The 142,500-nt window shown below is 42.1% G+C and overlaps 4 protein-coding genes across 6 annotated transcripts; 2 read left to right on the top strand and 2 right to left on the bottom strand.

The window, feature by feature from the left end:
* Positions 1-9,460: 9,460 nt before the first annotated feature.
* On the top strand, positions 9,461-17,575 carry LOC311061172 (cell surface A33 antigen-like; the record flags this gene model as incomplete). The annotated part of the gene is made up of 5 exons (XM_084079729.1): positions 9,461-9,511; positions 14,328-14,500; positions 16,689-16,902; positions 17,154-17,318; positions 17,433-17,575. The coding sequence occupies exons 1-5, from the start codon at positions 9,481-9,483 to the stop codon at positions 17,573-17,575; spliced, it is 726 nt and encodes a 241-aa protein (XP_083935855.1). The 5' UTR covers positions 9,461-9,480.
* Positions 17,576-58,351: 40,776 nt separating this feature from the next.
* On the bottom strand, positions 58,352-75,260 carry hgh1 (HGH1 homolog). 2 transcript variants are annotated; one of them, XR_014602484.1, is made up of 11 exons: positions 75,203-75,260; positions 74,009-74,134; positions 73,697-73,835; positions 72,277-72,414; positions 70,540-70,700; positions 68,390-68,490; positions 66,021-66,119; positions 64,228-64,319; positions 60,639-60,761; positions 58,798-59,146; positions 58,352-58,743 (listed from the first exon to the last, which is right to left on the bottom strand). XR_014602484.1 is itself a non-coding variant. In XM_084081208.1 (10 exons), exons 2-10 carry the CDS (start codon positions 74,119-74,121, stop codon positions 58,940-58,942), a joined length of 1,173 nt encoding a protein of 390 aa, XP_083937334.1. In that variant the 5' UTR covers positions 74,122-74,134; positions 75,203-75,260; the 3' UTR covers positions 58,354-58,939. The 2 variants fall into 2 exon arrangements, 1 of the variants encoding a protein (XP_083937334.1); XM_084081208.1 differs by having other exon boundaries at positions 58,354-59,146.
* A 2,603-nt stretch (positions 75,261-77,863) lies between these two features.
* On the bottom strand, positions 77,864-98,266 carry bop1 (BOP1 ribosomal biogenesis factor). Of its 2 annotated transcripts, none has more exons than XM_084081199.1 (17): positions 98,106-98,266; positions 95,641-95,811; positions 92,270-92,416; positions 90,662-90,816; positions 90,356-90,473; positions 89,107-89,208; positions 88,159-88,374; positions 86,205-86,366; positions 85,182-85,262; positions 84,926-84,995; positions 83,401-83,533; positions 82,800-82,980; positions 81,436-81,513; positions 80,555-80,768; positions 80,026-80,110; positions 79,264-79,371; positions 77,864-78,264 (listed from the first exon to the last, which is right to left on the bottom strand). In XM_084081199.1, the coding sequence occupies exons 1-17, from the start codon at positions 98,163-98,165 to the stop codon at positions 78,111-78,113; spliced, it is 2,235 nt and encodes a 744-aa protein (XP_083937325.1). In that variant the 5' UTR covers positions 98,166-98,266; the 3' UTR covers positions 77,864-78,110. The 2 variants fall into 2 exon arrangements, with proteins under 2 accessions (XP_083937325.1, XP_083937326.1); XM_084081200.1 differs by having other exon boundaries at positions 95,641-95,814; positions 98,112-98,266.
* A 2,822-nt stretch (positions 98,267-101,088) lies between these two features.
* Positions 101,089-129,436, top strand: LOC311062460 (heat shock factor protein 1-like). The gene is made up of 15 exons (XM_084081516.1): positions 101,089-101,479; positions 106,019-106,127; positions 107,593-107,729; positions 113,668-113,792; positions 115,041-115,116; positions 115,546-115,607; positions 116,264-116,360; positions 116,603-116,718; positions 116,811-116,956; positions 118,667-118,787; positions 120,241-120,291; positions 121,985-122,090; positions 122,796-122,849; positions 123,548-123,587; positions 124,611-129,436. Exons 1-15 carry the CDS (start codon positions 101,342-101,344, stop codon positions 124,805-124,807), a joined length of 1,575 nt encoding a protein of 524 aa, XP_083937642.1. The 5' UTR covers positions 101,089-101,341; the 3' UTR covers positions 124,808-129,436.
* Positions 129,437-142,500: the final 13,064 nt, after the last annotated feature.

Raw genomic sequence — 142,500 nt, 5'->3', positions numbered from 1 at the left:
AAAAGTCAGATTTTGCAGTCCTGGTTATTTCTCCCTAACGCGCCCTAAAAAGTCCAAACGGGACTATGTCGTTTGCGCATGCGCAAATGAACGTTCAACATAGTGTGGTGGATGTGGTGGATTGCTCCATTTACAACGCTAACGTCCAGGTCATAAAATATGAAGTGCTTAACTAAAGGCCACGGATGTTATAATTGTGTACGTTCCAGCTTGAGTACCCATATCTTCCGTATTGTTCAATAAAAAGCCTTTTAATCCGATCGACGGCCATTTTCTCCGTCTTTTCATCAGCTTTCAACTATGCGATCCTATCGGTCGGGAGGTGTATTGCACATTATAACTCTATGCGAAAATGGCCGACGATCGGATTAAAATGCTTTTTATCCAACAATACGGAAGATATGGGTACTCATGCTGAAACGACGGCATGTATAACATCCTGGGCATTTAGGTAAGCACTTCATATTTGAAATCTGAACGTTTGTGTAGACGTTACAGTTGTAAATTGAGCAATTCATCACACCAGGTTGAAGAATGTCCATGACCGTCATCTTTCAGGCCTACCGCTGATAACCATTAGCACATTGGTTCTCAAAGTGGGGTCCGGGGACCCCCAGGGGTACTTGAGGGGGTTCCAGGGGGTCCCCAGCTAAATGATGGACAGGGACCAAATGGACCCTTATGGGTCTGTAACTCTGAGAGTGTACAAATGTAACCAAATGGACCCTAACAGGTCCATTTGGTTCCATTTGTACACTCTCAGAGTTAAATTAACATTGATTTTACAATATGAATGTGGGTCCCAGAGACCTACATGCCATTAAATGGGGGTCCGTAGCCTAATGCATGTCAAACTGGGGGTCCTTGAAATTAAAATGGTTGAAATCACTGCTAGAGAGCCGTAAAAATCTTCTCTTATGGGGGTCCCTGGCTTATCTTTTGAAATGGGGGTCCGCGGTCTAATAAGTGTCTATTTGGGGGTCCTTGGCACAAAAAAGTTTGAGAACCATTGCATTAGCACATGAAGTCAATTCATTGTTTAATTTCAAATAAGTTTAATTTCACTTATACCACTTCATTCTGTTGATGTTTCTATTTTACTGCTACAGCAATTCATCACAAGGCTTTTTCTTTACTATTTAGCATAAATATAGTCCTGGTTATTTCTCCCTGGTTATTTGCCCCCCCCCTCCCCCTTTTTTGTACATACTTTTTATTTTATTTTGATCATGTTTTGTTTTGTATATATTTCATTATTTTCTCATGACCTTTTTTGTACATAATGGTATATTTTTTTTTTCCCCTCTGTATTCTTATGTTGATTTTTGAACTGTTTGGTTGCTACTATATATGTCTATGAAATTAATTCAAGGACCCCAATGGAAACAAGCCCGCAAGGACTTTTTTGGCCGGACCTTTTAGACAAAAGCATTATAAATGTAACTGTGTTGTTTTACATTCTTTTGCCTAATACAAATTTCAATCAATCAATTCAATCAATCAATCCCTAACGCCCTAAAAAGTCCAAACGGGACTATGTGGTTTGCGCATGTGCAAAGGAACGTTCAACATGGTGTGGTGGGTGTGGTGGGGATTGCTCCATTTACAACGCTAACGTCCAGGTCATAAACGATCAGATTTCAAATATGAAGTGCTTAACTAAAGGCCATGGATGTTAAAATGGTGTACGTTCCAGCTTGAGTACCCATATCTTCAGTATTGTTCAATAAAAAGCCTTTTAATCCGATCGACGGCCATTTTCTCCGTCTTTTCATCAGCTTTCAACTATGCGATCCTATCGGTTGGGAGGTGTATTGCACATTATAACTCTATACGAAAATGGCAGCCAATCGAATTAAAATGCTTTTTATTGAACAACACGGAATATACGGGTATTTTTGAGGGATAGTACATAATTTTAACGTCCGTGGCCATGGGGTAAGCACTTTATAGTTGAAATCTAGACGTTTATGTAGATGTACGGGCCGTAAATGGAAAAAGTGCAAACATCAGGTTGAAGTGTCATGATATGAAATCTATCTATCTACATTGGACTGACACAACGTGAGCTAAGAGACGTGGTTTAAATGCAACATAACACACATCACCACCCAAACAAACCTGGAAATATTCTGTGCATTTTCATATTTTGTTGATCATTTTTCGATAAGTGTTTGTTGAGAACGAGAGATTTGTTTAACTTTTCCAACCCCGTGACGTCACGTCAGATTACTTCCGCATTCCGCGTGTTCGTACTCATGTCTCTGTCAGTGTCAATAAAGATCTGACAAAACAAATGTTTTATGATCTATCTAAACGTTCAAATGTTTTAAAAAGGTGCTGACCCTATGGCCACGGATGTTACAATTATGTGCGGGCCCTTAAAAGTACCCGTATCTTCCGTATTGTTTAATAAAAAGCATTTTAATCTGATTGGTGGCCATTTTATCAGAGAGTTGTAATGTTGCGTGAGTGCAGTACACCTTTCAACCCATAGGGTCAGGTGAAAACATATGGAGAAAATGGCCAGCAATTGGATTAAAAGGCTTTTTATTGAACATTACAAAAGATAAAGGTACTTTTGAGAACCCATACATGATTTTAACATCTGTGGCCATGAGTTAATAATTTTATATTTAAAGTGTGAAGAGTTATGTTGATGTACAGGTTGTAAATGCAGAAGTGCAAACACCAGGTTAAAGTTTCGCCATGACTGCCATAATGTATTATGGTTTCCAAGTGCTATACTGCCACCGGACATAAACATTAAAACAGATCAAATAATTAAAATCTTTTTTTATTGTTTTTTAACACCCTCCCTCACTAATTGGATGACGCTGAGTCGAATCGTGGGTTACATCAATAGTCTACAATTTTTCAATTAGAAAAGGACGTTGAATTGAATGGGATAGACCAATTATTTGTTTACTAACATTGAGCCTGGACGCACAGGTGATTGTTTCACGCAATCAATTCCCAACCTGTTTCGGGGTGCACTGGTTTCAGCACACCCCAACCCCCTCTTGTGTGTGTTGGCTAGTGAGACGCGTCCTAACGAGACCTGATATAATGGGTTTCGTTGCGCGCATACTGGCTGCACGCAGCCAGTATGACGTCGTCTGTTAAGGGGTCTATAGATCTCGATTTTTTTTTACTTTTGGGAAAGTGGTTTAAACAAGCGTTAAATTGTCATAAACGTGAGGCTTTTTTCACAAAAATATTTTTTTTATTTTTTTATTTTTTCGACCCTTCCAACCGCTTACTGAGATGATTTCGAGTCGAATGGTAGGTTACATCAATGGTCTAGAATTCTTTAATAAGAAGTTATCGATTTTTGAAATAGTTCAAGGTTTAGCTTTTCTCACATTTTTTTTTAAATATTTTTTTTTTATATTAAAAAACACCTTTTCAGACTCAAAAAAGGACGCTGAATCGAATGGGATAGGTCTCGATTTTTGTAAACTTTGGGAAAGGGGTTTTGTCAAACATTGATTTGTACGTGCGGTATCGAGCACCTAATCTGTGATAAATCAATGGAGATATTTTTTAAAAATCTGAAACTTCTCTCCATCCATGTTGAGAGTAAGCCGGATTTATTGGAACCAATCCTGATTTTTTCTGACACTGATACGTTCAAAAGTTCACCGAAAAGACTGCAAAGGTCGACGCGGCCGAAACAATTGCATTTGTTTTAATATCTCAAATACGATAAGGACTTATAGTCCAATGTTTGGATATGTTGTTCAACTTGCCAAGACGCACGCATGGATATCTTGTTTGTCCCTAACCGACATTTTTACCAATTTCTGAATTTGGCTCTCAGTATGGGTGAACGTTCTACGACTCCATGTACCTTATGTCATTGTCAGAAGCAAACGTTAGAAGTGTCGTAGCGGGACAAACAAGACATCCATACGTGCGTCTCGGCGAGCTGTACAACATATCCGAACGACGGATTCTAAAAACGTATCGTTAAGGAGATATGTCGTGTTATTTTGCGAAATAAGTTGAGATTAGTCCCCAGCCATTTAAGGAGAACGGTAAGGCCGTGTGCGAGAAGAGTTATACGAGCACGTTCGGGGTGGCGCGCTGATGCATATACTGGTGTCCGATTTTGTTTTTACTATTTTTGAACAGTTTTTCGCTATTATCTCAGCCACTAGGGGGCGAAAACACAATCGGACAACGGATTCCGTATCTGTTAATCAGCCCAAACGCGCCAATATAAGTTTCCTCACACGAGGACATGTGGTTGCGAAAGCTAGGGTTACGCGCTTTCTCGATTAACTTGGCCACTAGGGGGCGAAAACACGATCGGACAATGGATTATTTATCAGCTCTTCAGCGCGAACGCGCCAATATAAGTTTCCTCTCACACGGACATGTGGTTGCGAAAGCTAGGGTTACGTGCTTTGTTGATTAACTTGGCCACTAGGGGGCGAGAACACGATCGGACAATGGATTATCTATCAGCTCTTCAGCACGAACGCGCCAATATAAATTTCCTCTCACACAGACATGTGGTTCTGAAAATTAGGGTTACGGTCCTTCTAGAATAACTTGGCCACTAGGGGGCGCCGAATCGGACAATGGATTATTTATCAGCTCTTCAGCTCAAACGCGCCAATATAACTTTCCTCACACATGTTATTATTATTATTATTATTACCCTTATTATTATTATTACCCTTATTATTATTATTATTATTATTATTATTCCAGTGTGTTACTGCTCTATACATTACATTATTATTCCAGTGTGTTACTGCTCTACATTCAATTATTACCCTTATTATTATTATTATTACCCTTATTATTTCAGTGTGTTACTGCTCTATAATTACATTATTATTATTATGATTATTATTACCCTTATTATTATTATTATTATTATTGGAATACAATACACACGGGGTGCCTTAAATATTATAAAATGAATTACAAAAGCGATATCAGCGTTGCATCATTTCGTTTAAAGTACTGAGAATTGGGAAATACTCCAGTAAAGTAAAAATACCTCAAAATTGTACTTAAGTACAGTACTTGAGTAAATGTACTTAGTTACTTTACACCAACGCCCTATAGAACCACAAACAGCAATTATTTGATCTGTTTTAATGTTGTAATGTTTATGTCCGGTGGCAGTATAGCACTTGGAAACCATAATACATTATGGCAGTCATGGCGAAACTTTAACCTGGTGTTTGCACTTCTGCATTTACAGCCTGTACATCAACATAAATCTTCACACTTTAAATATAAAATTATTAACTCATGGCCACAGATGTTAAAATCATGTATGGGTTCTCAAAAGTACCTCTATCTTTTGTAATGTTCAATAAAAAGCCTTTTAATCCAATTGCTGGCCATTTTCTCCATATGTTTTCACCTGACCCTATGGGTTGATAGGTGTACTGCACTCACGCAACATTACAACTCTCTGATAAAATGGCCACCAATCACATTAAAATGCTTTTTATTAAACAATACGGAAGATACGGGTACTTTTAAGGGCCCGCACATAATTGTAACATCCGTGGCCATAGGGTCAGCACCTTTTTAAAACATTTGAACGTTTAGATAGATCATAAAACATTTGTTTTGTCAGATCTTTATTGACACTGACAGAGACATGAGTACGAACACGCGGAATGCGGAAGTAATCTGACGTGACGTCACGGGGTTGGAAAAGTTAAACAAATCTCTCGTTCTCAACAAACACTTATCGAAAAATGATCAACAAAATATGAAAATGCACAGAATATTTCCAGGTTTGTTTGGGTGGTGATGTGTGTTATGTTGCATTTAAACCACGTCTCTTAGCTCACGTTGTGTCAGTCCAATGTAGATAGATAGATTTCATATCATGACACTTCAACCTGATGTTTGCACTTTTTCCATTTACGGCCCGTACATCTACATAAACGTCTAGATTTCAACTATAAAGTGCTTACCCCATGGCCACGGACGTTAAAATTATGTACGATCCCTCAAAAATACCCGTATATTCCGTGTTGTTCAATAAAAAGCATTTTAATCCGATTGGCTGCCATTTTCGTATAGAGTTATAATGTGCAATACACCTCCCAACCGATAGGATCGCATAGTTGAAAGCTGATGAAAAGACGGAGAAAATGGCCGTCGATCGGATTAAAAGGCTTTTTATTGAACAATACTGAAGATATGGGTACTCAAGCTGGAACGCACACCATTTTAACATCCATGGCCTTTAGTTAAGCACTTCATATTTGAAATCTGATCGTTTATGACCTGGGCGTTAGCGTTGTAAATGGAGCAATCCCCACCACACCCACCACACCATGTTGAACGTTCCTTTGCACATGCGCAAACCACATAGTCCCGTTTGGACTTTTTAGGGCGTTAGGGAGAAATAACCAGGACTATATTTATGCTAAATAGTAAAGAAAAAGCCTTGTGATGAATTGCTGTAGCAGTAAAATAGAAACATCAACAGAATGAAGTGGTATAAGTGAAATTAAACTTATTTGAAATTAAACAATGAATTGACTTCATGTGCTAATGCAATGGTTCTCAAACTTTTTCGTGCCAAGGACCCCCAAATAGACACTTATTAGACCGCGGACCCCCATTTCAAAAGATAAGCCAGGGACCCCCATAAGAGAAGATTTTTACGGCTCTCTAGCAGTGATTTCAACCATTTTAATTTCAAGGACCCCCAGTTTGACATGCATTAGGCTACGGACCCCCATTTAATGGCATGTAGGTCTCTGGGACCCACATTCATATTGTAAAATCAATGTTAATTTAACTCTGAGAGTGTACAAATGGAACCAAATGGACCTGTTAGGGTCCATTTGGTTACATTTGTACACTCTCAGAGTTACAGACCCATAAGGGTCCATTTGGTCCCTGTCCATCATTTAGCTGGGGACCCCCTGGAACCCCCTCAAGTACCCCTGGGGGTCCCCGGACCCCACTTTGAGAACCAATGTGCTAATGGTTATCAGCGGTAGGCCTGAAAGATGACGGTCATGGACATTCTTCAACCTGGTGTGATAAATTGCTCAATTTACAACTGTAACGTCTACACAAACGTTCAGATTTCAAATATGAAGTGCTTACCTAAATGCCCAGGATGTTATACATGCCGACGTTTCAGCATGAGTACCCATATCTTCCGTATTGTTGGATAAAAAGCATTTTAATCCGATCGTCGGCCATTTTCGCATAGAGTTATAATGTGCAATACACCTCCCGACCGATAGGATCGCATAGTTGAAAGCTGATGAAAAGACGGAGAAAATGGCCGTCGATCGGATTAAAAGGCTTTTTATTGAACAATACGGAAGATATGGGTACTCAAGCTGGAACGTACACAATTATAACATCCGTGGCCTTTAGTTAAGCACTTCATATTTTATGACCTGGACGTTAGCGTTGTAAATGGAGCAATCCACCACATCCACCACACTATGTTGAACGTTCATTTGCGCATGCGCAAACGACATAGTCCCGTTTGGACTTTTTAGGGCGCGTTAGGGAGAAATAACCAGGACTGCAAAATCTGACTTTTAGGGGAACCAGGACCTTCATAATCGGACGTTTAGGGGCTACTGACGGTTCTTCATTAAGTGACTAGTTGGGAGTGAGCACTTTTTCTAGTTTTATTTAGTTTTGTCTTTATGCTTTCAATTTCAGTTAAGTTTCAATTATTATTATTAGCTTTTCATTTTATTTTTTTTACCTGAGTTTGCTAGTTTAGTTTATTCATTTATTATTTGTTTGAACATTTTAGCTTACTTTTTATTAGTTTTAATGTTAGTTTACGTTTATATAGGGTAGTCAGGGGTGAAATTTAAACATCTCAGAAAAATAGTGAAAATAGCAGATCTACAAGCTCACAATGTGGCGCATTTATTTTCGAAAATAAATATTGGCTATTGACAAAGACCTAAACAGACGTCTCTCTATGATTTTAAGTAATTTTAATGAGTTTTGTAAACACACAATACTGTTTCATGTAGTTATTGTTGTTTTGTTTCAATTAACTAAAATGTTTCGTCAGTGAGTTTTGTTTATTTAGTTTAGTAAACTATTAATGACCTTGCCTGTGACCTGGCTATCCTCCAGGCAGCCTCTCATGGATGAGGTCCCCCAGCAGGTGGACAGGCTGCATAGCATTCATGGGTACAGTAGCTACCACTGGCCCTTCACCGGCTGGGGGTCCCTGCCTCCCCCGGACCCTCGCCCGTGGTAGCTGTCCTCATTCTGGCCAGAACACAGTTAGTCCATGAGCCAGACAAGATTTCATTATCGAAAGAGTGGGCAAAACCATACCTATATTAAATTGTTGATAGGGTCAATATAAGTAAATAAATATATGATAACCTTTCCACAGGAGTAGCTTTTTCATAGTTATCACACATTTAGTTTTTTTCCCCATACGTACATGACAGGTGAAAAAATGACAACATTTCTCATTTCTCACTCATGGACTAAATGCCTAATTTGCATATTTAAATATACAATTTCAGAAAACTTGTAATACGATAAATCATTGTCTCCATGTACTGGGGAGGTTTCATTATGATAACTATTGTTTAAATGTTGTACTTTTTTCACATGTACGTATGGGGAAAATATGAAAAAGCTGCTCCTGTGGAAAGGTTATCTTATATTTATCTACTTATATTGACCCTATAAACAATTTAATATAGGTATGGTTTTGCCCACTCTTTTGATAATCATTGCTCAATTTTGGGGCTCTGGCTCATGGACTAAGTGCTCATGTTCCTCTTCTCCTGGGGAACACCCTCTCTTCTGCAGGTCACTGGTGTCTCTTTCAATGATGATGAAAGTATAAATACTGTCTGTCTGTCTGTCTGTCTGTCTGTCTGTCTGTCTGTCTGTCTGTCTGTCTGTCTGTCTGTCTGTCTGTCTGTCTGTCTGTCTGTCTGATCAGCAGGCTGCCATAAAGAGATGATCAACTTCTTGGTCTCAAAGCTTAAAGTGACAAGGTCGAGGTTAAAACCAAGTACAGATGGGTGGAATTTCATGCATCTTTGTGGGAATGGTCAGTAATCTGTCCTGAAGACGTGATGATGCACTTGTTGTTTTATAATTAAATTTAACATTTAAAATGTTATTCTAAATGTATAAATCACATAATCTGTCATATGTAAGGATCCTATAGAACAAGAAGTTTATGCAAGATATTAATTAATATTCTTATTCATGCATACGACAAACTCTGCAATAAACCACAGGAAGGAAGAGCAGAGCTCATCACAAGAAATGCAATGTCTTTCTCACCCCCCCATGTCTCTCTCTCTCTCTCTCTCTCTCTCTCTCTCTCTCTCTCTCTCTCTCTCTCTCTCTCTCTCTCTCTCTTTCTCTCTCTCTCTCTCTCTCTCGCTCTCTCTCTCTCTCAGCAGTAGCTATTAGTTCAGTGTAAAGAGAAAGCAGAAGTTTGTTCAGAGTTGTTCATCTCAGGACAAAATGGGTCTCGCTCTGCCCTGCGTTCTCCTTTGTGAGTATAAAATATTATTACTACTAGCTCTGATATATCACTATTATTACTAGCTCTGATATATCACTATTATTACTAGTAGATATATTGAAGTAGTGTTTTAGTATTTGAAATTCAATGTACAAATATGTGGCTGTACATAGACAACAATATTGTATTGCTGCTGAGTTTGAATACATCAAAACCATGTTAATTGAATCAATGTTGTAGTTGTTTTTATAAAGGATCTTGACCAGTATTTACAACCTTGCTGTCAATCAATAATGATGCAGAGACATCCCCTAACCTCAGCTTCTATAGTATTCAATAATATGTATGTATTTATATGTGCACATTTACAAATACTATAGCTTCAAGACATTTTGGAAAAGTTTTACGTTTTCATAAAACCACAGTCAGTCAGCACACGGACTGGGTTAGTCAGTCGTGGGTTGCAGCGGTCAGGACATGAGGAAGTTCTGGGGGGGAGTAGATTTGTACAATGGTGTTTGTGGCGCCCCATATGGACAGAAGTGAAAGTGCATTTGGAGATGAGCTCCATAGAGGTCCCTCAACCTGTGATTCCAAATAAGGGATGACTGGATGTTGTGTTGAAGATATGTTAAGTTTGTTGAATTTGAATCTAATGAATGTAATTACAGGCAAACAGAATTAACTATAAAAAGGACCCCTGCATAACATGTATTTGGCTGCGGACCCCCATTTGAATTGATTTTGTGCCACGCAATTCCCCAATAAGAGAAGATTTGTCAAATGCTGTCTACAGTTTTTTGAAAATAGCAGATCAACAAGCTTGCCTTGTGTCGTATTGTGACACGTTGCAAGCTTGTAGATTTTTGGGGCAGATTGGATCAGTCATCAGATCATCATCAAGCAAATCTAGTCAGGCACAAATGGGTGGGGCCTATGTGTGAAGTTGCATCATGATCCAAGGAATCCAGTGGGGGGGAAGTTTTATACAAGAGTTATACAAAAATATGAAGCGGGATTTTACAGCGCCACATGAGGTCGATATGAAAGATTTAGGCAGCGGCGTAACGAGGCACAACTATTCCATTCCGTTGACTTACTGCATTACCAGGGAGGGACAATTTTACAAACAATACCACAAATCTTGAACTGATCCTGAGCGGGGTGGTCACTTACAAATACAGCATGTCTTTTCAATGCATTAGTCCCAATTGGCATGTTGAGGGGTCTCTATAGAGCGCACCTCCAAAAGCCTTTTTACCTCTGTCTATATGGGGGGCGCTTCAATTTTTTTTTGCATCGTCTGTCGTACAAACTATTATCCCCCCACAGCGTCCTCGTGTCCTGGCACCCCACGACTGACAGAGCCTTGGGTAGGCAAGCCGGCCTGGCGGTTTTCAGAGAACACTTTTTAGTTTGCTGTTTTCTCTTATTGAACTTGAGTCAAATGTGGCTGTCTATGTTGGTGTTGTGTTATTTAGGAATAATTAAAATGCAAATATATATGTTATGTTGATATTGTCTCATGGAATATCTTTCAGTGCTGAGTATCTTCCTCTCCTGTCAAGGTGGAGATGAATTTAATATTATTATATATATTATATATTCAATTTAAAAGATCATATTTACACCTGTTTCACATAATTCATCATCTTAATGATTACTATGTCTGTTTGTTATCATGTATTAAATGTGCCATTTCAACCATATCTTCATATAATTGGTCCTCACTGATGCTCATTAGAAAGGAGAGGAGGGGGCACGGTGGCGCAGTCGGTAGCGCTGTCGCCTCACAGCAAGAAGGTCCTGGGATCGATTCCGGCCGGGGACGCTGTGGGCGCTGGGGGCGTGTCCACTCCTCCGCGTCATCAGCGCCCATACCCTAGGTGGGGTTGGCGAAAGGGCCTACTCTGTGTGGAGTTTGCATGTTCTCCCCGTGTATCCCAGGGTAGTTAATACCCTCACAAAAACATGTAGTAATCCTGGTCACTATACCGCCTCCCCCATGACAGCCGGGGCGCCTGATGGAGGGGAAGGGAACTGGTTGGAATAACGTGTTCCTTCCACGCGCTACATCCTACCAGGGAAACTCCCCCCTGTCAGGTGACAAGAAGGTCAGTTGGCTCTCATGCACTGAAGGAAGCATGAGCTCGGCCCTGGCCTCCCCAGGCTGTGGGGGACTGGTGTAGCGCTGGTGTAGGGCTGGTGTAGCGCCCAGGATCACTTAGGAAATTGGCACCGGTTGAAAAAAATGGGTTACAAAAATCGCGGGATAAAAAATTAAAGAAAAAAAGAAAGGAGAGGAGAGGAGAGGTCCGGAAAAACTGGTTATATCGCAAAAAGTAAAAGTGAAATGCTATTACTTGTTTTTTACTGTCAGTGGCCTGACACATTGAGGTAAAAAAAAAAAAAAAAAACTTGGTTATAAGAGCGAGTTAAATAATTTTGTTTGTTGCCAAATGATAAATAAATGAACACGAGTCACAATGGAGGAGCCTGATGGAACTCATTTTGCTCAGAAGGCTGCATTTCACATTCTGTATGTCTCTGTGCTTTGGTAGTCACATTGTGTGAAAGAAGACAAGTTTGGCAACATAAAAGACATGTGTGTAAAGAAAAGAAATGTGTGTAAAGTGAATATTTTGGCCGCGAGGACGATTTGTTTGGTAGATTTCCGGGGGAGACCTCAGACGTGTCCGCACTCTAAGTTCGAAGGTTGTCTTAAAAACGCCCAAACTTTGAACTGCGATAAAGTCTATGTTAGCGTGTGCTGTTTCACGTTTAAATCATGTTTCTACGTAACAGTATGCCAGAGTAATGTGGCTCCGAAGTGTGGTGAGGTTTTCCGATAAAAAAAAACAACAACATTTTTTGACGTTTTTTCTTGCGTATTAAGTCGCCGTGGTAACACGTAATGTCAAGAAAAGTAATCGCTCGCTTGTCCCGGCCGAGCCGCACTTTTTGATGTATAGATTGCGGGGGTTAGGTAAACTGTGTGGGCGGAGCTACAGGACGGATTTCGTGGGAAGACTAATTAGTGTGGTTGCCCTAACAACCAGACTATAGCACTCTTCCGACTTTATTATTATTGTGGGATCGCTGCAGCAGTGGCGAGCACGCTATTGATTTTCTAAATATTTAGTAGACTATTGTTATCCTCCGAGGCCCTAACAGTTTATTTTTGCACGCTACTCCTCCCGCAGTTTTTCCCACACTCGCGCCATATGTCAAATTGACCGGATTCACTGGGAATCGTGCGCTTGTATTTTGCTAAGAGATTGGTTAAATAGTTTAATTGATATTAATTTATTAGTGCATTACATTTCCCCATCAACTTGAATGAAAAAAATCCCATTCAAGTATTTTTTCTCAGAAACCGTAAGGGCTAGAGTTACAAGACTTGGTGGGGAGGTTTATAGTTTAGTGCAAAATTATTAAGAAAATAATTACAGCAATCGGCCTCATGGTGGCGCTATAACAACCTCCTTTACGTTACCTATAACTCTTGAACTGTAGGTCGTAGAATAAAAAAAATCTTTCCCTGGACCCTTGGGTCATGACGCAACTCCCTATATAGGCCACGCCCATTTGCATCTGGATAGATTTTACACCATTTAGAATTTTCTTCAAAACACACTTTTTGCACCTTCTCCTACATATTTTGTCCAAATTTCACAAAAAATCGGTACACATGATCTCTGGACCCATGCAATAACCATATCCAAGCGTTACATGTCGAGAGTGGTTTACTCAACAAATCCCCAAAAGAATTTCCACTTTGATCCATAGGGGGCACCACAAATAGGCAAAATGTAACCGTTTGATGCAAAAACATGATTTTGGGGGGGAACAATCCTCTCAAAATGAAATGCACGTGATCTCTGGAGTGAGGTGACAATATTATTGGCCCGTTTTATTTGTGGGAGGGGCCTGTTTCTTTAGTGGGAGGGGCCTATTTCTTAAAGTCAAAACGCCACGTATCAAGAACGCACGATCTGATTGGCACCGAATTCAAATCACACAACGTGCGGCCTCCAACGGTATTCCTCGAGTCTCGGCGGCCGCAACTGTCGTCAGGGCAACCACACTTTGAAATTTCCCAGAATTGCGAGTATTCTAGTGTTCTCTCTGTTTCTCTCTCTCTCTTCTCCTCCACTCAATCATACCCCTTGAACTGTGTCTTATCCTCCCCCTCTATCTCTAATCTGACCAGGGTTCTCTAAATATTTATACAATTCAATCTTTATTAGCGGACTCAGGTCCAAATACAGATACAAGGAATAAACATAAAAGAAACACCACAGGCAATAAAAATCAATAAAAGATATAAAAAATAGTACATAACTTATCCCACAGGCAAAACATACAGGCTTTTTAGCCAGTGCACCCTTAGTCTGGATGCATACCGAGAACTGCTCATTATGGGACTTGAGAGAGCCACAATGATGCTGTTAGTGGATACATCCAGCCGTTTCATGAACTTAAATGTCTTACTGTGTGTGTGTGTGTGTGTGTGTGTGTGTGTGTGTGTGTGTGTGTGTGTGTGTGTGTGTGTGTGTGTGTGTGTGTGTGTGTGTGTGTGTGTGTGTGTGTGTGTGTGTGTGTGTGTGTGTGTGTGTGTGTGTGTGGGGCTATAATTTGTTGAAAAGATGTTGTGTATTTTACATGTTTAGTTTGCACATAGGCCGATCACGCTGTCAACAGTAACGAACCCCCCATCAATAGCCTATTAATTAACCACTTAAAGCGGACCTTCAAGGTTCAATAGTAGGCCTACTAGACTACTAGTGTCTTTTCTGTTGTTGTGGGGAAAGTTTTTTACCTCTGTTTCCATTTATGTTTACAGGGGTGTCAATGGCCGGGGCCCTCCAGGTAACAATTCCTAGCAAAGAGTATGAGTTTGCCAGAGGAGATAACATCACCCTGCCCTGCTCTTTCGTGCCGAGCCCGAAGACCGCCAAAGACTCATTCATTATTGTCACTTGGACTGTTCAGGGATTCAAACCTGGCACTGCTGAGGTGTGTGTGTGTGTGTGTGTGTGTGTGTGTGTGTGTGTGTGTGTGTGTGTGTGTGTGTGTGTGTGTGTGTGTGTGTGTGTGTGTGTGTGTGTGTGTGTGTGTGTGTGTGTGTGTGTGTGTGTGAAAGCACCTTGTAAACTGTATTTGGAAAAGGTGCTATAAAGTATTATTATTAATTCTACATCATCCAGAAGGTTTATTTGGCACTGCTCATACAGGTACAAGAAGTGAAATGCAATTTTGTGAGGTCCACTTAGTGATGTGTTCAAGCTTGTTTACAGGTATTTGAAACCAGTGCTGGTTAACTTCTGGTTAGAGTGTCTGCCCTGAGATTGGGATGTTGGGGTTCGATTCCCTGGCCAGGTCACGCCAAAGACTATGAAAATGGGACCAATGCTTGGCACTCAGCATCAAGGGTTGGATTGGGAATAAGTCCCGGTGACATACTAATGTCGTGTCCAGGGGGTGAACTTGTACATCATGGCTGGGGGTTGTACTTGTACATCAAGCCGCCTCATGCTACAGAAACAGGAGATACATGGCTTGCTTACTATACTACAGGCACATGATTATGCACAACTTGGAAGTGATACCTATCAGTATCACTGGAATTAAAGATGGTGTAAAGTGATATTTTTTGGGGTGAAAACAAAGTTTTTGGTTAATAAGTTAAAGCTCTATATTCTGATAGTAATCATTGCTATAAACATAGTGTTGTTTGTTCAGTAACCGGTGTATCCCAGTTTCTGGTGGGAGAGGAGAGAGTACTCATTTATCCTATTATAATTCTAGTAAGCTCACGGTGGTGGTTGGTGGTGGTGGTTGGTGGTTGGTGGTAGGGTGGACTCTTGATCAAACTGCGCATGCGTCGTTGCCAGGTTTCGTTGCCAGGTTTCGCGAGAGAAACAAGCAGCAAGATCTATGAAAACGAGGCCAAACCAAACGAACCCTATACCACCAACATTGGCCCTACAGCGCTTACAGTACGCCGACATGGCAACACCCAGACCCCGCCCACTCTCTGACTACGTCTACAATTCTTTCTGTGGAAAGTAAACACATGACCAGACGGCCCGGGCCGGGCGAGTAACATGCCTACGCCATTCTCCGTGCTGATATATATATATATATATACGCCCGTTGGGAGGGGTGACCGCGGGCCGCCGGGGGGGGGGACGCGCGGGGACGTGCGCGGCGGACAAACCGCGCGACAGGACGTGCATTAAACCCAAATTTGCAACTGGGTAGCGTTAGCAATTAGCATGCTACGGCTAACAGCTACGTTAAACATCTTATCAACAACCTGTATGAACGTTCTTCCAGTCGTTCCTTCACAATAAAGGTTGCATCATCAACTCACAACGCGTCGCCATGCGTTGTGAAAATAGCTGATCTACAAGCTCACAACGCCTCGCGATGCGTTGTGAAAATAGGGGGATGGGGAGAGAGAGAGAGAGGGACGGAGAGAATACTCAAATACCTTGAGTAAAAATACTTCAGAGTACTCAACATGAGTACAAATACTTAAAAGTACTGAAAAGTTGAAAAAAAGAGTAAAAACACTTAAAGATTGATGAATACACTACACATACCTAAAAGTTGATAAGAACAGTAAAAATACTTAAAAATCTGTCAAAAAACTTTAAAGCTAATAAAGTCATTAAAAACACTTTCAAGAAAATACATTGAGTAACAATACTTAAGAGTACTTCAAATGAGTAAATACTACTACTACAAATACTCTTTTAGTACCGCCTCTTTTAGTACCGCCTCAATACCAGCTTCAATGCATTACTGAAATTACATTTATATGAAATACATCACAACACCCTCCTATAATATTAAAAAAACAGGCGAAGGGGTCCGCCATGTTCCACAGGGGTGCGCGGGGACCCCAGGAAAATAAAAAAAAAATGTTGCATTTTTTTCTTTTTTCTTTTTCACTTTTGGATTTTTTTGTCCCACGCTTTTGGTACCCCAAAATAGGGGGGCGCCACGACGGGGCGCGCACGGGGGAGAAACCGCGCGACAGGACGTGCATTAACCCCAACTTTGCAACTACTTTCGCCTGCGCCCTTCACCGGGTATGGTCTAGTCAGATAAAAAAACAATCACTTGCACCACCTTTTAAATAGAAAATGTTATTTTGTTCTTTATTTAATGTTCTGCTCTTCTTGCTATTCAACAGTCCCTGGTCCTCACCTACTATTCCACCGGGACTCTTGACATCAAACAGAAGTATGAAGGTCGTGTGACTTTTGACCATGACCTCGCAAAAGGGAAGATCAACCTGAAGCTGACGTCCATCACGTTGGCAGAGAACAGGGTGTTTGAGTGTCGAGTCCTGATCCCTGGGGACGATGAGGGCAAGCTAGCTGCCACCACACGGGTGATAGTACTGTGTAATGGCCCGTAATATACTGTATTTTAAATCATCATCATATTCAAAGTGAATCCATTCCTAATTGTGTTGCAGTCAATTAATTCTGATTGCATGTGGATGGGATTAGATTGGAGGTTATCAAATGTTTATTATTTACATTTATCAGCATAATACTCAAATCCCTCTTCAATTACTCATCCGATCAAACCAAGTGAACACCAGTGGAGACACATTAATAATCACATGAAATGGTTCTTTTCATTTTGCCAGTGGCTCCATCAAAACCCATCTGCAAAATCCAGGGTAAAGCTGAGTATGGCCAGAACATCAACATGACTTGTTTGTCTGAAGAAGGCTCCCCAACACCAGCATATAAGTGGGAAGCTCGGGATGTCAGGAATGCACCTCGTGTTCCAGACCCGAGGACCACAGATAGTAAGTACAAACCTTTGTGTGTTTGTGTCAGTTAAAATAACACTAAGGATTTTACTGTGTAGTAAAGGAATATACCATGAAATATAACATTCGGGCGCTAACTCTCATTCTCAGAGGGAGGCATCTTGTCTCTTTACAATCTCACCAAGGAAACCTCGGGATTCTACATCTGTACCTCTAGCAACAAGATCCGCTCTGCTACCTGCAACGTCACCCTTGCTGTGATGCCACGTGAGTGCAACTCCACCTTATCTTAAACCTCTATCCTATGCTGTTATGCTGTGTGGTGAAGACTAAATCACTTGTGCCTTTACATCCATATGTATTTTTTGTTTACCAGCCATTACACCATTACTTTTGGTTGCAGGCTAGCCTGTGTTTCAAATACCTGATACTAGTATACTAGCTACGTGTGTATTCAGGGGTACTTTTAACATCCTGTCCTGTTTTAAATCCTCTATTATAGATTAATGTTACAAATCACACATACAGTAAGTAGTTTGTTGAAGCATTATTTAATGGGGGAGCATACGTTAGTCCGACAGCCCATTCCTCCGACAGCCCAAAACTCCGACTATAGAGCAAACTAATTTTTATAAGTAAATATATGAAAGCCTTTCCTTAGGAGTATAGTTTATATTAAATGGTAAAATTTAGTTTATATATCTTTCTTTTTTTCTTTCTCTCTCTCTCACTCTCTCTTTCTCTTTCTCCCTTTCTCTCTCTTTCCTTCTCTCTCTCTCTCTCTCTCTCTCTCTTTCGTGTCTGTGCTCGCGGTTGCGCAACACACGCGCGCAGACGGTTATGTGAGCGGACCGCTCCATCTGATAAAAATCAGATAGTTTATATTACGTGCATATTAGCCATGCATCTCTCTCTCTCTCTCTCTCTCTCTCTCTCTCTCTCTCTCTCTCTCTCTCTCTCTCTCTCTCTCTCTCTCTCTCTCTCTCTCTCGTAGTAGATCTGTCTGATTATGCATATAATAGCTTGTGCGTTCATCCTATTCTTTATTATGGTGGAGAAATTGAGGCTATTCAAGGATTATTGTTATTATTATAATATTATCATTATTCCTTGCGCACTGGTCCAATACAATACAAACCAATGCGCTGGTGCGCATATCTAAACACACCCAGCCTGGCACAGAACATCTTCTAATTCTCCAGGAATGTCTGTGATTATAATTTTCCTATGATCAGCAGATGTGAGAGTGTCAATTCCTTGAGTCAATTGTGTTTATATAAGATGATAGTCTATTCAAAGAGGACAATTTGTGTCGCGCAATGCCATTCGCTCCAAATGACACACTTCAGTTTTATTCATGGTTTACAGAGGAAATAATGAACTGATTACAATAATATAAAATTCTCTCAAATCAGTAACAGTTAGGTGATACATATGTCCATCAAATATGGTTTATTGAAAGGCAATCCAAGGTTAGAGCTTGGAAACCAACCTTCGGGGAATGTCTGACGGCTTGGAGTGCGGCGACTCAGTGCGGCCACAGAGTTCATCTTGGAATTTGTCATTACAATTTTACTGTAATCCACAAAAGTGTCTCTCTCTCTCTCTCTCTCTCTCTCTCTCTCTCTCTCTCTCTCTCTCTCTCTCTCTCTCTCTCTCTCTCGTCCGCGCAACGCACACGTGCGTAGACGGTTCTGAGAGTAGAGCGCTCCATCTGATAAAACATATTCCATTTGGCCAGTTCCAACCCAACCTTTAACGTCGCATTTATGATGACATGACAATTAGATGTAAAGAGAAGGGTCAGTCGACTAGGAGGCGACTAATGTTGCACATTCATGCAACAGAGCACTGGACATTAAGCGCCAAAAAGAAACATATAATAAGCTTACTTCTCAATCCCTAATACAGCACTGTGGCTTCATACAGGACAAAGCGTTGCCTCCGCGATCGCCTGGCTGAACATAAATATGCTATTCGCATTAACAATCCTTACTACCCCATAGCAAGACATTTCAGCCATTGTCACAACAGTAATGATACCCTCTTACGCAGGGGTCTTCAACGTTTTCAGGCCAAGGATCCCTTGGCCTGAGAGAGAGAGAAAGCAGGGACCCCCATTGTACAAAGTTTATTTTTTTCTCCATAGATTTCATAGGCAGCTTCATAGACTCACAGCACTAGCCTATCATGTTGGATTAATGTTAATGTGTATTTCCAGACATTTAACCATGCTCTTTCACAATATAGTAAACCTGACCTTTCACTCTGTACTTTCTGTATACTTTCACTCTTTTTTCCCCCTATACCAAACCACTTTGCCAAAAATAGCAGATCTGCAAGCGCACAACGCCTTGCAGCGCGAGGCGTTGTGTGCTTGTAGAAATGTTTGCCTTGTATTAGCCTACATTGTTTTTCTTTATATTTGGATAATACTTATATAATATAAGTATTACCCAAATATAAAGAAAAACAACAAATATAAGTTATGTGTTTTTTGATGTTTAAAATAAATGTTAGTAGCCGGCTTTATAGTTTTCCTCCTGGCTGGCACAAACCCATGTGAGCTTCAGAGGGGTTGATTGTCTGATTGACTGTGCATTATATGTAATTACCATTATCCACTGATAGGCACCCATGCGCATCGGTGACACCCGTTAATTGCTCAATGGCATAGTTTTTCCACGTGTTTCAGCACTATTTAATGAGTTTGTCTGTCTTTGTATTTCATTTTCGCCCTGATGAAGACCTGTATTGCTGTATAGGTCGAAACATGTTGGCAGTTGCCTTTTTAATAAATAAAGACTGTTCCTATTTATACCCCGATATTTATGCCTGGATCGTCTCCTGTTTGTCACCCCTGTGTTAACACAATGGCCTGTGCCCGGGGGAACCCAGATCTCACGTGTCCAAACTCTCCAAATATGGTCATGTGCGTCACCAATGACGTATAGTCCAACAAGTCTATACCCCGTCGCAAAACATTCTAAACTGAACAAAATACGAAAGTGGATACACAACAAAACAACCCAACGTCTTGCTAATTAATATTAATATTAAACATTTTAAATGCTGTAAGCCAAATTCATTATTTATAACTGTAGTATTATTATTTGATTCGAAAGTGGTATTCCCATGTGGCGCCTATAATGCACATGTAGCCTACTATAATCATAATTATAATGCATTATAATCTGACTATAACACTGTATAATTATAGTTCTAAGAACTCATACTCATGCTTTAGAATGATAAATCATAACGCATTATACAGTGATTCATTATAACTTATTACAAAAATAAGAAATACATTTGCAGGTACAGTATATTGCCAATTTCTGCAAATCAGGTGAGAGTACCCATTTATCAGCTTCAATTTGCTATATGTTTACCTATGATCCTAGATTACTATTTGTATACCTCATGTTTACCTTGCGTACACACAGGAGACGATCCAGGTACTCGGGTATAAAAAGGAACAGTATTTATGTATTAAAAAGGCAACTGCCAACATGTTTCGACCTATACAGTAATACAGGTCTTCATCAGGGCGAAAATGAAATACACAGACAGGACAAACTCATTAAATAGTGCTGAAACACGTGAAAAAACTATGCCATTGAGCAATTAACGGGTGTCACCGATGCGCATGGGTGCCTATCAGTTGATAATGGTAATTACATAGGAATAAACAGTCATTCAATCAGACGATCAACCACTCTGAAGCTCACATGGGTTTGTGCCAGCCCAGAGGAGAACTATAAAGCCGGCTACTAACATTGAGATTGAGAAGTAAGCTTATTATATGTTTCTTTTTGGCGCTTAATGTCCAGTGCTCTGTTGCATGAATGTGCAACATTAGTCGCCTCCTCTAGTCGACTGACCCTTCTCTTTACATCTAATTGTCATGTCATCATAAATGCGACGTTAACGGTTGGGTTGGAACTGGCCAAATGGAATATGTTTTATCAGATGGAGCGCTCCACTCTCAGAACCGTCTGCGCACGTGTGCGTTGCACGGACGAGAGAGAGAGAGAGAGAGAGAGAGAGAGAGAGAGACTTTTGTGGATTACAGTAACATTGTAATGACAAATTCCAAGATGAACTCTGTGGCCGCACTGAGTCGCCGCACTCCAAGCCGTCAGACATTCCCCGAAGGTTGGTTTCCAAGCTCTAACCTTGGATTGCCTTTCAATAAACCATATTTGATGGACATATGTATCACCTAACTGTTACTGATTTGAGAGAATTTTATATTATTGTAATCAGTTCATTATTTCCTCTGTAAACCATGAATAAAACTGAAGTGTGTCATTTGGAGCGAATGGCATTGCGCGACACAAATTGTCCTCTTTGAATAGACTATCATCTTATATAAACACAATTGACTCAAGGAATTGACACTCTCAATCTGCTGATCATAGGAAAATTATAATCACAGACATTCCTGGAGAATTAGAAGATGTTCTGTGCCAGGCTGGGTGTGTTTAGATATGCGCACCAGCGCATTGGTTTGTATTGTATTGGACCAGTGCGCATGGAATAATGATAATATTATAATAATAACAATAATCCTTGAATAGCCTCAATTTCTCCACCATAATAAAGAATAGGATGAACGCACAAGCTATTATATGCATAATCAGACAGATCTACTACGAGAGAGAGAGAGAGAGAGAGAGAGAGAGAGAGAGAGAGAGAGAGAGAGAGAGAGAGAGAGAGAGAGAGAGAGAAGGAAAGAGAGAGAAAGGGAGAAAGAGAAAGAGAGAGTGAGAGAGAGAGAAAGAAAAAAAGAAAGATATATAAACAAAATTTTACCATTTAATATAAACTATACTCCTAAGGAAAGGCTTTCATATATTTACTTATAAAGACAGAGAGAGAGAGAGAGAGAGAGAGAGAGAGAGAGAGAGAGAGAGAGAGAGACGCATGGCTAATAATACACGCAGTAGCCTAATATACACATTTCTTACTTTGCTCTATAGTAGGAGTTTTGGGCTGTCGGAGGAATGGGCTGTCGGAGGAATGGGCTGTCGGACATATGGGTGTCGGGATATTGGGATAACTTTTGTCGGAGTAAAGGGAAGTCGGGGTACCTAGAATAAAGATACCATGGATACCAGCGTCAACGCTGACGCGTGCGCTGCTCGGCGGCTGCACCGCGACCGAACCGCGACCTCAGAGTTTGCTTGTGTGCCTTATTGTTTAGTTATTTGTATTGTCCGTGTCTATATGTCGTCACATGTAAAGATGTGCAATGTCGCCAAGATGAGAGCCGCAGAGGTAGCTCTGCTGATCCTGGTCATTAGTAACTTCTGTGGAAAGTGCTGGTCGATAGAACCGGGGACTCGGCTCGAGACAAACATCTGTCGTGAAAACGGCGCTACCGGGATCGTCCATGTGTACAGCCGAGCTGCACTACTGGCATTACGGCCGCCGGAGCCGAACACAACGGCGGGCCACGTCCACTTGCCGGTGTTGGATGACATACCCGTGGAACTGATCCGAGGAAAGAGGAGGAGGAGACGAGGAAAAAGAGGGGGAATTCGAAACCGTTTACGGAGGAGATTCACCCGCCCCCCCGCTCCCCTTTATCGTTCTGGCCAACGTGCGATCCTTGGATAACAAAATCAGCACGATAAGAACATACACAAGGTACAGCTACGAATTTCGTGAGGCATCACTGTTATGTTTCACTGAAAGCTGGTTAAAACCATCAAAACTAGACTCACTCTATGAGGTCCCCGGATTCACTCTGGTGCGACTGGACAGAGGTGGAGGGAGTGGTTACGGTGGAGTATGTGTGTACATTAATGATCTCTGGTGTCGATCCCATTCCGTCAAACTCGGGATATGCGACGATCCCAACGTGGAAATCCTGGGCATGACTTTAAGACCGTTCTATCTCCCCCGCAAATTTGGGTGCATTCTACTGTTCATAGTCTATGTGCCTCCTAAAGGGCCAGGAAGAGCAGCACAGGCAGCAAAAACCATTGCTGACTGTGTACATGGACTACAACTACAGTACCCAGAGGCACCAGCAATCGTACTTGGAGACTTGAACCAGTGTTATCTAGACACTGTGTTGCCAGGATTTGTACAGTATGTCAAGGATGCGACTAGGAAAAATAACATTCTGGACAAGTGTTATGTGAACATTCCAGATGCATATGTTGCCAAGGTAGGCCCGCCTATATTGACCTCTGACCATAATGTTGTGTACATGACTCCAGTTTATAAGTCAAAACTGAAGAGAGGAAAGGTGGAGAAGAAAGTAGTTAGGACATGGACAAATGAAAGCAAGGAACAACTAAAAGCATGCCTGGACTGTACAGATTGGGACACTTTTAGAGATGGTTCATTGGACGAAATAACCACAGTTACAAATGATTACATTAATTTTTGTGTACAGCTGGTTGTTCCTACAAAGGAAATTAAAATCTATCCGAACAATAAAACATATGTGACCAAGGACATAAAGAATATAATAAATGAAAGGAAAACAGCCTTCATAAGCAAAGATTTCGGTGCACTCAAATTGACAGAAAATAAGCTAAAAACAAAAATGAGGCAGGCAAAATTGGCACATAGACAGCACCTAGAGGATGCGTTCAAAGCTAAAAATCACAAAAAGGCGTGGGATACTATGAAATCCATGACAGGAATGTCAGCCCCAACCAAACCTATTGTGACAGACAATGAACTTGGCTTTGCCAATGACCTAAATACTTTCTATGCCAGATTCGAATCATTGGGCGATTCCTCTAAGTGCACTGAAATACTTAAGGCTGTAACACCTGCCCCCTCAGACAGAATTATCATCACTGAAGAGGATGTCAGGAAAGTGTTTCGGTGTACTAACACAAGGAAAGCTAATGGGCCGGACGAGTGCAGTGCTTTTCTCCTCAAAAACTTTGCATCCGAGTTGGCTCCTGTGTGGCAACCAATATTTCAAACCTCTGTAGACACACATATAATTCCTCTGTGTTGGAAAACCTCACACATAAAACCATTACCCAAAATCCAATGTCCAAAAGAACATAAGGATTATAGACCCATAGCTCTTACTTCAGTGACCATGAAATCACTGGAAAGAATACTGTTGCAACATCTTGTGAGTATAACTAAAGACAAATTTGACCCCTGTCAGTTTGCTTATAAGAAAGGTTGTGGTACAGAGGATGCGGTTGTCACACTGGTCCACTTCATTACAAAACACCTAGATAAGTCTAATAAGAATCATGCAAGGGTGCTGTTCTTAGACTTCTCTTCAGCCTTCAATACAATACAGTCTGATATTCTGGTGTCAAAGATGGTACAGTTGGAACTGAATCCATACTTAATTCACTGGTATGCTTCCTTCCTTACTAACAGAGTACAGAGGGTGAAAGTGAACAAAACCCTCTCCTCAGCATTAACCACTAATGTTGGTGCTCCCCAGGGTTGTGTAAGCTCAGCTGTATTGTTCACCCTTTATACTGACAGCTGTAGTACTGAGAAATGTCTGTCTGAATGTCGCACTGACAAGCCAGACCAATACATTCTAAAGTACTCTGATGATACAGTTTTGATTTCTCTTTTGGATAGTTCCAGTGATCCTGGACTGCACCAACACAGAGTAAATAAGGTGGTGGAATGGAGTGATAACAACGCTCTTATCATTAACACAAAAAAGACAGAAGAGATTGTTTTTGGTGCCCCACTAGAGATACACAGATCCCCTATTACTATTCATAGTGAACAGATAAACCAGGTATGTTCGTATACATACCTAGGAGTAGTAATAGACCACCTTTTGTCATGGAAAGACCAGATTGAATCAGTGGGTAAGAAGACAAAACAAAGAGTCTATTTACTTTGCCGTCTGAGATCTTTTGGTGCTAGTAGACAGATTCTTCTTTTGTTTTTCACTTCTGTTATTATGAGTGTCCTGCAGTACTGTAGTACCACCTGGTATGGATGTCTGTCTGTAGCTTTAAAGTCACAACTGCTGCAACAAGTGAACATTTGTTCAAAGATTGTTGGACAACCACTTCAGAGGCTCTATACATCTACGTATGATAACAGTATGATAAGGTTGGCAAGGAATATCACTTCAAACACTAGCCATGCTTTGTATGGAGAATATAGGTTGCTGCCTTCAGGAAGGAGATACAGTGTTCCTACATACAATAAGGTCAAACTGAAGAGGTCCTTTGTCCATCAGACGACATTGAGGCTTAATCAGGAGTTATAAGCCAGGGGTAGGCTGAGTGGTGGACATTGCTCTTGTCTTTGCATGTCTTTATGTATGTATTTGTATTTTGTTGTTTTCTTGTGTCATGTCAAATGTGTGTACTGTTATATGTTGCATACATGGCTGTTTCTGGGTCGCAAGACAAATTTCAGTGCAAACTGACAATAAAGTATTATCGTATTATCGTATCGTAAAGGGTAAAAAATGAGTTTGCTCTATAGTCGGAGTTTTGGGCTGTCGGAGGAATGGGCTGTCGGAGGAATGGGCTGTCGGACTAACGTAGTGCACCCGTTCAAAACGGGGCACTCCTGCAAACTTTAGATGTCAATCTTAGCCAATCAGGATGGACAATGAAAAATAAAACTGATTCGACTTGATCGCATGACTATAAAGATCACGTGTACCGTGAAATTTGGATAAAACCGGAAGGAGTAATATAAAAAGAAAAGTTTTACATAAGTCAGCCTTCTGGTGGCGCTATAAAAGGCAGATGTGAAAAATGGGTGTCTGTGTGCTCTCCTCGGCTCTACTGTTTTGACTGTGTTGTTTCATTACAGTCTCTGTGTCTCCACCGTCAGTGACTGTACCTGTGGAACCCAATTCTCCAAATTTAGTGGCTCTGACTGTTGGACTTCTGAGTGTGATTCTACTGACCATCCTGATCTTGTTGTCTAGATACACAACTTCTAGAGGTGAGAAACACTGCATTACATGGATTTACGTCTGTCTGTCTGTCTGTCTGTCTGTCTGTCTGTCTGTCTGTCTGTCTGTCTGTCTGTCTGTGTGTGTGTGTGTGTGTGTGTGTGTGTGTGTGTGTGTGTGTGTGTGTGTGTGTGTGTGTGTGTGTGTGTGTGTGTGTGTGTGTGTGTGTGTGTGTGTGTGTGTGTGTGTGTGTCACAGTTAGTATTAAATAGTGTATTACATTTAATTCACTTTTTAATAATTACCAATTAAAGGAGACACACCATGAATTTAAAAAAAATATTTGATATTTAATATCATTATGGTGTATGTCCCTCAAACCATTTTCAAAAGGTTTGAGCCTAAATCAACACTCAGATATACTCATCCCAAGTCAATTCTCTCAGGCTTATAAAGCACTTTCACCTGCAATACCACATTGTCCTGTTTGGCACGGGGCGCTATTGAATCAGTTTGTATGCATGTTATCTCCTGGTTCTGCGTGGAAAAAAATATATATATATGGAAAAAAAAAAAAGAAAAAAAAAAATTTGGGGGGGGGGGGGGGGGTAGAACTGAAAAACGGGAGGAATTGTTCCCAGACGTGACGTAGGCAGGGGGAACAAATCTGACAGACTGTTTTCAGACCAATTTACATAGAAACCACAGATAGCCTATGAAAGCCTGCATGCTCGAAGTCGGGTATTTTTTCGAACAGAAGAGAGGTGGGGGAGACCAAAAACACACAAAAATGAAGAAAAAGTTAAAATTCATGGTGTAGACCCTTTAACCAAACAGTATCCCTTAAGGTCTGTAAACATGTGAGCGTTCATTGTGTGTGATTCATTCACAATAAAGTAAACTGCTGTTTATGTCATGAGGACATCCACACAGTATGCGAAGATTACGCAGTGATAAAGCGACATATTTATTTTCTGAAGCGAGGTTGATTTTGAAAGCAAAAAAAAACATTCACCTGTAATCCAACGACACATTTTTCATATTGTTTATTCGCATCGCTCCTGGTGTGAAAGTACATTTACACTATACCTTAAAAATCACTGAGCAACTTAAAATATTAAATATTATGGTACAACTTTTTTATTTCTTTTCTTTTTTTACAGATCTATGTTGTGTCAGGTAAGGACCATTCATCAACATGACAGCACTAGATTACATTGTGTTAAAGGAGAATTTCGCCCGACGGTATTCTTACCTTTCTTATGATGTTATGATATCCTAGGACGACTGGTAGGCCTACAGTACAGAAATGTCATAACTCCATAACGGGTCCTCCGCAGTTAAAAACCCACGCCTATGGTCCTTGGTCTAAATCTTTTTTTTTCTTTTTCTGGAAAGATCTGATGTTTACAGTGTTAGAACACTATGCAATGTGTTTGTCCTGAATGTCACCCACCGCAAGTATCACCTTTGCGACACTTCCTGTGGTGCGCCGGAAGTGTCCCAAAAGTGAGACTTTACGGTGGAGAGCATTCAAGAAACTCACGCTGTATAGTGTTGTGTCACTATGAACATCAAACCTCAGCAAAAAATATATATATTAAATTAAAATACGTGATTTAGAGCAAGGACCATAGGCGTGGGTTTTTAACTGCGTCTGACCTGTTATGGAGTTATGACATTTCTGTACTGTACCAGTCTTCCTAGGATATCATAACATCATAAGAAAGGCAAGAATACCGTCGGGCGAAATTCTCCTTTCAGTATTATTAAGTATTACTCTGACTATTCATCAACATGACAACAGTATATTACAGCTTGTCAAGTATTATTAAGTATTACTCTGTCCATTCGTCAACATGACAGCAGTAGATTACATCTGGTTTCATACTAATTTATGATACATGTTTACTTTTTTTAATAACAGACCTCAGGGAACCATTCAGAGCTCAGCGGCAGCCTACCAGACAACCAATCAGGGCTCAGCTGTAGCCCAGACAACCAATCAGGGCGCAGCTGTAGCCCAGAATGGGGATCCTGATGATGTTTACTGTCCACTGCAGCACGGTCAGTCTTTGAACCAATCATGTTGAAGTTTTTTCTGATAATGAAAACTGATTCTTATTTGAATCTAAAATAATATAGAACTTAAAATTAAAAAATATTCTCCTCCACTGATCAATCAATGAATGTTGTTTTTGGAAGTACCTTAAAGTCTGTATCGTGTCAGATGAGGCCCAAAATGCGGGTTAGCAGGCTGGTAGATGTTACAAAGAAGTGGAGGAGAGGAGACATCAGGTTCCCAGATTCTATCATTCGGTTTATTCAGCAATCATCAACAGCATCATAGCAGAGAGCCAGGGCAGAAGCCCTGGCCTGCAGCACAGCCTCACGTCGTGTGAGACTGTCCTAGTCCTAGTCACTTACATACAGTCACCTTTATACAATGTTTTCACATTAGAATACAACAAACGGGTGGGTTGGGGGAGAATCCCCCATCAGCTGTTGAAGATCAAACATTGTCTCTTTGAACTCATACAAATGGTCTCCCTATCTGCTTCCTATATCCTGCTCAAGGTGTGATCAGGATGATAAGACAAAGACATTTAAATGACTGTACTTCACAGCTATGCAGAGTCCTTGAGTAGCCGCTGCCAGTGTGTCTGGCTCTGAGTTAACACATGATTATTCTGACTTTAGCTGTAGTATATATTTCACAGTTCCATCTATTTTGTCTTGCACACTGTTATAAAATATAGCAAATAAGGGCTAATATACGACATCTGTCAGTTTGTTCTGTGCTTGTTGTTCTTAATTCGCATAATAACTAATTACCTACATTGAAACCATGATTGAAATAATGATTATAATGAGAACAAAGGGATTCTACTGTTGCGCCTCAGCCTTAAAGCGGCCAGTCCGGTGCGTCACATGGGTAGAGTCATGTCTCTGAGGAAGGTCGAAAGACCGAAACGTCAGTCAACCCTGTACTTGCACTGCATTAAATAAAAGGCTTAAATTGTCCGTGCTGCTCCAGCGTTCTTCTCTCATTGCAACGATTATAATGCTTTGTTTACCTTTAGGCGACAGCAGCGTCTATGGGATAATCCACCAGCCTGATGACTATGAAAATGGTATAGTACTGTATTTGTTTAAACATCCAATCAAATGATTTTAATCTAGTTTCATTGTGTTGTTATTGTGGAATATTAATGTTAGGAGAGTCATCAGGAGTGTCTCCTTGCAGCACTCCGGTATGGATGTTAAACTCCTCGCTGTTACCGTCCAGTTTTATCACTTTGGCTCTAGTTCCTGTGAACATGGTCCCTATGGCTGGGAGTAGGTTGGGAGGAACATCGTAGGCCTTGAGAATTTTCATCATCATTCCTCTGTGTAGAGAGTCCAGTGCCTTCTTGAAGTCGATGAAGCACAACACTACCGTTAGGTTGCTCCTCTTCACTTCTTCAATGATCTTCCATAAGGCAACGATCTGATCGCTGGGGGTTCTCCCCTCTCGAAATACATTTAGGGTTTCTCTGAGGTGGGGATTAGCACTCTGTATCCTGTTCAGTATCACTTAGTTGTACGTTCTTGCGATATACAGGTCAGGCTGATGCCACGGTAGACAGTTGTTCGGTTTTGAGAGATCTCCAGATGATTTTGCGGCTGTGATGATGTGAGAGATAGAACTTATTTCCAGCATGTTGTTTTCCATGAGAGCATGGTTGCAGATCTCCAGTTTTGTTTTGTTAACTGTGTGATATGTTTTTATTTAGTTCAAATATTTAAGTTATCACTTATTGTTTTTAATTTACAGATCCAGCCTATGTCACGTAAGTACAATATTGATCTCTGTCTATTGATCAACAATATTACATCTTGTTTTATACTTCAATTCTGATAAATATTTGTCTTTAATTACAGACCCATTCAGTCTGAGGGAACCAATCAGGGCTCAGCAGCAGACCAGGGCGTCCTTCCTGATGATTTGTACTGTCCACTGCAATACGGTCAGTCTTTGAACATATCATGTGGAATTTTTTTCTGATAAATAAAACTGATTCTTATTTGAATCTAAATTAATTTAGAACTTAAAATTAAGAAATAATCTCCTCCATTGATCAATGAATGAATGTTGTTTTTGGAAGTACCTTAAAGCTTTCATGACATTCAGTTTTACAACACATTAAAAGTCTTTGTCATGGTCCTTCAAACGTGTATAAAAAGTTTTAACTGAAAATTCCATTCTAGTGAGCCATTGCAGGTGTTTTTTCTCTCACATTTCTAAAGCCTTTTCAACTGCAATGAAAAAATAAATCTTTGCCTGCGGGTGTCGCTGTTGAGGGATTTTGCTTGTCAATCATCACCTCTGCTCCGACCCCCCCCCCCCCCCAAAGGAAAGGATAGGGGAGGGGAGGGGCGAGGAGGAGAATGGGCGGGATAATGGCCTATGACTTAACAGGCCAAGGGCCAGTCACAAATTACTTTTCAGCCTAATTATTCAGAAAACCCCAGACCACAGAAAATCCACTGAATGTTCAAAGTTCAGTTTTTTTGGGGTGTAATTGAGGTCATATAACCGCCAAAAATACATTTAAAAAAAAAAGTGAAAATGCATGTCATCTGACCTTTAAAGTATGTCAGTTTGTTCTGTGCTTGTTGTTCTTAATTGGCATAATAATTATAAACCACATTAATGCTTTGTTTACCTTTAGGCGACAGCAGCGTCTATGGGATAATCCCCCAGCCTGACGACTACGAAAATGGTACAGTACTGTATGCTTTTTAAACATCCAATCAAATGATTTTAATCTAGTTTCGTTTCATGTGTTGTTATTGTGGAATGTTAATGTTAGGAGAGTCATCCAAAGTGTCTCCTTGCAGCATTCCGGTATGGATGTTAAACTCCTCGCTGTTACCGTCCGGTTTTATCACTTTGGTTCTCATTACCATTTACATGGTCACAACGGCTGGGAGTAGGTTGGGAGGAACATCATAGGCCTTGAGTATTTTCATCATCATTCCTCTGTGTAGAGAGTCCAGTGCCTTCTTGAAGTCGATGAAGCACAACACTACCGTTAGGTTGCTCCCCTTCACGATGATCCTCCATAAGGCAACGATCTGATCGATGGGGGTTCTCCCCTCTCAAAATCCATTTAGGTTTACTCTGAGGTGGGGATAGTTAGCACTCTGTATCCTGTTCAGTATCATTCGGTTGTACATTTTAGCGATATATAGTTCAGGCTGATGCCACGGTAGAAAGTTGTTCGGTTTTGAGAGATCTATTTTGCTACTGGGATGATGTGAGAGACAATATTTACGGCATGTTGTTTTCCATGAGAGCCTGGATGCAGAAGTCCAGGATGACATCATCCTGGAGATCTGTTTTGTTTTGTTTGCTGTGTGACATCATGTCGTTCACACACTTTAACATGAAGAAGAAACTGATATCAAATTATACTTGTATGTTTTGTATCTTTTTATTTGGTTCAAATATATGTCATAATTTATAATTATACACTTTTGTTTTTAATTTACAGATCCAAGTTATGTCACGTAAGTACAGAATTGATCTCTTTCTAATGATCAAAAAATATTACATCTTGTTTTATACTTCAATTCTGATCAATATTTGTCTTTTAATTACAGACCCATTCAGTCTGAGGGAACCAATGAGGGCTCAGCAGCAGACCAGGCGACCAATCAAGTCGTTGTTTCTGATGACGTTTATTGTCCTCTGCAGTACGGTCAGTATTTGAACTGGTTCTAATTTAAAGTCTCATTCAACATGTCCAATGTGTGTTTTAAACACCCACCAAAAAGCTATCTCCGATCAATACACATACAGGAAAAGTAGGTTTCTCCCCCCAAAACATCCCTAAAGTAGCTATACATGACCTTTTTCTTCGCTCTATTTTTGCCCTCATTTAGCATTCCATATCCTATACATAAGTTTGATCTACCAGGACAATAGACCATATTCACACGGCGGCCATATTGGAATTTAGCATTGAAAGTGCCGCCACCCGGGGTGGCAACTTTCATTGACTTCATAGAAACATGGCCGCCGTGTGAATATGGTCTATAGGTAAAGCTAAGAGAATATACACCAAACGCACCAACGATGACACAACTCACAGTGGTGTTCGGCTACGTGGGAGTACTTGTTTTGTTTCACTCAATGTCCCTGCATACGGAACAGTGGGATTAAACATTAATATGGATTTTTACTGTGGTAAAAAATCCCTATTATTTGCTTCAGAGATGCAGTGTGTAAAAACACCAATTTCGAAACTTTCTTAAACATTAACCATACAAAAAAAGGCCACAGACTTACTAGGAAAAGATGCAGGTCGGAAACGACCCAAGTTAGGAATGTATGCCCCCTGTATGCAATACCTGTTGTACCTGTTCTCATAGTACCCGTTGTCCCTGTTCTCTGAGTACCCATTGTACCTGTTCTCAGAGTACCTGTTGTACCTGTTCTCAGAGTAGGCCTACCGGTTGTAACTGTTCTCAGAGTGCCTGATGTACTTGTTCTCAGAGTACCTGTTGTACCTGTCCTCAGAGTACCTGTTTTACCTGTTCTCAGAGTACCTGTTGTACCTGTTCTCAGAGTAGGCCTACCGGTTGTAACTGTTCTCAGAGTAGGCCTACCGGTTGTAACTGTTCTCAGAGTGCCTGATGTACTTGTTCTCAGAGTACCTGTTGTACCTGTTGTACCTGTTGTACCTGTCCTCAGAGTGCCTGATGTACTTGTTCTCAGAGTACCTGTTGTACCTGTCCTCAGAGTACCTGTTGTACCTGTTCTCAGAGTACCTGTTCTCGGAGTACCCAGTGCAGCCCCCACTACCATACAACCAATCAGCTAAATATAGAGATATATCCCATCCATTTCCCTGCCGTCGTACATGTATTATGAGCATACGTGAATGGAGTTCCATTGTACACGCTACTACTTATATCGGCACAGACGTGATGCAAAGCTCGGCCATGGCCGATCCGTGAATACGATGGGTCAGGTTGGCCAATCAGGAAAGCCAATGCCTACACCCCCCAGACACACAGAGATTTAGTGTGTGCTCCACAGACCTGCAGACAGACAGACACATATTTGTGGTTCTCGGAAACTGTTGGTCCGATCAAATTCTCCGGTACTGCACACCCCCGGATCATCTGGAACATATGACAAGTTTGATGTTGTTCGGTCCTTTGATGCCCAAGTTATAACAAGGACACGCACGCACGAGCGCACGCTCACACACACACACACACACACACACACACACACACACACACACACACACACACACACACACACACACACACACACACACACACACACACAAAACACAACGCACAATGCACACATGCATGAATGTACAGACCATTAAATTAATTTAAATCATTATTGAAATAATCATTATAATGCTCATGTGTTTACCTCTAGGCGACACAAGTGTCTATGGAGTTATCAACCAATCTGATGACTATGAAAATGGTAGAGTATATATTATACAATCAAATGATTTTTATTTATTTTATCTTTATGTTAATGGCCTATATGTATTTTGGTTGCCAGACTTACAAATAATATTTAAAAATAAATTAGAGAGGGTAATTTTCACTGACATCTGGACTGGAATGTAAATCCCTCTAACTGTGTCCTCCACTGCTTAGTAATGTCATATTTAATAACAGATATACTGTAGATAGAGATGGAGCATCCACTCAAAATCAATGTCAACACAACAAGTGACATGCTGAGAATGAATTGTCTTTTATTTCCAAAAGGAAATTGTTTATCTGAAACAGTTGAATTATGTTTACAACTAGGGGGATAGTTTCTCAAGGTCATTATTATCACAATAACCTTTCTGTATATCTTTAAAAAAATATATATATAGATTGGATAACAAGCTTTTCAGTTTGTACAAATAGTACAGCATTTATTATTAGCATCAGAGTCCAGAATCAATCATTTAAGTGCTTATTGAGTCACTGTAACTTTTAATTTCCTTACATACAGCCGTGTAGGAAAACCCAACACCACACAATGTGGACGAAGACAAATGGATCTTCAACAACAAATGTATGGTAATTTATGTGTGTAACCATACAAGTACACACACACACACACACACACACACACACACACACACACACACACACACACACACACACACACACACACACACACACCATAAGTCCAGTTCTCAACAACAATGGCCAGGTTTCCCAAAGTGATTTCAGGTTGTGCGTAGTTTACGCAGCTGCGTAAGAGCCTCCACGCAGCTGCACATTAGCAACCCCGCTACGCACTACCTTCATTAATAGCAGCTGGTTGAGCGTTACGTGCTATCTAACTTGCTTCGGGAAACACCACCGTCTCAGGTTCTCAAGAGCACAGTGTTACGTGTCTGCCTAACTAGCTTCGGGAAACAGCACGCACATAAGACCTCCTGGAATAAGTAATTTAGAATCAAACCTCTTTCCCAAAATCCTTCGCAGCCTACGTAGTGCTGTCCTACGCAACAGTTTGAACGCCCTTCGTAGCGAATAACACGCGCGCGCGCACACACACACACACACACACACACACACACACACACACACACACACATATATATATATATATACAATAATCACTTTAAACGCCCGTCCCACCCAAACAAACCCCACTGTCCCTTGTAACCCGCGGGTCACAATGTAAATACAAACAATAAACAAACACGCACAGCGTTTAGAAGTCCGTCACACGCTGTTTAAAATAAATAAATAAATAGTCCTGCGATCGTCTTCTTATCGCGCTCCCGCGAACGTAAACGGCTCCTTAATCCAATGAAAAGAAAAGCCTCTTCCGCGCGCAGCGGCCCAAATAATAGCTAAATACGGGGTACTCTAATTTGTAATCCAAACAAGGAAAGGTAGCTTGGTTTGGTCTCACCGGCCTCGGCTGTCTGCTCCACTCCCGACCGGCGTCTCGACCACAACACCACGGCGCTCGGATCCCAACGCACGGCAGGTTCCTCCCTCCGCTGGGCTTGAAAGTCCTTTAACCTCGGCTGCAGTCTACTGTTAGGTTTACACTTTGTTTCATAAACTCTCTAAACTGGCGTTTCCAAGTCTCAGCTTTCCTCCTCCGTATAGGGAGGTTTCCTGTTAGTAAACATGAGAGGAATATGACCGCGCAGCTGCGGGGGGAAGCCTATGGGTGCGTTTGGAAATTACGCACCGGAGCACACTCGCCTATTAGTTTGTATTGGCCAGTGCGCTCACTGCCGCTCAGGGCTGTATTTTCGAACGCGCCTTTCCCCCACTGACCCCCAGGCATGCGCAGATTGCGCATTCTGCTCTGTGATGACGTCGCGCGGAAATCCGTCTATAACCTGGCACAAACGGTTTGGTTCGTTCAACCCCTCTGTTGTGTACCACTATTAGTAACCTCAGGTGGCACTACTGGTCCATTATTTCCCCCAATCAGACCCATTACAGCTCATGTGAATAGGACAAGTTCATATAATCTCACGGCTTCAAACATGTTACATACAGTATATTTAACAAATATAATAACATGCACAGGTCCAGTGGAATACTACTAATAATAATGTGCAATTGTCACAGTCCCCCCCCGCCCCCCCCCAAGCTGGAAGCTAATTTCCAAGTCCTACCAAAGTAGGGTTTGAGGTTGACCACATTAAGCGTATCCACTTTGTCACTATCTTTCCATTTCACTCTGTAATTTATGGGGCCTGTCTGACTCGTCACTATAGCTGGACCTGACCATTTTGGCACGAGCTTTGACGAGTATGCGTCAGATGCTTTGGAGAGTGGATGTGTTCTCACCCAGACCAAATCGCTCGGCTGGAACTGTACATGTTTCCACCGGGCATTATAATACTTGGCTTGTCTGGCTTGAGAGACACCCACCCTTCGTTTGACCTCTTTGAACATGGCCTGCTGTCTTTCTAGGAGATTGTATGAGGGTTGTGAGGGCATTGGTGGAGATGCTAACATACGCTCCAAGGGACCGTACAACCCACGGCCCATGGACATTTCAGCAGGTGTATGGCCAGTGGTCTCATGCATTGCGGTGTTGATGGCGTATCGGAACTCGGACAACTATTGATCCCACTTGTTGTGCTGGTCTCCCACGAATGATGCGATCATAGTGTTGATGGTCCGGTTTGCCCTCTCCGTGAGGTTCGCCTGGGGATGGTAGCTGGTAGTGAACTTGTGTACCACGCCCCAGGTTTTTGCAGAGATCGTCAAAGACATTTTTGGTTAGTTGTGGTCCGCGATCCGAGATCAGGTACTTAGGGACCCCCATCGAGTGAATATTTCATCTTTAAGGATCGCACTAAGCCTCTGGGCTTTACCATCTCTGAGCGGAAACATTTCCACCCATTTGGTGTAATAGTCGATGGTGACCAACAACATGGTGTTTCCCTTCTTGCTCCTCGGGAACGGCCCCATCAGGTCGATCCCGAGGGCACCTTCCTAGATGCCCACTCATGGGGCGGTCATGGAAGTACTCCAGGAAACATTGGACAAGGCTCTCGGGCACCACCACCTGATACTTCAGTCCGATGTCCCTGGTTGGCTGCCTCCGATACAAGATTCCCTGAATCTCCTCGTAGCCTATCCGATCGGTCCGACTGGTCCAGATTCTCCAGAAGATCTCTGACCTTAGGATCCGCGCTTTGTGCTTTGGCTAGATCATCTAGCGTTGTGGGTAGTTCCGAGTTGCCAGACACTGCCACTACTGCACACACTGCCTACTGAGTCACCGCCCGAGATAAGGCGTCGGGGACGATGTTCAGGTGACCCTTCCTGTAGTATAAGTTGAATTGGAATTCTTGAAGGCGTATTGTCCAGCGAGTGAGTCTAGACGAGGACTTAGGGTTCTTGAATGCCCAAGTGAGGGCAGCATGGTCGGTGTACACGTCGAACTCCACTCCTTCAAGGAAGTTTTTCCACTTTTCCACCGCCCACACCACCACAGACACTCTCTCTCGGACGTAGAGTAGTTGCATTCGGCTCCTCTGAGTCCCCGAGAGGCATAGGCAATCACCTTCTCTAAGCCACCCACCTGCTGGGTCAGTACGGCTCCCAACCCGACACTACTGGCGTCAGTATGTACCTGGAACGGTAGTGACAGATCGGGCTGGACCAGCACAGGTGCCTCCACTAGAGTCTGCTTCAGCTTTTCAAAGTTTGTCTGGCATTCCTCCGTCCAATTCCACTTCACCCCCTTCCGCTTCAAGTGATTAAACGGCGCGGCCAGGTCTGTGAAGTGAGGAATGAATTTGAAATACCAGCCCGCCATTCTGAGAAATCTCTGCAGTGACTTCAAGTCATGGGGAGCTGGATAGTTCATAACAACAACGGTTTTGTCTGGGTCCGTCTCGACCCCCTGTGCAGAGACGATATGTCCCAGAAACCTCAGCTGCTCTCGGTAGAAGTGACATTTCTCAAGACGATAATGTCGTCGATGTAGACGAAACAGCACCTTGCCTTGAGATCACCGAGCACTCTCTCCTTGTATGGTGAGACTCGGTAGGCTCTACACCGCACCGGCAGTTCATCCGTGGTGTGCACCTTATGGGTGGCAACATTGGTATTACCTAGTTGCCCCAAGCACACAGACGGCCATCTCTGGAACAGACATTCCACCTCGGGTGGAACATTTCGGACACGGTGTAATGGCGTGACACCAACACTGCCCATCGATGGCGACACCGGCACAGCAAGATAGAGTTTTGCCGAGGGCAGGGCGGGTGAGGCCTGTGAGGCAAAGGGATAGTGCGTGTAGCCGTCAGGACCCCACACCCCGTAAGTCTTTTCGCCAAAGTTGAGGACAGTTTTGGTCTTCAGGCAGAAGTCGAGGCCCAGCATCAAAGGGAAGGTGAGATTGTGGTCGTCTAGGATGAATGTTTCCACAGACCACATATGACCATGCCAGTCGTAGAACTTCCGGTCATCACACTTCCTCAGATGTCCCCCTGCTCGGGATAACTGCTGCCAGTTGCTTCTCCTCATCAGGGTGTATGAACAGCCTGTGTCCATCACCGCTTCAAACTCCACGCCTCTCGTGGCAATGGGCACGAATAATAAGTTCATCCATTCCTCTTTGTCAGGTTGCCCCAGTTTGACATCCATGCGTGCCATCTGAGCTCCTTTCCCTGTCGGCGTTTTGACTCCTCTGTCACCGCCTTGTTTGACTCCCTTGTATCCGCCTTGTTTGACTCCCTTGTCTCCGCCTTGTTTGACTCCCTTGTCTCCGCCTTGTTGATTTACCTTCTTCCAGTAGGCGCTGGAGGAAGAATAATAATAATAATAATACATTTTATTTATATGGCGCCTTTCAGGTCACCCAAGGTCGCCTAACAAAACAGAAAAGAAATACAAACAATAAAGCAAGTTTAAAATACACACAAAATACACATAAGGCCTGCAGCAGACTTTTACTCAAGGTGAGCATAGGCCTGTTTGAAAAGGTGAGTTTTGAGGTGGGATTTGAAGGTGGGGAGTGAGTCCATGTTTCGAATGTCGGGGGGAAGGCTGTTCCAGAGGCCAGGGGCAGAGCGGCTGAAGGCTCTACCCCCCATGGTGGACAAACGAGCAGCTGGGGGAACAGTGAGGTTGGTGAAGGAGGAAGACCTGAGTGACCGGGTGAGAGTTTTGATATGGATGAGATCAGACAGGTATGGGGGGGAGAGTTTGTGGATGGCATTGAAAGTGTTGAGGAGGATCTTGAAGTCTATGCGGTATTTAATCGGTAGCCAGTGGAGTTGGTGAAGAACGGGGGTGATGTGGGAGATGGCAGGGGTTTTGGTGATGATGCGGGCTGCAGCGTTCTGGACCAGTTGGATTTTATGGAGGAGTTTGTGGGGGAGACCGAAGAGAAGGGAGTTACAGTAATCGAGGCGGGAGGTGACCAGAGAATGGACTAGAATGGCAGTGTTGTTGGGGGTGAGTGAAGGGCGGAGGCGGTTGATGTTGCGGAGGTGGAAGTAGGCTGACCGGATGGTGTTATTGATGTGGGAATGAAATGATAGGGTGCTGTCGAGGACGACACCCAGACTCTTGACCTGGGGGGAAGGGGAAACCGAGGAGTTGTCTATGGTGAGTGTAAAACTGGCTGGCTGAACAGGTGGTGCACTGGTCAGTAGCTGCAAAGGGGTGCTGTCCCCCAGATGGCGTGACGGATTGACTGGAAGGCATGGGGGTGGGCAGGTCATGAGAGGCCATAGTGGGAGCTACATGAAGTGCACTGATGGGCTGACTGGCAGGTACTGGGATGGATGGACTCTGAGAGGTAGCAGTGGGCGGTACCTGAGGTGCACTGGTGGACTGTCGGTAGGGAGTACTTGTGGGATGATGGCGAGGTGTATGTGTTCCATAGAAACTAAATTCTGTGGGGCGTCTGCTGATCTAGCGGTCAAGGCGCACACCACATGCTGGTAATCCAGCTTGACAGCGTGTCGCGGGTTCGACTCCCGATCCCGACGACCTTTGCTGTATGTCTCCCCCCATCTCTCTCCCCATTTCCTGTCAGCCTACTGTCCTGTCCAAATAAAGGCATAAAAGCCCAAAAAATATCTTAAAAAAAAAAAAGAAACTAAATTCTGGGCGAGGTGAAACATGGGCCCTTCTGAGGTGAGCGGTACTCGCTCTTTTTATTTTCGAGACCTCATTATTCCATCTCTCATCCCTCTGTAAACACTCAACAACCCCTTGCACTAATTGTTTGACTGTGTTCCTGACAAGCACTTCCATCTCGACCATCCTACGATCCATGTACTCCCTCAGAACCTCTTCCCGGTTAATAGCACTCTCGCTCGCTTTCTCAAACTCACCCAGGACATGCTCCACATGACCTTTCAAGGTTTGAATCTTGTCCCTAATCATGGCCAAGTCCTGCTTTAATGGGCCTGGGCCCTCAATTTCCTCCTCTTCTTCCTCCTCATCAGAGATGTACAGAGAGCTAATGAGTGACGCTATTTCACCTACAGGATCACGGTGACGTTCAAATGATTGGCGCTCTGGAATATTAACTTCCTCCTCATCCTGAACAATGGCTGCCTCCATCCTGTGCTAGCTGTACTGGATTTCCCACACTTTGTGCCATTGTTTTTTTTTTTCAGATTTTTTTTTTACAGTGTATTACACAATTGCACCTTTTTTTCCAAAGTCAATTCTCAAAATACTGACTTTCAGTGTCTACTTTAAAAAAAAAACGATCCCTGTATGGGGTTACATGGCGGCTTTCCGACATGTCGCCTTTCCAACGTTAACGAACCCTATACCTAACCCTCAACCTAACCCTAACCGCACGCGGAAGCCACTAGTCGGAGTGGCGAGATGTCGGCATGGAAGACGGTTACCCTGTATGGGCCACCACATGTAACAATCGGCCTTTTTAACTGAAAGGATAATTATTACCAAAAGGAAAAAACAACGAGATCAGTGGGTGTTTTAACTGATAAGATTTTGCCTTGCAACGAATTGACAGATCAAAGGTATTTAAATCAAATAATAACACTTCCAAATTTACTGTCCCTGTCTCTCTCCCTGATAAATAAAATAAATAGCCAAACAAACAAATAAATCAAAAACAAACAATAATCACTTTAAACGCCCCTCCCACCCAAACAAACCCCACTGTCCCTTGTAACCCCACGGGTCACAATGTAAATACAAACAATAAACAAACAAAAACGCACAGCGTTTAGAAGTCCGTCACACACACACGCTGTTTAAAATAAATAAATAAACTTATCGCGCTCCCGCGAACGTAAACGGCTCCTTAATCCAATGAAAAGAAAAGTCTCTTCTGCGCGCAGCGGCCCAAATAATAGCTAAATACGGGGTACCCCTCTAATTTGTATTCCAAACAAGGAAAGGTTGCTTGATTTGGTCTCACCGGCCTCGGCTGTCGGCTCCACTCCCGACCGGCGTCTCGACCACAACACCACGGTGCTCGGATCCCAACGCACGGCAGAAACGGCAGGTTCCTCCCTCCGCTGGGCTCGAAAGTCCTTTAACCTCGGCTGCAGTCTACTGTTAGGTTTACACTTTGTTTCATAAACTCTCTAAACTGGCGCTTCGAAGTCTCAGCTTTCCTCCTCCGTTCAACCTGGCACAAACGGTTTGGTTCGTTCAACCCCTCTGTTGTGTAGGCCTACCACACCCTCTATTAGTAACCTCGGGTGGCACTACTGGTTCCATTATTTCCCCCAATCAGACCCATTACAGCTCATGTGAATAGGACAAGTTCATATTTTCTCACGGCTTCAAACATGTTACATACAGTATATTTAACAAATATAATAACATGCACAGGTCGAGTGGAATACTACTAATAATAATGTGCAAATGTCACAATATATATATATATATATATATATATATATATATATATATATATATATACATATATATATATATATACTATATTATGACGCGTAACGTGCGACGCCTTCCCCCAAAAAATGTACATACAAGCTATCAACGCACTACGACATGGTGTGTCGACAGCTTACAGATCTGTTCTTTTGGGTTGGGCGAGCTGCTGCGCTGGTTCATGCCATATGCATGAATCCGACTTTTACAAATTGTACTCTCACATGGATGATCCGATCATCTGATAAAAATATTAAGCATATGCCAAGTTAACTAAAGGTACATAGATTATGCTGAGCCAAACATGTTTCAAAGTTTTATAGTTAAACGTTATGATGAGTCCCCACTTCTCTCACAAAGTGACAGCTGTCGCGCTCGCCATGTTTACATATACAGTACTAGACCATACCCGTCGGGGGATATGAGCACCCAACGTATGTGCAGTTTGGGTTATGCGCTGTGCACAGACAGTACATCAGGCATAAAAAGTTACTTAGTAGTAGGTACCTGCAACAGTTCCAACACACACATGCAGGCGACATGGTCCGCTTGTTTCACGGAACACCGGTGCACAAGCGAAAAACGGGCTTTGGTGTTCCGTGCACATGGTAATCGTCAATGGCTGTGTGCAAATGCAGATCAATTGCGCCAGCCACTGAGGAGAACAGACAGACAGACAGACAGACAGATAGATAGATAGCCTTTCCCCAGAAAACACTGTAAATTCCCTTTTGTTTGAAAGTTAAATGAAGGGACCTGTTGCACACACAACAAATTGAAGGGACACAACATAGAACAGCGGGGGAGAATGAGAAGTGTGGATTCATATGGTCCATTGTGTGACCTGCTAATACATAGATATAGAAACCTAGATACCTCATTGGCCTCTGCAGTTCGTTGGAGCAACTGGTATCGCGGCCACCATTTTAGAGTAGGCAAGCTGACACTCAAAGTGACTACTGGCCAATCACAGCGCTAACAGCACGTTGACTACTGGCCAATCACAGCGCGTCTAACTGACTCGCCCCCATCTGCCTCTGATTGGCCTACCGAACGCCCCCTTCTGTGACACACGCGGAAGCTTGCCTACTCTAAAATGGCGCCCGAGATACCAATGCCTCAGAGCTGAAGGAGGCGTCTACCTTTATATGTCTATGTGCTAATATTGTAGGACGGTGACATAGCCTACCGTCAGATGTCCTGAAGCAGTTCAAACAGAGGTGAAATCTGCCAGGTACATATGAAAACGCTAAAATGTATCCCTTATGCAAGTACATTAAATATACTTAAACTACCAAAAGTAAAAGTATACGTATAATGCAGAATGTCCCATTTCACAAGTTTAATATGTACAAACAGCTTTTGAAAATAGCAGATCTACAAGCTTGCAATGCGTTGTGATCTTGTAAAATATGGCTGAATATATTATCCAATAGAATCTATCTATCTATATATCACCCTACCCAAAATAACAGATCTGTAAGCTGTGGACACGCCATGTCGCAGTGCGTTGATAGCTTGTATGTCAGTTTTTTGGGTAGCCGTCGCACGTTACGCGTCGTAATATATATATATATAAATGATATATGTGTGTGTGTGTGTGTGTGTGCGTGCGTGCGTGCGTGCGTGCGTGCGTGCGTGCGTGCGTGCGTGCGTGTGTGTGTGGTCTTTTTATCAATCTATTTGGGGTGCTGGTGCTCGTTACAAACTGCTGCGTAGGACAGCACTACGTAGGCTACGAAGACTTTCAGGAAACGGGTTCTATTTCAATACGCCGCTCTAGGTCTCGCTATATAAGAGCGCCCCCTAGCGCAAACACAGAAGCATTTCTTGATATACTTCCAGGCAAAGTCCTTTTGGCTGGATCCTGATTCAGAAGCGACCCTGACCTGACCTGCGACCCTGACCTGATATATAAACCTCCGTCTATATAGTCAGTGGGCGTATCTTCACTTGTTCCTTCTTTCCTCTCCTCGTCTGAACGCAGAACACATCTCCTCAGTTTTGCCGAAGATTTGTTAGCTTAACCACGTTTCACCTGGTCAGGATTCAACTTCTGTGACCGCGAGACACTAACAAATCCAGGTAATTTCTGACTTTTTTTTCCCACAGTGAAAACACGTTTTTTTTTCCTTAATATTTTGCTACCAGCGTTTTATTACTGGTTAGCTTTGATCGCTAACTGTTAGCTCTGGAAACTACAGCTTAGCCTAGTAGCACTCGTTAGCACGGAAAGCTAGCGAGTGGCTAACGTGCGATAGCTGTTTAGGCTAGCTCACCACTGTTGCTCAGCTGGCCCGCAGGCTAGCCTTGACTCCACGTGTAGCGGCCCGCTAGCTCCCAAAGCTAGCTGGACGGGAAACTCGTGGTTGGCAAGCCTTCCTCGAGTTATCCCAGTCGGGAGTGAGTTAGGCCCAGAGCTAAACTCTCACTCCCCGCCCAAGCCTTAACCGAAGCCTCAGAGGCCGAGGCTAAGAGCATGGCGTCCGGGACCAGGCAGAAAACCCAGTCCAGCGCTGCCCCTCTACAAAAGTCCTGTGAACGCTGTAACCGTCTGATGTCGAGCCATGACGGGCACACCCAGTGTGTGGCCTGTCTGGGCTTCACTCACAGAGGGTAGCACGGGTCCAAAAAATGGGATCCGAACTGAAACGGACCCGTGGATAATTAGACCGGTCCGAACAGAACCGAGAAAATATGCTCAGCCACTGGCTGGACATGTGGTCCCTCTCAGTGGCCAGCCTGCTAGAAGCGGGGTACCGTTTACAATGGCTGGACGGCCGGGGGTTTGTGGTCACGCGAGTTACAAACTACCTATCTGGTGCGAGCCGCGATTGCTGTTGGGGTGTCGCATGTGGCTGATATCTAGACCCTGACAAGTTGTCTGTAAATTTTCGCTGAGAGGGACAGCCTCCCTGGTTTCTAGACGCACTGGCACACCAGTGGGGTTGCTGTATGCCTTTCCCCCACTATAACGAAAAAACATCACATGGATGCACCTGGGACGTATCATCAGTGTTGTAGCCTGGGGTCATAGGATGTTTCGGGTCTCGCAACATACACCCTCGCCCAGGTGACCCAGCCAGGGTTGATCAAGCCCCGACTTACGTCCCAGGTAGCTACCAACGGTCAGTCCTAAATAGGGAAAGACAGGGCCACTCAATACGCTTGTCCGAAACTACTCTGCCAGGAATGGGGGAGAGGAGAGGCTCTGGTACGTGGAGGGGCTAGGCTCTGTGGGTGGCCTCCTGGCCGGGCTCCTCCTCCGTCTCACCAGGTCCAGGACCTGAGCGTTGCACCAGACTCCCCCGCTCCAAACATTTCATTCTGGTTTGATGGTGTCTTGGCCCGTGGTGGTACTGCAGGCTCCCTTTGCGGCTTGCTTGAATGGCCCTCCTACAGGCCTCACCGTGGATTTGTTGGGCTTCTTCCTCACGGAAGACACAGACTGGGGCGCCAACCCAAACTGCTCCCGGATGCTGTCTACATTCCGGCTGTCACCCGTCTCTCCGGTGGTCACCAATCTATTCCTGGTTGTCACGTAGCCTATAAATTCCTATGAGCCACTATAAATAGAATAACTATAACGAAAAAACATCACATGGATGCACCTGGGACGTATCATCAGTGTTGTAGCCTGGGGTCATAGGATGTTTCGGGTCTCGCAACATACACCCTCGCCCAGGTGACCCAGCCAGGGTTGATCAAGCCCCGACTTACGTCCCAGGTAGCTACCCACGGTCAGTCCTAAATAAGGAAAGACAGGGCCACTCAATACGCTTGTCCGAAACTACTCTGCCAGGAATGGGGGAGAGGAGAGGCTCTGGTACGTGGAGGGGCTAGGCTCTGTGGGTGGCCTCCTGGCCGGGCTCCTCCTCCGTCTCACCAGGTCCAGGACCTGAGCGTTGCACCAGACTCCCCCGCTCCAAACATTTCATTCTGGTGTGATGGTGTCTTGGCCCGTGGTGGTACTGCAGGCTCCCTTTGCGGCTTGCTTGAATGGCCCTCCTACAGGCCTCACCGTGGATTTGTTGGGCTTCTTCCTCACGGAAGACACAGCCTGGGGCGCCAACCCAAACTGCTTCCGGATGCCGTCTACATTCCGGCTGTCACCCGTCTCTCCGGTGGTCACCAATCTATTCTTGGTTGTCACGTTGCTACTGTCCCTCTTAGCTCCCACACTCATTAGGATATAGGAGGAGGGACTGGGTGTGATTTTAGTGGCCCCAATCTGGGGTCACTGGCTCTCAGGAGATCACACTGGTTATATACAATCGCCCCTAGCTGTTTCCATTACGCAGAGGTATGCTAAGGTACGCAGAGATATGCAGAAGAGTGCACACTGATTACCGGATCGTGTACCGCAGAGTGGAGAGATACACGTTCATCACTGCATCTGCGTGGCAAAACGAGGCCCAGGCTGCAACAGGGGGCGTTGGGCTAATGCTGGGTTTTCTGGCACGTAACGCTCTCCGTCGGGTTTACCATCACACCGATAGGATCCTTATCGCAGTTAACACATTGTGTGGCAGCATTTTATAATAACAGATTACGTTCGGTGCCGAAATCTCACCGTTGAGCTGTGCAGCGCTGTTTAAACTGTAGACTCCACAACGTGCATTTCATGAGAAAAAAAGCATGCCTCCATTTTGCCCGATGGTACTGGCAAACGCCTGGAATGATAACATCGCTCACGCGAGTAACAATGGCAGAGCGATCGTGCATACAAAATGAGTCGTTTTCCCCAGCGTAAAAAGTTTCGGAGTTATAGGGGTCTTAGAGAAGGAAATAGAACGGAAGCGGATGGGCGCCATGTTTTTTGACACGATGATCCATTTGTCCTATCCTTCTCAGAATCACCACGGGTGATCCCAAAGCTGCTCCAGCCCCTCCCGTATGGAAAAAAAAAAAAAAAAAAAAAAAAGACACCAAACACGGTTCAGACCGTGTTCGGCACCAGAGCGCTACTCTGTGAAAACATGGTTCAGACCGTGTTCGGCACCCGATGTGTTAAGTTGAGTTCTCAGGCAACCCAGTAACAACAGTCATAGTCGTATACTCACCCACCAACGTGGCACCATCAGGGGAGGTGGAGAAGTTCTATGAGGACCTTGCAACAATGGTCCGAGACGTCCCAGCTCACAACTTCCTGGCAATCCTGGGTGACTTCAATGCCAGGCTCGGACCAGAGGACATGCCCTACCCATACCAAAGACACTGCCAAAGACATCAAGAACTGCCATCCAGCAAATTGGTGATGTGGGAACCAATGCACGGGCATCAGTCACGAGGACGTCCCAAACTAACATACGTGGAGGTACTCAAGGAGGAGCGCAAAGTACCAACGAGCTGGCCAGATGTATGGAGAACCGGGAGGACTGGAAGCAACGATGGAGGGCTCATCTGAGGACGACCTAGAGATGCAGGCGGAGGGGAGAGGTCTTCTGCCCACGCTGGCCCGTGGAGTGATGGCTCTGGGTAGACTGTGGTTTGCCTAAATATGTCGTCTCCAGTTATGCGTTTTTTGGCTGAGGTATGGGGTAACCCAAACTTGGCTTTCTAAAAACCTGCCTGAACGGTTGTTCTGTCTTTCCCAGTTTAGCGTGCCGTTCAGGTTCTCGCTGACGACTTATGGTCTGTTCAGCATCACTGACGGACAACAGACTACACTACCTCTGCCCAGGGCTGGGTCTGAGTATGTGTGTGGACCGATTTTTTTTTTCAGATCGGTTGTTGAGACATGAGACACGGTTGAGACACGGTTACGTGGTGTGTGGGATCCACACACCACAGTGGGAGCAGTGTCATCATGGGCCCTGTCTTAGACATGTTCTAGTAAGGGTGCCTATGTTGAGGCTGATTGGGCTTTGCCCTTGTAGCCTTGCCAGGTTTTTATGCACCTAGGACGTGGTCGCGCCCCTGGCGGCGAGTGCTGTCCTGAGTGTCACTTCCAGGCATTGTCATACCTCGAGCTGGTGACTCGAAACTTCGGAATTACAATCAGGGAGTTTATCAAATCTCTCCTATAGCGGGACCTAGAGCGGAGTATTGAAATAGTACTATAGGTTACTACCGTAACCCCGGTTCTATGAAATACAAAGCGAGAGGTCTCGCAAAAAAATATATATTTTAAAGGCAGATGAGAAGAGGAAGTCTTATTCTGAAGGAACGAGTGAAGATATGCCCACTGGCTACATAGACGGAGGGAGGGACCTCCAGATCAGGGTAGCGAATCAAGATCCAGCCAAAAGGACTTTGCCTGGAAGTGTATCAAGAAAATGTTTCAGTGTTCGCGCTAGGGGGCGCTCTCCCATAGCGAGACCTCTCGCTTCGTATTTCATAGAACCAGGGTTACGGTAGTAACCTATAGTTTGCGTCTAAATTACTTCGTCCAGGAGGTCTTACGTGCGGTTTCCCGAAGCTAGTTAGGTAGACACGTAACACCGTGCTCTTGAGAACCTGCGACGGTGGTGTTCCCCGAAGCCAGTTAGATAGCACGTAACGCAAAACCAGCTGCTACTAATGAAAGTAGTGCGTAGGTTTGGCTGGGTCCCAGCTGCGTAGGAGGCTCTTACGCAGTTGCGTAGGCTACGCACAACCTGAACTCACTTTAGGAAAACCTGGCTCTTACGTGACTTGATACTTGCACTTGAGACTCAACTTTGACTCGAGTCACAAATTTGATGACTTTAGACTTACTTGATAAAATAAAAAAAAGACTCGACTTGGACTATAAGATCAATGACTCATGACTTGAGCGCTCTCTTGACCTGAGACTTCAAGTCTTTGCAAGTCACTTGATACCTTCCAAAAAGCTTAGGACTTGTTTGGGACTTGAAACAAAAAGCTTAGGACTAGGACTTTACTTGTCAGTCTTTACTTGAGACTTGACTCAGGACTCGAGAGCAAAGACTTGAGATGTACTTGTACTTGTAAAACAGTGACTTTGTCCCACCTGGAAATTTAGGGCCCGAGCACTGCACCACTGCGAAGCCCTATTGAAATGCATGGAGTAATTGTTCACGTTTTTGAGGGCCTAAGCGTAGCCTACTCAAAAAGTGTTTTTATAATGTATTGGTCTCAAAAAGGGCCGCCCGACAAAATTTAAGTTGAAGCCCCACAATACGGTTTCACCTACTTGTTTGCATTTGGTACACACCTGTATCATGTCCCGACTTACAAAACGGAAGTGTAAATAGACGATCTACAAGGTCAAGTGTTTCTTTTTTTTCTATGTAACTTTTTAGTTGATTTCCATACAGAGTGGGTGATGTCATTGGACTCATATCAGAGTCCTTGTCTTTCACTGGTGTAACTTGGCTCCACCCCCTTTTCTCATTGGTTGATATTTGTAAATTCTTATCTTCTGCCATAACTTTTGACCTGCTTTAAAGTGTATTGATTTTATACAGACATGTGTTTATTAAACTATTTTATCCACATTAACCCCACATCTTTATTTTGAGCACATTTCTACAAATATTTTAGAAATGGGCAAGCAATTATAGCTGATCTACAAGCTCACAACTTGTCACATCACGGTGCATTTTGAGCTTGTAGATCAGCTGTTTGTCATATTGTCGGGTGGAAACCTTGTACGTCCAAAACCCTTCTCTTTTAATTATAATTTATTTTTTATTTTTGTCATTGTAATATGCAATGTAATGTAATATCTGGGGATTAAGTGGTTGATGACATTTTAATTAGAGATAATTCAACATGTTCTGTTAGATATTAAACTCTTAATGTTTATTCACATTTTGACCTGCTGTTTGAAAGCTTCTCTCATTCATCTAATAAATAATGTAATTTTGTTGGCTTTTTAAACATTTGACCTTTTTTTGTACTTTTTGTTTTTCTTTTCTTGTTTTATCGAATTCTATATCATTTTTGTGTTTATGTGTGTTTGTATTAAGTGTTTATGCTTGCATGTTTTTCAAATGATTGAAAATGTATTGTGATAAATACATGAATACATCTTTATTTGTATTCTCTAATAAACTGCTTCAGTGTGTTCATAATATGTTGTCATATGATCTTTGGATGTCAACAAGTTGCATCAGATCTCTGCTTGTGTTTGCATTTCAATTAAAACACATGTTGTGCAAACTGCTTCCACATCTCTTATGACAGTGGTTCTCAAAGTGGGGTCCGGGGACCCCCAGGAGTCCCTGAGAGGGTTCTAGGGGGTCCCCAACACAAACGGCCAAATACATATTATTTTAGGGTCAAAAATAAAAAGCAAGAACAGTGTCACATACTATATTTAAAATAATGTATACAGTTTATAATGTATTTATAATAATTCATACATTTATAATAATGCATTTATAATCATTAATATAGTTTATAATAATTGATTTAAAATCATTTATACAGTTTATAATTATGTATTTTTGATCATTTATACTGTAAGAACATGCATTGTTCAAATTAAATACATATTGTCAGTAAACATAAAATTATATACCCTCATTTGGGTGCATTTCTCCTTTCCGACATGTCGCCTTTCCGACGTTGACGAACCCTATACCTAACCCTAACCCTAACCCTAACCGCACGCGGAAGCCACTAGTCGGAGTGGTGAGATGTCGGAATGGAGAGTGAACACCCCTCATTTTGTGCTTTTATGAACAGTATGAACACTCTTACTTTTAAAATCATTCTCTCATCATTAAAGTACAACAAAAGGATGAAAATATCCGATCTACAAGCTCTACCAGCTTTTTTCAAAATCCTGAGTTCAAAGGTTCTTAAATGCTCAGCCCTGCACCAATCAGAGTGACTGGGCTGGTTTGAAGATGGGGGTCCAAGACCCCAGGGACCCTGAGCCAGAGCCTCTGCACGAAGTGCCTGTTATTATCAACACCAGGCCCAAGGTAAAGGGGAGATTATGTTTCTTCTTTCACAATTTGTCAAGGTTTTTTCGAAAATAGCATATCGTTGCTTTCAGGTGTCCAAAACTGTTCCTTTTTTATTACTATTTATCAAACAAAAACATTTTAAAAGTAGTGAAAATAGCAGATCTACAAGCTCAAAACTGCGCTGGTAGATCAGCTATTTTCACTACTTTTGTGTGGGACTCTTGTATGATGAAGTTTTGCCAGCCTAGGATGGCTCAGGGTAGAAGACAGGGTTAAACAACAAAAATGGGATTGGTCTTCAAAATTGTAAATGCAAATACACTCATATCTGTCTAAATACCTCCAAAAAGTAAGTGACACCCACAGTCACGAAACTATAGGGAGGTTAACAAGAATCTGGTACCACCCACCCATAAAACAAACATGGGCAAATTCACTACCCTCAAAAAATGCAGTTCGCTGGGCTCACTTAAAACGGCCTTAAAAACTGCCTGGTGCTCGCATGTTCCACATTTGGACACCAAATATGCAGACGTAGAATGTCCTTCCATTGCTTCATGCACTGGGTGAGGAACTTCATTGAAATAAATAGGTGGGGGCGGGGCAGTCCGTTTTCTCTCACTCATTTTGTTGGGGACCCCCTGGAACCTCCTCAAGGACCCCTAGGGGGTCCCCTGACCCCACTTTGAGAACCACTGGAACAAAGTAAAATGGAGGGTGAGCCGGTAGAATTCACACTAAACACACTGTTCGAGGTTAGTGGGGAACTTTATTTTTGTGTCCAACTAATTAAAAGTTAGTAAAAACATAATCTGAGTTCCCAGAAGTTTTCGCCGGCTCGGCGAGGAACTTCTGGGCCAAACCCCCTGTATTTCTGGACGGGATGTACGTCACGCTCTGAATCTGAGCGGACACGCCTCTTACCGGTTGCAACTCGTCTAAAAAGTCCGACGAGAGGCAAACAGCAGTACACAACAATGGCGGTCGAAATTTCTCAAGGGGAAATTGCTTCCCGTCGATCCTATTTAGATGCAACACCCACTGCATGTGGATCCCGCCCCCTATTCTTCATTGGCTGTTGATTTGAATCACAACGCAGTGGCCGCGCCCCCGCTGTCCAAACTCCGAGGCAATGCCTCCCAGACTAGTAAAAACATGATGTAGGCCTATTATCTTTTTCCAAGCTTTGCTGTTGTAGATGTCCAGTGCCATGTCAAAGAATCTGTAAAGACTGACTACCCAGCCGTCAGAACTGTTCTAGACCAGTTTTCATGTCAACCTTTTCATGTCAAGTACCCCCAAATGAAAATGTAGTTATAAGTAATTTAAAAAAATATTGTTTTCCCCCTTAAAAAGAAAATAGCTAAATCAGTGGAGCCAGTTTAAACCTACGTATATGCATTGGCTATTTTAAAATAGCAGATCTACAAGCTCACAACGCTAAACAAATGCTAAACAAATTTTGCTGTGGACCCTCTGGAACCCCCTCAAGGACCCCTGGGGGTCCCCAGACCACAGTTTGGCAACCACTGCTCATGAGGAGGAGGAGGGACTAGGACAGGTGGGTGGTCTTGTAGGAGGAGTACGGAGGGACTGGTTCAGGTGGGAGGTGCTAAGGTGAGAATCAGGTATACTTAAAGGGATATTTCACTTTCAAAAAACTTTGGGTCATTTTATCATCTACTCAGGCTTTTGTGAACCCCCCAGACCGTTTTTAAGTTGCTTGATTCAGGATTTAGATATTTGATATTAATTTAATCAGACACGCCCCCTTCCTATACAAACCCATTATAACTTCAAACTCCATTTTTAACATGTTAGATTCATCAAAAACACCCGTCCTTGGTTCTGGTGACTCACCCTGCCCTCCAAATACGCGAGGGGGCCGTGTTTTTTCGATTACTTTTTTCATTTATATTTAACATTTTTTTTGGAAAATGAAAAAAATTTAATACAATAAAAAGATTAAATAAAATAAATGAAAAAAAGCAACTTAAAAACTGTCTGGGGGGCTCACAAAAGCCTGAGTAGACGATAAAATGACCCAAAGTTTTTTTGAAAGTGAAGTATCCCTTTAATGAACTGGAGGCATGTCCACATAAAGACACAATTTTAACACTTAAAAAAATCTTCCTCCAAATCATAATACCTGATGATCATGTGTTGGGGGGAAAATCACTGAAAATCACAGCACCCCGTCTTCAAAGTAACGTTCAACTTTGGAAGAACCTTGAAATAGCTACAGTAGTATTTACGGTGCTGCTGTGTAGAGTTGAGTGAAGATGGATGAAGCCGTTTTTTTACAGTCTCAGCATGGGACCAAGTTTGTCTCCTATAGCTGATGATCGACTTCCCCAGCGATGGGATGGACTTTGCAGATCTACAAGCCCACTTGAAGATCTGCTACTTTTGGGTGATACACCACGGGGTGACCACGGGGTCCTAAGAAAGCTGAAAAGGGACTGGGCTGCCTCAGTTGTGCCCAGCACCGGTTCTAGGCTAATCAGCGCTCTAGGTGAGATTCCTCTGATGCGCGGGTTTTAAGCGGATTATGATACCTTTTTGGCTACTTTATTTCGGTTTTAGGGTTAGGGTTAGGATAATAAAGTCCTTTCTTGCAGCTATTCACAAAAAGACACATTTACATTTTTGTCCAACGTAGATAAGAAAAGAAGTGGGCGCGCGCGCGCACACACACACACACACACACACACACACACACACACACACACACACACACACACACACACACACACACACACACACACACACACACACACACAGTCTTCACTTAGAAACTACTACAGCAATGATCCACATCTTTTAGTTCATGTGTTTATTTGAAAAGCATTGTGGTACAACTTGCAGTTTTTGTTTCTCTTTGTCAGTCGGTATGTGTTCCAAAACATGTACTCTATAACATGAGGTCAAGTAAACCCTCTTAACAGTATAGCATTGCTATGTTTTAAAAATAATAATAATAAAAGGAACGGTCTTGGACAATAGTTACTATCTACACGCTGATGATGCACATGCACGCACACGCACACGCACACACACACACACACACACACACACACACACACACACACACACAGTATCTCTGCTACCGGGGGGAAAAACTACTTTTCAGGAAATGAAAAAAATCACACAGCACTGCCTCATCAAAGTTGGTATGGTGACTTTATACATTGTCAGATACTTGAATGTGTCCTTATATTATCATCACTTTACCCAAATCCATCTCATTAGACTAGGCAGAATTTCAGAAAATGTGCTTGTATAAAATGCTGAAGGCATTTCGTGTTTATTTTTGGTATACAACATTTCTAGGGGTATTAAGGGGTGCTGAATCCAAATCTGCTGTATACCCAGCGCAAAAATGTCAATTAAGGCCTCAAAATTGAGAAATTCAACATGGCCGCCAGCGCCAGGACCTCTTTCCAAAAAAACAGGTGCTAAACCCACATTCTTTATTCTACTGACATGAAACTTTGCACAGAACATCTGCACTTATGGGGGAAGAAAGTAGGAATATAGCTGGGGTGCAACCATGAGAGTAACAGGGTGTTTTTGACTGTCTAACTGTAATCTTTGTATAGGCGAGGATACAAAAATGACATTTCTTCAGTGTTTGCAGGAATACTACAGCAATTTGGTAATAACTGTACAGTGTTGGACACCAACATTGGAATCCCCCAAGTCTTAGCTTTCTTCAGGTACCAAGTTTATGCCAGTAGCCCTTATAAGTCTGGATATATAAGCATTTTAGTGTAAGCATGCTGTTTTATAGTAGGGTCCGAAAGTGAGGTTCTGTGACCATCCTTTGGCAAGTATGTTTTTACGATTGATTTGACCTCTATGGACCCTTTAGAAAAGATTTAGCCCCCAGGTCCCTCCCAAAAATCCCGGCATTTTTTGCTAGACAGCCAAATTCAAAATGGCCCCCGGCGCCATCTCTAAAAATTTACTTTTGATCTGGATGACCTAGAATCATGTATGAAGGCACTTTTCCATACAAGTCAACCATGAGGATTCCAAATCTGACACAATTTTAATTGTCAGACCTCGTTTTGACTCCGAAATTCAAGATGGCCGACATCCAGTACAGTAAAAACTTATACCCAGGGGGCAAAGAACCAGATGGGCTAGAAATAAAAACTTGGTGTCTATTTCATGGTTTCAGAGCATGAGAAACTCAATGGAATACTTATCTTTATGATTGGGTGTGTCTGGACCTTTAATTTGCATATTTCCAAGATGGACGCCACGCGAAAATGAGTTTTACTATGACTTTTACAGTGACAGCTTACTGTTATGGCAAAAAGTCTGCTTTTTAAGCAATATGAACACATTTGGTCAGTTTGCGCTTTAATTTATATGTTGTCAATATGGCTGCAGTCATAAATAATGTATGGTATTACATTTTCCATTTATTGATTTATAGATCTATAGTTGTGGGGATGATTGCAGAGAAAAATCGGAGAAAAAGCCCACAATGTACCTTATGTATCATTTTAATAAACTAAATACAATATAAACAGACACATGCACACTCCAAGACTTGCCAAAAACTTCAACTTTAGGGCTATACAAATTAACATAGTGGTATGCATTCAAGTAACATAACAAAATATAGACTACTTAGTGACAAATAGAGTAAAAGCGGAGTTGAGGTTGCCTACAAAAGGTTCATTTTGACCTCTATGGTTCAGTCTTGCCTGCTTCTAAAGCCAATGATACTATGGTACAATGCTATTCACTGTCACTGTTGTCATGTTGCACTGATCCTGCTGCATCGTGTCTCCAGTCCCTGGCAACGGCATCCTAAGTAGAATGGAATTGCCTTCTTTGCACGGGAACAGTTTTTCTGGCAGCCTTTGATACAGCTGCATGATATTGCCTTGTTCATTGACACAGGCCAGGCTGGCTCGGTAGATGCAAGGGGGACTGCATTGCTAGCACTGAGAGAACATCCATACTCTGTGAAAGAAGGAATATCCGGCTTGGCGATATGTGCACATTTATCTATTATGGTTGCTAGAACAGCTCTTCTCAGGTGCAGGTCAAAGGAATTATCTGTCGGGGGCAGCAGCTTTAAGAGGGTTGATCTATTATTGAGGAACTTGTACACTCTAAGCTTACTCAGGCCAAAATCCTCCTGGTGGTCCGCTTTGGATGTATATACAGCAATTGTGAGGTCTCGTGCCTGATTGATGGACGTCATCTGAGAGGGAATCATAAGAGTTTTCACCAAACTCCTCAAGTGCAGAGATCCAGACGCATGATGGCCTTGAACCATGCCTTCTTCCCAGTGAAGAAGGGATAGCTGGTGGTACAGTATCTCTGCCACTTAAACTATGGATAAAGGGCAGGGCACGACACTGTGCGAGACCCAGTGCTGATACCATTTGATGGATAGGAAGGTATGAATTTTGCTCTGTTCTCACCCACAGCTCTGGAAGGCATCGGAGATGGGTTGCTGCATAGTAAAGGCACATGATGATGATGTCTGTGTCATTGGCATGGATGACAGCGCCGCCCATGGCTGCTGTGGTGTTGGGGAGTGTTGTTTCTGTCTGTTGTAAACTGTGCTCCGCTGTACCAAATGAAATTCCTAACATGTTCACATGTCATGGCAATAAAGTCTTCTGATTCTGATTCTGACAACTCTGTCAACTTTGTCATTCTGGACACTGTACAGGGTGTGGAGTATTATTCTTGTATCAGCCTCCTGTTGTGTGGATTCTAGTGCAGGGACATCTTCAATAGACCCCTCCTTGATCACCACACTCCTTGTCTCTTCTTTAAACCCCCCACCCAGGTAAAGATGTGTTGGACCAAGGGCCGACTTAAGTTTCTCATTTTCACACCATTCGTCACAGAGGAAACTCAATAGGTTTGCCTTGTTAGCTGACACAGCAAAAAACTCCTGAGGATCTGGAGCTGTGTAATGCATACTGACTTCATATTCTTTGGTAGGTTTTGGTCAAGCATATCTGTGTTCTTGCTCAGCTGTCTTAAGACTAGGTCCACAGTACCGGTCAAAACAGAAGTGAATGATCTCTGTGCCAGCAGGCACATCATTCAACAGCAGACGTTGGTATCGTTCAGCGATTGTTCCAAATGCTTCACCTTTCAGGAACGACCAATGGCGCATGGCATACATGGCATCAATAACTACTGCTGTTTTTCTGTCTTCTGTAGGCAGGTCAGGGATACATGCAACTTTGGTCTCCTCTTTCAGGACCTTCACAAGGCTTGCCTTGGTACCTGTTCTCATCCTGCCATCTTCCTGGAAGAGGGAAGGGGGGAAGTCACTGCACTCGTGGTTGCCTATAAAGTCAACAAGGTTGAGTTCTCCACCACTGGCTATGATTAGGGTCATGCGCAGGAGGGCAGTAATTTCATTGCTCTTGCCAGGTGCTGAGGTTTTCCCCTTAGATTGTTTAGATTTTGTGTTTTGAGTGTAGAAAGTGTTAAGCTTCATTATTCTTGTCTTCTTCTGTTCACTGGACAGTGACTCACACAGTGCCTTCAGACCCAGTTCTTTCACACTCATCAAGTCGTCCTTGACTGTGGATGTGGAATCAGCACACTGTCCTGTAGATATGTTGATCATAGATGATGTGCTCACTGTAAATGGGTTAGTCTCCACTGCTGCCTTGACTACCATCTCTGCATCCCGGATTACACGACTCTGACCAGACTCATGGTGTGGGTCTGCCATATTGACAACATATAAATTAAAGCTCAAACTGACCAAATGTGTTCATATTACTTAAAAAGCAGACTTTTTGCCATAACAGTCAGCTGTCACTGTAAAAGTCAAAGTAAAACTCATTTTTGCGTGGCGTCCATCTTGGAAATATGCAAATTAAAGGTCCAGACACACCCAATCATAAAGATAAGTATTCCATTGAGTTTCTCATGCTCTGAAACCATGAAATAGACACCAAGTTTTTATTTCTAGCCCATCTGGTTCTTTGCCCCCTGGGTATAAGTTTTTACTGTACTGGATGTCGGCCATCTTGAATTTCGGAGTCAAAACGAGGTCTGACAATTAAAATTGTGTCAGATTTGGAATCCTCATGGTTGACTTGTATGGAAAAGTGCCTTCATACATGATTCTAGGTCATCCAGATCAAAAGTAAATTTTTAGAGATGGCGCCGGGCGCCATTTTGAATTTGGCTGTCTAGCAAAAAATGCCGGGATTTTTGGGAGGGACCGGGGGGCTAAATCTTTTCTAAAGGGTCCAGAGGTCAAATCAATCGTAAAAACATACTTGCCAAAGGATGGTCACAGAACCTCACTTTCGGACCCTACTATAAAACAGCATGCTTACACTAAAATGCTTATATATCCAGACTTATAAGGGCTACTGGCATAAACTTGGTACCTGAAGAAAGCTAAGACTTGGGGGATTCCAATGTTGGTGTCCAACACTGTACAGTTATTACCAAATTGCTGTAGTATTCCTGCAAACACTGAAGAAATGTCATTTTTGTATCCTCGCCTATACAAAGATTACAGTTAGACAGTCAAAAACACCCTGTTACTCTCATGGTTGCACCCCAGCTATATTCCTACTTTCTTCCCCCATAAGTGCAGATGTTCTGTGCAAAGTTTCATGTCAGTAGAATAAAGAATGTGGGTTTAGCACCTGTTTTTTTGGAAAGAGGTCCTGGCGCTGGCGGCCATGTTGAATTTCTCAATTTTGAGGCCTTAATTGACATTTTTGCGCTGGGTATACAGCAGATTTGGATTCAGCACCCCTTAATACCCCTAGAAATGTTGTATACCAAAAATAAACACGAAATGCCTTCGGGGTTATGCTTCTCTGAAAATTGACCCTGTCTACATGTGGAGTTAGGAGGTTTTTGACCATTAATGTGGAGATAGTCGTTTTGTCCATCATTGATTAGAATGACAAAGTCATGGAGTCAGAAGAAGCACTTTTTAATCCTTTAAATTGGTTCAATATTTGTAAAACCCACACACAGACGTAAAGGGTGTTCAATAGCACTGATTTGTTAGAGAAAAACTAAATTTGAAACAGGTAGATTGCCCTAGACAGCGACGATATGAAAGCGCTATCATCAATGTTGTTGTTACTATAGTAACAATGAAAGCCACGCCCTCAGTCAGTCATCAGTGACAGGTTGTTGTTACTACAGTAACAATGAAAGCCACGCCCTCAGTCAGTCATCAGTGACATGTTGTTGTTACTATAGTAACAAGGAAAGCCACGCCCTCAGTCAGTCATCAGTGACATGTTGTTGTTACTATAGTAAAAATGAAAGCCACGCCCTCAGTCAGTCATCAGTGACATGTTGTTACTATAGTAACAATGAAAGCCACGACCTCAGTCAGTCATCAGTGACATGCTGTTGTTACTATAGTAACAATGAAAGCCACGCCCTCAGTCAGTCATCAGTGACAACAGTCTTGTATGTCGCCATGACAACCACCACCTACGTCTTCTCTATCTGTCCATTCCAGATCTCTACTCCTCTTCTTTCCTTCTCTCCTCCTCTCCTCCTCCACTCTCCTTATCTCCTCCCTCCTTCTCTCTCCTTATCTCCTCCTCCTCTCTCCTTATCTCCTCCTCCTCTCGGCTGTCCGCCTCCTTCAGTTTCTCCGCCACATCGTCTGGAATCTTCACCTCCATCAGGTTCTCCATCCCTTCCTCTGGTTCATCTCCTATCAACACCTGGAGGAGAGGAGAGGAGAGGAGAGGAGAGGAGAGGAGAGGAGAGGGTGAGTGGAGAGGAGAGGAGAGGAGAGGAGAGACATTTTTATTAGGCAAAAGAATGTAAAACAACACAGTTACATTTATAATACTTTTGTCTAAAAGGTCCGACCAAAAAAGTCCTTGCGGACTTGTTTCCGTTGGGGTCCTTGAATTAATTTCATAGACATATATAGTAGCAACCAAACAGTTCAAATCAACATAAAATACTGAGAAAAAATACCACTATGTACAAAAAAAGCAGCGTAAACAATAAAAAAATCACACCCTGTGTGAAGAGAGTGGTGCCTTTGATGAGCCCCGTATTGATGTTGATGTCATCAATGTTTGTTTATTGGACATACATACATACATACGGACGGACACACAGACAAAGTCAGATATAGGAGTGGTTGGCACCACTCAAAAATATATACAAAAAAAGGGGAGGGGGGTCGTCTGTCTACCGGGAAACTGGTAGGAGAGGAGAATAAGAGATGCATTTTATTTTATGATTTATTTGGTTGACTTCCTTTGGTTGTTTTTTTGTTGAAAAAACGTGTTGCTATAATCAGTGGTTTGTTCCAGGGACCCCCCAGAAGTTGTAACAGTTAAAAATGTTCGCTTAAAAATTAAATATATATATATATATAATATTTGCACAATTTATGACATTTTCAAAAAATATAGCTCATAGCGTGGCACTCGGTGCCGCACTATGAGCTTGTAGCTCTGCTATTTTTTAATAGCCAAAGACATCTTAAAATGACACAGATGCGTTCCCTTCCCGGTCTTAATGGGTTAAACAGCTTTGTCAACAGTAACCCCCCTGTGGAGAGTTTTAATACACATGTAATGTTACATAATTGCTTGACCACAATTATTAGAGCTAATCGCAATTATTTGGCATGATCTGTAGAGTCTGTCCTATTCATCTGTATAGAAACAGCTGGATGAAAATAACATTCACATATTTCCATCATTGTTGTCCATGCTCTTTTAATGCACTGCGTATCAAATTCTTCTGTAAATGGACTGTTTTGCCCAAAATACATAATAGATTTAGGTACTGGTCATTGTCAGTCATTTCTTTGTATATTGAAGTTATTTGGTAATTTCTGCCCAGTGCAATTGTGGTGTACAAAGCCTAAAAGGCAAACAGAAATGTGTAATTTGTATTTATGTTCCAATGTTCAATGCCAAAACCACAACTGAGTCATTAATCACAATCATTTGATCACAAAATCGCTGTGATTGGTCCATGTTTGTGGGATACAAACCAATCCTTATCCGGTTGTAGAACAACAACATATCGTAAAAAAGAAAAAAATCACCAAAGAATGATGATGAATATTGGACACACACACACACACACACACACACACACACACACACACACACACACACACACACACACACACACACACACACACACACACACACACACACACACACACACACACACAGTTTGTACCTGGATGAGTTTCTCACAGACGGCACCGATTCGAGGTTCTTTCTCCCAGCGATGGAACTCTCTCATGATTGGATAAACCTTCTTATTCTGCAGCATCTGCCGGCCGGCCTTGGTCGCCGTCAGCTGAGACACACAATGTATTCATTTAGCATTTAGACCAGCGGCCTTCAACAGGGGGGTCCGGGGAGCTACTACAGGAGGGGGGCCGCCAAATCTTTGCGTGTTAAAATTAGTCGATTATGTTAATGTAGGTAATAACAGTGGTCGAAAACAGCCAATCTACAAGCTCGAGCTTGTAGATCGGCTGTTTTCGTCAAAGAGGAAAGTGTAGAGGGGGGAAAGAGCAGACCAAGTACAGAGCTAAAGTGGTTAAATGTCTGAAATAAACAAAAGTAAAACATTAATTTACATAACACTGCTGATGATAGTCAATGAAGCTATCTATGAAATCTATGAAAAGGTTTGAAGGTCCTTACACACCGGGGCGATTTTTTCGTGCGAATAATGCGTTTTTTTTTAATAATATAAAGTCAATGGCTCCGTACATGGAGCGAAAAAGCGAAGCGAAAAATCGTCTTTTAATTATTCGGAACGAGTCGGAATTTTGCGTATATTCGCCGTTATGTAAGGACCTTGACCCATTAAGACGCATCTGTGTCACTTTAGATTTCTTTGGCTATTCAAAAATAGCAGATCTACAAGCTCATAGCGCGGCACCGAGTGCCGCGCTACGAGCTTGTAGATCTGCTATTTTTGAAAAATCGTGCAAAAAAAAATGTTTTATATTTTTTTTCAAAAAACTGTTAGGATTTAGTTTTATTTAAAGAATCGCCTCAGGTTTAATCTGCAACACAATTTCCCCCAATATGTAGTGGGGGTCCCTGCTTCATCTCTCTCAGCTAAGGGGTCCTTGGCCTGAAAAACGACCCCTTATTTAGAAATTCTTATCCAGAGTGATTTACAAAGTGTCAGGTCAGAGTAAATGACATGAACTCCAGTCAACAAACAACAAGATATAAAAGAAAAGAAGAGCTACAAGGATAGGATACCAGGTAAACATCAAACCTAGCATCTATCTACTAGGATACCAGGTAAACATCAAACCTAGCATCTGTCTACTAGGATACCAGGTAAACATCAAACCTAGCATCTATCTACTAGGATACCAGGTAAACATCAAACCTAGCATCTATCTACTAGGATGCCAGGTAAACATCAAACATAGCATCTGTCTACTAGGATACCAGGTAAACATCAAACCTAGCATCTATCTACTAGGATACCAGGTAAACATCAAACCTAGCATCTATCTACTAGGATACCAGGTAAACATCAAACCTAGCATCTGTCTACTAGGATACCAGGTAAACATCAAAACCTAGCATCTGTCTACTAGGATACCAGGTAAACATCAAAACCTAGCATCTGTCTACTAGGATACCAGGTAAACATAAAACCTAGCATCTGTCTACTAGGATACCAGGTAAACATCAAACATAGCATCTTTCTACTAGGATACCAGGTAAACATCAAACCTAGCAGCTGTCTACTAGGATACCAGGTAAACATCAAACCTAGCATCTGTCTACTAGGATACCAGGTAAACATCAAACCTAGCATCTATCTACTAGGATACCAGGTAAACATCAAACCTAGCATCTATCTACTAGGATACCAGGTAAACATCAAACCTAGCATCTGTCTACTAGGATACCAGGTAAACATCAAACCTAGCATCTGTCTACTAGGATACCAGGTAAACATCAAACCTAGCATCTATCTACTAGGATACCAGGTAAACATCAAACCTAGCATCTATCTACTAGGATACCAGGTAAACATCAAACCTAGCATCTGTCTACTAGGATACCAGGTAAACATCAAACCTAGCATCTATCTACTAGGATACCAGGTAAACATCACATCTAGCATCTGTCTACTTACCAGGTAAACATCACACCTAGCATCTAGGGATGCCACAATCTGACCTTCAGCCAATTCGAAATTCGGACAGCCCTGGCGAATATTTTTCGATTATTCGACGGCGCCGTTTTTTGAAAAATATTTTTCAAAAAAAAAAAAAAAAAAAAAAATTTCAAATTTTTTTTTTCTTTTTTTTTTTTTTGCTCCTGTTTTAGCATTATCACGGTCATTTCCGGGTTGCGCGGCCCAATTATTAGTTACGTTAATGTTTGGGCTGGGATGCTTTCCAGCAGGGGCCTCAGTGCGGCTGCAGAGTTCATGTTTGGGCTGGGCTGAAACAGTGAAACGCTCTGAAACTGTGGCCATTTACAATTATTAAGACTATAATATTACTTTTATTAGTATTAGCATATATTTTGATTGAAACTAAGGCATACATATTACATATTATACATATTTTTTTTTAATAATTTAAAAAATATATATATTATTAAAATCGAATTTTAAAAATCATTTTCGATTATGGAGACTGTAACGAATATTCGAAAATTCGAATAATCGGTGGCATCCCTACTAGCATCTGTCTACTAGGATACCAGGTAAACATCAAACCTAGCATCTATCTACTAGGATACCAGGTAAACATCAAACCTAGCATCTGTCTACTAGGATACCAGGGGTCTATTTCACGAAAGCGGAATTAGATTATCCCGGTTTAAAAGGCAAATCCAGGTTTGACAAGCCTTCGCTGTTCAGTCGGGAGAACCCGCCCCCCCCGTGTACTCCCGGACCCCGTTGACCCCCGACAGGGGAACGGGGTACACGGGGGGTCCACAGGGGTCCATGGGGGGCGGGGTGTCGACGGGGGTCAGCGGGGGTCCACGGGGGGATGGGGCCGGGGGTCTGGGGGTCCAAGGGGGGCCGGGAACCACCGTGGACCCCCGGCCACCGTAAGACATTTTTTTTCCGGGCTTGTAGATCTTCGATTTTCGCATAAGAATTGAATAACAGTGGAAAAACTCATTGGTTTACGATTGGAGTCATTGGACTAACAGCTATTTCACAAAAATTGAAGAACAAGGCACTGCATTAATAAAGCTTGGCTGTTAGCCTGGTCCGGACCAGGCTAACTTCACAGCTAAATTGCCATGGTAACTAAGGCAGGATTGCTTCAATTATTTTGTGAAACCGGATCATGGATAAACATGATCATGGATAAACATGATTGTTTACCAGGATACCTGGTAAACAATTAACCTAGCATCAGTCTAGACAACATGCTATCTAAATACCTTTATGCACATTTGTGGTCAAGTAAACAGTATAAAGTCTATCTAAATAGCCTTTATAAGCATAAAGTTGGACACACCACATTGTGTGAGTGCTCTTCATATTACCAAGTAATGTTACATTAAGTAGGTCAAAATGCCCTGATTGATTGTTTGATGTTAAATGCACCTTTAAGGGTTTCTGGACAATATTGAAAATATGTTTTGGGGTTGTAGGATTCATTTGTGATTAATCTTTATTAACTACGACTAATTATGGTATTATGTGTTATACTGTGTGTGTGTGTGTGTGTGTGTGTGTGTGTGTGTGTGTGTGTGTGTGTGTGTGTGTGTGTGTGTGTGTGTGTGTGTGTGTGTGTGTGTGTGTGTGTGTTTACCAGTAGTAATGTTTCCAGTAACATCTTTCTGATATCAGGGTCTGGTTCTCTCTTTTTGTCTTCAGACAAATACTGTAGATCTACTGGTAACCCTGTGGACAGACAGACAGACAGACAGACAGACAGACATATAAGTCTACAGTATATTATAATAGAGGGCACGCACACGCACACAGGCCCAGACTCTTCTCCATTCTCTAAAACACCCTGGACAACGCTCCACACGTCCTAGACTCTTCTCCATTCTCTAAAACACCCTGGACAACGCTCCACACGTCCTATACAGTACTCTTCTCTCTTCCCTAAAACACCCTGGACAACACTCCACACGTCCTAGACTCTTCTCCCTTCCCTAAAACACCCTGGACAACACTCCACACGTCCTAGACTCTTCTCCCTTCCCTAAAACACCCTGGACAACACTCCACACGTCCTAGACTCTTCTCCCTTCTCTAAAACACCCTGGACAACGCTCCACACGTCCTAGACTCTTCTCCCTTCCCTAAAACACCCTGGACAACGCTCCACACGTCCTAGACTCTTCTCCCTTCTCTAAAACACCCTGGACAACGCTCCACACGTCCTAGACTCTTCTCCCTTCTCTAAAACACCCTGGACAACGCTCCACACGTCCTAGACTATTCTCCCTTCACTAAAACACCCTGGACAACGCTCCACATGTCCTAGACTCTTCTCCCTTTGTTTAAACACCCTGGACAATGCTCCACACATAATCTGTCTGCATTCTATTCATGATTATTCACCTTGTTTATTTCAAGTCGCTCAGGAGAGCGTCTGCTAAATGCCTACATTGTAAATTATAACATCCATGGCTTTAGTGTAAGCACTTTGTATGTATGGAGTAGTACGGACACCAGTGGATATTTGTGGTCGAGTACACCCAGATACACGCACGCACGCTCATGTCACTCAGTACTCTATGGGTATAAGTGTATAAGTGGGTATAAGTATAAGTGTCTCCGCCATATGTGACGGCTACCAATTATAGCAGAGACAGCACAGTACTTTGCCAGCCTTTTTGCCTCCATTTTGGGCATCCCAAGTTGTTGAAGCCCTCTAACAACCAGTCTGTGGGTATGTCCTAGGCCCTTGGTTCTCAAAGTGGGGTCCGGGGTACCCCCAGGGGTACTTGAGGGGGTTCCAGGGGGTCCCCAGCTAAATGATGAACACGAACCAAATGGACCCTTATGGGTCTGTAACTCTGAGAGTGTACAAATGGAACCAAATGGACCCTAACAAGTCCATTTGGTTCCATTTGTACACTCTCAGAGTTAAATTAACATTGATTTTACGATATAAATTGGGGTCCCAGAGATAGAAATGCCATTAAATGGGGGTCCGTAGCCTCTAATGCATGTCAATCTGGGGGTCCTTGAAATTAAAATGGTTGAGAATCACTGCTAGAGCCGTAAAAAAAATCTTCTCTTACCCTGACATATCTTTTGAAATGGGGGTCAGCGGGCTAATAAGTGTCAATTTGGGGGTCCTTGACATGAAAAAGTTTGAGAACCACTGGTAAATAGGAGTTGTTGGTATTTAATGACCTTAGTCATAAAGGCTTCACACACAAACAGACACACACGCGCACACACACACGCACACACACACACACACACACACACACGCATGCACGCACGCGCGCGCGCGCACGCACGCACGCACGCACGCACGCACGCACGCACGCACGCACGCACGCACGCACGCGCGCACGCACACACACACACACACACACACACACACACACACACACACACACACGCACACACACCTACCTTCATTCTCTTCGTCTGTAAGTTCTTCTGGACCGGCCAATGGGAGCACGAGGAACGGTAGGATGTCCACTGCGTCGCTCAGCAGCCACTCGTGATGGGCTGGACACACACATATGACATGTTCATATGTAATACATACATATTATGATATTATGTTCAAATGTAGTGCATACTGTATATACCAGGGGTCTTCAACGTTTTTCAGGCCAAGGACCTCTTGGCTGAGAGAGAGAGATGAAGCAGGGACCCCCACTGCATACTGTATAGTATACAATGCTGTTGCAGTTTCAACTTTTTCATAGCTTCATAGATAGCTTCATAGACTTGTTTGACAGTGTTGTGTAAATTAATGATTTTTTTCTCAGACATTTAACCACCTATAAACCCTCTAGTCCAGAGGTCTTCAACAGGGGGTCCGGGACCCCTAAGGGGTCCTCAGAGTTACTACAGGGGGTCCGCCAAATCTTTGTGTGATGTTTACATTAACCACTTCAACCAAGCATCCCTATTCTGAGAACTTTAGCCAAAAATAGCAGATCTACAAGCACACAACGCCTCGCGCTGCGAGGCGTTGTGCGCTTGTAGATCTGCTATTTTCGGCAACGTGGTTTAGTATAGGGGGAAAAAGAGCAGGCTAAGTACAGAGTGAAAGGTCAGGTATACTAAGTATTGTTTAAGTGCATGGTTAAATATCTGGAAACACACATTAACATGAATCCAACATGATGGTGCTGTGAAACAAGTCTATGAAGCTGCCTATGAAATCTATGAAAAAATGAATATTCTATACAATATATAATGGGGGTCCCTGCTTTATCTCGCTCTCAGCCAAGGGGTCCTTGGCCTGAAAACATTGAAGACCCCTGCTCTAGTCAACTCGACCCTTGGCTCTCGACTTCGAATAGGGATGGATGCTAGGGTTCAAGTGGTTAATGTTCCTATCACACAATGATTTGGCGGCACCCCCCCTGCAGTAACTGTGAGGACCCCTAGGGGTCCCGGACCCCCTCTTGAAGACCCATGGTATACACAATATAATTACATGTTAACCACTTGAACCCCATCATCCATATTATTAGACTAGAAATGTACCAGATACCAGTTTTTCCTTCCTGATACCGATTCCGGTATCAGGAATCCGAACAACTCTAGGGGACATTAGCCAAAAAGTATTCAACTATTTTTGGTCACTGTGTAGATTTGATTTGAAAAAAACGGCCCAAGTACAGAGCCAACACAGGTCGAGTTTACCAAGTCTAGAGGGTTTAAGTGCTTACATGCACATACATATGATGTGTTCATATGTGCTACATACATACTGTATATCGCTGCTGTCATGCAGAAACATGGTATCTCCATGTTTCATATATTTATTATTTCTTTCCGTAAATGAATGCCCTACTTCATCATACAAGATTTTCACACAAAAAATGCAATAAAAAGGAACGGTTTTGGACTTACAAGGTTTCCACCAGACAGCAATACAGTATAATGACATGTTCAAATAGTCATACGTATGCATACATATTTATATATAATGACAGTTAATTATTTCTTAATTGACTGCCCACCTAAACTAAAGTATGATACTTTGCCTTGAGTGTTTTACTACAGTAGTCCATACCCGCCATTTCCATCCTCCGTCGAGCCGGGCTATGGGACTGCAACCACAACTACAGATCCCATTGCCTGGGAGGACCGTTCACAAAAACACTAATATTTAAGCTGCTTACATTTGGGGAAAGTGTTCTTTTTTTAATGGCTTTGTCACAATCTTCACATGCCAATGGTCAATGCCCATGTGCAGGTTCAGATCGATTGGTCAACCCACAAAATAGCAGATCTACAAGCTCATAGTGCGTCACTTCGTGCCGCGCTATGAGCTTGTAGATCTGCTATTTTTTTTTTATCTTGAAAATTTGTGCAACATTTAAAGCAACCATTTTTAACTCGAATCTTTGCTTCTGGGGGTCCCTGGAACAAAGTATTGGGGGTCCGCGGCATGAACAGGTTTGAGAACCACTGATATATAGCAACATAAGTTTTAGCAGAAAACTGTTTAGAAGACGTTTAGATTTAGAAGACATGTGAATGTGCTTTTCTCTGTACTCAACGTCGCTTTACAAAAACAGAGCAAACAAAAACAACTTCATAAGAGTAGGATGTAAACATTAAATATCATTTAATCTATTTTCATTATAGGCTCCATGTCCTCCAGAAACGTGTGCGTGCGTGCGTGTGTGTGTGTGTGTGTGTGTGTGTGTGTGTGTGTGTGTGTGTGTGTGTGTGTGTGTGTGTGTGTGTGTGTGTGTGTGTGTGTGTGTGTGTGTGTGTGTGTGTGTGTGTGTGTGTGTGTGTGTCTGTCTCACTGTGGTCAAAGCAGCAGTTACGTAGAGATCCAATAACTCCTCCTCTTCTTACCGTTGATGCTTCATACAGAGTGTAAGGCAACAACCTCTGAATTACACACCTATCACACACACACACACACACACACACACACACACACACACACACACACACACACACACACACACACACACACACACACACACACACACACACACACACACACACACACACACACACACACACACACACACAGGAATGGGACAATAATTAACAGCGGTTGTGTAATGCATACTGAACTCATTACTGCAAGTTTATGTAATCAAAAAATGTTGTTGTCTTAAAAAAATATATTTGACATTTAGAGTAGCCAATTATTATAATTGTTTTTTACCCAGGAGGGCGTAGTGCCATATAGTTCTCAATGTGGAGTCCGGAGACCCCTAGGTGTCCTTGGGGGGGTTCAGGGGGTCCCCAGAAAAAGTAGTTAACACAGCAACACATCACAATATATGTTTTTGAAAAATATCGAAAATATTTGGAAGATTTACATGCACTTCTCTTCTGGGGGTCCCTGGCACAACACGTTTTCAGATGGGGGTCCGCGGCCAAATACATATTAATTTGGGGGTCCTTGGCATGAAAAAGTTTGAAAACCACAGTCCTAGACTCCATGGTGGTGGGCAGGTACTTTACCCCTGCACCACCTGAGTGCCCTCATTTATTAAAGGTAGGGTAAGTGACTTTCCTTTGTTAAAATAAGTGTTAAATAGCTCTATATTCTGATACTACTCTATATACTAGACACACTATAGAGTGTTTGTTCAGTAACAGGAGTCTCCATGTCTCTCCAGCTCTTTGATAAATAGAACATGCATTTTCAAGTCGGGATACCAATTTTATCCAATCAGGAGAGAGAACACACACAGGACACAGGATAAACAAGTGCAATTGGAAGTGATGACACAAAGAAATTAGCAGACAAGTTTGGAAGTGGAACACTATAAAAATGAAGCTGATATATGGGTACTCTCTCCTGATTGGCTGAAGATTTGCCACCCACCTGAAAATGTATTTTCTGTTTATTGAAGAGCTGGAGAGACGGGGAGACCCTTGTTACTGTACAAACACTCTATAGCAATGAGTACTATCAGAATATAGAGCTTTAACCTTTTAACAAAAAACTTTTTGTTTCAACCAAAAAATATCACTTACCCTAGCTTTAAAAACATGAAAAAAGTTGAAAAATGGAGATAGCTGGTTTCTGCCCCCCAGCGACGATATTTTTTATTGTTCCATATTATGCCTCATATTGACAAGACAAACGTTGCAAAAGGCTGCACAGCCGAAACCAGTGTTCATTTAGTTTTATTTATAGTCTTTTTAATAAAATTCCAATTTAGTTTTAGTCATATTTTTTGTCATATGATGATTTTAGTCAACTAACTCTACAGTTGATTTAGTCGACTGTATATTATGATGGCGTCATAATGCCTGATTTATACTTAGTACTCTATTAGCTCAGCTTGTAGATCGGCTATTTTCGGAGCGTGACACGTGACACACGCAGGACGCAGCCAAGCATGAAAGGACTTGTATTAGTTCCACTGAATCTCTTCTCCACTAGTTTTAATTTGTTGAAAAAAGTGTCAATATATTTAGCTTTAGTCGTCATAGCTTAGTTTTTATCTAGTTTTTGTTTAGTTTTCGTCAATGAAAAAAGGTAGTTGACGAACCCTTAATGGTTTGATTAAAAACACAGCATGTTCCCACTGGACACATTGATGATGAGTTTAATGAGATGCTGGACGCACACCCAGTGTTGTATTGGTGATTTTGTTAGTGGTGGGACTCTATTTTAAAGACGTCACGCGCACGTTGCTTAACACGTTTACACTACAGGTCACACAAAGGTAAATTGATATGCATCTAGGCTCATTCTTATGTTAATTCACCTGGTGTGACATCCGGCAGTCGGCAGCCTTTGTAAACTTTGTTGAGGTGTTAATTTAAGGATTGTTTTAAATCAATGCATGTGCATGCGCGTGCTCCTGCTCAAAAAAGTGGTTGCACGGCGTCCCATGACCAATGCATCCCTGCGCACACCTAACATCACCCATATGCACGCACACGCTCACGCACACGCACACAGACTAGCTCCACCCCCTACCTGTCCTTGTCCAATAGGAAGCTTCTGGCTTCAGGAAGTTGTGTGAGATTGGACAGCAGCGGAGCCAGGTAGTGCAGAGACGCCATCTTGTTGAAGTCTTCAGTGCAGAAGATCTCCACCAGCTTAGCCAATCCCATGACTGCTTCCTCTTCTTCCAACACCTGTAAACAAACCCCCAGCTTAGCCAATCAGGGGTGGGGGGGGGGGTTCGAGCAGTGTGTGTGTGGCCACAAGTGGAGGAGGACCATAATACGTCATAATACGAATGAAAAAAAAACGTGTACACGTGATGCGGAAGTCTTCCGCGAGGGGCTGTGAAGAGTGGTCGGGCCTACACTTCATGTACACTCGCTCGGCTCCTCCACTCGACTCCACTCGTCTCCTCCAAAAAGCAAATGACCAATTGGGCCCAGACTATATTTCCGCGTCAAGCCGGAGTGACCGAGTGGGAGTGAGCGAGTGGCCGAGATTTTGGGTATTGTAATAGGCTCTATGCACAGCAGCCATTTTGGAGAAAAATTGGGCCTCTTCTGACTTCCTTCACAGGTGTTACCAATGATACTAATGAAGGCTCTGTTCCATCCTGGTCAAACAGAGTCAGGGTGCTGATATTGTCCATGTTGGCTCACTAGAAATACTAGTGGGTCTCAAAGTGTGGTCCAGGGACCCTCATGGTTCCTTGAGAGGGTGTAACTCTGAGAGTGTACAAATGGAACCAAATGGACCCTCCCGGGTCCATTTGATTCCATTTGTACACTCTCAGAGTTATGGGGGTCCTTGAAATTAAGAAGTTTGAGAACCACTGTTCTACACTAAATGGAACAGAGCCTTCATTAGTGTCATTGGTAACACCTGTGAAGGAAGCAAGGAAGGAGCCCAATTTCTGTCCAATATGGCTGCTGTGCATAGAGCCTATTCAGCTTTATTCTGCGTTCACACTGGCAGCTGCAACGATGCAGGCTACCATTCATTTTCAATGAAGATACAAATATACATCCGACATGTGCAGCTGCTACAACAGCTACAAAGCTGCGAGAAAAGTTGAGCTGGTTTCAACAGCTTCAGATACAAAGCTACAAATACGCTGTGTAGCAAGTGTGGCGCTGAAAACTTGAACGTGAAATCTGCATAATGAGTACTTTCTAAAAAAATTAAAAAAAACAGGACTGTGATCATTTATTATTGGTTTCTGTTTCTCTATTCATTCATCATGCACTTTAAAATATCACCATGCACTTCATACTCTGTGTTGTATTGTTGTATGTTCTGTGTGTGCTACGGGTATATGGGAGCTCCCTAGAAATTTTGTTGTGTGCAATTGTGTATGCATTTGTGTGCAATGACAAATAAAAGCCTATTCTATTCTTTCTACTTTTGGTCAGCCAATCAAGCATGAAATTCCATTAAAAATAAAAAGAAGACGTAGTGAAAATAGCAGATCTACAAGCTCACAACATGTCGCATTGCGACACGCTGTGAGCTTGTAGATCAGCTATTTTCAGTAGTTTTGGTCCCAGGGAGATTTTGGGTCTCGAGCCAAAAAGGTTGAGGATCACTGACTGAGGTCATGTGACATGTCTTGTGGCACAAAAGCATACATCGAGCTTCATCGTTTTCAGAATAAAAGCATCCCTAGCAGACGCTTTTATTTTGTAAACAATAAACACAAGTCTGAGGTCAAAGTTCAACCTTTTACAGCAGATCTCACAGACCATTAGACAGTTAGATCTGACAGACCTTGAGGACAGATCTACAGGTGTTCTTGTGGCGACTCAGGTTGGACAGGATGGTGCAGATGTGATCTGACAACTGGAACTGTGGATCCACTAGATTCCGGAACAACAACGACAGGAGATCACTGTGTTTTACCAAGACCTGGAGAGGAGAGGAGAGGAGAGGAGAGGAGAGGATGCAAGGGGAGAGGAGACAAGAAGAGAGAGGAGAGGAAAGAGGAGGATAAGAAGATAGGAGAGAAGAAGAGAGGACAGGAGAGAGGAAGCAAGGAGAGGAGGTAAGGGGAGAGGAGGGGAGGAAGAGAAGAAAACCTATATTAGTTATAATTGGTTATATTTCGTTACTTGGTTTAATTAGTTGGTTACATTACTTTAATTTAGCTAAACTGTAATGCTGTTAGTTAAAGGCAGGTCCCTGTTTTGAACATACATCTGAACTAGGGGTGTGCCGATATATCGTCCCGCGATATATCGTGATACATTTTCGTGACGATATGTATCGTTTTGGGGAGAAAAAAATATATATATATATTTTTTTTTACAATCATAATAATCAGGCATGCAAACAGCCCCGAGGTGAAAAGGGTGACAGCATGTTGGGTTTTTTTCGGGTCAGGTGTCACACTATTGCCCTATTTGGATTCAAAACGGCTATTGTAGCTGAAAAGCTACAAGTTTGCATAATGCATGAATAATGCAAAAACAGAATTATTTGTTTGCATTTGCTTTTTTTCTCCCCCATATATTTTCATAATAAAAAAAGTGCGTATAGTATCGTATCGAAATCGTATCGAAGTTGTGAGCCCAATATCGTATTGTTTCGTGAAATTAGTGTATCGGCACACCCCTAATCTGAACTGTATCAAAGGACCACAATGCAGTGTTGATTTTGACAGCAACATTTGATTTAGTTTTAGTCATAATTTTAGTCATCTGAAATGTTTCAGTTTTTGTCTAGTTTCGTCGACTAAATATAAGACTATAGTCGACTAAAATGTATTTTGGCGGTTCCTTGATGGCGTCGTAATGGCTGATTTTACACTTGGGTGCATGCTGAAAATAGCCGATCTACAAGCGATCACAACGCGTCGCGATGCGAGCTGGTAGATCTGCTATTTTCAGAGCACAACACCCGAGCGCAACCAAACATAAAATGTTTTAGTTCTACTGGATCTCTTCTCCATTAGTCCCTCACTAACATTTCAGTCTAGTTTTTATTTGTTGACGGAATTGTCACTATATTTAGTCTTAGTTTTAGTCATCGTAGCTTAGATTTTATTACGTTTCTATTTAGTTTTCTTCAGTGAAAAAAGGTAGTCGACGAACATTTTTCGTCGTAGTTTTAGTCGACGAAATCAACACTGCCACGATGGAAATACGCTTTTGAGCTTATTGTGTGTGTGTGTGTGTGTGTGCGCGCTAACCTCATGCAGTGTTTCATCAGCTGACAGGTTGATCACAGCGTGGTAACAGTCCTTCGCTATGGCGAAGGACGGGTCAGACATCAGGGCCACCATGGCAACCACCACGTCAGGTTTAGAACGGAGGAAACGGCATCCGTCCCTACACCGCACACGCGCGCGTACACACACACACACACACACACACACACACACACACACACACACACACACCACACACACAGACATTGACGTGTAGGAGCAGTAGTACTTGTAGTAGTAACAGTAGTAGCATTAGAGTAGTAGTAATAACGGTAGTATTAGTAATAATAGTACCTGTTTGCAGACAGACCCAGTATGTATTCGGTAGCGTGACCTTTGACATCTGGCCGGGTGTCGGGCTTCAGGAAGGAGCTGAACAGCTCCGCTGATTCTGACTCACTCAGCATGCTGTCAATCAAACTACAAGATAAACAAACATCAACATATAAACAAACAGCAAGCTGTCAATCAAACTACAAGATAAACAAACATCAACATATAAACAAACAGCATGCTGTCAATCAAACTACAAGATCACACATCAAAAGACCAATTATTTGTTTACTAACATTGAGCCTGGACGCACAGGTGATTGTTTCACGCAATCAATTCCCAACCTGTTTCGGGGTGCACTGGTTTCAGCACACCCCAACCCCCTCTTGTGTGTGTTGGCTAGTGAGACGCGTCCTAACGAGACCTGATATAATGGGTTTCGTTGCGCGCATACTGGCTGCACGCAGCCAGTATGACGTCGTCTGTTAAGGGGTCTATTGACACAATATGTAAACAAAAAAATATATATATATATTATTGTAAACAAACATTTTTAATGATTTAACCTGAGTAACCATGTTGAGATTTCAATGTTTTTTTTAAGTGAGGAAGAATACATGCTAGCTTCACATTTTAGAAATAAAACATCAAAACATTTACAAAATAAAAACAAGAATTCTGAGTACCAGACTTTTACTAGTAGACAGAGAGGGAGCACGTTATATGAAACATTGCATCATAGACCTGTTATAATGATGATTAGTCAAAACTAGCATTGGATCAAGACTATCGTGTATTTGATCGATTTTTACATTTTTAGCATTGGATCAAATATTCTAAACAATTTTCCATTTTATAGATGTAAAAATGTAAAATTCGATCACATACATCTATGACAGTCTTGATCCAAGGCTATAAGTCCAAACATGAACAGATCAGTCTCAAGGTGAGAGGACAGCAGCACAGCATTAAACACCTGGAAAGATGTTATTGATCGAATATGGGTTCGATTGTTCCTGTTAGAAATGAGCTTTAAACCTAAAGGATTCTTTGGCCAAATCATTATTTTTATATATAGGCTACATTTTAATCAACAAAAACGACATGAAACGAATTGATTACAGTCTCGATATGTCTCCATTCACATTAAGGCCATAGTAAACTCATTATTCGATCTTTAATCAAATAAAAGCTTGTAGATGTTCTTTTATTTACCAGAGTGTCTTCTCTTCACATCAGATCAGCCACATGTTACACAGATAACTGACTGCTTCCGTGTTGTGATGACAGAGGCTCCGCCTTCAATGTTACGTCACTTCCTTTGACAGTGTTACATCGATATTGGTGTCCTGTTGAAACGTGTCTTCAGCAGCAACGTGCATGGGGGATTTTTTCCCCCCTTGTTTTTATTTCTTCTATTTGATCGTGGACGATGCTGTATTCTATCCGATTTGACATACTTTATGTTATGACTGAATAAACTCCTCCATGTATCTAAGTGACACATTGTATTTTGTGGTTGAAAATGTAATTATAATGTTTGACTTTTTGGTATCTTTCGAACAAAACCAAAAAAAGTAATACATGTAAAATGTAGTAAACATAGTTAGTTACTCGTGTGTGACCCATACAAATTAGTCCGGGACCCAAACACTGGTCCCGACCCAGTGTTTGGGAAACATCTGATCTACAATGTCTAGTCTGCCGGTCAGTGGGGTCACTGCATTCATTGGTTGTCTAACCTTTTACATTCAAGGACTCCCATAACTTTGAGAGCGTAAAAACCCGTAAGGGTCCATTTGGTTCCATTTGTACTCTCTCAGAGTTACAGATCTGTAAGGGTCCATCTGGTTCCATTTGTACACTCTCAAGAGTTACAGATCTGTAAGGGTCCATTTGGTTCCATTTGTACACTCTCAGAGTTACAGATCTCTGTAAGGGTCCATTTGGTTCCATTTGTACACTCTCAGAGTTATGGACCCAGTAAGGGTCCATCATTTGAAACCCTCCTCAAGGAACCCTGAGGGTCCCTGCCCTTGGACGGTGGACCCCACTTTGAGAAGTGGCCGCCTTCTTGGTGTCGGAAGGGTTCCTGGTTCGATCCCCGGCTGGCTCCTCCTGGCCGGCTTCTTGTCAATTAGTGCCCTTGAGCAAGACACTGCATATGCTCCTGATGAGCAGATTGGTACCTTGCATGGTTTCCTCTGCTATTAGTGTGTGTGTGTGTGTGTGTGTGTGTGTGTGTCACTATACTTGTATAGCATAGTAGGATTTGATAAACAGACGTTCTGAGGACCATTATCCTGACCCTCACAAGATAAATGGTTGTTTTATTGTTGAAAACTGTTTAGCAGGTATAGAATAGGACACATATTCAGGTTGAGGTTAGGATTAGACATTTAAAAATTAGGTTTAGGGATTAGATATAGTTATGCCTTATTTACACTTTAGTTGCGCACTTGTGTTGTTGCACCGGAAAATAGTCTTACAAAGGCTTTAGGGCTATGGTTAAAAATGGCAAAAAATAAAATAAAAATGGCATCCACAAAATCACTTTCTTGTCCTCACAAGAATAGTAATACAAACCTGTGTGTGTGTGTGTGTGTGTGTGTGTGTGTGTGTGTGTTTGTATCAGTGAATATGAAATGCATTCTAAAGTGCTTTGGAGAATGATGTTAAATAAATGCAGTCAATTTACCACTGTCTGTTATGCAATGACTCAAATGCTCTCCATGTGATAATGTCTACATTAAAATGATTAACACTGCATTCAAATGATAAAAATGACACTATACATTAACTTCCTATAGCAGGACATCGAGACGCACGTCAGAATGCTGAACCACATTCAATATCAAACACGTTATCTCAGTGGTTCTCAAAGTGGGGTCCAGAGACCCCCAGGGGTCCTTGAGGGGGTTCCAGGGGGTCCCCAGCTAAATTAGTTAATATAGAATTAAAATCAGTTTTACCACTTAACTATACATAGGCTATTTGAAAATAGCAGATCTAAAAGCTCACAACGTGTGACATCATGATGCGTTGTAAGCGTGTAGATCTATTTTCAAAAGCAATCCTGAAACAATTTGGTTGAAAAATGAATATTTTAAAAATATTTTACCAACACAAATGAGTATTTTCAGATGGGTGTGCAAATACATATACGGTAGGGTAAGTGATTTTCTTTGGCTAAAATAAGTTACATAGCTCTATATTCCAATATTCAGAGTACCGTACTCATTGCTATAGTGTTTGTTCAGTTACAGGATTCTCCATGTCTCTCCTGCTCTTTATTAAACAGAAAATGCATATTCAGGTCGGGACACCAACTTTATCCAATCAGGATAGAGAACTCAGTCAGGATACAGATTAAAAAAGTGCAATTGGAAGTGATGACACAAATAAATGAGCAGACACATTTGGAACTGGATCACTATCAAAATAGGTATTCTCTCCTGATTGGCTGAAATGTTGTCACCTACCTAAAAAAATATTTTCTGTGTATTAAAGAGCTGGAGAGACAGAGAGACCCATGTTACTGAACAAACACTCTATAGCAACTCTATAACCAAAAAATATCACTTAGCCTACCTTTAATTTAGGGGTGGTATCATCTAACCTCAGCATGAACTACCATTGATGTCATGTGTGTTCTAATAACCATATGACATTTTAAAATATATACTATAATAACCCTGATCTTATTATATTTTAATATACTATAACATTTGATACAAAACACTAAATATACATATTTTGGGGTAACTGCATTCTAATCACATCTAATCTCTCTCTCTCACACACACACACACACACACACACACACACACACACACACACACACACACACACACACACACACACACAGACACTTCAAAAAAACACCAGTTTATTTGAAAGGAGACGGTCAGTCATAGATGGGTACATTTTCATGACAAAAGATTAATTATGAAAATAACAAAAAAAGTATCAAACTTGACATTTTGATCCAAATAAACCGTCGCTAGGATACATGTTTGTTATGTGTTTCTAATAAGTATCGGCGGGGGAAACAAGGGTTTCCACGGTAAAAGACTGGGATGACCGGTCAGGCGGTCGCTAGGGCGGGTTGCCGGGCAGGTTGCTAGGTGAACAGTCTGATGGTCGCGTCGGCTCCAGAGGAGAAGAGCCAGGGCTGGGTGGGGTGAAAGGTCACGTCGAGGACACCCAGGTCAGAGGTCACGACGTGACCTTTCAACACCTTGACCGGAACTATGAGAGGATTCTGTAAGAGGTCACTGAGAGAGAGAGAGAGAGAGAGCGGGAGGGGGGGGGGGGGTTAGATTAGAGCAGTGGTGGAAAAAGTACTCACATTTCTTACTTAAAGGAATAGTTCACCCAAAAAATGACTTATTTTCTATCAATTACACACCCCATGAAGCCTTGAATTCATGGAGATCGTTTTGTTTTTGTCGCATTCCTAAACCAATAACTTCGTTACCGTGTTCATTTCCGGTAGGAGACATAAAGAGTCTCCTTTGTGTCTCCTACCAGATACATTAACCGGTACTAGGCGACGGTAATCGAATTATTGGCTTAGGAATGCAACAAAAACAAAAATCCATGAATTCAAGGCTTCATGGGGTGTGTAACTGATAGAAAATATGTATTTTTTTGGATGAACTACTGCTTTAAGTAAAAGCATCAATATTGCATTGTAGAAATACTCTGTTACAAGTAAGTCCGGAATTAAAAATTTACTTGAGTAAAAGTACAAAAGTATTGGTGTCAAAATGTACTTAAAGTACCGAAAATAAAAGTACTAACATGTTTGAGAATAGCCGATCTACAAGCTCACAACGCGTCGCGGTGCGACGTGTTGTGAGCTTGTACATCGGCTATTCTCAAATAGCCCATGTATATAATAGGGCTGAAGTGGTTAATTTATGTTTTATAATATAATAATTGATATCTCCAAAGTAACAAGTAACTAAAGTTTTCAAATAATTGTAGTGGAAGTAGTACAGTACTTGGGTAAATGTACTTAGTTACTTTCCACCACTGGATTAGAGACAGACACATCACTGACACACAGACAGGTGGACGTGTGTGTCAGGGCCGGACTGGGACCAAAATTCAGCCCTGGCATTTTGGTCCCACTGGCCCAGCGGCCCACCGGGCATTTGCCCGGTACGCCAAATGGCCAGTCCGCCGCTGGTGTGTGTGTGTGTGTGTGTGTGTGTGTGTGTGTGTGTGTGTGTGTGTGTGTGTGTGTGTGTGTGTGTGTGTGTTCTTACTTATAAACCATTCCATGACAGACAATGACAGATCCGTCATCCGATCCCGAGGCGAACAGGGGGTGGTGCTTATGGTAGGCCACACCCCTCACAGCCTTCTTGTGGTGCCTAGCAACAAGACATAAACAAGCAAGACAAAAGAATGATAAAAATGACCTCTGCATCCTCTTGGTCCAGTTGTCACCATGACTTTTTATACAAATGTATTTGTTTTCTTTTGACAGTCAAACAGCCAATCACAGCACTGGCACTTGATCAATGGATAACTTGAAAAAGAGAGAGGCGAGCACTCATCAAGACGAGTAGTTCACAGTTTGTGTGCGTCTGGTGCACGGTTCTGGCAGAAATAGTCTCTTAGAAGAGATTACCAACAATCACATTGATCCTGGACCTGAGTTGTACTTCAGGGAGCGTTGATTCAAAATATATTCTAGAAGTTATATAGGCTCTATGCACAGCAGCCATATTATCACTTCCTTCACAGGTGTTACCAATGATACTAATGAAGGCTCTGTTCCATTTAGAGTAGCAGAGTGGTTTCCACGACCCCCATAACTCTGAGAGTGTACAAATGGAACCAAACGGGTCCATTTGGTTCCATTTGTACACTCTCAGAGTTACACACCTGTAACTCTGAGCCCATGAGGGTCCCTGGACCCCAACCGTCTGTCTGTCTGTGTGGTGACGGGATGGGGGCTCCCCCACCTCTGATGAAAGATGAAAGGTATACACCTATGAATGACACAACAACAGGACACCTACCTCAACACCTTATACGGTTTGGTTGACAGATCCAGGTCGAACCAGCCCAGTTTGCAGTCGTAACTTCCAGTAATGAGGTTATCACCTGGAAACCATAATAATAATAATATTAATAAAAATAACAACTTCCACAAGCTTATCACCTGGAAAACATATCTGACAGTTCATTACTTTTACTCCACTACATCTCAGAGGCAAATATTGTACTTTTACTCCACTACAATTATTTGAAAACTTTAGTTACTAGTTACTTTGCAGATATAAATGATCATATTATAAAACATACATTAACCACTTTAGCCCTATTTTATACCTAGGCTATCTGAAAATAGACGATCTACAAGCTCACAACGCGTCGAATTTTCAAACATTTTAGCACTTTTACTTTTGGTACTTTAAGCATATTTTTATGCCAATACTTTTGTTCTTTTACTCAAGTAACATTTTGAACACAAGCCTTTTTAGTTGTAACAGCGAATTTCTTCCACCACTGATTCGAGTTAATTAGAGGTTAATTAGAGTTAATTACCTGCAGGGTGGACGGCCATGGAGCTGATCCATTTGGAGTTGCTGATCAGCTTCTTGCTCAGCTCCTGTTTGATCAGGTTGTAGATGCGGACGGAGCGCTGCGTCGCCACAAAGAAGTAGGGCCTGACGGGGTGGAAGGACACGCACTGCACCACGCCCTTGCTTTTCCTGAACGGGTTCTGACTCCGCCTCTTGCTCACCTGGTGGATTAATACCTGCGGGGATGGACACATGTTATAGGCTCTATGCACAGCAGCCATATGTTCACTTCCTTCACAGGTGTTACCAATGATACTAATGAAGGCTTTGTTCCATTTAGTGTAGCACAGTGGTTCTCAGATTTTTCAATTTCCACGACCCCCCATAACTCTGAGAGTTACACACCCCGCAAGGGGCCATTTGGAAACCCCTTAAGGTGTCCATGAGGGTCTCTGGACCCCACATTTTAGACCCACTGGTGTAACAGAGTGTTTCCAGTGAGCCAACATGCACAATATCAGCACCCTGACTCTGTTTGACCAGAATGGAACAGAGCCTTCATTAGGTGTTCATTTCGTCGACTGAAACTGTGACGGAAAATGTTCGTCGACTACCTTTTTTCACTGACGAAAAAATGTAATAAAATGATGACTAAAACTAAGACTAAATATATTGACAATTTTGACAACAAATACAAAACTAATTCACTACTTTTGTGCAACACTCTTGTATGATAAAGTAGGGCCTTAATTTATGAAAACATGTAAAAAAAAATGTATGGACATACAAGGTTTCTTCCCAACAGCGTTGAACAAATTATACATACATCATTTCATGTAATGGAATAATAAATGCAATGTAAATGTAATGAATAAATGAATAAAAGTAATTGTGTATTATTACCTGCAGGTTACTGGATGTGTCTGGCATGACGGAGGCCAGGTAATCTCCTTTACCGTGCCATGTGACCTGACGCACCGCCTGGAGAGAGAGAGAGAGAGAGAGACAGAGAGACACACACATAGAATTACTATACTCATATTATATGAACACACAGCATTACTAGTCTGTCTGTCCAACAGAGACAAACACTAACTGGGTTTCCATCCAAATGTTTTAAATGCTCTCTACAATTTCAAAAGTGTTTTCCATCCTCCATTTGCACATTTCATTATTTATTTATTTTTTTGTGATATTTCAGTATTTCCTTTCAGGGTTTTTATGCTCAAAATCTGTTTGTCCAATAAAAGGTATCCGTCTGTCTGTCCTGGTACAGAGACAAACACTGTCTGTCTGTCTGTCTGTCTGTCTGTCTGTCCTAGTACAGAGACAAACACTGTCTGTCTGTCTGTCCTAGTACAGATACAAACACTGTATGTCTGTCTGTACGGCCTAGTAGTACAGAGACAAACACTGTCTGTCTGTCTGTCCGTCCTGGTACAGAGACAAACACTGTCTGTCAGTCCGTCCTAGTACAGAGATCAAACACTGTCTGTGTGTCTGTCTGTCGGTCTACTGTATCTGTCTGCCCTTGGATCTGTCGGGAGCCGTTTTGACAACCCAATGAACCCATGCACATTGGCTACAAGTGGGCGTGCCTTCAGATCAGGAAGCAGGCCACGCTTTACCCAATCAAATGTAGTGGGCGGGATTTACATGTGTGCGGCTCGCTTCCCGCTGGAAACGAACCGAAACTCATTTAACAATAGCGTCCTCGGAGTCGACAAAACCACGGAAAGTTAGTAACATTTTAACTTACTCTTTCATCATAGAAACAAGTGGGCTTATAACCAAAACGATCCATGTTCTTTGGGAGAAATGGTGTTAGTGTTCTGTGTAGAAATATTGTTAGTGGGAATTAAAACATATGCGCACCACCGGAAGTGGAGGGCTGAGGGCAGACCAAAACCCTGGTTTCCCTGTGAGCATGGGTCCTCCGTACAGCTCAGCCCAGAGTCAAATGGAAAAGTGAAAAACAGCTGAGGGTGCTGTTTTTCCTTTTTATTTGACGATGGGTTCCCAGATTGACGTAGTACAGATACAAACACTGTCTGTCTGTCTGTCTGTCTGTCTGTCTGTCGGCCTAGTATTACAGAGACAGACACTGTCTGTCTGTCTGTCCGTCCGTCCTAGTACAGAGACGAACACTATCTGTCTATCCTTCTGTCCTAGTACAGAGACAAACACTGTCTGTCTGTCCTAGTACAGAGACAAACAGAAACTGCTTTGAGGTCATGATGAGGAGACAGGGGGGGGGGCGTGGTTACCTTGGGGTGCTCTATTTTGAGGCGGATCCCCAGGTTAAGCTCCTCCCCTTCCGTCACGCTCCACGTGACGTGCTGCTGCGCCTCCTCGTCTGGAGCCTCGTACGATTGGATCAGCTGGTCTGTTGTCGTGGAAACCAGCTTGTCGCCCAGTCCAGGGTTTATCAACAGCACTGTGGAGTTCCTGGGAGAGACGCAGGCAGACAGACAGACAGTTAGATAGAAAGATAGCAAGAGACAGACGTGCAGACGTATCCATCCTTGCGCCTCAGCCCCTCCTCTGAGCGAGGAGTCAAGGAGGAGAGGTGAGGACCTACGGTAGGACCTCAGAATCAATGTTTTTTTTGTTGCTTTTTACCAGTGGTAAAAGTACAAAAGTATTGGTATCAGAATGTTATTAAAGTACCAAAAGTTCCAGGTCTTAATGGGTTAACGCAAATGTTTGGCGGACCCCCTGTAGTAACTCTGGGGACCCCCTCGTTGAAGCAAATTAACATTTGGAACGATTTCAGGGTCAAAATGGAGGACAGGGTGCGGAGGAGGCAGAACGGTATCAAAGAGAGAGAGACAGACACACGGAGAGAGAGACAGACAGGTTGCTTACAGAGCCACGGCCAGCAGGCAGACAGACGGGTTGGGGTTCCAGGCGACGCTCTTCACGGCCCCGCCCACTGGGATGGTCCTGAGACAGCGGGACGAGCACACCTCCCAAAGCCTCACTGTGGAGTCATCACAACCTACACACACACATAGACACACATGAATATCTATACACAACTTCACTGTAGTCATCACAACCTACACACACATGCATATACACAACTTTACTGTAGAGCAGTGGTTCTCAACCAGTGGTCCGGGGACCACCAGGGGTCCTTGGGCGGAGATCTGCTATTTTTTTCTGTTTAATCTTGAAAATGTGTGCAAATCTATGAATATATCCTCCTATAATTCTACAAAGCTCTGTGAGGGTGGTGAGCCCAAAAACTCTTCTGCCCGGTTCTCCTCAGTGGCTGGAGCAATAGGCTCTACGCACAGCAGCCATATTGGAAAGAAATTGGGCCTCTTCTTACTTCCTTCACAGGTGTTACCAATGATACTAATGAAGGCTCTGTTCCATTCCGGTCAGCGTGCTGATATCGTGCATGTTGGCTCACTAGAAACACTCCATTTTGGTTTCCAAATGGCCCCTTATGGTAGGCGTGTAACTCTGAGAGTGTACAAATGGAACCAAATGGACCCGTAAGGGTCCATTTGGTTCAATTTGTACACTCTCAGAGTTATGGGGGTCCTTGAAAATAAGACAACCACTACACATTTAGTGTGACAAGCCACACTAAATGGAACAGAGCCTTAATTAGTATTATTGGTAACACCTGGGAAGTAAGGAAGGGGCCCAATTCATTCCCAATATGGCTGCTGTGCATAGAGCCTATTTCTCTGCATTTGCACACAGACATTCATCATTACCATGCGTGCGGAACAGCGAAGCCCGTTTTTCGATTCCCCAACTGTCAGCTGTTATTAGTGTTTTTTTATGTAAAAGAATGTCGCCATGGTTACGGCTGCCCCGCTATGGGATGGCCCCGCGAGCTATGGGAAGAATGATCAAACTGCGCATGCGTCGAATCCACAGACCCACTGTGTTACACTCTTACCGTTCTGCCACAAGCACACACCGAGAGTGAGTGAGTGAGTGAGTGAGGTGAGTGAGGGGACCCGGGGGGGCTGCAACGGGACGCGGGGGTGGGGGGTCTGGGGTGCAACGGAATGCGGGATAACCCCACGTTTGCAACTACTTTCGCCTGTGCACTTCACCGGGTATAGACTAGTTACTAGTAAATGTATATATTTTTTAAAAGCAAACATTTTAACTCAACTCTTTGTTTCTGGGGGTCCCTGGCACAAAACATTTTCAGATGGGGGTCCGCGGCCAAATGTATATCAATCTAGGGGTCTTTGGCATGAAAAAGGTTGAAAACCACTGCTGTAGTCTCATCACAACCTACATACACAGTATATATATATATATATATATATATATATATATGCACACGCATACACACACACACACACACACACACACACACACACACACACACACACACACAACAGCGGATCATACTGACCTGAGGCCAGCCATTGGCCAGTGGGCGAAACACTGATGGAACGAACCAGACTGGTGTGTCCTTTATAAACCTAGCACACACACACACACACACACACACACACACATTTAGATACTAAGTTATCATTTGGAATCCATTAAGGTGACATTGAGGTGTGATTAAACCTGCAAAACACTGCCTTTCTACTGTATCGAGTGAGATTGTGTGTGTGTTTGTAGTTGAAGTGTGTGTGTATTGAGGGTATGTATGTACATACCATAGCTTGCGTTGTAGGGAATGGTTGCAGGTCTCTGGGTTTTGGGAGACTTGGAATCAAATCTTCAGGATTCACATTGACCTGAAAAACGAACGAACGCACACACACACACACACACACACACACACACACACACGCGGTTAAGGCCACGTCCAAACAATCCTCATTTACGGGAGCATTTTAGCACCGTTTCAGAAATACATGGAAATCATCATGAATCATCATGATTCATGGACATCACATGATCATCATTTATATCATTGCTTTTTTGTAAATGAATGCTCTACTTCATCATATAAGAGTGTCACACAAAAGTAGTGAAAATAGCCGATCTACAAGCTCACAACGAGCTTGTAGATCGGCTATTTTCTTTTAAAATAATAATTTTACAAAAAAGAAACAAATGACTGTCTTTAAAAAGGTGTTGTGAGCACGTAGATAGGCTATTTTCACATTTTTACCTCTTTCTTATGTAATATTTGACAATTTGGACAAGGTTCGACCATACTTTTGACGCAATGAAAATTAAGTCATTAAATTGTCACTTTAGAAATGCGCAGACACCCTGTAAGGATAATTCCTTTTAACAGGTCGTTCATGAAAGTCCTTGCGGTCTTGTTTCCAATGAGAACCTGTGAGCAACTAGGGGTTAAGAGTCTTGCTCAGGGACAAATTTCATTTCATCGACACATATGCTGACATGGCCTGGAATCGAACCTGGGGCAACCAGGGCCTCTGGCTCCCTAGGCGGGTTCACTAACCATTCAGCTATGGCCGCCCCCAAACACTTATACTGTATGTTGGTTTGTATGTTGGTTTGCTTACTGTTGAGTGAGAAAACAATGTTGCGCATTAATAAGCTAATCGTTTGGGAACCACTAGCCTAGGACACAGGGATGAATCCAGTCATTGCGTGCGTGAGTGTGTGTGTGTGTGTGTGTGTGTGTGTGTGTGTGTGTGTGTGTGTGTGTGTGTGTGTGTGTGTGTGTGTGTGTATATATATATTGTATGAGTGTCTATTACCCTCATCTTGCGTTGTCGTGGACACAGGTAAAGGTCCAGGCACCGTTCAAATCGTTCATGGATGAAGCGGCTGAAGGCGGGAACGGAGCGCAGGTTGGGGAACTTCCTGGGGAGGAAGGGCAACTTCCTGTCCTCTGGGTCCTGCTGCTCCCAGGCCAGACGCTGAGAAACACACACACACACACACACACACACACACGTTAATTTTGGCAGCACAGCAGCCATATTATCACTTCCTTCCCAGGTGTTACCAATGATACTAATGAAGGCTCTGTTCGTTTTAGTGTAGCACAGTGGTTTCCACGACCCCCATAACTCTGAGAGTGTACAAATGGAACCAAATGGACTCTTACGGGTCCATTTGGTTCCATTTGTACACTCAGAGTTACACACCTGTAAGGGGTCCATTTGGAAGCCCTTGAGGGTCCCTGGACCCCAACTGTGACCCACTGGTGTAACAGAGTGTTTCCAGTGAGCCAACATGCACAATATCAGCACCCTGACTCTTTTTGACCAGAATGGAACAGAGCCTTCATTAGTATCAGTGGTAACACCTGTGAATGTCTTCATAATATAGCTGCTGTGAATAGAGCCTATTACATTTAGTTTTAGGCATCTGAAATGTTTTACTTTTAGTCGACTAAATATCATAAGATTTTAGTCGACTAAATCTACAGTTGATTTAGTCGACGAAAATGTATTTTGGCTTACATTGATGGCGTCGTAATGTCTAATTTATACGTGCACCGAAAATAGCGTGCCGAAAATAGTCCAAGCTACAAGCTCAAAACGCGCCACAGGTGCGTTGTGAGCTTGTAGATTGGTTATTAGTTTTCTTGAACTCAATGTCAAGAATGTAATTTAGTTATTTAAACAGATGCTAGGTTCATCGTTTACCTTGAATCGTATAGTTTATTTCGGTAGTATATTATCTAGACTAATCTCTCAAGAACAGATTCTGCTCTGCGTTGGAATCTGTCGTGAAGGTTCGTCATAATACGCACTGGCCTACAAGTGGGCGTGCCTTCAGATCAGGAAGCAGGCCGCGCTTTACCCAATCAAATGTAGTGGGCGGGATTCATGTGTCCGTCGATCCTTCCCCCCTCGAAACGAACCGAAACTAATTTAACAATAGCGTCCGCGGAGCAGACAAAACCACGGAAAGATATTCACATTTTAACTTGCTCTTTCATCATAGAAACAAGTGGGCTTATAACCAAAACGATCCATGTTCTCTGGGAGAAGTGGTGTTAGTGTTCCGTGTAGAAATATTGTTAGTGGGAATGAAAACATAGTCGCACCACCGGAAGTGATGCGCTGAAGGCAGACCAAAACCCCAGTTTCCTTGCGCACGGGTGTTATCTACAAGCTTGCACGTTGCGAGCTTGTAGATCGGCTATTTTCAACAAAGAGGTTTGGGGTAGGGTGGAGAAAAGAGCAGACCAAGTACAAGTTTGAGGGTTTAAGTGGTTATATAAAATGTTTTTTTCGTCCATCGATTAGTCACCCCATGGAGACTTGAATTCATGGATATCTTTTGTTTTTGTCACATTCCTAAGCCAATCATTTGATGACCAGTAGCGGTTCCGGTAGGAGACACAAAGAGTCTCCTTTGTGTCTCCTACCGGAAACACTGCCTACCGGTCCGCTGGTCATCAAATTATTGGCTTAGGAATGCGACAAAAAACAAAAATATTGAAGTTCAAGTCTCCAATCCTCCATGGGGTGACTAATCGATAGGGTGAACTATCCCTTTAACTGCCTGAAAATACACATTAACATGGAATCCAACACATTGACAGTACTGTCAAACACGTCTATGAAGCCATCTGTGAAAAAGTGAAATATGCAACACAATTTTATACAACACGTAGTCGGGGGGGTCCCTGCTTCATCTCTCTCTCTCAGCTACGGGGGTCCTGAACATGGCCTAAAATCGTAAATGGCGTCTAACCTCCTCCTCGGTCAGCAGGTATTCGGGTGGCGGGTTGTAGCTCTCGGCGTGTCCCGGCAGAGACATCTTGGGCGCGGGGACGTGCATCTTGTGTCGTCCCAGGATGGACGTGCTGTCCTCCGTGGCCCAGAGGTCGTAGTACCGCCCGATGTCGCTCTGCTTGGGCTGCCTGGGTTTGATCCAACCCATCTTTATGGCATGGACCATTTTGGATACCTGACAGACACACAGACAGACAGACAGACAGACAGACAGAGGGACAGACAGATGTATGAATTCATTGACTGATTGAATGAATGCTTTATTAACCCATTAAGACCTGAGGCGATTCTTAAAAATGTTTTCTAAATCCTAACAGTTTTTTGAAAAAAAATCTGGAAAATATTTTTTCACGATTTTTCAAAAATAGCAGATCTACAAGCTCATAGCGCGGCACTCGGTGCCGCGCTATGAGCTTGTATATCTGCTATTTTTGAATAGCCAAAGGAATCTAAAGTGACACAGATGCGTTCCAGGTCTTTAATGGGTTAACCCATTTAGACCTGAGGCCGATTCTAAAAACGCCTTCTAAATCCTGTTTGCAGTTTTCTGAAAAACTTATTTTTTTAAAAAATATTTATTCAAAAATGACAACAAATGTATGTTGCTATATACTGTACATAGCAACAGGAACCCCAAAAGGGCACAACCATTTTATACTTGGTTGTGCGTGGATGTCACACTCCAAAAATAGCCAATCCACAAGCTTGTAGTTATTTTTGGCATGCGGCCTAGTGTAAATCAAGCATTACGGCGGCATCACAGCCCACCAAAATACATTTGTGTCGACTAGATCAACTGTAGATTTAGGCTGACTAAAAAAATATGACAAACGAAATGGGAAAAAGTCAAAATGTGCTGTCAAAATGAACACTGGTATAAATGTGTTAAAGTAAATGGTATTTGTACCTTTTCCTTCTCTATGAGAGACGGAATGAAGCTTCGCTTGTCCTCAGGTCTGTTTGTGACTGGATGGATCATCACTTCACCACTGAAGAAATCTACTGATGGCTGGAGAGGAGAGGAGAGGAGAGGAGAGGAGAGGAGAGGAGAGGAGAGGAGAGGAGAGGAGAGGAGAGGAGAGGAGAGGGGAGGGGAGGGGAGGGGAGAGGAGAGGAGAGGAGAGCAAAGGGGAGAGGAGAGGAGAGGAGGGGTTAATGGAAATACAATATAAACGTTACACACATTACGACATGCAGTTCATATGGATTTAAGCAAAATAAAATCTCTCGACTGAAGATGTTTTGCTAGGCCAAGTCCTAATGTATGATTTGTGAAATAGTGTGAAATGACCCTTCCACCCCCACCCCCCACACACACACTAGTGCTGATTCTTAAACAAATTTAACACAATATGTAAGATTATGACGTTTTAGTAATATTGTTCCTGCTGATCTAACTGTACATACTGCCAACCAGGTCAACAAATCACAGATTGAGGCTTTAACCTTTGCTTTCATGGAATATACAAAACCATTAGGGTTTTTTTATAGAAGATGCCACTGAACATGTGTGTCAGTTTGACCACTTCAAATGCTCTAATCTTAAAATAATAACCGAAAATAGACGATCTACGCATTTAGAGCTTGTAACATGCTTTAGAGCTTGTAACATGCTTCCATAGAAGACATGCTGGCTTCTACGGAATGTGTGTGTGTGTGTGTGTGTGTGTGTGTGTGTGTGTGTGTGTGTGTGTGTGTGTGTGTGTGTCAGGCATAACATCCTACCGATTTACCTCAAACTTGGTGTGTGTGTATGTGTCACCCTTGACTCTTGGGTGTGTAAAAGAAATCACAAAGCTCGGCCAATCAGTTAAGCCGATGGGTCGGCTTGGCCAATCAGGGACTTATACTGGCTAAGCGGCACAAATGTGACATGACGCTGCGCCAATCCGTGAAGCCGACGGTTTGGGTTGGCCAATCAGGGAAGCCGATGCTTACAATCCCCCGAACACACTGAGAATGTGTGCGTTCTCCCTCAGACCCGCAGTCAGACAGATACAGATATTCATGTTTGTTTGTTTTTTCGGTTCTCTGAAAGCGTCAGCTTTGAGACCGCTTTGTCGGACGATTTCCGAGTTACGCCCCTGATAGAGTGACACACACACACACATATGGTGAAATAATAGAAGGATTAATGTTAATATGTTTATGTGAACCTGGTATTCATTGAAGTTGACGTCTCCAAACTGTCCTCGCTGGAGTCTCTTCACCAACTCAACCTGCTCATCTGACAGGACGATGTCACTTCCTGTCTGCTTGTCATGGACCGTACGCCTGGAGAGAGAGAGAGAGAGAGACGGACAGACATACAGACAAACAATGTCATTACCAGACTCCACAACCCTTGACCCTTCATCAATTATCATGCCACATTGAAACCAATGTTGCCATCATGCTAACCCTCAAGTTATCATTCCACATTGGAAACCAATGGTCCTCTTAGCATCACGCTAACCCCTCACCAATACTCCGGGTTGTCCATCTTGTTGAGGAACTCGTCCAGTTCGTCCTTATTTCTGATGGGCTTGAAGATCTTCTTTCCGTCCAGGTCGTAGCCGATGTGCGGGTAGTCCTTGTACCACTCCATGGGGATGTTCCCCACCGTGTTCCTGATGTCCTGTACACAACAGCACGCAGGTTAGAAACCCAAACCCTCTGGCTAAAACATGTCTAGGATTAATGCTGAAACTAGGCATGTCACAAATACTACATAATCACCTTATCGCAATAGGCTCTACGCACAGCAGCCATACTGGAAAGAAATTGGGCCACTTCTTACTTCCTTCACAGGTGTTACCAATGATACTAATTAAGGCTCTGTTCCATTCTGGTCAAACAGAGTCAGTAGTGTGCATGTTGGCTCACTGGAAACACTCCGCTACACCAGTGGTTCTCAAAGTGTGGTCCAGGGACCCTCATGGTTCCTTGAGGGGGTTCAAAATGGCCCCTTACGGGTGTGCAACTCTGAGAGTGTACAAACGGGTCCTTGAAATTAAAAGGTTTGACAACCACTGTGCTACACTAAATGGAACGGAGCCTTCATTAGCATCATTGGTAACACCTGTGAAGGAAGTAAGAAAGGGGCCCAATTTCTTTCCAATGCGGCTGCTGTGCATAGAGCCTATTATTTGAGATGATCGCAGTTATTTTTGCATAATCGTCATAATCGTTTCCACGTTGAGAAAGCTTTCATACATCTTGAAACATTTTCAGAGATAGTGGAAATCTACAAGCTCAGCTATTTCCACTATTTTGTAACACATTTTGAGACTAAAATATTAAATACGGTATATTTTGGCCATAATACATTATTTTGATTATTGATATCGGTCATTTCTTTGTGTATTTAAGTGTTTGTCAAATGTGCCCCATGCAACTTTTGCTTACAAAGCCTAAAAGCCACACAATTAAGTAGTTAATTGCAATTATTTGTATGACAATTAATCGACAAGTACATTTTCATAATCGTGACAGCCCTAAAGCTAACTGGATCAGATGTACTGTAGGTCCCGTTTACTCCACATGACTGCTAGACTGTTTCTGACACACAGTTTGATCAGAATATGATAAGATACTTCTACATTTATAATTAAATTCTGTACATGGACAAAGACGATTCCATGACCAACACATCAAAACACGTAATGTCCGAAAGTGGAGTTTGCCGTTCACAAAAAGCAACATAAATTATAGTCCTACCAAAATGATAGAACGGAAAATAATCTGTAAAATGGTAGTTTTGTCTATGACAAAAGTACCACTGTTGATACAGCCTTTGAGACAATAGAAAAAAGTAATCAGTTGTGTGAATAATTGACAACTTTTCACTTCGCTTTTCAGCGAGCCACAAACGTGAAAGAAGCGGTCTGGTGAGAACAGTCGCACGCAAATCTGTGCATGCAAAAATAAACGTCATGCAACCTCCGAATCAGTAAAGAAAATCAGTAAAAAAGTTAAAATATCTCAAAGTGGTACGTAAGTACAGTACTTGAGTACATGTACTTTAGTTTCTTTACACCACTGGTGTGTGTATGTGTGTGTGTGTGTGTGTGCGTGCGTCCGTGCGTTACCTCTTCATCCGAGGTATCCTGCTCGTACTCGTCTACAGCCGGCGGTCCTCTCTCTTCTTTGCTCTGTCCAGGAATCTCTACAGGTGATACCTTCTCCTTCAGAATGGCCTCCTCAGATGGGACCTTCTTCCGTCGAATCTTCTTGACCTACGGGACAGACGCAAAGCAACGTGTTTTTTTTTTTTACTGCCGTCACCTTTGGGTCAGGATATTGTCGTCAAGTTAAAAGTGCAGGAATCGGTTATATTGTGCGCGGATCCCCTGCAAAGTAACCTGCGCTGAAATTCAGGCCCTGGACGTTTCATCATCACTAGGGTTGGGATTATTTAGGATTCTTCCTAGGATTTCCTTAGGATTCCCTTTAGCCAATCCTACAGGGGGTTCCAAATGAACCCTTACAGGTCTGTAACTCTGAGAGTGTACAAATGGAACCAAATGGACCCTTACAGGTCTGTAACTCAGAGAGTGTACAAATGGAACCAAATGGACCCTTACGGGTCTGTAACTCAGAGAGTGTACAAATGGAACCAAATGGACCCGTTCCATTTGTACACTCTCAGAGTTACGGTGGTCCTTGAAATTAAAACGTTAGAACAGGGGTCTTCAACAGGGGGTCCGGGACCCCTAAAGGGGATCCTCAGAGTTACTACAGGGGGTCCGCCAAATCTTTGTGTGGTGGGGAACATTAGCCTAAAATAGCAGATCTACAAGCTCACAACGGCTCGCGCTGTGAGGTGTTGTGAGCTTGTACATCGGCTATTTTCGGAGAGTCAGTGTAGAGGGAAAAAGAGCAGACCAAGTACAGAGCTAACGGTCAAGTTGACTAAATATTGAGGGTTCAAAGTATCGGTCTGAAAATACAAATGAACATGATTCCAGCTATCTATGAAATCGATGAAAAAGTGTTATCTGCAACACAATTTTACACAATATGCAGTGGGGGTCCCTGCTTCATCTCTCTCTCTCAGCTAAGGGGTATTTGACCTGAAAACGTTATACCACCGGTATTGTAATTGTATAGCAGACGTGAAGTCCACATACCAGCTCTTGACAGTGTGATAAAAAACGCTTTGGGAAACGGTTCCAAATGTTCCGGATGCCAAACCTATTAAAGCACAGGATAAAGGTGAACATCCACTTTGTATCGATTTTGCAGTGACCCTTCCTTCTTAAGGTGGTGGTTCTCAAGTGGGGTCCGGGGACATCCAGGGGTCCTTGATGACCATGTAATCAAAAAAGCCCCTTTGCAAAGGGGGGGGGCTTCACAACGCGTTTGTAAGCTTGTATATCTGCCAGTTTCAAATATGAAATGTATAGGATTAAAGTGGTTAAACTCCTTTTGATTCTATATTAACACATTTTGGTGAGGACCCCCTGATGGGACCCCTGGGGGTGCCCGGACCCCACCTTGAGAACCACTGGACATGCACCATAATAATAATCACACTGAAAAAAAATACATTCTAATCCTGGTGTCTTTTTGCAGTTTGGGAAACTCAAGTTGTTGATTGTAAAGTACTCTACTGCCATCTAGGGTCACTTCTTTTAACTGCAGCATGCACTCCTCACATTAAACAGTTCTCAATCTCTTGATAGTCATTTTAATGTAATTTAACTTTACATTTTAAAGTTTCACTCATTTTGATCAATCAAAAGATTTTTTTTCAATTTGAATACATTTTGGTGACAGCGCTCATTATAACATGTTCTGTGATGTACTGAATTACTTTTCAGGAAATGGACAAAATTCAGAAAATTGGGGAGAAAGAGTGTTCTCATGGATCCAGTGTAGTTATTATTGAGTCACACCCTCTTGTTCATACTTTTCATTGGTTCAATATTTGCAAAACTCACACACACACTTAACACATGGGGTGCCAAAACCGAAGGGTATTCGGTTTTGCTAATAATTACGCAGAGTGCCAAAACCGAAGGGTATTCGGTTTTGCTGTCTTTTTGTTTTTTTTTGTTTTTCTCCACACGGGCGGGGCTGGAGCAGCTCTGGGAGTACCCATTGTGATCCTGAGAAGGATAGGCCAAATGGATCACCGGAAACAAAAACATGGCTCCCATCCGCTTCCTGTCTATTTCCTTCTTTAAAACGCCTATATCTTCGAATCTGTTTCCGGTGGGCGAAAACCGGTCATGCGCGATGCGCGCATGACAGGGGTTGTGGCGCATTAGCCAGGGTTGTGGCGCTACATGAATGGATGCTTTTTTTTACGTGGATTTGCTTGTCGTGGAGTCTAGAGCTTTAAACAGCAAAGCGCAGTCAGTGTGGAGAATGCTGGCACCCAACGTAAGTTGTTATGAAAAAATGCTGGCACCCAATGTGTTAACCACGTTCACTTTCAATAATTTTCAAGCCTGCAAGGTGATGAAGTGTGACGCGTTGCGATACTGTCGTACAACAATGTAAGACCTTAATTTACAGGGGGGGAGACGACGACATAAAAAGGTGAAATGTGACGATATATAAACTATAAGGTGTTTTGAGGCACCAGAACACTAAAGAAGAGGGAAAACTGTTGTGCCCTTCTTTGTCCTTTGTTCACGGTTGACTGCAGGTGCAGTGGTCTCAAAAACAAAGGAAAACTGGTAGAAAAAGACTCGCTCGCTGCATAGATATTAAGGAAAACTCCTTAGACAGAGACTTAAGAAAATATTATTTCTTCATTTTGAATGCTCATAATGTGCTCTGTGCTCACAGTGAGGGGTGAATTTTAAAAAAAGCAAACGTTTCGGTCCTGGGACCTTCGTCAGTGTTATATCGGTGGATCACAGACAAACATTGCTTTTATAGGGCTCTATATCAGCTCAGCTCGGGTGCTGAGGATCACCACTCAGGGTCATTACCATGGAGTCTACGGCAGTGGTTCTCAAACTTTTTCATATCAAGGACCCCCAAATTGACACTTATTAGCCCGCGGACCCCCATTTTAAAGCATAAGCCAGGGACCCCCATAAGAGAAGATTTTTACGGCTCTAGCCGTAAAAAAAAAAAAGATATCAAGGACCCCCAGTTTGACATGCATTAGGCTATGGACCCCCATTTAATGGCATTTCTATCCCTGGGACCCCAATTTAATTTTAACTATGAGAGTGTACAAACGGAACCAAATGGACCCGTTAGGGTCCATTTGGTTCCGTTTGTACACTCTCAGAGTTACAGACCCATAAGGGTCCATTTGGTTCCTATCCATCATTTAGCTGGGGACCCCCTGGAAGCCCCTCAAGTACCCCTGGGGGTCCCCGGACCCCACTTTGAGAACCAGTGGTGTACAGAACAAACAGTCCGTATATCTGCTTTCACTGTCATTTCCACACAGTACAGTAGTAGTTACCTTGGAAACCAAGGAGCGTTTGTTTACCTGAGCTGTGATTGGCGGCTTTGCTGCGTCACCTTCATCCTCATCCTCGTCGTCACTGTCACTCCCAGAATCCTCCAGTCCAGAGAAAATGCTTTCCTCGCTGTCCGTCAGATCTCCATCGCCGTCCTCTTCCTCGCCACCAGCCGACGCCTCTTTGTCAAACGGAACCAACTGAAAAAAACGGACAGAGACAAAACATGTGTTTACTGAAAACTAAACATTTATCCATGCCGTGACACACTGTGTACAAACTGTATCTTCATGATTTGAATGGGTTCATTCATTCTTAGTAATTAACGCATTTAGACTGGGAGAGAATCTGTGGCATTTTTAGATTTCTTTGGCTATTCAAAAATAGCAGATCCACAAGCTCATAGCGCAGCACTGAGTGCCGAGTTACAGACCTGTAAGGGTCCAATTGGAACCCCCTTCAAGTAAGGTCCCTGGACCACACTTTGAGAAGCACTACAATAATAGTAATGCGCAGCACCGAGTGTCACGCTACGAGCTTGTAGATCTGCTATTTTAGAAAATATGTGAAAATCTTTGAAAGTTTGAATATATATATATATATAATTATTGTGTTTTTTAAAGCAAACGTGTGTAACTCAAATCTTTGCTTCTGGGGATTCTGCATCAGTTTAAAACAGTTTTCTGAAAAACGTATGTTGCTATAATATCAGTCGTTCTCAAACTTTTTCATGTCAAGGACCCCCAAAATGATATGTATTTGGCTGCGCACCCCCATCTCTTTGTTCCAAGGACCCCCCAGACGCAAAGATTTCGGTAAAAAAATGTTTGCTTTAAAAAAAAATCTATATTCAAAGATTTGCACAAATTTAAGATTTTTTTTAAAATAGCAGATCTACAAGCATTGCGGCACTCGGTGCCACACTATGAGCTTGTAGATCTGCCATTTTGAATAGCCAAAGTATAAAATAATGGTTAAAGTGGTTAAAAATCTAAAATGAATACAATCAGATAGGACTTTTCTGTTTGGATGTATGGGCTGTCAAGGGTTGGTATGGCAACTCTAGATTACAGACATTAAAAATGGAATCTAAGAGTTGCTTGCGGCCAAGTGGAGGCTACGTGTGTTGCAACTTAGATCAGGGGTCTTCAACGTTTTCAGGCCAAGGACCCCTTAGCTGAGAGAAAGATGAAGCAGGGACCCCCTACTACATGCTGTATAAAACCGTGTTGCATATCAAACGTTTTCAGATAGCTTCATAGACGTGTATGCGTATTTTCAGACAGTTAACCACTTAAACCAATCAATACTTAGAAAACGTGTACTTGGTCTGGTCTTTTTTTTCCCCTACACCAAACTTATTTGCTGAAAATAGCCGATCTACAAGCTCACAACGATCTGCTATTTCCCCTAACGTTCCCCTCTGAATAAAGTGGTTAATGTAAAAAAGAAAAGTTCCTATCACACAAAGGTTTGGCGGCCCCCCTGTAGTAACTCTGAGGACCCCCTAGGGGTCCCGGACCCCCTCTTGAAGACCCCTGACTTAGATGCACACAGCATCAGTTGCTGGTGGCTGACCTATATGAGTTATCTTGTATCTCTGAGTGTGTTGCTCTCTGTTGTGTGTTACTGTGCTGTGTGTGTGTGTGTGTGTGTGTGTGTGTGTGTGTGTGTGTGTGTGTGTGTGTGTGTGTGTGTGTGTGTGTGTGTGTGTGTGTGTGTGAACATGCATATAATTTCAGTCTGATGTGTACTTGTACTGACCTAAGTTCATACAACACATACACAGGAAACATGTTTATGTTCACGATTTCTTTCGGTCTGAAAAGCCAAGACAAGATCTGTTCTTCACAGTGTCCAGAGGTTGAAAGTAACTTAAGTACATGTACTCAAGTACTGTACTTTCGTAGAATTTTTAGGTACTTTTACTTTACTGGAGTATTTCCAATTTTCAGTACTTTTACTTCTACTCCACTACATCTCAGAGGCAAATATTACACTTTTACTCCACTACAATTATTTGAAAACTTTAGTTACTAGTTACTTTATAGATTACAAAACATGCACTAACCACTTTAGCCTTATAAATACTTTGACTATTTAAAAATAGCAGATCGCAAAGTGAGCTTGTAGATCTGCTATTTAAAAAAAAAAAAAAAAGTGTATACATATTGAACTTGTGAAATGGGCCATTCTGCATGAGTACTTTTACTTTTGGTGCTTTAAGTATATTTTGATGCCAGTACTTTTGTACATTTACTTGTAGCTGAGTGATTCTACATTACAGTATTGGTACTTTTACTTAAGTAAAACATGTGAGTACTTTTCCCACCACTGACAGTGTGTGATCTTAGATCAGTGACAGTACAGCCATTTATTTCATGTGATCATCATCATCATAGTGAACTAGCATCAGATCCATGCTAACATGCTAAGGCAGCTCTGTTTATATTCATATAGATTGATCTCCATGTCGTTTTTATCAGACACATACCTGTTCTTCTTCTTCTTCTTCTTCATCGTCCACGCTCCTCTTCCTCACGGTGCTGATCATGATGTCAACTTAGTTCTGATGTGTAGATGATCTTCATGAACACACACTGTAGCTCTCTCACTCTCTCTCTCTCCCTAACACACACACACACACACACACACTCATACACACCAGATACCATGTGGTTGTGGCAGCAGCACCACTGGTAGTGTGCGGGGTCAGAGTGCATGGTTCACTTTGTTGACAGCGACACCTACCGCACCGGAGTGCGAAGGCGGACCAGGATTCGTCGCCATCATAGAGGTATAATGGTCGCCATGCCAGCTAGTGGTTACTATTTTTTTTTTTACATATGTAAAAGTATCAATACTGCAACGTAGAAATACTCTTGTTACAAGTAAAAGTCCGGAATGCAAAATGTACTTGAGTAAAAGTACAAAAAGTATTGGTATAAAAATGTACTTAAAGTACTAGCCATATGGTTCATGATGCTCGTCTGTCACAAGCGTCATGGCACTACTTGTTCCTGGTTTTACAAATGTCTACATTTACAACCTGTACATCTAAATAAACGTTCAAATATCAAATATAAAGTGCTGACCCCTCAGCCACGGATGTTACACATTGAAACGCCTGGGTTTAAGTACCTGTATCTTCTGTATTGTTCAATAAACAAGTATTTTAATCAGAGTGGTGGCCATTCTCTCAGAATTGTTTCCATACTTTTAACTACGCGACCCTATTGTTTGGAAGGTGTACTGCACCTTGAATAATGGCCGCCAATAGGAGTACAATGCTTTTTTATTGAAGAATACGGAGAAAACGGGTTTTTAGACCCATGCCTTTTAACTTGTTATATCCGTGGCTTTGAAGTAAGCACTTTATATTTGAAATTCGAACAATAATGTAGATGTACGGGTTGTAAATGTAGACATTTTAAACACCAGGAACAAGTAGCGCCATGGCTGTCATGTTTCAGGGATAATAAAGTACCAAAAGTAGAAAGTACTCATTATGCAGAATGTCCCATTTCACAAAGTTTTCTAATGTATAAAATGTGACGCATTGTGAGCTTGTAGATCTGCTATTTACAAATGGCCAAAATGTGTATAGGGCTAAAGTGGTAATGTATGTTTTGTAATAATAATAATAACAATAACAATCTACAAAGTAATTACTAATTAGTAACTAAAGTTTTCAAATAATTGTAGTGGAGTAAAAGTACAATATTTGCCAATGAGATGTAGTGGAGTATAAGTGAAAGTACTGAAAATTTGAAATACTCAAGTAAAAAAGAAAAAACCTGAAATTTGTACTTTATGTACAGTAGCCTACCTGACCACCACTGTGGTCATACACATATTACCATAAACATATAGCTTGCCCTAAATGTACACTACTAGTGCTGTAGGTCCACAAAGTGGGCTGAGGGACCTTCAGGGTTGCAGGTTGACTGGGGATCAAGTTGCTTTGCAGGTTGCTGATCCGGTCTGGGTCTAGGCCGAATACGGAAACATTTCTGGCATGTGTGTGTGTGCAAATGTCCAGATACAGTAGGCGGGCTCTACACCGAATCACACTGGTTGTTTCGCAATAGGCTCTATGCACAGCAGCCATATTCGAAAGAAATTGGGCCTCTCTTTCTTACTTCCTTCACAGGTGTTACCAATGATACTAATGAAGGCTCTGTTCCATTTCATGCACTACAGTGGTTCTCAAACCTTTTAATTTCAAGGACCCTCATAACTCTGAGAGTTATGAGGGTCCATTTGGTTCCATTTGTACACTCTCAGAGTTACACACCTTTTGAAAGGAATCATGAGGGTCCCTGGACCACACTTTTTGAGACCCACTGGTGTAGCAGAGTGTTTCCAGTGAGCCAACATGCACGATATCAGCACCCTGACTCTGTTTGACCAAGAATGGAACAGAGCCTTCAATTAGTAGCATTGGTAACACTTGTGAAGGAAGTAAGGAGAGGCCCAATTTCTCTTCAAAATTGCTGCTGTGCATAGAGCCTATTGAAACCAGGCTTCCCACAGGGTGCTGCGGAAAGCCTGGTGAAGCGAGGGTATTGAAGGTGGTCCAAATGGACCATTACAGGTCTGTCTGTAACTCTCAGAGTTATGGGGGTCCTTGAAATTAAAATAAGTTTCAGAACCATTGACTGTGGACTAGTGGACTCCTAATAATGTGCCGTAGTGTCATAATAATAGTAATTGGGTCTTATGATCAAAATAATTATGTTATGAAAAAACAAAATAAAAAATTGGCCACGGACGCATTTGTCCGTGTACAGACATATTGTTGACCTCTGCTTCGGACCCATTTTGGGGTCGCCGCGGTCTCATTTTAATATGGGACAAAAAGAATGCAATTCAAACATTCTCAATGAATTTCAGAAATAATCAAAACATTCTATGAAAAAAAGGGAACATCTTAATTTAATTTAATTTGTTACATTTTTAAAACATTTAAATCATGGAAAAACATTTTTGGGGTCAAATGTAATTATGTATGGATTTATTTGTAGAAAAGGTAAAACATAAATGATTTTTTATTAACAATAATAATAATAATAATAATAATAATAATAATAATAATAATAATAACATTTGAATCATGGAAAAACATTTTTGGGGGTAAAATGGAATTATTTATGTATTTATTTATTTGTAGAGAAGGTAAAAATAAATTATTATTATTAATAATAATAATAATAATAACAATATTATTATTGTTATTAATATCATTATTATTATTACCCTTATTATTATTATTAAAGAAAAAAAACTAAGTTTTGGCCAACTCAGGTCGCGACCCTTTTACAGTCGCGACCCAGTGTTTTGGAACCACTGGAAGTAGTGCGTGTGTGTGCCATAGAGGTGTGTGCGTGCGTGGCCACGCTGTGCGTGGCTACGTGTTCACGGCGTCATGATGTCACCAACACGCGACAGTACTCCACTCTGGCCTGGTTGGTTGACGCAGATCGTGGAAACATTTTCCCACTCGCAACATTTTCTCTTCTAAAAACCACAAAATGTTTTCATAATTAATTACCATTCATATTAGGACGCGTTAACTGAACAGTCATTTTTTATAAATGAACCCGTCGGACATTTAGTGTATTTGTTCGTGTGCTTTTTTAGTAGTAGTTGTTGTTGCTGTTATTATTGTGTGTGTGTGTGTGGCTAACGCTAGCATCGTTAGCAGTGTGTTGTTGCCGTTTACTAGTGATGGAGTTTAACGCTAACAGCGCCAGTGGTAACAACGTCAACACCGTGAATGTCGGCAACAACGTGCCCGCGTTCCTCACCAAGCTGTGGACCCTAGTGGAAGACCCTCACACTGACCAGCTCATCTGCTGGAGTCCTGTGAGTATACACACACTCAGGGTTGCCAGATCTGCTTATTATAACTTCCCCGCAAGATTGTATTTGAAAATTGCCGATCTACAAGCTCACAGCGCATCGCATGTGAGCTTGTAGATCTGCTATTTTCAAATAGCTGTTGTATATGTTAAAGTGCTCATGTAGCCCATAGTCGCTTCTTTTGGGCTGGTTTTCCTAGACCTGGTTGCTTGTTTCTCTCACAGAATCTGGCAACACTGCACACACACTCTGATGCTAACATGCTAACAATCAGTGGTGGAAAAAGTACTCAAATTCTTTACTTAAGTAAAAGTACCAATATTGCAATATAAAAATACTCTGTTACAAGTAAAAGTCCAGAATTCAAAATTTACTGGAGTAAAAGTACAAAAAGTATTGGCATCAAAATGTACTTAAAGTACCAACAGTAAAAGTACTAAATATTTGAAAATAGCAGATCTACAAGCTCATTGCGAGCTTGTAGATCTGCTATTTTCAAATAGCCTAGGTATAAAATAGGGTTAAAGTGTTTAATGTGTGTTTTATAATGTAATCATTTATATCTGAAAAGTAACTAGTAACTAAAGTTTTCAAATAATTGTAGTGGAGTAAAAGTACAATATTTGCCTCTGAGATGTAGTTGAGTAGAAGTGAAAGTACTGAAAATGGGTAAAGTAAAGTAAAAAATCCTCAAAAGTGTACTTAAGTACAGTACTTGGTTACTTTACACCACTGCAAACAATAATAACTGGAGTCCTGTGAGTAAAACAGCATACATGCTAATATGCTAACATTTAGAACTGGAGTACAACAACTACAACACACTGATGCTAACATGCTACCATTTAGAACTGCAGTCCTGTGAGTAAAACAAACACACTGATTCTATTGCTAACATTTTAGCCTTAGATCAAGATAGAAACATCGACACAATACATCTGCGAGAGTCTTGATCTAAGGCTGCTATCATTCATAACAGGAGTCTTATGAATATAACACACTGATGCTAAAGTGCTTACTTTTATAACTACTACAAACACATTGATGCTAACATTTATAACTGTAACTGTACTACAAACACACTGATGCTGTTAGTCTGTTTCGATGAATTGAGTACAAAACGACCCCAATGGAAACAAGCCATAGGCTTTCTTGAGTTTAAAATCCTCTTAGCAGACCTTGTATTGAGCTGTCCTCCCTGTGCTTTTTTGCAAACTGCTAATAAAGTATTCAATCAATCAGTGCTAACATTTAGATTTTGATTATTATTACAACACATAAACCACTTCACATACTGTACTGGACCATTACAATTAATGTACATGTTTCTAATCTGCACATCTAGGGATGAACGCAGCACTCTTTACACTATCTGGAATGCATCCTTCTAGCAATAAAGGTCTTAATATGTTTAGTCTGAGGCACTGGAGGTAAAGTGATCGACACCATCACATACTGCAGCTCATGGCCAGAGCCATTCAAGGAGAGTTACGTCACCTCGGTCCACTTCTTCGTGCCAGGTCTTCTACATAGCATTCTATTGGCGAATAGTGACAAAGCCCTAAACCGGAAGTTTACGCCACGGAATGCATTGGAGTCTACTATTTCCAGTTTACATGAACCACTTGACCGACACGGTTTCTGACCCCTCAGTGGCGGAACTCTCTAATATACGGCTCTGCTCATGGCTCTTGCTGACTAATCAAACAGCTTATTAATCTCAGCTGTGCATGTTTCTTTTAAAGTGGTGTTGCACCCTGAATGTGCACACGCCCACCAATGTTTGTAAACAAGAAACCTGTCTATACTGTACATCCTCCGTGTTGCCACAGAAAGTGAAAAACCGAGACGGTAGAACGTAGTAAAAATCAACGTTAATTTGACTCTGATTCTGCCACACGGTTGAAACTGAAAGCAGAGCTGTCTGGATACACATGGCTGAGCGAGACAAAAAACGTATGAAAGGGAGGGGCGCATTGATGAGGCACACCTAACTTTTTTCAAATACTTAAAACGTACAAATTCTAGTTCTTTTTACTGCCTGTGGTCGACGTCAGCAAGGGCATGTAGTCGCAACGTGTTCCTATCGCCAAATGAAATGGGTTCAGATCTGAGCCAAGTCTCCTGAGGAGGCGCGTCTGACCTCTCTCCTGGACAGGGGTCTCCAGATGTAAAAACAGATGATGTGTTATATAAAAAAAATACACAAATATATATATTTCAATTCTTAAAAAAATGTCATTGCCTAATGCAGGGTTGGGCAACATTGATGATGCAGAGGGCCACTATATTTCCACACTCACTCCAGAGAGCCACGTTGCATATACTGTCGATCAGAAACATCTTATCTCCGTATTTTTCTGTACTTTGTTATTCTATGTCACACAAAGTGTGATTTTTTTTTAAACTGAAATTCTGAAAAGTAATTTTTTTATTACATTTCAAATGCATTTAGTTATACTTATGTTCTAAGTGTATCTTTATGAACTTAAATACAAATACATTGGACATAAAAATGACAGAATTTTAATACTAGTCAATAAGCTACTAATATAGACTGAAGTAATTGAAGCGGGTCATGTTTGCATGTTTGGAATTGTAACGGCTGAAATCAATAATATATCAGTATTCCGATTTTAACCTGCGGGCCGCATTAAGTGAAGGTGGGGGCCGCATGTGGCCCCGGGCTGCCAGTTGCCCATGTATGGCCTAATGGAAGGGCCGCTCTGCTACTTAATATTATACTACAATTTAGCGAGACTAAAAAGTGCAATTACTTCAGACTAAAATTTGAAAATCGCCTAGAAGAGAAATAATAACTGTGAAAGGCAGCAGCAAACAAAAGGGTGTTTTTAAAAGGCGATCTAAAAGAAAGAACTAAGAGTGGCAGCCGACCTGGCGTGTATGTAATACAAGTATAAATATAATAATTGCGCGGCGTCATCGCCTTGATATATAACTGCGTTAGCCTATGTTCTCATAGCGGACGGCCGTGGGGGGGCGTGTTTGAGGTCAAGGGTGCGGGTTTGCCCAGGAGTGCGGCGGAATTTGGACACACGCGACAGCTGCTGCTAATGGAGCTGACAACAGAATGAATAGACCAGGTGTTGGTCTGTATTTTTAAACCTCACAGTGTTCAGCCGGCAAAATACCGTAGTTCACTTTTTTATGTACTGTAAACATCCATGCTGTTCATCTGGTCAAATAGTTGTATTAAATGCTATTTAGTATGATCTGCTATTTTGGCTACTTTTGTGACACTAGTATGACAAAGTAGGGCATTCATTTACACCAAAACATAAACGGTGCACATATGCAGATAATAGGTTTCTGCCTGACAGCAACTAATATAAGTGACTATGTAATGGCTGGATACAGGAACAGTGGGCAGGATGGGCACCTCAGAACTCAGGCCACCTCAAGAATGGCACTGAGTGTTGATGAACGTAGCTGAATTCATGAGAAAATCAGAAGAATATGTGTTTTTGTCATGTGGAATAATGCACAGTATGCGGAAAAAGTTGTTGCCAACGTGTGCTGTGTCTCAAATGAGTGAGGATAAACCCATGTAGCCTGTAGTCTTCAGTATGGTGGAGCTTATATAGGTATCTTCTTAGTGAAGTGTTTCTCAAAGTGAGGGCCAGGGACTTTCAGGGTCGACCCTAACAACAAGTCTGTAACTGTTACAATATACAAATGGAACCTAATGGACCCTAACCCAGTTGGTTTGATTTATATACTGTCAGAATTATAACGTTCTGCTTTGTGAAATACTGTGTGTGTGTGTGTGTGTGTGTGTGTGTGACTGTGTGACTGTGTGTGTGCGCGTGTGCGTACGTGCGTGCCTGCCCTGATACCTGTCCCTTGTGAAACAGAGCAGAGTAGGAAAGAAACGACGCAGTAGAAACACTTGCACATAAATTAGATAATTGACATAAATACACAATTTTGTTGTGGGTAAACACAGACACAGACCTGTTGGTGTGTTTATTTTGTGTGTGTGTGTGTGTGTGTGTGTGTGTGTGTGTGTGTGTGTGTGTGTGTGTGACTGTGTGACTGTGTGACTGTGTGTGTGCGCGTGTGCGTACGTGCGTGCCTGCCCTGATACCTGTCCCTTGTGAAACAGAGCAGAGTAGGAAAGAAACGACGCAGTAGAAACACTTGCACATAAATTAGATAATTGACATAAATACACAATTTTGTTGTGGGTAAACACAGACACAGACCTGTTGGTGTGTTTATTTTGTGTGTGTGTGTATGTGTGTGTGTGTGTGTGTGTGTGTGTGTGTGTGTGTGTGTGTGTGTGTGTGTGGGGGGGGGGGTGTATGTATATAATATTGTATATAATATAATATTGTATGTATGGGGTGAGGGCAATACAATGGTATGGGAAACACTGAGTTATATATCAATACAATGGTATGGGAAACACTGAGTTATATATCAATACAATGGTATGGGAAACACTGAGTTATATATCAATACAATGGTATGGGAAACACTGAGTTATATATAATGTGTATGTTGTGTGTGTGTTTTCAGAATGGAACCAGTTTCCACGTCTTTGACCAGGGCCAGTTCTCTAAAGAAGTTCTGCCCAAGTTCTTCAAACACAACAACATGGCCAGCTTCGTGCGACAACTCAACATGTGTAAGATACACTCACTGTGTGTGTGTGTGTGTGTGTGTGTGAGAGAGAGAGTGAGTGTGTTATGGCTGGACAATGAATTTAAATATTATAAAAGTTGCAACATGAACTACTGCAATTTCCAAAATCGCAGAGACTCCAATAGTGTGCATAAAAGACAGAGGGGTCCAAAATGGACCACTAACTCTAACCCTGTTTTTTTTGTTGCCAAATTATCTCCCCAATTTAATCGTTAAGCCAATGAATTCCTCCCCCACACACATGTGTGCGTTGTCGCTGCTGTTGTGTCCTACTGGCTCACCTGCTAGTGAGGAGCCCCCACCAGGAGGACGTAGAGCCTCCGTCCTACTGCTCCCGCCCTACAGCCCCAGCCCTAGGAGTACGTGCAGTGACAAATATCACCCGCCCGACGTCCCTCCTCCAAACACAGGCCAATTCTGCTCGTATAGATGCTCGATTAGGCCGGATGCACCGCGGTGGATTCGAACCCCCCGCCTGGTGGGCACTTTACCACTGTGTCACCCGAGCGCACACAAATTTCATTTCAAGCAGTGTGTGGGTGATGGCCTGACTCGCACCTGGTGTGCTTAACCCATTAAGACCGGGGAAAGCATCTCTGTCATTTTAGATTTCATTGGCTATCCAAAATGAGCTTGTAGATCTGCTATTTTTGAAAAATCGGGAAAATGTTGTGCAAATACTAGATTTTTTTTAAGCGAACATTTGTAACTCAAATCTTTGCTTCTGGGGGTCCCTGGAACAACATATTTTGAGATGGGAGGGGGGGGGGGGGGTCGCGGCCTAATACATATCATTTTGGGTGGTCCTTGATATGAAAAAGTTGAACAAATTATGTTTTTGGCCGCCGACCCTATCAAAATATGTTGTTCCAGGGACCCACCAGAAGCAAAGATTTGAGTTAAAAATGTTCGCTTTAAAAATATATATATATGCAAAGATTAGCAAAAGAAAGTCTTGATTTTTCAAAAATAGCAGATCTACAAGCTCATAGCGCGGCACTCAGTGCCACGCTATGAGCTTGTAGATCTGCTATTTTTGAATAGTCAAAGTATAAAATAATGGTTAAAGTGGTTACACAGATGCGTTCCCGGTTCTAATGGGTTAAATGAACCATAACCCACCGTACAGTCTACTAAAAGAAGCATACATGTTTTTCATGTTTAGCTCATTGCCTATTGGAGTGACCAGCTCAGTGGCCTTGTGGGTAGAGTGTCCGCCATGAGACTGGGACGTCAGGGGTTAAGTTCCCGACTGAGACTAGCAAAGAATAAAAGAATGGGACCCAATGCCTCCCTGCTTGGCACTCAGCATCAAGGGTTGGATTGGGGGTAACTTAATAAACACTTTGTTTGTTTATATTAATGTGTGTGTGTGTGTGTGTGTGTGTGTGTGTGTGTGTGTGTGTGTGTGTGTGTGTGTGTGTGTGTGTGTGCGTGTGTGTGTGCAGATGGGTTCCGTAAGGTGGTTCACATTGAACAGGGTGGCCTGGTGAAACCTGAACGAGACGACACAGAATTCCAACATCCTTATTTCATCCGAGGACAAGAACACCTGCTGGAGAATATTAAACGCAAAGTTACTAATGTAAGTTATTACAAAGTTACTAGATAAATAAATATTACAGTTACTAACATAAATATTATAAAGTTACTAACGTAACTTATTAGTTACACAATATTAAAAGTAAAGTTACTAATGTAGGGTGTAGACAGACAGACAAATCTTTATTGATCGTGAGGGATCTGTCGGTATCTGTCCGTCACTGTGATAACTGGTGACAGACAGACTGTTTGTCTGTCTGTCATCAGTTATCACTTTGACAGGCAGACAGACATACGGACAGTCTCACACAGTGATAACTGGTGACACTTTGAACATTATTTGAAGATGAGAGAATGTCGTCTTGGTGTGTAGTCTAGATGGAAAGTGGGGTCCACGCGCATAGGGTGGATTTATTTTTTCGCCACCTGGTTTTTCTTCATCCTTGAAGTGTGTACTTTAAGATTCTGCCAGGTAACAGGCTGAAATAATGTCCCATGGGGTTCATTTGAACCCTTTGTTACACATATCCTGGACCCAAACCAGAAAATGAAAAAACTAGGGCTGGGACTCGATTAAAAAAATTAATCTAATTAATTAGAGGCTTTGTAATTAATTAATCTAAATTAATCGCATTTTAATCGCACATCAATATTTGACCTGAGATCAATGAAAAAAATTGTTTTCAAATGGATTTTGGTAAACGTCTTTAAGTACATGTACTCAAGAACTGTACTTAAGTACAATTTTGAGGTATTTGCACTTGACTCTCGAATACGCCTATTTCCAATTTTTTAATACCTTTACTTCTACTCCAGTAACTCCACTATATCTCAGAGGCAAATATTTTACTTTTAAACTTATTTTAAAACTTTAGTTACAAGTTACTTTGTAGATTTCGATTAATATTATAAAACATAGAGTAACCATGTGAAAATAGCAGATCTACAAGCACAAGGCATTGTGAGCTTGTAGATCTGCTATTTTCCACCATTGGAGGCTGGTAGAGTGTGTTGTTGTTAGTTGTTTTATAGTCGTTTAATTAATTATTAAAAAAAATCGCACGCATGTGACCCGCACCGCATCGTGCAACCCCCCCCCCCCCCCAAACGGGACAAACGCGCGCGTGGGGGGCGGCATCCATTACAGATTCTGATTTGCCCAGCCAACATTATCAAGCAGGCTATGCGGCACGTCTTCATTCAGTGGCTGCTCTGTTGTTGTGAGAACAACGTCGTTCTCACTTCTCAGACAGCTTCTCAGGCGGACCGATAATACCAGCGCACCAACCTGGTGCGCTGGATAATAGGTCCGTGTGAAACTCGTCCAGTGAGAAACGTTCCGCGGTGAAAAAATAGGCGCGATTAAAATGCGTTAATTTTTTTAACGCGATAATTTTTTTGTAATTAATTGATCGAAATTAACGCGATAAAGTCCCGGCCCTAGAAAAAACATATCTTTCTTTCATTACAACTTTGGAAGGAAACAACCTACAGAGACGTTTTCCCCCATACAAATTGGACCCAAGGAATTCAATACAGTGGTTATTATTCAGATTCAAGAACATCGTGACTCTATTACAGGACAACAAACGCAAATAAACAAAGCCAAAATTGTTCAGATCACACATATAATTATGTTTTTAATAAATACTTTTGGTGGATTTTTCAACTGCATTTTCTCAATGCAAAGTGTGTTTTTTTAAGAATCTAACAGGTACCAGGCTGAAATAATGTCTTCAGACTTCAGTAAAATTGGTATTATTAAGATTAAATCATATCTTAGCTCTATTTCAATATAGCAGAGAACTGAGCCAAAACTCTTCAGATCACATCTATATTCTTTTTACTAATATGTGATAGTGTGTTAAAGGTTCTGCCTGAAATAAGTGTGAGTAAGTGTTAGTGTGAGTGAGTAAGTGAGAACACTGCATTCCCAGTAGGCTATGAAGGCTTACTTTGTGACGCCGCCGCCTACAATCTCAGACAGAACTTTCAACTATCAGGCTCCTCTCCCGTCGAACCATCTTTGAGGTTTGGTCCAGGAGGCAACAATTTAGGCATTTAGAAGACACTCTTCATCCAGAGCGATTTACAGTAATCAAGGTAAACACGAGGTAATACATCAAATGCATAGAAATAGTGATCTAGGATCATAGGTAAACCAAGAACCTATAATCAGTCAGTATAATATCAAAAAATCAATCTGTACATTGACACTATACACACTACAGGATGCCAGGTCTGCAAATGAACCTGGCATCTGTCTACATAACATGCTAGCTAATTACATTTTAGGCTTTGCATAAGCCTGCAAGGTTGTCAAGGCTAGGACAAGTCCTACGCTTGTTCAACAACTCTTATGAAAGTGTAGTGTGGTGAAGTAAGTATGTACATTTTATTTGTATGGCACTTCTCACGGAGAGAACTCCCAAAGTGCTTTACATACAACAGAAATAAAGACAGCACGAAGCATTCAAATGAATTCAAAACAACAACCAAAAGATGGAAGACATTCCACAAATGCTTGTTTAAACAGTAGTGTTTTTAAGTGGTTCTTAAAAATGTCCACTTAAGCTGCAGCCTGCAGCTCTCAAGACCTGTGGAAGAGCATTCCATACCTTTTTGTTTTTGGAAGCAGTCAGGGGTTAAAAGGGCAATACCACTCATTTTCAACATTAAACTACTGAGTCAGTGACATACGCAGGGTGTACTTTTGGCTGAGGGGGCAGAGCCAAAAGTACACCCTGCGTATGTCACTGATCACATGACCTAGTAGTAGTAGTATTTTATTTTGGTCTTAGCAGGATACATTCAATGTATTCAACATATCATCATATCATATCATCATGTAGAACTGGATCAATCAATTATCCAGTTCTAGACAACATAGAAGGGGGGGGGGCTTTTTCTTATTCCCACACAACAGCTCTAAGGTGTATTAAGTCATTTTCTGCCAATAACGCATATGTGCGTTCTATAGAATCCATCACTTGCCTGCCAATAACGCATATATGCGTTCTATAGAATCCATCACTTGCCTGCCAATAACGCATATATGCGTTTTTAGATTGTTTTATTTCACCCAAAGGAGATATGATTTTTCGAAGATCTAGACTCCTATCCACTTCCTTGTTAACTTAAAACTTAAAAATTCTGTATCTCGGCTCCTGAGTACTTTTTTAATTTCAATGAAAAATCTCTGGCAGACAACTGCAAAAAATCTGAAATAACTCTGGCAGGTTAAGTGTTAAAGACATAGTTCAATGTTGAAAATGAGTGGTATTCCCCTTTAGGTGTCTTACTCAGGGACACTTCGAACCTTAGGCTTTCCAGGCGGGCTCACCAACCATTCAACTATTGCCGCCCAACCTGGTACGAGGAATGACCAATGGACCCTGCAGCTGACCTTAGGGTCCTGCTGGGCACATAATATTGTTGTAGCAGGTCAGTGAAGGGTCCTGGACATCACCATATGCTTCAAAGTGAGGCTCTACTTGCAGCCACTGGTGGACCAAAGTACTCTACCCCAGTACTCAAAGTATGGATACTCCTGGTGAACATTACTCAACTACAAACGAGTTGCTCAGTCAAATTTGTTTCCAGTTAAAGTATTGGAGTAGGTGCATTTACAAATAGTATTCAATAGTACATTTTCGTTTTAATATCTAAACATGCTCTTATAACACTTTCCAAGAAAAAATCCGAAATTTTAATACACTATTAGTAAAGATAGCAGCTCTACAAGCTTAACTGTGATGCGTTGTGAGCTTTTAGATTTTTTATTTTTTTTTAAATGGGGCTTAAAGGACAACTTTGTTTTTTTACAACCAAGGTTTATATTTTAGCTTGTTATTAAAGTAAATAAAAGATGAGTGTTATTTTTTTTTCATTTACTGCTTTCTATAGTTTTAGCAATTTTCACGATATTTTTTACAGTGGGCGGGGGCATTCTGTCCGGTGGCTAAATATGCCTTTTTTACACAATAAAAAAAGGTCCTGTGGTCTTTGATGGCCAGATGTGAGTTATTGGGGGCTAGAAACAAGCTTCTGTAAATACTAATAAAGAAAACGCTGGGTTATTGTGTAAAAAAAGACATATTTAACCACCGGACAGAATGCCCCCGCCCACTAGACACACACTGTAAAAAATATCGCGAAAATTGCTAAAAAATATAGAAAGCAGTAAATTAAAAAAATGTAACACTCATCTTTTATTTACTTTAATTACAAGCTAAAATATAAACCTTGGTTGTAAAAAACCAAAGTTGTCCTTTAAGTGTCGAAATGTCCCTTAGCAAGACACTAAAGACCTTTGCAGACAGGGTGCGATTTTTCGCACGGAAAAAACGGACAATATCATTTTTTAAATGAACACAAGGTTCTCAATGACCTCATGCACACCGGCTCTGAATTTACCGTGCGGCGATGCGATGCGTTTTTTTTCCCAATCGACCCCAGTTCGATTTGTGCGTCTTTTCGCATGCGGTAAAAACTGATTGACTAATCACACCCTGTGTGCAAAGGCCTTTAACCCCTAACTGCTCCCCCCGCCGTGCTCCTCTGTGCGCAGCACATAAAGGTATGGAATGCTCTTCTACAGGTCTTGAGAGCTGCAGCCTCTCAGTGGACATTTTTAAGAACCACTTAAAGGGGAAATCCACCCATTTTCAATATTTAACTATGTCATTAATATAGCATAAAGGAGTTGTGTGGAAATAAGAAAAAAGTTCCCCCCTTTCTGTGTTGCCTTGAACTGGAGGATTGATTGTGGGTTTAACATTGCAAATTACAACATGATGACTCATCATGTTGTAATTTGCCTTTAACCCATTTAGACCTGAGGCCGATTCTAAAAACGCCTTCTAAATCCTGACCTAAGTTTTCTGAAAAACTTCAAATATTTATTACAAAATCACAAAAAACGTATGTTGCTATATACTGTACATAGCAACAGGAGCCCCTAAAGGGGTTCCCGTCCTGAAAGGTATAGTTACAAATAGGGGTTCCCGCCCATGTTTAGACGGCTGTAGAAGCCACAACCAGGACCCGGATGTAAACAAAAGACCTCCGGGCGATGGGGTAGGGGTCCGTCTATCGACTGGAACAATAACATTTCTACCGCGATCCGCCATTGCAGAGATCGCCCGTCGAAAATGGCTGGTTTAGACCACTGTAAAAATTGAGATATGGAGCTTTTTCTCAAGATCCCATCATTGGGGCGGATGCATGTCTGTTTTTTTGGGCTGACGTCACATCCGTCCATTCCCTTTTTTAAAGGGTCCTAGGATCATTCCTAAATTGTGTTAAAGCGCCCCTTGTGGAAACAAATAAAAAGTAAATTGAAAAAAACGTAGATTCTCGTTTATGGCACTCGACAGGTGTATTTGCAAAAATGTAGATTCTCGTTTATGGCACCTAATGTGTTATAATAACCACTTTAATGAATTCCTTGGGTCCAAATTGAATGGGCTTGTTTGTGTCTCTGTAGGCTGTTTCCTTCAAAAGTCATGCTCTTTTCTATGTTTTCGGGTTGAGGATCATGTGTAATAAAGGGTTGAAAATGTAGACCAATTATTTGTTTACCAACATTGAGACTGGACGCACAGGTGATTGTTTCATGCAATCAATTCTCGACCTGTTGTTTTGGGGTGCGCTGGTTTCAGCGCACCCCAACCCCCTCTTGTGTGTTGGCTAGTGCTGCGCGCCCTAGCGAGACCTGACAGAATGGGTTTCATTTGCAACCAGTATGACGCTTGCAACCAGTGTGAGTCGTCTGTTAAGGGGTCTATAACCCATGGGACATTATTTCAGCCTGTTACCTGGCAAAATCTTAAAATACACATTTCAAGGATTAAGAAAAAGCAGGTGACGGGGGGGGGGGGGGGGGGGGGGGGATCAACCCTCGTGGACCCCACTTTCCATCTAGACTAGTGTCCTGTGAGCAAGGCATTGATGTGTGATGTTTGTCATGGGAATCGCAGGTGTCCAGTGTGAAGCAGGAGGAGCTGAGGATGACTCCAGAGGATGTGACCAAGATTCTGACCGACGTCCAGCACATGAAAGGAAAGCAGGAGAACATCGACGCCAAGATCATCACCATGAAACAGTAAGACTGAACCCACCTTCTAAATGACTTAAAGGAGTAGTTCACCCAAAAAAATGACTTATTTTCTAGACTTCGCCGGCCATCAAACTGTTGGCTTAGGAATGCGACAGATACAGAAACACACACGTTCAGAAAAATCTCCGTTATAAAATTTGACTTGACAATGAATTGTCGCTCAAATAATTGCTATTAACGATGTAATTGCGTTTCTGTTGTTGGAACGATGTAATGGTCTGCCTCCTTCGAGAAGTCAACTCTTCAAATTTAGCCAATTTAAATGTAAAGCGCAATACAAAGCGTGCGCAAAATGTTAATCAATTTGGACCTGGATTCTACTAATGATTGTAAGACAACGTTCTTGTTTTGCTTATTTCCGACAAGTCTAGGCTATAAAACACAGGCCCCGGTTCTGAGTGGAGCTGAGGAGAGAGGGAATAGCTTTTGCTTTCCTAGTTGTCTCTTTATCGGCTACTGTACGTTTGAGAGCAAAGCCTTGTTTATATTTTCAAAGACGAGCCGTAAAAATGAAACGTATCTGACCTCTAGTTTCTTGCAAGCATTGCATTGCAAGCTTGACGAGGCAGGAAAATCCTGCACTTTATTCTTAACTAACTGCTGTCAAGTCTGGATGGTACAACTTGTGTCAGTTATGTTTATATGCATCACTATGCGATTTGAAATGTGAGTTTGCTGCCCCACACACGGGATTCATGATTTTGTCTATCTGATTAAAAAGACTGTAAAAAAGGAGAGTTGGATGGGTGTGTTTTGCCACATTGCTGTTGTCATGGTGCAAACCGGGGTAGGCTACTCTGCTTCAACCTCACTTCATCTCCTAGCCTGTGATCTTAGCTTAGTCCTGAAAAGAATATCCTATGGAAGTGATATGTTTTACAATTGTTCGTTGTGTAAACAAGTTTTGGTCAGTCAGAGAGTGAGAGAGGTGCATGGCAGCAGAAAGACAGTCGTGTCGTCTCATCTCTTCACGCGACACATTGGGAGCTTGTAGATCTGCTATTTTCGACGCGACCCGCTGTGCGGTGAAGTATAACTAGAGTTTGAGCTGACGGTGGCTGATAGGAATATTTTGACATATCGCCCAACCTTATACTGACTGACTTAATTTGTGTCTGTCTGTCTAATTGCTGTCTGTCTGACTCGTTACTGACTATTGTATCGTATTTGTCTGACTGTTTACTGACTGAATACTCACTGTTTGTGTGTGTGTGCATTGATTGTGTCTCTCAGTGAGAACGAGGCCTTGTGGAGAGAAGTGGCCAGTCTCCGACAGAAACACGCTCAGCAACAGAAAGTCGTCAGCAAGGTACAGTATTACCATCCATCCCATAATATATAACATTTTGCCACTTTACAACGACGATGACAGTGTTGTCAAACACGTCTATGAAGCAACACAATTTTATACAACGTGTAGTGGGGGTCTGCTTCATCTCTCTCTCAGCTAAGGGGTCCTTGGCCTGATAAATATTGAAGACCCCTAGTTTGATTGATTGATTGAATATTTTATTAGGCAAAAATGTAAACAGCACAATTACATTTATAGTACTTTGTCTAAAAGGTCTGTCCAAAAAGGTCCTTGCGGTCTTGTTTCCATTGGGGTCCTTGGTATTCAATTCATAGACATATATATTAGCAACCAAACAGTTCAAATATCAGCACAAAAATACAGAAAAAAATAATGGTCTATGATATTGTGTAATTAAGTACAGTGTTCTGTCTGTGTGTCTTCCAGTTGATACAGTTCCTGGTGTCGCTGGTTCAGTCCAACAGAGTTATGGGAATGAAGAGAAAGATGTATGTCTATGTTCAGTCTATTATTACTACTATTACTAATGCTACTATTACTGTTACTACTAATACTACCTCTACTAGTGCTATTACAACCTCTACTATTGTTATTACGACTACGGCTACTTCTACTACCGTTACTACTAGGGCTGTCATAATCATTTGTAATGTAATTGTCATGCACATAATTGTGATTTACTATTTTGTTGCATTGAACATTGGAAAATATGAATAACAATTACACTTGTGTTATATATGACTTATAACGTCAATAAAGAAATTACTTAACATATTTAATAATTGTATACTTAAAATATATATATATTTTTAATAAAAAAAATAGCTGATCTACAAGCTCAAATGCCTCAACACATTGTAAGCTTGTAGATCAGCTATTTGCGCTATTATTAGTTTTTTTTCAATGTTTGAAAAGGGATGAATATTTTTGTCCAATGTGGAAACGATTATGACCATTCTGCAAAATAATTGCAATTATCTCAAATAATTGCAATGTGGTTGATTATGTAATAATTGTGTCAGGCCTTACTACTTCTTTTAGTACTATTACAACTCCTTCGGCTACTACTACAGCAAACTGCTACTTCTACTATTGCGTAGTAGTAGACATAATGTAATGGCATCACCATTGTGTTTGTTTACAGCCCTCTGATGCTGAGTGATTCTAGCTCCACCCATTCCATGCCCAAATACAGTCGTCAGTTCTCCTTGGAGCACGTGCAGTCGTCACCGGCCTTCAACGTGAGTCACACAAAAGTCGCTGTCGGGTGGAAAACGTGTAATGTCTCAAAACTTTACTTTTCAGGCAATCTACAAAAGTAACCTCGATACTAAAATTGATGGAGTAACTATTTAGCCAAAAAGATTGTAGCTCTGGCTATGTGCACCAATTCATCTGTAATGTGATTGATCTGACATATTTTTGAGTTTGGTAAAACTGTGTGTGTGTGTGTGTGTGTGTGTGTGTGTGTGTGTGTGTGTAGACGTCTAGTTTGCTTCCTGCTGACAGTCCTCTGAAGTCCGGCCCCATCATCTCTGACATCACAGACCTGGCCCCGCCCTCTCCCACACCCATACCCTCCGATTGGACAGAAGCAGGGTGGGGAATCAGCCAATCAGATTTGTCACAGTGATTTCATTATGCTACTATTGGCTTGTTCTAACTGTACCACTTCCTGTTTCTCGTTCCAGAGGCAGCCCATTGGTTCATGTGAAGGAGGAAGTAGAAGAGGGCAGAGCTACTCCTGTAGACTCCTCCCTCTCTCCCACCACCTTCATTAACTCCATCCTGCAAGATGACCCCACCCACAACCTCCTTACAGCCAATCCCTTGCCAGGTAGGATTCACACCACGCCCACAACCTCCATAGAGAAGGTAGAAGAGTCTAGGAAGTGTGGAGGCGTGATAGTGATATGCAACTGACTTCTGCCAAGACCCGCCCAGACCCGGAAAAGTCGCGCTGTGATTGGCCAGTGGTCACTTTGAGTGACAGTTGGGGCAAACGCAGTCCCCACAACATCATTTACTATTCTGTCCCTATCGGTACATAACTCGAACGGCGCTGAGTCGAATCAGCAGACCTCCGTCATGGTCCAAAACTATACTTTATTAGCAAAAAAAAAGTTGTCTGCGGTTGTCGGAAAAAGAGTGCCCCCAGCGAGATTCGAACTCGAGCCTCTGAGTCGGCAGGCCAACGCCTAGTGAGGCACGCCACGAGACCAGACGTAACTTTAGGGTTTTGGTCTGGATTAGACTGTAAATGCCCCCACCGTCCCCTTTGGGGGCGGAGTCCTTGTTTTCTCGTTTTTGTATTCAGCCAATAGCAGGGCGGCAGGGTGGGGTTTGGCAGAAGTCAGTTGCATATCACTATTACGCAGTGTGGAGTGTTGTCCAGGGTGTTTTAGGGAAGAGAGAAGAGTCTAGGACGTGTGGAGCGTTGTCCAGGGTGTTTTAGAGAAGAGAGAAGAGTCTGGGACATGTGAAGCGTTGTCCAGGGTGTTTTAGAGAAGAGAGAAGAGTCTGGGACATGTGGAGCGTTGTCCAGGGTGTTTTAGAGAAGAGAGAAGAGTCTAGGACGTGTGGAGCGTTTTCCAGGGTGTTTTAGAGAAGAGAGAAGAGTCTAGGACGTGTGGAGCGTTGTCCAGGGTGTTTTAGAGAAGGGAGAAGAGTCTAGGACGTGTGGAGCGTTGTCCAGGGTGTTTTATAGAAGGGAGAAGAGTGTAGGACGTGTGGAGCGTTGTCCAGGGTGTTTTAGAGAAGAGAGAAGGGTCTAGGACGTGTGGAGCGTTGTCCAGGGTGTTTTAGAGAAGGGAGAAGAGTCTTGGACGTGTGGAGCGTTGTCCAGGGTGTTTTAGGGAAGGGACACCTATCCACCTATCCTGGGCGTGCGGCAAAGTAGGTGTCCCTTATTTTAATAATAATATAATAGGTGTCCCTTATTTTAATCTCTGGCAGTTGGCAACCCTAACCTTGCCATACCTTAGCTTTTGCTGAACTGACGCCACTGGACACACACACACACACACACACACACACAAAATAAACAGGTACAGTGAGAAGAATATGATGTCAAAATGTACTTTTCCTTATAACAATAACAATGTGTAGTAGTAGTGTGTTACAAAATCGAAAAATCCAAAATAGGACCGATATTTTTTGCTTGCGGCCCTTGGACTTTTGGTATTTTGCTTAGTGGCCCCTGAGCCATCTTAAGTTGAGTAGCCCTGGTCTAGGACGTGTGGAGCGTTGTCCAGGGTGTTTTTAGGGAAGTTTCAGACAGCTTTCCTGTGTCAGCTGATCTGTGTGAGCAGGAGGGTTCATAGGGTTGGATTATGTCTTGAACCAAAGGCATGGCCACCATCAGTGGGCACTGGATACCAACAGCAACCGGGAGCCAATGGAGGGAGTGGAAAAGGGGAGAGACGTGAACATTTTGGCTGGTTCAACACTAGGCGTGCTGAGGCATAATGCCTGTCTTATCTATATAATGACCGTCTCATTTACATAATGACCGTCTCATTTACATAATGACTGTCTCATCCTGCAGATCTCGGCGCTGCTACCGGCTCCCTCGTCACGTCTGACCGCGCCCCCAGCCCCACCCCTAACCCCGCCCCCAGCCCAGCAAAGCGAAATCAGAAATGCCTGAGTGTTTCCTGCATTGATAAGTGAGTATTACTTTGACTAATTACAAATTGCTACTACTAACTGCACAACTAACCCAATTTGGTAGTATATTGTTTAGACTGATGCTAGGTTCTTGGTTTACCTGGGATCCTAATTTTCTAGGGCACTACACTGTCTCTCTGCATGTGATGTATGTGTTTACCTTGGTTAAGAGCGTTTGCTAAATGCCTAAAGTGTTCGCTGTATTGAGTATTACTATTACTAGCCTCGAGCCAGGATCCTATCAGGATCCTATCTCCCGTTAAGTATTACTATAACTAATAGGCTCTATTAGACCCTCCAGAAAAACACGGGCAAAAATCATTGATTATGCGGGCTAAAACTCTTGATTATGCGGGCAAAAATACTTGATTTTGCGATGAAATATGCTGTTTTCTTTGCAATTTTATGCGGTGAAATTGCGGGAAGTTGCGAAATATGCGGAAAGTTGCAAAATATGCAGCAATATGTGAAATATGCGAAAAGTTGCGAAAAATGCGAAATATGTGAAAAGTTGCGAAATATGCGATGCAAATCGCATATTATGCGATGCGATGTGCGTATTATGCGATGCGGCCTTTTTGAAAACACCTTACCCCCGCATAATTATGCGCCATTTTGCTGATTATGCGGTAAATTCTGCGATCGCATCATCGCATTTTTCTGGAGGGTCTACTCTATGCACAGCACCCATATTGGAAAGAAATGGATCCCCTTCCTTCACACCAATTATCTTACCAATTATACTAATGAAGGCTTTGTTCCATTCTGGTCAAACTGAGTCAGGCTGCTGATATCTCTCTTTCTTTACTATTTTGCCCAGGTGGGTGTAGTTATATACCTAAACCCTAACCATAACCTCACAAAAACTATGCCTAACCTAACCTCAAAACCACGTTTCTGGTCGAAACACCGGGAAAAGAGGAAGTCTGCAGTGCTGATATTGTGCATGTTGGCTCACTGGAAACACTTCTGCTACACCAGTGGGTCTCAAAGTGTGGTCCAGGACCCTCATGGTTCCTTGAGGGTGTTCCAAATGGACCCTCACGGGTGTGTAACTCTGAGAGTGTACAAATGGAACCATTTACTCTTGAAATACTCTTGAACTACTTGAAATTAGAGAAAAAAAGTTTGAGAACCACTTTTCTACACTAAATGGAACAGAGCCTTCATTAGCATCATTGGTACCACCTTTGAAGAAAGTAGGGAAGAGGCCCAATGTCTTTCCAATATGGCTGCTGTGAATAGATTATTATTACTAACTCCACTACTGGTAATACTCGACTAAATGTTTCCTGTATCGAGAAGTATTACTATTACTAATATTACTACTAATACTAGTACTAACAACACTACTATTACTAATAATATCACTAGTAACAACACTGCTAGTAATATTATTGTTATTAATGCTACTACTAATGTTACTGCTGAATGTACTTAATTTGATTCTAGTGTTTTAGCTCATCGGAAGTCCAGCCCAGGACATAACCAGTCTAAACCAATGTGAGTGCAATGCCACTCATACACACTGATGGTACACACTTTACATCATCAAATTAACATGCACAGAGCGCACGCACGCACACGCACACACACACACACACACACACACACACACACACACACACACACACACACACACACACACACACACACACACACGGAGAGAGTACACTTTAGGGCTTCACGACTACTGCTGAATTTGAATGGTCATCGACTACTAACACAGAGTAGTCAACTAGTTGTGGATATATACATATATATATATCATATTTCTTTCCTCCAATAACACTTAACACATTGACTGCCAGAATTTTTTCAGATTTTTTTACTTGTTTTTTACTAAAAACGAGTTAACTCGATCTTGGCAGGCAAGTGATGAAAAGCTCAAAACGAGTTGAGTAGTTCTAGGCAGGCAATGTGTTAACAACTTAACAACAAAGGGTTAAACACTGTAGACTTCAAGAGGAAGGTGTGAGACACTAGACTCAACAATACAGATGAGCTTAAAGGAGAATTTCGCCCTTGGCGTTTTCCTACCTTGATTTGGTGTTAAGTCATGATGAGAGTGGTCCCGGACCCCCAGTTCATAACGAGCGAAGTTCTCCATTTCGGCGACCCCCCCAAACCGAAGCTCAGAAGTCTCGTCTCGCGATACTTCCGCCCGGAGTTCCAGAACGGCGGGCAGAAGTATCGCGAGACGAGATTTCGACGTGATTTCAGTAAGACAGATCTGTGCACAGCAATGGCGGCGCCCATGTAGCAATAGCTTAGCAGTGACATCAGACGGACCACACACTACAGATATATGCAAGAAACAACTATTTTCGAGCGACAGAAATAAGCAGATTTAGCCAAGATCTAAAGACTGCCGTTCTGAGCTGCGGTTTGGGGGGTCCCGAAATGGAGATCGTCGCTCGTTATGAACTGGGGGTCCGGGACCACTCTCATCATGACTTATCCCATTTTTGGCGGGAACCCCTATTTGTAACCAACTATACCTTTCTATATACAGTACATAGCAACAAGAACCGCTTTTGGGGTTCTTGTTGCTGTGTACAGTATATTAACAACATACATTTGTTTTGAATAAATATTTGAAGTTTTTCAGAAAACTTAGGTCAAGATTTAGAAGGCGTTTTTAGAATCGGCGCCGGGTCTAAATGGGTTAACATCAAATTAAGGTAGGAAAACGTCACAGGCGAAATTCTCCTTTAAGGCTGCTATCAAAGCAAACCTGGGCTTCATAACACCTCAGCAGTGCTACAGGCTGATCACCTCCACGCCATGATGAAGTCATTTGTTCTAAAGTAGCCCAGACCAAGTGCATAAATTAACACACTATTCAGTCGGTCGACATTTCTGTATTCTATGTAATACATTATGTAATATTCTAATATTTTGAGATATCGATTTTTTATTTTCATGAACTGTATGCCATAATCATCACGATTAAAACGTCAAAGGTTTAGGGCCGTGGCTGAACACATTATGAGGTTAGGGCTGTCACCATCATGAAATTGTACTCGACGATTAATTGTCACACACATAATTGCGAGTAACAATTTAATTGTTTTTGGCATTGAACATTTATGTTTGGCTTTTTAAGCTTTAAGCTTTGTGAACAAAAAATGCACTGGACAGATATGACAAATTATCTCTGTCTGTGTGTGTGTGTGTGTGTGTGTGTGCGCAGATCGGAGTTAAGTGAGCATCTGGAGAACATTGATGGCAGTCTGGAAAGCCTGCAGACCATCCTGAACTCTCAAAACATCAGCTTCGACTCCACACCCCTGTTTGATGTATGTACCTTGGTTGTGTGTGTGTGGGGGAGGGGGGTGTTGTGTGTCCCTTAAAGGAGAATTCCGGTCATTTTAAGTGTTATGTTTGATGTGTGTCAAATCACTTACCAACGTAGAAATGAAAATCGCGTTACTCGACAGATCCCCCTGTCAACCCCCACCGTTGGCATGATACTCCTATCGTGGATAGCCCAAATTCGCCTATTTTAACAAATGCAAAGTCTGTTTTTTTGCTTCTAGTACTCATTGTTGAGTCCCATGATAATGTAACAGGCGCTAAAACTCCCGACAAGCTAACGGCTAATAACAGAACGAGCTAATGCTGGTTGCTGGTTTCTCTCCCGACCTGGCAACCTGGGGCTGCCATGCAGAGATAAGCAGCCCCAGCGTTAGCTCGTTCTGTTATTAGCCGTTAGCTTGTCGGGAGTTTTAGCGCCTGTTACGTTATCATGGGACTCCACAATGAGTACTAGGAGAAAAAAACAGACTTTACATTTGTTAAAATAGGCGAATTTGGGCTATCCACGATAGGAGTATCATGGCAACGGTGGGGGTTGACAGGGGGATCTGTCGAGTAACGCGATTTTCATTTCTACGTTGGTAAGTGATTTGACACACATCAAACATAACACTTAAAATGACCGGAATTCTCCTTTAATCCTTGGTAATGAATGCTTTTTGTTTGTTGTTTTCTTTTTACAACAGTTTTTCAGTTCGTCAGTTTCCAGTGGAGACTTTGACTTGGACAGCCTGGACAGTGTAAGATTTGCGCACGCACGCACACACACACACACACACACACACACACACACACACACACACACACACACACACACACACACACACACACACTAATAGGCCTAGTCGTCTATGAAACTGATAGCTGGACGGCCTCTCAAACATGGCCGAACTCCTTCATTGTGTTCTCCTCCACATTTTCAATGTCGCTGTCGTTGGGAAACCCGAAGCGGTTACTTTTCAGGAAATGTAAAAAAAAAATTACAACTTTTACACACCAACTCTTGTTAACCTGAGGCGATTCTTAAAAATGTTTTCTAAATTCTAACATTTAAAAAAAAAAAATCTAAAACATTTTTTTTCAAGATTTTTCAAAAATAGCAAATGTATGACGAAGAGATTAACTTATTAACTAAAAACAATGAAAACATATTGAAATATGGAGATACAAGGTTTCTGCCTGACTGTAACAATGTATTTATCACGAGTATGACCAGTTTTTATCATTATTATTGTTTATCCCATAGCCAGGAAGGATAGTTGCCCTGTGATTGGCCAGCGTTTTGTCTGTCTAACCAAACATGGACTACTTCCCATAGCCTGGAGGGATATACCTCTTCCTAATGTTGTAAAGATGTGATCCGTAGTTTTCCAAACAACAGGTTTTTATATATATTGAATGTAAGATTAAAGGTGATGATGTGACTTTCTCCTCCTAGCTGCTGTCCCCTTTAACTCCAAAAGCAGACGATAACACAGGTAACACTCACACACACACACACACACACACACACACACACACACACACACACACACACACACACACACACACACACACACACACACACACACACACACACGCTATACTTGTGAGGACACCAACATTTTAAGACCATTTTAAAAATATTTTTCTTACCTTAAAGGAGTAGTTCATTCATGCTGTGGGGGGCTGGTATAGCGCCCAGGATCACTTAGAAATTGGCACCGGGTAGAAAAAATGGGTTACAAAAATCGTGGGATAAAAAAAAAGGAGTACTCAAATTGTCTCCTACTGACCGATGACCCGATCATCAAATTATTCATGGGTGTAATTGATAGAAAATGAGTCATTCTTTGGGTGAATACTCCTTTAAGCCTGAAGCCGAAAAATAGCAGATCGCTGCGACACATTGTGGGCTTGTAGATCGGCTATTTCTTTTTTTTTTTACAACTTTATTTTACAGTTTTCATGTTTAAAACATGCATGTAGGCATAGCATATTATACAAAAGATATCACATAAAACACACATACACTGTGGGGACAGTTGGTCCTCGCAAGTATTTTAACACACACACACACACACACTCTCACTCTGCAGGTACACACACGCCTGTATGACTATGCGATTTTTGGACGGCACTGACAATAGCCGAAACTAAAAGCAGATCTACAAGCACACAACGCGTCACACTGTGAGATCGGCTATTTTCCACTGCACGACACCAGTGTGCAACTGAGTATAAATCAGGCGTTACTCCAACCCCTAAATCTTAGCTCTAAGTGTCTAACTAGTGTCTAGTTTTTAACCATAAAACAAACATTTCTCTTGTGAGGACAAGGAACATTGTGTCACAATGTCTATTTCTCAAATAAAACTATACTAGTAACACACACACACACACACACACACACACACACACACACACACACACACACACACACACACACACACACACAGTCACACACTTGAATTGTTGTCATGTTTATTTATTTTTCCTGTTGGTGTCTTCTGATTGGTTAGGGAAGCAGCTGGTGCAGTATATGGCCTCACCCCTGCTAACGACTGAGCCAATGGGCAGCGAGGAGGCGGACCTGCCTTCTCTGCTGGAGCTGCAGGGGGAGGAGTCATATTTCAGCCCTGACCCCACCCTCTCCCTACTGGCCACACCCATATTCAGCCAAGAGTCCAATGAACAAGAAGAAGCACACGCAGACTGACTTCACATCGCTTTGGTTACAGCCTCCTTCTTAAAGGAGCACTTCGCCCATTTAAAACCTTATCGTCATATAATTGGTCCTCACTAATGCTCATTATGCGATGGCACCATTTCTGTCTACTCACTCTGTGTCTCATTGGTGGGCTGTGGACAGTTCAGAAGCCCGCCTACCAGTGACATCATCGATGGGGATTCCAATCTAATAGAAACTACAGCCTTTCTCTTCCTGGAAAGTTAGCATGCTGAAATAGAAGCTGTTCTTGCATTAATAAAAAACAAATGTATAAAACTAAAGCTTGAAATCTTGAAATGACCAATCCTACCGTGCCTACCGATGATGTCACTGGTAGGCAGTTTCTGAACTGTCCACAGCCCTCCTCTGAGACACAGACTGAATGAACAGAAAAGGTTTCGTCTTATAACGAGCATTAGTGAGGATCAATTATATGAATATACGGTTGAAAAATGGGTGAAGTGCTCCTTTAACCTCCACTCGCTTCACCAACAACAAGCGAACTTCATCTGTAGCAACAACCAGGCCGGCTAGCATCAACTGTACCAACACAAAACTGGCTTCATTTGTTTTAACAGAGACGAGTAAGAATCAATCCAGTGAGTTTAGTTTTTATTCAACGACTTCAACCAGCTTTACAAACTGAAGATGAATGATTGTTAGTGTGACTCGACCATGTGGAGTCTTATCGTCGCTGTGAGGAAGAAACCTTGTATCTCCATAATTCATCTTTTTTGTTTTGTAAATGAATGCCCGACTTCATCGTATAACGTCACGAAAAAGAAGTGAAAATAGCCGATGTTGAGAGCTTGAAGATCGGCCATTTCTACCACTTAAGAAAACACATTTAACCCAGTTAGACCGGAGGCCAATTCTAAAAAAATGTGTTCTAAATCCTAACAGTTTTATGAAAAACGTATGTGGCTAATATATATCTAAAATCTAAAATGACACGGATGCTTTCCCGGATTGAATGTGTTAAGTGAAAGTTAACCCATTAAGACCTGAAGCCGATTTCTACAAAATGTCTTCTAAATCCCAAAGTATTCTGAAAAACCTATGTTTCTATATCAGTGGTGCTCAAACTTTTTCATGTCAAGGAAAATGATATGTATTAGACCGCGGACCCCCATCTCAAAATATGTTGTTCCAGGGACCCCCAGAAGCAAAGATTTGAGTTAAAAATGTTCGCTCTAAAAGAATATATATATATTAATTTGCACATTTTTTCTTGATTTTTTGAATAGCCCAAAGTGTAAAATAATGCTTTTTAGCTCAAATCTAAAAATGACACAGTTCCAGGTCTTAATGGGTTAATTGTGTGTGTGTGTGTGGGTTTTATAAATAATGAACCAACGAAAAGTATCAACAAGAGCTTGTGACTAAGTAACACTATTGGATCCATTGGAACCTGGTCTTGGTCATACAAGGTTTCCACCCGACAGCGACAATAGGAATCTACGCCTGCATGCATCTGACACATGCACAATACAAATGTACGTAATGATTCAAGAGCCCACTCCAATGCATGTACCGATACCTCAGGATTACTGGATATGGGTAATATAATATGATAAGCTGTAATATATTACATATATCCTCTTTATCGTAGAGTTGTCCAAGGTCAGTGCTAAATCCCATGAAGTGTAGGAACACCAATCAAATGGTCTTTTGATTTTTAGTTATGCTTAGGCATGGGTTTAATTATTTAAATGTAGTTACGATTAGGCATTAGTTTAGTTTATTACCTTTAAAGGCATGGGTTTAGTGAAATAAATTAGTAAAGTTTAGGGACTGTTAGTAGGTTAAGTTGAGGCCTGGTTTTGGGGTAGTTAAGGTGCGGTGTTGTGTTTCTACACTTCCAGGGAGTTTGCACAAAAGTTGATATAATGAATAAAATGTGGTTGATATTATGAATAGAAAAGCCATCTTCGCTGACTCTAGTTGTACTGAAGCTGGTGGCAGTGCAGTACTTTGTTCCACAAACACCTGAATACATGGAGCTAAATGCTATAAAAAACATTGTTCTTTTTTTAAGTTCATTTAGAGTAGCGAATTATTTTTACCCCTTTTTTATTCGCATTTAGTCGTTATGCCAATTAGTTCTGCCACTGCTCGTTGTACCCTACTGGTCCAGCTGCCAGTGAGGAGCCCCCACCGGGAGGACATACTGTTGTAACCCACTGGCTCACCTGCCAGTGAGGAGACTCCACCGGGAGGATGTAGAGCCTCCGTCCTACTCTTCCCGTTCAACATTCCCCACTGACAGGCTCCGCCCCAGCCTGTAGGAGTACGTACAGTGACAAATATCACCCCCCTCCACCCGGCTTCCCCCGAACACACAATTGTGTTCATTTAGACGGCAAGCCGGATGCACCGCGGTGGAATCGAACCCCTAGACTCCGCGGTGGTGGGCAGGTACTTTACCCCTGCACCACCTGAGCGCAGAGAAATGAAAAATAATATAGAAAAGGAAACAATTGTTCAGGATTTCAAATATTCATGGCCAACTGCACTATTAATACACTATATTGTAACATGATCAAAAACAATATAATGATACAATACAATCTGTGTTGTGATAATATCACCTCCATAACGTGTCCACTTTAGCATCCTGCCAGGACTCTTAAGTACCAGCAGATCCCCTGGATGATCGTAGCACATCTACAGTAGAATAGCTCCGGAGAAAAGTCATGTTGGTCTGACATTTGTTCATGTGAAGCCAGCATTTTAAAAGGGACTGACTTCAATATCACAGATGAGGTCAAACACTTTGGGTTACTGACATACTTTATGGAGTAGGTACATAGATGACATGAATGAACACTGCACACTGGGGCTGTAAACGACAACCAATGTGTCGGAGTCAGGAAAGTGCACAGAAACTAGAAGCAGCAAATACAAGTGGAACGTTCGATTAAATCAAATCTATATTTTTTATTACAGAGGTTCGTATAAACAGGCTGTTTGTAAAAGAGAGATTATATATAGATATATATCTGTGGTTCCATATCTATTCAAGTGTTACCGAGCAAGGCATGGATCACATGATTTCAAACCAACCAATGATTTTGTGGAATCTTTTAGTTTGTCTTCTCGTTGGTTTGTAATTTTGGTTATTTTATCATTTGGTTCTGTCTGCTGGTAATGTGGTTTATTTCATATACAGTAATACATACTGTATGTTAGGGCTCAGCGATATGTCACCATTAATTAAAACTTCTGCCTCGAGTATGATTAACGATTATTAATGGCCGATCGGTCATTTTTGCAATTTTTGACAACGACCATTGTGCAACGAATTATAATACAGGGTTAAGTGGTTGATGATCAGACTTATGCGCGATACATACTCTTTCCGATGTCGGACAACCTTCCCATTCTAACTATAGTTTGGAGAGTCAGGAAATCTGGAGGGTTTAGGGTTCAGAGGAAAAATTCTGAGTAAATGTAAACGTTTTCGATATATCACCTCCTTTTCCAAAGGAAGGTTTGGAGGGTCGGAAGGATATGGACCACGCTTAATCGATGTGGTCCATTATTACAAAAAAAATTGTTACAATTTAGTTTGTGTCGAATCGTTGATATATACAAAAAAAACGGATTACATGTAATATATGGAACAACAGACTGGTTTATTCCACATGTTACATGTAATGGATTACATGTAATGTATGGAATAAACCAGTGTCACACATGGCTAGAAGGTGCAGTTACCATGTGTGTTGCATCAGAATCTAGATTGAATTCATGGAAAACAAATGTTGCTTGTTCCCTGAACACTTCAAAGAAGTCTGAGCTCGTGATTTTATTTTATATATGTACATAATGAACTATCAACAGAGACAGATTCTCCCATCAATCTGATGGAGTACATGACACTTTAACTTGACAATGTTACACAAAAAAAACTATGTTTGTGTAATGAGCTTCCAACAAATTGAATGAAATCACTTGCGGTGCATTTCTTTCAGTGTAGAATTTAAAGGAATAGTTTCCCACCAGTTGCTCACCCCATGAAGCCTGAATTCCTGGAGATTTATTTTGTTTTTGTCACATTCCTGATCCAATAATCCAATATTTGATGACACCACTGCGGTATAGGAGACCAAGGCAAAACTATATAAAAGAATAATATAAACTCCTAAACCACTCTCACAGTGTAATCACTGGGACGCCTACTGATGATCCAGGTTCTAAGAGAATGTTTTAAATATGGTTTTGCTCTTGTTAAGATTGGTCTCCCATGAAGTTCAATTAGTCAAATATTGGATGATTGGCTCAGGAAAGTCAAAAGAAAATCTCCATGAATTCAAGGCTTTATGGGGTGAGTAATTCATAGAATTGAAGTCTTTTTTTTGGGGTGAACTATTCCTTTAAAGTTTATTTTCCAGTGTTCAGAAGAGTGGACAGGCTGGTACAACAGTCTCCTTTTATTTCTGTTTTTGTTATTTTTGTTATTTTCATTACTGATGCTGGTCTGCTGTTGCCCCACATAGCATCCATGTATTTATTTTAAAGGCAGTCTCTGTAAGCTTTATTTTATGTTAGAGAATCTACAGGACAAGTTTTAGTAGAAGCAACACAAAAATAAAGTTCACCATTAACCTTGAACTGTGTGTTTAGTGTGAATTCTACTGGCTCACCCTCCATTTTACTTTGTTCCTGTGGTTCTCAAAGTGGGGTCAGGGGACCCCCTAGGGGTCCTTGAGGAGGTTCCAGGGGGTCCCCAACAAAATGAGTGAGAGAACGGACTGCCCCGCCCCCTACCTATTCATTTCAATGAAGTTCCTCACCCAGTGTATGAAGCAATGGAAGGACATTCTACATGCATATTTGGTGTCCAAATGTGGAACATTGGAGCACCAGGCAGGAGCTGTAGGGTTTCAGAAGATAGAAGCATGCGCCGTAGTGTTTTAAATGAATGCCCTACTTCATCATATAAGCACACAACGCTTCTTATCCTGAGTCATTTTGAGCTTGTAGATCTACTTTGTTCACTACTTGTAAAATGTTCTTTTTTTTGTTTCATAAATGGTAATAAAAAAGGAACGGTTTTGGACGTACAAGGTTTCCACCTGACAGCAAGGATATGCTATTTTCAAAAAACCTTGACAAATTGCGAAAGAAGAAACATAATCTCCCCTTTACCTTGGGCCTGGTGTAGAGAATAACAGGCACTTCATGCAGAGGATCTTGATGATATATTATAAACTGTATAAATGATTATTAATACATTATTATAAACTATAATGATTTGAAATACATGATTATAAACTGTGCAAATTATTATAAATGCATTATAAACTTATTTTGTATAAATACAGTATGTGACACTGTTCTTGGTGACATAACACAGTGGCTCTCAAACCTTTTCGTGTCAAAGATCCCCAAATGAATATGTATTTGGCTGCGGACCCCCCAAAGATTTGTGTTAAAATGTTTCAAAACTATTCAAATGTTTTTTTTCATGATTTCTTTTTAAAATAGCAGTAATTCTACAAGCCCACAACCTGTTGCATCACAACGCGTTGTGCTTGTATATTATTTTTTTCAAATAGCTGAGGTATAAAGGGTTAAAGTTGTTAAACTAAGTAATTTAGCTGGGGACCACATGGAACCCTCTCAGGGACTCCTGGGGGTCCCTGGACCCCACGTTGAGAACCACTGTCATAAGAGATGTGGAAGCAGTTTGCACAACGTGTTTTAATTGAAATGCAAAAACAGGCAGAGATCTGATGCAACTTGTTGACATTCAAAGATCATATGACAACATGTTATGAACACACTGAAGTAGTTTATTAAAGAATACGAATAAAGATGTATTCATATATTTATCACAATACATTTTCAATAATTTTAAAAACATGTAAGCATAAACACTTGTAGAATTCAATAGAACAGAAGAGAAAACATTTGGAGAAAAACAAAAGTTTTAAGAAAAAAAGTAAAATGAACAAATGAGCCAAATAATTACACTATTTCTTTGAGATGAATGAATGTAGCTTTCAGACAGCAAGTCAAAATGTGAATAAATGTGAATAGTTTAATATCTAAAAGAAAATACTATAATTAAAAATAGAATAATTTGTAATAAAAATGTCATCAATCACTTAATCCCCAGATACAGCTGATCTACAAGCTCACAATGCTCTGCGATGCGAGCTGCTGTGAGCTTGTAGATTAGCTATTGTTTGCCAATTTCTAAAATGTTTTAAAACGTAGAAATGTTTGAAAATATTCCCAAAATACAGATGAATGTGCGGTTAATGTTGTTGAAATAGTTTAATAAAACACATGTCTGTATACAATCAATAAACATTAAAGCAGGTCAAAAGCTATGGCAAAATATAGACATTTACAAATATCAACCAATGACAGGGGGTGGAGCCAAGTTACACTAGTGAAAGACAAGGACTCTGTCCAATGACATCACCCACTCTGTATGGAAATCAACTCAAAAGTTACATAGAAAAAAAAGAAAAACTTGACCTTGTAGATCGGCAATTTACACTTCCTGTTTGTAACTTGGAAGTTTGACTTTTTGCCACGGTCGTGCCGTTTTTTACGAAAACCCATGCTTTTGATAACTTTTCATCGTTAAGGTCTCCCAGCTCCTACGCAGCTGGGAACCGGCCAAGCCTACGCTCTATCTTCATCAGTAGCAGCTGGTTGTGCGTTACGTGCTATCTAACTGGCTTTGGGAAACACCACCACTGCAGGTTCTCAAGAGCACGGCGTTACATGTCTGCCTAACTAGCTTCGGGAAACCGCACGTAAGACCTCATGGGCAAAGTAATTTAGAAGCAAACTATAGGTTACTACCGTAACCCTGGTTCTATGAAATACGAAGCGAGAGGTCTCGCTATGGGAGAGTGCCCCCTAGCGTGAACACAGAAGGATTTTCTTGACACACTTCCAGGCAATGTCCTTTTGGCTGGATCCTGATTCGCTCCCCTGACCTGGAGGTCCCACCCTCCGTCTATATAGTCAGTGGGTGTATCTTCACTCGTTCCTTCAGAATAAGACTTCCTCTTCTCGTCTGCCTTAAACAAGAAGGGGGTCTTTGCGAGACCTGTCGCTTTGTATTTCATAGAACCGGGGTTACGGTAGTAACCTATAGTTCTATTTCAGTACTCGGCTCTAGGTCTCCCTTAGCCCCTTTCGGGACCCTGTTTACCTTTTTTGTATTTGGGAAGGCGGTATCCAGGGTCCCATGACGCTCAAACCACTCTCTCTCGTACTCGCGGCTACCACTGTCTGGTCTCTGGCAAATATCTCGTCCCTTAGAAGTTGCCGAGATTTCTCAAAGCCGATTTGTGCGGATTAATGCAGCTTTCGGCGCGCTACTACTGCAGCTCTGGGTACCTTTTAGAAATCTCTGCACCTCCAAACGACGAAATATTTACCCGAGACCAGAAAGTGGTAGCCGCGAGTACGAGAGAGAGAGTGGTTTGAGCGTCAAGGGACTCTGGATACCGCCTTCCCAAATACAAAAAAGGTAAACAGGGTCCCGAAAGAGGCTAGGTCTCGCTATGGGAGAGATTTGATAAACTCCCTGATTGTAATTCCGAAGTTTCGAGTCACCAGCTCGAGGTTGGACAATGCCTGGAAGCGACACCCAGGACAGCACTCGCCGCCAGGGGCGCGACCACGTCCTAAGTGTGCATAAAAACCTGGCAAGGCTACAAGGGCAAAGTCAAATCAGCCACAACATAAGCACCCTGACTAGAACATGTCTAAGACAAGGGCCATGATGGTGCGTGGATCCAGGCCTGCTGGGGCACGCACCACCACCCGAGTGGACCATGTAATGTCCCGTAACCCAGTGGGAAACAATTATTAAAGTAGAACATGACCGCCACGTAACCGTGTCAACCATGTCTCAACAACCGATCTGACCAAAAAAAAACAGATAGGTCCACACACACACTCAGACCCAGCCCTGGGCAGAGCTAGTGTAGTCTGTTGTCCGTCTGTGATGCTGAACAGACCATAAGTCGTCAACGACTCAGTTTGAGAACCAGAACGGCATGCTAAACTGGGAAAGACAACCGTTCAGGCGAGTTTTTTGAAAGCCAAGTGTGAGTTAGCCCATACCTCAGCCAAAAACCACATAACTGAAGACGACATATTTAGGCAAACCACAGTTTGCCCAGAGCTATTACTCCACGGGCCTTTGGGTGTGGGCAGAAGACCTCGCCCCTCCGCCTGCATCAGCATACCTCTGCGTAATGGCAACGGCTAGAGGCGATCGTATAGAACCAGTGTGATCTTCTGAGAGCCAGTGACCCCAGATTGGGGCCACTAAAATCACACCCAGTCCCTCCTCCCATATCCTAATGAGAGTGGGAGCTAAGAGGGACAGTAGGGGAAAAGGCTTACAGCAACCCCCTGGTCCACTGGTGTGCCAGTGCGTCTAGAAACCAGGGAGGCTGCCCCCCTCACCGAAAATGTACAGACAACTTGTCAGGGTCTGGATATCAGCCACATGCGACGCCCCATCAGCGATCTTGGCTCGCACCAGATAGGCAGTTTGTAACTCGCGTGACCACAAACCCCCTGCGGTCCAGCCATTGTAAACGGTACCCCACTTCTAGCAGGCTGGCCACTGAGAGGGACCACATGTCCCACCAGTGGCTGAGCGCCGTTACACATTCCACCGTGACCACTACCTGTGTGACAGAGACGGCGGCTTGGAATACCGTAGGCCCCCCCCCCCCCCCCTTTCTTTTCGACCAGGAAATAGTGAGAGTAGGGTAGTAGAGCTGTAGAGCACTGCCCACACGGCCCTGAGCTTGTGAGAAAGTGTTCTTGCAAAAGCTTGGGGTCCCGTCGGGGCCCCGCTCCCAAAACACTCTTCGGCCTCGGATAAGATAACTTTTTCTTGGCAAAGATATATTTACATGAATCTATGAATGTACAATATATTAGAGCTGCGTCTTCGAGGCCCCTAAGAGCACGGAGGAATTCAGAGTGAGCACCCCCGCGCCGAGGACTGCGTAGGCCTTTCGGGCCTGGGGGCAAGAGGTGGGCCATGGCTACCTCCATCTGTGGGATGTTGGTCAGTCCCTCTTCCCGCTCCCTCAGGCATTCGAGGCCTTTGAGGAGTATGGCTTCGTCCATGACTCGCGGAGGGACTCCAGAGTGGCGGGAGTGAGGGGGATACGGTCCCTCGCTTCCCGCTTGATCCTGGTGCCCCCGATGCCGTTGAAAAGGGAGGCTTGCGGGGGGGGGGGGGGGGGGCTCCAGACGGGGCCCCACCACACCAGAGCAGGGAGGCCCTTTCGTAGGAGGGGGGGATAGAGTCAAATCTTCGGCGGAACTGAGGAGATGTGCTGCGTTCAGACGAGAAGAGGAAAGAAGGAACAAGTGAAGATACTCCCACTGACTATATAGACGGGAGGGAAAGGCGGGACCTCCAGGTCAGGGGAGCGAATCAGGATCCAGCCAAAAGGACTTTGCCTGGAAGTGTATCAAGAAAATGCTTCTGTGTTCGCGTTAGGGGGCGTTCTCCCATAGCGAGACCTAGAGTGGAGTATTGAAATAGAATCCGTTTCCCAAAAGGTTTCGTAGCCTACGTAGTGCTGTCCTACGCAGCAGTTTGTTAGGAGCGCCCCAGGCGCTCGTAACACCCTTCGTAGCGAAATAGATCGATAAAAAGACCACACACACACACACACACACACACACACACACACACACACATATATATATATAGGTGTGTGTGTGTGTGTGTGTGTGTGTGTGTGTGTGTGTGTGTGTGTGTGTGTGTGTGTGTGTGTGTGTGTGTGTGTGTGTGTGTGCGTGTGTGTGTGTGTATGTATATGTATATGTCACAGGTAAATTGGAAGGGGAGCGCTTGTTTTTAGGCACGGGGCGAGGCGGGGCTTTGATGCGACGCGGACCTGTCTTTTGTTGTTCCCCCCCACGTAGCAACCAGGAAGCTACGCTAGGGGAACGCTGAACACACGTTCACACGCACACGTGATAATAGTTATTGTCCATGACGGAGGCGCGCCGACTCAGCAGAGCTTGAGGCCAAGGACGCTGACCGGCCGATGCTCTGCTAGTCGAATCCACGCCGTCCGAGTTGTGAACCGATAGGGACAGAATAGTTCTTTTCATGGATCACTGTGTGTGTGTGTGTGTGTGTGTGTGTGTGTGTGTGTGTGTGTGTGTGTGTGTGTGTGTGTGTGTGTGTGTGTGTGTGTGTGTGTGTCCAAAGAGTTTTGTGAAAAACGTATACAAGCTAAAAATCTAAAAAATGACACAGGTGCTTTCTAAGCCAAAACATGTTGAGATGGGGGGGGGGGGGGGGGGGGGTCCATGGACAAATCCATATCAGTGACAGCAGCTGACTGACACGGCGCAGCAGCAGCTGACCCAGTCTGACACCGCAGCAATGGTGGCGCCCCCTACAGGGCAGCGCTCCGTGGATTGGTGTATAGAGATCTACCTCCTCTACCTCAACACAAACCACTTCTAAATATAACATATGAAATCAGAGTAAAGCTCAATGCGTCGCATTGTGAGCTTGTAGATCGGCTGAAACGTATATGGGGCTGAAGTTGTTTAATGTATGTTTTGTAATGATACTCAAAGTCTACAAAGTAACTAGTAAATAAAGTTTTCTCAAATACACAAGCTTGTAGATCTGCTATTTTCAAATGATTTTTATACATTTGAAGACTTGAAATGGGACATTCTGCATAATGAGTACTTTTACTTTTAAGTACATTTTGATACCAATACTTTTGCACTTTTACTCAAGTACATTTTGAATTCCGTACTTCTACTTGTAACAGAGTATTTCTACATTGCAGTATCGATACTTTTACTTAAGTAAAAAAAAAAGTACCTTTTTCCACCACTGCCCCCAAGGTGGTACCACCAGCGGTAGTAAAAAAAAAAAAAAAAAGTGTAATTTTCAGGGTATTTTTACTCTTCCAATGATTCAGCCTTGGCGTACGACTGCAGCACACCAGCACCTCTTGTATTACTGCTTAAGTGTCTCAATATTATAAATGTTCACATTAAAACGCTTTATGAGTTCCAATCCCAGTTCTGCACAAATCTAATAACCCAGAGAACAAGATGTCACATGATTAGATCAACATCGTTTTCTTACTCAACGGTAAACAAACCAACGTACAGTAAAGGTGTATGCAGGGTATCTGCAAATTTTTGTAAAGTTACAATTTCAGTACTTTTTAAGACCTTTAAAACATGCCTGCAAGTCAAGAGAGGAACTTGGACCAGACGACAGAAGTTCTCCAACAAATAAACAAGGAAAGACATGGGAATCACATAAGAAAAGCTCTGGGTCCAGAGACTGATGACTAGACTGCTTCACCTTCACACTAAAAAGTGCTGTTTTTTGTTTTAACTTAATAGATGCTTCTATCCTGCTAGCTTGTAGGTTTTTTTTTTAAATGCACCGTTTGCACTTTTCATATGATCTTGTAACTCTTAAGTTCCTGCCTATAGGATCAATAAAGTGGAATTTAATCTAATGTTAGATAATACAGGGAGGAGCCACAACAACTCCTCAGTGTGCTCTTCAAATATCATAGCAGCTTTTAACCTCTTAAACCAGTGGTTTTCAACCTTTTTCATGCCAAGGACCCCCTAAATTGATATAAATTTGGCCGTGGACCCCCATTTGAAAATGTGTTGTGCCAGGGACCCCCAGAAGCAAAGATATCAGTTACTTTTCGCTTTAAAAAATATAAATATTCAAAGATATGCACACTTTTTCAAGGTTTTTCAAAAATAGCAGATCTACAAGCTCATAGCGCGGCACTCGGTGCCGCGCTATGAGCTTGTAGATCTGATATTTTTGAATAGCCAAAGCTAAGTGGTTAAAAATGATCGTGGCGCGATTAATTAAGTTTGCTGGGGACCCCCTGGTACTCCCTCAAGTGGTGGTCCCCAGACCACTGGTTGAAAACCACTGTCTTAAACCCTAGATGTGATGCCAATTGAGTGTGTGTGCATACAAGGCGGATGCCGACAGGCAATGGCTTGTGTTCATTGTTGTGTGACAGTGTTATTGGGTAAGGGCACGGTCACACTAAAACATGGTTGTCCACTGTTAAAGTCATGTTGTGTGCAGCCGATAGTTTTTTGCAGTCAGCACATTGTAAAAAACGGAGTATCTTGCAGAGCATTCTGTCCCAATAACCAGTGACCCACCTGTCACTCACTTTGTAATCTCTGAACAGATTCAGAGCTGCTCTAGTGAATCTGTCAGGAGCCTCGTTCACAACGACTACACCTTCACTTACATGGGTTTAGGATGGACATGTATGTGAACATGTTTTATAGATCAGTTGTTCTCAAACCTTTTCAAGTCAAGGACACCCAAATGTATATGTATTTGACCACGGACCCCCATCTGAAAAGGCTCTGTGCCAGGGACCCCCATCTGAAAAGGCTCTGTGCCAGGGACCCCGAAGAGAAGATTTACGTAAAAAAAAAAAAACATCCAAACATTTTCGATAGAATTAAAACATATTTCACAAATAGCAGATGTACAAGATCACAGTGCGGCACGAAGTGACGCACTGTGATCTTGTAGATCTGCTATTTTTTTTAATATCCAACATGGATAAAGTGGTTAAAATAATTGTGATGCTATGTTAACTCATTTAGCTGGGGACCCCCTTCAACACCCCCAAGGACCCCTGGGGGTCCCCGGACCACACATTGAGAAGCAATGCTTTAGCTAACTGTTGTCATAGCCTAAAGGAGGACTGGAATGTGTTCAGGACAGTGCTGTCATCATTATGCCCCAGGCAGGCTGCAATACCTGAGGAAGTCCAGCAGGGGGTCGCGTGGAGGTGGGGATGCCCTGGGCGGGCCGGAAGTGGGTCAGGGTTCTGGTCTCCTGGGTCTGGACGTTCTTCAGGTAGAAGCTCTGGGTCAGGGTTCTGGTCTCCTGGGTCTGGACGTTCTTCAGGTAGAAGCTCTGGGTCAGGGTTCTGGTCTCCTGGGTCTGGACGTTCTTCAGGTAGAAGCTCTGGGTCAGGGTTCTGGTCTCCTGGGTCTGGATGTTCTTCAGGTAGAAGCTCTGACACCAAGTTCACCTGGAACACAATGGACTTGATTGATTGATTGATTGATTTCATACTTTATTAGTGTCATAAATGTAAACACAGCAGGTGGTCCTTTTAGTCATTAAGGCTAAAAAGGAGAACATAAAAAAAGGTCCTGGGGTCTTGTTTCCATTGTGGTCCTATGCATTCAATTCATCAACATAGCAAAATAAAATAACACAATAATACATGTCATCAACAAATACAAAACACTATTATGTTCAAAGGAGAAAAAGGAGAAACGGCTGCAGTGAATGGCACCTCCTTTCCATGGTCCAGTGATTTACATCTCTGAAAGGGATAGTTCACCCCCAAAATTACTTATTTTCTATGGATGAGTCACTTCATAGAGACTTGAATTCATGGATATTATTATTTTTTTGTCTCATTCCTAAGACAATAATTTGATGACCGCCAGCGGTTCCGGTAGGAGACACAAAGAGTCTCCTTTGTGTCTCCTACCGGAACCGCTGCCTACCGGTCTGCCGGTCATCACATTATTGTCTTAGAAATGAGAAAAAAACTAAACAATATCCATGAATTCACGTCTCCATGGAGTGACAAGGACCCCCAAAATTACATGTATTTGGCTGCGGACCCCCCCCGCCTGAAAAACATTTTGTGCCAGGGATTTTTCAAAAATAGCAGATCTACAAGCTCATAGCGCGGCACCGAGTGCCGCGCTATGAGCTTGTAGATCTGCTATTTTTGAAAAAATATATTTATGCATAAACATGAATTAACATTATTCCATACTTCTGCTCTGACAACAGTTAATACTGTATTGACTTACTAGAAAAACACTTTACAAGACCCTACTGGAGAGAATTAACTCATTTATCAACACCAAAAATAAACATTTATCAACACAAAAGGTAGACTAACATATTAACCCTTTAAGACCAGGAACACATCTGTGTGTCATTTTAACATTTCTTTGGCTATTTTTTGAAAAACCGTGAAAATCTTGGAATAATATATATATTTTTAAAGCAAACATTTTTTACTCTGTTACAACTTCTGGGGGGTCCCTGGAACAAAATATTTTGAGATGGGGGTCCACGGCCAAATACAATTTTTTAGAACCACTGATATTATAGCAAAATGTTTTATTCTTATGTTGCTTTTTGTTTTTGTTTATGTTTTTTTCAAAACAACTGTCAGGATTTAGAAGACATTTGTAGAATCCCCCAGAAGCAAAGATTTAAGTTACAAATGTTACCTTTAAAAATATATATGCAAAGATCCACACTTTCCCCCAAAAAATAGCAGATCTACAAGCTCATAGCGCGGCACTCGGTGCCACGCTATGAGCTTGTAGATCTGCTATTTTTGAATAGCCCGAAGAAATGTAAAAAAATGACACAGATGCGTTCCCGGTCCGGATGGATTAAACACACAACAGGAGCTTTAAACACTAAAGGCAGAAACACACATACTGTAAGAGTCAAACAAACCAAAACACAGGTGTGTGTGTGTGTGTGTGTGTGTGTGTGTGTGTGTGTGTGTGTGTGTGTGTGTGTGTGTGTGTGTGTGTGTGTGTGTGTGTGTGTGTGTGTGTATGTGTGTGTGTGTGTGTGTGTGTGAGCAGCAGTAATGGCTGCCATCAATCTGACTGTTAGACCTTTAGATTCAACTACACACAATAAACTAAAACACAATCACCACATTTCTGGTAAAACCCTCAAGACAAGCTTTGTTTTACATCACAGAGCTTATTTTGAACATGTTTTATGTTCTAATACTTTATTTACCTGAACAAACAGGGACAAACTGATGTTGTTCTCTCTCTCTTCCTTGAAGAAAGATGTCACATGACCTCCTAAAACCACCTGATTTGCCCCCTTGTGGCAAAATGTGGGATAGGGGTCTTTTCCTAAAATGTAAGTTCCTGCTCATTCCAAGACACACAAAGAAACATGCATAATAAAACACATACAGATGTGCCACTTCAAAACTTCACACGTTACTGTTCTTTCCCTGAAAGTGCCCTGAAAATGCATTTTTTTCCTCCCTGTTCTTTCCTTAAAAATGCACTGTTTTGCCCCTGAAAAGAAGTTGTCACTACAAACCCCCGTTTTTCCCTTCAACAGACATCCATATACATGAGAACAAAAGAATGTGTGTTGAAGAAGGTGTCAGACTCATTATGAGGCGAAAGGTGATTTGAAGAGGTCCTTGACCAGTTGCTCAAATTAATTAGCATCATAAAAGCAGTGATCATCAAAATAATTCAGCATTTTAAATGCCCTTCTTTGTCCCTCTTATTGCCCTGGGAATACCCTGAAAATTTACTGTCTTGCCGATGGCAGGACATTTGAAGTTTTTAAATGGCACATCTGTATGTGACATTTGTGTTTTATGTCACAATAATGTCACATGTTTCTAAAACATAAGCCACACCCTCTGTTCTAGACTCACATCTCCAGTTGCTAAAAGACAGCTTGATGGACGGTCCATTATAGCAGTGGTTCTCAATCTGTTCAGGGTGCGACCCCCGATAAAATATCCTATTTGTACTGGGGACCCCCCAAAATAATCATCTTTGTACTGGAGAACCCCCAAAATAATCATCTTTGAACTGGGGACCCCCCACCCTGATAAGCTCTTGGAATTGTAGGAATTGAGGCATTACATTTAGTTTAACTCGGTTCCATAGTAGCCAATCTACAGTTGCGAGGCATTGTGAGCATGTAGATTGGCTATTTTCAAAATTATTGCCTGTAATATTTGACAATTTGGACAATGTTTAACCATTTTTGGTAGTATAGTTTGTTGATAAATGTTTACGCAGTAATGGTTTCATATCAAACCAAACACCTCAAGGAGAATGGAGATACAACAGTCCTACACAGAGCCATGCTTATTGTGGTGACACATTTGACCTAAAAACAGCATTAAAAAATCATGTATTCTGGACACTTGAACTCTAGCATCCCTATTCTGAGGGGTACATTAGCCCGAAAATAGCAGATCTACAAGCTCACAACGGCTCGCAGCGTTGTGAGCTTGTAGATCTGCTATTTTCAGAAAAAAATAAAAATTGGGGGAATTTAAGAGGTTAACTGTCTGAAAATGCACTTTAACATGAAAGCAACACAACACACAATGATAGTGTTGTATAAATCTATGAAATGAAGTGCAGGTTCTCTCTCTCTGTTTCGGTCTTTCAACCTTCCTCAGAGTCATGATGACTGTGAGGAAGGTCGACAGAGCGAAACGTCAGTCTACTTGTTACCTGCACCGTATTAAATAAAAGGCCTAAACTGTCCGTGTTGCTCCAGCGTTCTTCTCTTCTGCTATTATTATCCTACACTTGTGACGCACCGGACTGGCCGTTTAAGGCTGAGGCGCAACGGTAGAATCCCTTTGTTTGGAAAAATAATAACCTTTGTTCCAACTGATCCAACGTAGTTATTATACATGACCAATGAGCTGTGGCCATGTTGTCATGACAACACTATGAATATCAATACACAGGAACAACGACAGACTGTCAAGAATACATTTATTAAACTCTTCATACTTCTACACATGATCATACAATAACATGTGAAGAATGAGAATAATATCACATTCATATTCAATGAAAACACAATAATGGAATTAGTGAGGAAACAATGATGTAATAATGAATCAATGAATAAACAATGATTGATTTGAGTTCATTAACACATTTAGTAGATGTTTGAATCCAGAGTGATTGTCCATGTAAGTCCAAGCACTCTGAAAATAACCGATCTACAAGCTCACGACGCGCCACACAGGCTCGTTGTGAGCTTGTAGATCGGCTATTTTTGGCACCAGCCAAGTATAAATCAGGCATTACGACGCCATCATGGCCCTCAAAAATACATTTTAGTCGACTAAAATCTTATGATATTTAGTCGACTAAAACTAGACTAAAACTAAAACATTTCAGAATGACTAAAATATGACTATAATTTGCTGTCAAAATGAACACTTCTCACAATGTGTCGCTTTGTGATGTAGATCTTAGCTAGTAGATAGCTTGTAGATCTGCTATTTTCACTCAAGAGATCTGGTGTAGAGGGGGAAAAAGCAGGGGACCAATTACAGAACCCTGGGGGACCCCAGTCAATAAAGTATATGGGGTTCAAGTGGTTAAAGTATAAAGGTTTATTTATACAAGAAACAATATTATTACTGTCATAATTACATGATCAAATATACACTTTTCCTCTGTATATTGTGTAAAAATATCAAAAATAAAATATTACATAAAATATGAGTTTGTATCATAAGAGACACAATATGACACTGATATTTACATCATCATCATCATCATCATCATCATCATCAGTGTTGATGGACAGTATTTAAGATACATATTTATAAATGTATGGAGTGGAGGTTTGTTCACTTCTATCTAATCTAATCTAAGATCTAAAGCTCCCTGTGGTGATGACTCATTTTATACCATAGAGTTTGACATCCGTCTGTAGTGGTGAGTGTAGTGGTGTCACTGCCCGGTTCTCCTCACTGGCTGGAGCAATTGCTCTGATTTTGCACACAGCCATTGACCATTACCATCTGAACTTAAAGGAGAATTCCGGT

This window comes from Gymnoscopelus microlampas, assembly GCF_963454915.1.
Source record: "Gymnoscopelus microlampas genome assembly, chromosome: 15".
Lineage (NCBI taxonomy): Eukaryota > Metazoa > Chordata > Actinopteri > Myctophiformes > Myctophidae > Gymnoscopelus > Gymnoscopelus microlampas.
This window is presented reverse-complemented; position numbering and strand designations above follow the sequence as displayed.

Bases quoted from the DNA above. Each gene is read 5' to 3' on its own strand.
- hgh1 (XM_084081208.1), bottom strand. From the start codon at position 74,121: ATGCTGAGTGAGTCAGAATCAGCGGAGCTGTTCAGCTCCTTCCTGAAG. The intron at 72,415-73,696 runs GTTAGCGCGCAC...TCTCCTCTCCAG, and splicing joins CTGATGAAACACTGCATGAG to GTCTTGGTAAAACACAGTGA. The intron at 59,147-60,638 runs GTACAAACTGTG...CCTCTCCTCCAG, and splicing joins TCTGTGAGAAACTCATCCAG to GTGTTGATAGGAGATGAACC.
- bop1 (XM_084081199.1), bottom strand. From the start codon at position 98,165: ATGATCAGCACCGTGAGGAAGAGGAGCGTGGACGATGAAGAAGAAGAA. The intron at 81,514-82,799 runs GTAACCACGCCC...CTCTCTCTCCAG, and splicing joins TCAAAATAGAGCACCCCAAG to GCGGTGCGTCAGGTCACATG. The intron at 78,265-79,263 runs GTAAGAACACAC...TCTCTCTCTCAG, and splicing joins TGTCATGGAATGGTTTATAA to TGACCTCTTACAGAATCCTC.
- LOC311062460 (XM_084081516.1), top strand. From the start codon at position 101,342: ATGGAGTTTAACGCTAACAGCGCCAGTGGTAACAACGTCAACACCGTG. The intron at 107,730-113,667 runs GTAAGTTATTAC...TGGGAATCGCAG, and splicing joins TTAAACGCAAAGTTACTAAT to GTGTCCAGTGTGAAGCAGGA. The intron at 116,719-116,810 runs GTGGGGAATCAG...TTCTCGTTCCAG, and splicing joins TCCGATTGGACAGAAGCAGG to AGGCAGCCCATTGGTTCATG.